Here is a 144179-nt window from a genome sequence, read left to right as displayed (position 1 = left end):
AGATCATTCTGTCATTTTTGAGATTGCATCCAAGTACTGTATTTCAGACTCTTTTGTTGACTGTGATAGCTACTCCATTTCTTCCAAGCAATTCCTGCCCACGATAGTAGATATAACGGTCATCTGAGTTAAATTCACCCATTCCGGTCCAGTTTAGTTCACTGATTCCTAGAATGTCAACGTTCACTCTTGCCATCTCCTGTTTGACCACTTCCAATTTACCTTGATTCATGGAATTTACATTCCAGGTTCCTATGCAATACTGCTCTTTAGAGCATCGGATCTTGCTTCTATCACCAGTCACATCCACAACTGGGTGTTGTTTTTGCTTTGGTTCCATCCCTTCATTCTTTCTGGAGTTATTTCTCCACTGATCTCCAGTAGCATATTGGGCACCCAGGGAGCTCATCTTTCAGTGTCCTATCTTCTTGCCTTTGTATAATTGACCCATAAGCGTGTGTATTAATTTCTAGTCTCTCTATTCTGTTCCGTTGATCTGTTTCTATTTCTCTGCCAGTAGCATGTTGTTTTAATTACTGTAGTTTTGTAATACAGTCTGAAGTGAGAGAGAGAGACCTCTAGTTGTATTCTTTTTTCTCAATATTACTTTGGCAATTCAGGGTCTTTTGTGGTTCCATATAAATTTTAGGATTCTTTGCTCTAGTACTGTGAAAAATATCATGGGGATTTTTGTAGGAATTGCACTGAATCTGTATGTTGCTTTGAGTAGTATGGCCATTTATCAGTACTAATTCTTCCAATTCAAGAGTACGGGATATGTTTCTTTTTTTTTGTATCACCTTCAATTTCCTTCATCAATGTTTTACAAGTTTCAGAGTATGGGCCTTTCATCTTTTTGGTTCATATTCCTAGATATGTTTTTTTTTTTTAATTTTTTAAAACAAAATTTTAAATGGGATTGCTTGCTTTTACTGTCTTTTTCTGATAGTTCATTATTAATGTATAGAAAAACAGCAAGTTTCTGTATGCTAATCTTGTAGTATACAACTTTACTGAATTCATTTATCAGTTCTAATAGTTATTTTTGTGGAAACGGCCTTCTGCGGTATTAATTGAGCATTGTGTAAGATTACATTCCCTTTCCTTTCTTATCATATAAGAATCATAACTTTTCTAATTCTGTTTCTAATCATAACTTAAAAAAAAATTAGTTGTTGCCGTAGAACTCTATGACAATATACATTTCCAGCTAATCCAAATTTACTTTCAAATAGGTAGTGTGAATACTTTATAATGACAAAGCAATTTTATTGCTTCCTTTCATCCCTTATATCATTGCTATAGTCCATTTCATTTACATATATATATAATCACATACATTATTGTATTATTATTTTGAACTAACCACTATCTGTTAGGTCTGTTAAGAATATTACTCTTATTCTTTTATCTATGCTTTTTCTTTCTTTACATATACCTGAATTTCTAACCATGTAATTACCTTCTCTCTATGAACTTCTTTTAACATTTCATGAAAATCAAGTCTACTGGTGACAAATTTTCTAAATTTTTCTTTTTCTGTAAAAGTCTTTATTCCTCCTTAACCTTTTCAAAATAATCTCATAGGGTACTAATGTACTTCGTGGATTTTTCTCTCTTCACTCTATATATTTTACTCTACTCTCTTCCTTGTGTGGTTTCTGAGGAGAAGTCAGATGTGATTTTTATTTTTTCTTATCTATAGGTAGTATTTCACTTTTCTTTTGATTTATTTCAAGGTATTTTCTTTATCTTTAATTTTCTGAAGTTTCAAAATCCTCCTTGGTGTTCTCTGAGTTTCCTGGATTATGGTTAAGTCTGACATTAATTTGGGGGATGTTCTTAGTCATTACAATTTCAAATATTTCTTTCTCTCTTTCTCTTGTTGGTATTCCTATTATGTGTAAGATACACCAATTGTAATTGTCCCACAGTTCTTATATATAACATAGCAAATCTTATATATAAGATAGTAGATCTTATATATGATAGTAAATTTTATGTCTAAGATAGCATATCTTATATACAAGATAGTATATATATATATTTTTTTTCAATTTTGTCCTCTTGTTCTTTCAATTTTAAAGGTTTCTATTGACATATTCTTAGGCTCAGATATTCTTTTCTCAGCTATGTTCAGTCTACTAATAAGCCCATCAAAGACATTCTTTATTTCTATTGCAGTATTTAGCTCTTCTATCTCTTTGCTTACATTATCCATCTGTTCTTACATACTATCTGCTTTATCCATTAAAGCCCTTCACAGATTAACCATAACTGCTTTAAATCCCAAGTCTGATCATTCCAACAGCAGTGCCAAGTCTGGTTCTGATTCTTGTTCTGTCTCGTAAAAATGTGTTTTTTGCATTTGGTTATGCCCTTTATTTTTCTCCTTGATATCTAGACATGATATACCAGATTCAAGAAAGTTATTTAAATAGGATTTTAATAATGTGGTGGTGAGATAAGGGAAGCATTGTATAGTCCTATAATAAGGAGTTAATCTTTTTAGTGAACTGTACCTCTATACTGTGAACTTCACAAGTGGTTATTTTTTTTTTTTTTATTTTTTTGCTCCCTACCCACAGTTAGGTGAGACAGGATGACTAGATGACTAGAGTGGGCTGCAGTTGGGAAATTACCTCCCCCCAGATCAATTAGCTCTGATAAAATCCCTATAGTTTAGATTCTAGTTAAATAATTTCTTCTGAGAGCAGACTTGTTAAGGACCAAGTTCTTCTGTGTACAGTTAGATTTCTATGCCTGTGGTTTCCATATGAGCAAATTTAACCAATATATATTCTCTCTCTATATATATTTTTATATATATTCTGGAATTAAATATATATATTGTATATATAATATAATTTTATATATATACCTATATATATATTTAATTCTAGAAACTACCAAAATGTAAAAATTGAATTTGCTGCTATTTATATAGCACTGTGATGTTTTCGATTTTATAAGTAAACTAGAGATGATTTAAAGTATATGGGAAGAAAGTGAAAGTGAAATCGCTCAGTCATGTCCAACTCTTTGCGACCCCATGGACTGTAGTCTACCAGGCTCCTCTGTCCATAGAGTTTTCCAGGCAAGAATACTGGAGTGGGTTGCCATTTCCTTTCTCCAGTAGATCATCCCAAGCCAGGGATCGAACCCGGGTCTCCCGCATTGCAGGGTAAAGCAGACGCTTTACTCTCAAGCCACCAGAGAAGCCCTAGTATATGGAAGGATGTATGTAAGTTTTATGTAAATACTGCACTATTTATATAAGGAACGTGAGCATACTCACATTATGGGTGCCCAGTCCCCGGTGGATACTGAGGGATGACTGTATTTCAAAATGTTTCCTTTAATGATCCTTAACATTTCATGCAAAGATGGGCTAAATAATGGAGAGAAATGGTAGGGACCTAACAGAAGCAGAAGATATTAAGAAGAGGTGGCAAGAATACACAGAAGAACTGTACAAAAAAGATCTTCATGATCCAGATAATCATGACAGTGTGATCACTCACCTAGAGCCAGACATCCTGGAATGTGAAGTCAGGTGGGCCTTAGGAAGCATCCCCTACGAACACAGCTAGTGGAGGTGATGGAATTCCAGTTGAGCTATTTCAAATCCTGAAAGATAATGCTGTGAAAGTGCTACACTCAATATGCCAGCAAATTTGGAAAGCTTAGCAGTGGCCACAAGACTGGAAAAGGTCAGTTTTTATTTCAATCCCAAAGAAAGGCAATGCCAACGAATGCTCAAACTACCACACAATTGCACTCATCTCACACGCTAGTAAAGTAATGCTCAAAATTCTCTAAGGCAGGCTTCAGCAATACTTGAACTGTGAACTTCCATATGTTCAAGCTGGTTTTAGAAAAGGCAGAGAGACCAGCGATCAAATTGCCAACATCTGATGGATCATCGAAAAAGCAATAGAGTTCGAGAAAAAACATCTGTTTCTGCTTTTTTGACTATGCCAAAGCTTTTGACTCTGTGGGTCACAATAAACTGTGGAAAATTCTGAAAGAGATGGGAATACCAGACCACCTGACCTGCCTCTTGAGAAACCTGTATGTAAGTAAGGAAGCAACAGTTAGAACTGGACAGGGAACAACAGACTGGTTCCAAATAGGAAAAGCAGTACGTCAAGGCTGTATATTGTCACCCTGCTTATTTAACTTATATGCAGAGTACATCATGAGAAACACTGGGCTGGAAGAAGCACAAGATGGAATCAAGGTTGCTGGGGGAAATATCAATAACCTCAGATATGCAGATGACACCACCCTTATGGAAGAAAGTGAAAATAACTAAAGAGCCTCTTAATGAAAGTGAAAGTAGAGAGTGAAAAAGTTGGCTTAAAGCTCTACATTCAGAAAACGAAGATCATGGTATCTGGTCCCATCACTTCATGGCAAATAGATGGGGAAACAGTGGAAACAGTGTCAGACTTTATTTTGGTGGGCTGAAAAATCACAGCAGATAGTGATTGCGGTCGTGAAATTAAAAGACGCTTACTCCTTGGAAGAAAAGTTATGACCAACCTAGATAGCATATTCAAAAGCAGAGACATTACTTTGTCAACAAAGGTCCATCTAGTCAAGGCTATGGTTTTTCCAGTGATCACATATGGATGTGAGAGTTGGACTATAAAGAAAGCTGAGCATCGAAGAATTAATGCTTTTGAACTGCGGTGTTGAAGAAGACTCTTGAGAGTCCCTTGGACTGCAAGGAGATCCAACGAGTCCATCCTAAAGGAGATTAGTCCTGGGTGTTCATTGGAAGGACTGATGTTGAAGCTGAAACTCCAATACTTTGGCCACCTGATGCCAAGAGTTGACTCATTGGAAAAGACTCTGATGCTGGGAAGGATTGGGAGGAGAAGGGGATGGCAGAGGATGAGATGGTTGAATGGCATCACCGACTCAATGCACATGGGTTTGGGTGGACTCTGGGAGTTGGTGATGACAGGGAGGCCTGGTGTGCTGTGGTTCATGGGGTCGCAAAGAGTCAGACATGACTGAGCGACTGAACTGAACTGACCTCCCCTATCAGAATCCCAAGTTTTCTTTATTATTTACTGTGAGAATGTGGTTGAGTCTTTAATTAGAGTTAAAACTCTCAAAAGCATGCTAGTCCCCCAGTGACTGGATCGCTTTAGAATTTTGAACTCAAACTGTCCATGGTGAGCCTCTAGCAATGCCTCAGTTATACTTCAGGTTTCCCTAATCAGGCACTGACTCCTACAGAGTTTTCTCCCAACTCAGGATATTGTGTATTTTGTATACCTCAACCTATGAGAGCAGGGGCTTTATATGCCTTGTTTAATTTCTTATGCCAGCTCCCCAAATAGTGTCTGGCATATAACATGTTCTTATTAAATATCTGCCAAATGAATAAACTTATTAAATCCTAGTACTCTACATCAGATATCCCATCAAAATTTCACCAAATAACCTGTAATTCTGAATTTCAATATATTTTACTTTTTATTTCTCCTTGTTGAATTTTAGGGCTTCCCTGGTGGTTCAGTGGTAAAGAATCTGCCTGCCAAGCAAGCGAGGTGGGTTCGATCTCTGGGTCAGGAAGATCCCCTGGTGAAGGAAATGGCAACCCACTCCAGTACTCTTGCATGGGAAATCCCATGGACAGAGGAGCCTGGCAGGCAACAACTGATGGAGTTGCAGAGAGTCAGACATGACTGAGCAACTAAACAATAAGAATAATTATACATTGAGAGAGAAGGAAAACAACTCGTCATTATTATTTAATTGTGGGAAACCACTAGAATTTACACATACCTTTTTAGTTGGGCTATAAATATGTTTCAATGTCTGTATTACTATTTCTATTTATTAGGGACCATGTAACAAGAACCTCCTCTTAATAACATTAGTAGGTTCAAACTGGCTTCTCATCTCTGGACATAGTTGCAAAGCCAAACCCTCTCTGAAAGTGAAAATTACTCAGTAGTGTCTGACTCTGTGAGCCCATGGACAAGAATACTGGAGTGGGTTTGCCATTCCCTTCCCCAGGGGATCTTCCTGACCCTGGGACTGAATTCAAGTCCCCTGCTTTTCAGGCAGATTCTCTATCCTCTGCGCCATCAGGGAAGCCCAAACCTTCTTTGTGAAGGGTGGATAGAGAATCAAGCAACCTATCTCTACTTTCTCCTCCCATCTCCACAGAACCTAAGGGAACTCTTGATGACACATTCAGGAGTATGTGAAGAAATATATTGCATTACATTAAGACAGAAATACATATTGTTCTAGTTCTCCATGAAGACCCACATGTATGCCACTGTCTCACTGTAATATCTGCCTGTAAGGACTGTTGGAATTGGATATATATTTTGTTTGCCACTTTTATACTACTTAAAGTACTCAGTAATTTAATTCACCCACACACAAGAATTTGTTTCAAAATGCATCCCTACCTCCAAGTAGGCTTTAGTGGTTTAGTTGCTAAAACGTGTTCAACTCTTGCACCCCATGGACTGTAGCCCTCCAGGCTCCTCTGACAATGGGATTATCCAGGAAAGAATACTGAAGTGGGTTGCCATTTCCTTCTCCAGGGCATCTTTCCAATCCAGGAATCGAACCCGAGTCTCCTGCACTGCAGGCAGATTGTTTACCACCTGAGCTACAAGGGAAGTCCTAAAGAGCTTGCAATTTAAAACACTAATCAGAACCAGAAAACTAGGGATAAAATAGAGCTATTAAAATACAAAAAGAGCAGATGTAGGAATTCCCAGTTTTCTAAGATGAAAAGATTACACCACTGTATTTGTGTTCTGAGTCTATTAATGCATTCAGTTTTCTGGCAATGAAGAAAAAAATTTTGTCTTAACTGATGGAACAGATTGGCTTTCAGAGTTTCTTTCTTTTACAAAAGATATTCTACAAAAGCATGTGTTCAGCAGTTCCAATTTTTTTTTTTTCTTTTAGCAGCACAATTTAAGCAGGAAATGAGCACTGCAGTAGATTAAATTATTGGTCTCAAATTTTCACTCCCTCTTATAGACTAATACATCGATACAGTTTCTGTGGCCTCATGGTAGGCACATTATTTTTGCTCTATATCTTCATTCTTTATCTGTTCTGTATACTTGACTTTGGCTGTAGCCTCCTGACGTTCTGTTCAAAGGAATGTTAGGACATGATAGAAAGTGGTTGGAATGCTCTCTTTTGCTTCTGTGACTATCATGAGAACATGACCCATTTAGGACCTAGAGCACCAGCCTGGGTCCAAAGACCAATAAAGCAGAGACCCCCACCAATCTGCAGACCAGCAGTTTGGAGCAAAGCTGATGCAGCCAATTCACAGTGTATATGCACATGATGGTTATGGCAATAGCTAACTACCACACGTTTCTTCCTCAAGGCACAAATGAGATTTATACAAAGGAAACTGAGTACTAAAAATAAATCTGTTTCTACATATTTCAAAACCTCAGGCTACTATCTTTAGATGAGCATAGCAAAGGCAAATATGAAATATCTATGTGACCACTGGCTTTAGGGCTATTGATACTATACAACAATGTTTCCACCATTGAAAATCTTACAAACTGTCAGGGTCAAGTTTGGGTTTAGTTCAAGCTGACTTAAAGAGTAAGGAAGAGATCTGCCCACAACCCCACAAGTTTCCAGGCACAAATGTTTTCTGTATCAGTGGAAAACAAATGGGCCTGGGAGCTGGAAGTGGGGATTATATGGTGCCAGTCTTCTTGGGGTGTAAGAAAAAACTTATTTATGGAGGAGGACCCTGAATTTTCGCTTAACAGATATAAAGTGAGGGTACTACAAGAAGCAAGCATAGCAAGAGTATTTTATATATTGGTCTGATCTGAGCAAAGCCTTAAAGAAGGCAATAGTAAGCAAGCATGAAATAAATTATTTAGAGAAAGAAAATAGCCAATAAGGATTTTTCAGTCCTAAAGGTCAAGGCCTAACGTGACCAAGAGTACCTATTTGATAAGACCCCAAGAGAGGAACGTTGTCTCCTAACATAAAATATCCAAGGGCACTAGGCACAGGACCATGTTTTAAACTGCTGTTCAATAGCTAACTCATGGTCAATTATTTGCAGCCCCGGGGTCTGAAGCACACCAGGCATCGCTGTCCTTCAGTTCAGTTTAGTTCAGTCACTCAGTTGTGTCTGATTCTTTGCGATCCCATGAACTGCAGCATGCCAGGCCTCCCTGTCCATCACCAACTCTCAGAGTTTACTCAAACTCATGTCCACTGAGTCGGTGATGCCATCCAACCATTTCATCCTCTGTCGTCCCCTTCTCCTCCCGCCTTCAATCATTTCCAGCATCATGGTCTTTTCAAATGAGTCAGTTCTTTGCATCAGGTGGCCAAAGTATTGGAGTTTCAGCTTCAATATCATTCAACTTCCAATGAATATTCAGGGTCGATTTCCTTTAGAATTGACTGGTTTGATCTCCTTGCTATCCAAGGGACACAAGTGTTTTCTCTAGCACCACAATTCAAAAACATCAATTCTTTAGCACTCAGCCTTCTTTACGGTCCAACCCTCACATTTGTACATGACTACTGGAAAAAAAACATAGCTTTGACTATACAATCCTTTGTCACCAAAGTAATGTCTCTGCTTTTTAATATGCTGTCTAGGTTGGTCATAGCTTTTCTTCCAAGGAGAAAGCATCTTTTAATTTCATGGCTGCAGTCACTGTTCTCAGTGATTTTAGAAACCAAGAAAATAAAATCTATCACTATTTCCACTTTTTCCCCATCTACTTGCCATGAAGTGATAGGTCTGGATACCCTGATCTTAGTTTTTGGATGTTGAGTTTTAAGCCTGCTTTTTCAACCTCCTATTTCACCTTCATCAAGAGGCTCTTTAGTTCCTCTTCACTTTCTGCCATTAGAGTGGTATCAACTGCATATCTGCAGTTGTTGATATTTCTCCCAGAAATCTTAATTTCAATTTGAGATTTATCCAGCCTAGCATTTTACATGATGTACTCTGCATATGAGTTAAATAAGCAGGGTGACAATATACAGCTTTGACATGCTCCTTTCCCAACTTTGAACCAGTCTGTTTTTCCATGTCCAATTCTAACTGTTGCTTCTTGACCTGCATACCAATTTCTCAGGAGGTAGGTAAGGTAGTCTGGTATTCCCATCACTTTAAGAATTTTCCACAGTTTGCTTTGATCCACACAGTCAAAGGCTTTAGTGTAGTCAATGAAGCAAATGTTTTCTGGAATTCCCTTGCTTTCTCTGTGATCGAGTGGATGTTGGCAATTTGATATCTGGTTCCTCTGCCTTTTCTAAATCCAGCTTGTACATCTAGAAATTCTCAGTTCACATACTACTGAAGCCTAGCTTGAAGGATTTGAGCATTATCTTGCTAGTACATGAAATGAAAGCAATTGTGCAGTAGTTTGAGCATTCTTTGGCATTGCCTTTCTTTGGGATTAGAATGAAAATTGACCTTTTCCAGTCCTGTGGCCACTGCTGAGTTTTCCAAATTTGTTAACATATTGAGTGCATCACTTCAACATCATCATCTTTTTAGATTTTAAATAGCCCTGCTGAAATTCCATCACCTCCACTAGCTTTATTTGTAATGATGCTTCCTAAGACACACTTGTCTTCACACTCCAGGATATCTGTCTCTAGTTGAGTGCCCGCACCATCATGGTTGTATGGGTCATTAAGACGTCTTTTGTATAGTTCTTCTGTGTATTCTTGCCACGTCTTCTTAATCTTGTCTCTTCTGTTAGGTCCTTGCCTTTTCTGTCTTTAATTGTGCCCATCCTTACATGAAATATTCCCTTGTTATCTCCAGTTTTCTTGAAGAGATCCCTCGTCTTTCCTGTTCTATTGTTTCCTCTACTTCTCTTCATTGTTCACTTAAGAAGGCTTTCTCACCTCTTGCTATTCTTTGGAACTCTGCATTTAGATGGATATATCTTTCCTTTTTCCTTTGCCTTTTGCTTCTCCTTTTCTCAGCTATTCGTGAGTCCTTTTCAGACAACCACTTTTCCCTCTTGCATTTCTTTTTCTTGGGATGGTTTTGGCCATCACCTCCTGTACAGTGTTGCAAACCTCTGCCATAGTTCTTTTGGCATTCTGTTACCAGATCTAATCCTTTGAGTCTATTCCTCACCTGTACTATATAATCCTAAGGTCATACCTGAATGGTCTAGTGGCTCTCCCCATTCCTTCAATTTAAGCCTGAATTTTGCAATAAAGAGCTGATGATCTGAGCCACAGTCAGCTCCAGGTCTTATTTTTGCTATCTAGAGCTTCTCCATCTTTGGCTGCAAAGAATATAATCAATCTTATTTTGGTATTGACCATATGGTGATGTCTATGTGTACAGTCATCTGTTTTTCTCACTACAAAAAACACTGTGAACATTATGTTTTCAGGGTTTCTTCACATTGATTCGTATAGGTCTAGTAATTTGGTAGCACTTAGAGTAGTCCATTCAGTATTTTCTTCTTTCTATGTCAAAATATATTAAGATAGTTTCTTAATTATCTTTTTAATTACAGCTAGTGATACAGTAATGCTCCTCATATAATTTCCTAGTGCAGAATTATACATTCAATATAAAACATTTTAGATGAATTTTAAAACATAACACAAAATATAATATTTTACTTTGTTTATGGGTGATTAAATATGTAGTAGAAATAAAGCAATCGATGCACGATACTGGATGCTTGGGACTGGTGCACTGGGACGACCCAGAGGGATGGAACAGGGAGAGAGGAGTGAGGAGGGTTCAGGATGGGGAACACATGTATACCTGTGGCGGATTCATTTTGATATTTGGCAAAACTAATACAATTATGTAAAGTTTAAAAATAAAAAAAAATAAAAAAAAAAAACAATAGACAGGAATGAAGTACAGACAATTTATTATAGTAGTTGTTGCTTCTGGGGAGAGTGAAGGGAAATACAACTGTGCAAAGGAACAAGATAGATTTCAGAAGTATCTGTAGTGGTCTTATCATATTTGATGAAATATATGATGAAATAGGGCTGACTATAAACAATAACTAATTCAGGGTTAATAACTGTATGTGTACTTGTTGCATTATTTTTAAAAGGTTTTTGAGTTTTAAAACTTTCAAAATAGGTTAAAAACAAAAGCATGTATATCTTATGACTTAAATATTCACTTTTGGTGTATAAATGGTATGAAACTCTGGCTCATGTATAGTATAATCTGTACAAAGAATGTCTATCAAGTGTAATGATTATAAAAGGAAAATAATCCATAAATTAATAAATAAACATTAGTATGTGAAATAAATATAAATAATTAAAAAAATTGAATTCATACTCATTGACCAAAATTTGGAAAATTCAGATATCTATGAGGGGAAAAGAATTGTGTGTTTGACTATGTCTCAGGGTCTATGAGTGTCAAAATTCTATTTCCTCTCTGAATTGTATGTGTAGAGGGGATGGGGGTATTTGAACAGTTAAAGTTATAACTGATAAGGATAATATAGCAACTTGGTTTTTTACTAAAAATTTATATTTTATCCCATAATTTTAAAACCTATTTTTAGTTAGCAGGGACTGCTAACCTGTTTCTCAAATCACCTTAATCTCTTTCTCTTTACAATGACTATTTCAAAATTTCTCCTTTCTTTACAAATGTCTCATCTTCCTATATATTTTCTCACCTTCCCATTTTCTGACAATTACCTAACCTCAGACTGGAATCCTTCACTACTTGGGTTCCAAATGCACATGGGTGTTCTTATCATTCTTACCTTTTGTTATGGTGAAGGCACTATTGGTTTGGTGAAGGCATTAAGGTAGTGACCAATGCCCCTCCTGGCTTCAGTAGCACACCCTAGTAGCAATGTTACCCCTTATGCATTTAATCTCACCTTGGTAGTGTATTTCCAATAGTTGTTTAAAATACCTTATGTTTCACATTAAAATAAAAATTAAAAAGACTTATTATAAACTCCCCACCTATTTCACTGCTGTTTTCCCTACTCTCTACACCCTTCTTTGGAAGGAATGGTGCTAAAGCTGAAACTCGAGTACTTCGGCCACCTCATGGGAAGAGTTGACTCATTGAAAAAGACTCTGATGCTGGGAGGGATTGGGGACAGGAGGAGAATTAAACAGTATAAAAATCAGAAAAAGCAAAAAAAAAAAAGTCAGCTAATATTGTCTGTATTGCCATTTTCTCTGAATTATTTATTAAACTGCAATGAACTATTATATACAATAAAAAGGGCCTTTGGTTAGGAGATCTCATTTGATTTTCAGGTTTACAAGTGCTACTTAATTGTGGCCCTTATAGACTACCCTTTAATTCTATTGAGTGTCCAAAATATCTATACATTGAAAAATTAATGTTATAGAAATTGTAAATTAAAAAAAATAGAAAATTTAATTAAAATAGAAATATATTGTTTACCCTGAGGGAAAGGGAACAAGAAAGGTCCTCTTAAAAGCAAGATTTATTTCCAAATCACCCTTACTGATACATTTCATAAAGTACCTTTGGTTTAGCCGTAATTTGTCTCAAATGAGAGTAACTCAATGGGTTTAACCATGACCATGTTTCTTGTTAATTTCAAGCTATAGGTTGGCCTCCTTTTCCTTTGAATCATCCAGCTGTTGCTTTTGTAGAAAGATAAAATCTCTTAATGTGTCATAAGTATATCTTCAATTCAGACAAAAGCCAAAAGTGAAGACATAGCCTTGGCTTTAATGCTGGAGGAAACAATTTATTTGGCGTGCCATTGTTCTTAATAAGTGAATTCTTCCTTTATAGCATTAAAGAAAAAAAAGAAAAGAAAAGATTTGGAAATTATGGCATTAGTCCCATAAGGAGACTCAAAGTTACACATATTGAAAAAGCGAAGTTAACACGGTATCTAAACTATGAGGGAAGCAATTTTGTTATGTTCAATTGCTTTGATGCTGCCAAGGTGACTTACCATTCATTATTAATAATAAAGGTAGTCCTGTCAAATGTATAATGGGACTTCCATAACTCAGATACTTGCATTTATTCTGCTGAAAATGCTATAGCATCTTATCAGTTTAGATCTACTTCTTTAGATATTGTCATCTCATAGATGATAAAAAGCAATAGATACATTTCCAAGAAGGTGATTAATATGTTACATTCATTCAGCATATTGCTCTCAATTATTATTTTTACTATTGTCACAAAATTAATTTTTAAAAGGACAAATGAAGGAATGTTTGTTTTAGTCATATATCTACTGTTCACACATGATTCCTCTAATATTGTTAAAAAAACAAACCAAATAAACTAACAGCAGCAGAGGTGTAATTCAGTGGTCAAGAACATGGACATAGAACCCATTAGCTTAGTTTTAGAGACCACACTAATAGTACAATTTTGGGCAAATAAATCAGTTTCTTCATGGGTAAAATGAGACAGGCCTCATTTCATAGGCTATTCAATATCAGCTTTAAAAATATATGTATAATGTTTGGAATTCTTCCTGGAATACATTTTTGCTCTTAAAAAACTCAGTAGGGAGAAGACACCCAGAGAGCATTCTGCTTGGCAACAGCTGCCAACCACTGGCTATGAATGGCAACAGCAATGAAACTAACACAATGACAAGTGAAAGTTCACAGAATCCACCTGCCAGTATAGGAGACACAGGAGATGTGGGTTCAATCCCTGGCTCAGGAAGATCCCCTGGAGGAGGAAACGGCCACCCACTCCAGTATTCTTGCCTGGAAAATCCCATGGACAGAAGAGTTTGGGGGCACAGTCCATGGGGTCACAAAGAGTTGGACATGACTGATCAACTGAGCAATTCAGCAATTGCTAAGTTGTACAAATATTAATTTATTAATTCATACAAAACATGGCTTCATATTTTCTATTGCTATCCCCATTCTGTCAATGATAAATATAAACTTAGAAAATTCAGATAAATTGACAATTGTCCTATACTAAACTAATGATAAAAATATGACTGATACCCATTTTTAAATGTTCTTACCTACTTTGAATATTTGTAATAAATTCATTCCTAGAAGTCCTGGATACAGCTGATAGTTGATCTTAATTAGATTATCCATTAGTTTTGTTCTTGCATCTGGGATTTTTTGCAAAAGAAGCAAAGAAGGCTAAGGCACTTCTCTTGATATTATGTCTGAAAGGACAAACTTGCCATCCTTCTGGACAACACATACTTGCTCTGTTAACTTAGTAGGAGGTTTCAATTAAAAGTGAAACAGTAAGCAGATGTATCTCTACTTTGAAAACTGATATCACATCATTGATCTTATTATTGTAATGAATATTTTCTAAGCATGTTGCTTGTGTTTTAAACTGTGCTTGGCAGGAATGTAAATTGCAACAATCTGACTCATGAGTCTTATAATTAACCTGCAGTGTGATAAGGCAGTGATAAAACCTGAACACGATGTTATGGATGAGAAGGAAAAAATCTATCAATATAATGATGAGAGGAGAGTGATATCCGAGGCCAATCTTGTTAAAGGGTTTCTTAATAACATAAAGTGAGATAAACAGCAAAGGCCATATGCTCAAATCCATGAGACACTGAAAGAAATATACATAATTTTGCACAGCTAAAGAGTCATTGTCACTGTGATAAATCTGTCTGCCAGTACTGAAGACTCAAGAGACATGGGTTTAATCTCTGGGTCGGGAAGATCCCCTGGAAAAGAAAATGACAGCCTGCTCCAGGGTTCTTTCCTGGGAAATCCCATGGACAGAGGAGCCTGGTGGGCTACATACAGTTCATGGGGTTATAAAAGAGAGGGACATGACTGAGCCACTGAGCACACACGCACAGAAGGACACAAAATGCCTTTGCCATTATGGGGAAGAAAGTAGACAAAGACATACCTATGGAAGAGAGACACTACAGATTTAGGCAAAGAATAAGTGATGCACAGTCATGAGAGCACACGCGATTTTCTTGGTTGATCCCTTTGGTTATGGGAGGTGAATGAAGACTGTGAAGTAGAGAATAAAGTGGTCACGTTGAATTTTAGAAATATAATTCTTGTGCGAGTATTTAATGATAAATATCTGGAGATAGTAAAATGTTCAGAACCTTTTAAATAGCTTTTAAAAATAATGTATTTAAAAGACAGTAAAACATAAGGTGGCCAAAAACTTTGGCTAAAAACAGAAAGTGTCTGCTTATTATTGTGGTTTATCTGTGTGGCCAGTCAGGGCACCTCTGATGTAGAATGTCTTTGGTTAATCATGAACTACAGCAAAGCAGGAGATTTGCCAATTTTGCCTACAGGTATATAGGAACAGATTAATTATGAATTATTTAGAACATATAAACAATATAATGACTAATTATAGAACACCTTCAAGCTTAGAAAGCAAATGTGTACAAATCGATGGAATGTGGTAAAGAATCTGCCTGCCAGTGCAAGAGACATGGGTTCAATCCCTGGATCAGGAAGATCTCCTGGAGAAGGAAATGGAAATCCACTCCAGTATTCTTGCCTGGAGAATTGCATGAACAGGGGAGCCGGGTGGCCTACAGTCAATGGGCTCACCAAGAGTTGACCATGACTTAGCAACTAAAGAGCAGCGGTATGTGTAACATCACATGTGTCCTGTGCTGGTATGAACACTGTAGAGGTTTTCATTCATATACATATCATCATACTTGCAGTGCATATATGTGTATCCACAGAAAATACTGCTTTTTATTCAATAGTATATATTTATGATATTTACATAAATGTAGCTCTGATTTGTTCATTTGATCTTGTGTATACTATTCTCCATTTCATGAGTACATAGAATATATGTTTACCATTCTCCAGTTTTTAGGCATTCACAGTTTACAAGGCTTCATTTTTAAAAATACAGTTATTATGAACAATCATAAGCATGCTAACTGATGCAATGCTCCAGAACGTTTTGCTCTGTATTTTTGTCAGAAGTTGATATAACCACACTTTTAAGTGCTCATCAACATCTCATGTGTAAAATAAAGAGTATGTCTTTTCATTACTGATCTTGGCAAAACTAATACAATTATGTAAAGTTTAAAAATAAAATAAAATTAAAAAAAAAATAGAAGGTATAGAAATCTAAAAAAAAAAAATAAAAAAAAATAAAAAACTTTAATTTTACTCAATTCCCATCAAAATGAATAGCTCGCATTGGAAAGACCATACTCCCTAAAATCTGGTGGAAATTTATCATTTAATTAATGTATCCAGCAAAACACCTTTCATATTCCTTATTTTTTTGTGAAAGGAAAACTCCAGAGGTGGTTGAATGTAGAATTTATCCAGGCTGTTACTGTATAATTCATATAATAAAAATTTGGATTCATCCTTGTTAAGAAAAAGTAATATAGCTCTAGGATTTATTTAATGGGAATGTTTATTTTTCAAATATCCACTTTAAGCCATTAGACAAATGTCAATTTATCCTACTACAAAAAGTGATATATGTTTTTGTAGTGCGCTTCAGATTAATATTTTTTGACAAAAACCTCAATGTTAAACAATATGATTAAACTGTAAATTAGAAAGTGGTGGTGCAAATAACAGCAAATTTCTGTATACAGATCGTGTATCAGCCCTAAATTAGGATCACAATGGTGATCTTAGTTATGTAAGGCACTTATTGTTATATAAGACACTGCTACTTTTGTGAATGCCCTTTGTCCACTCTGTTTTATATTCCCAAGTTCTTTTTTTAATTTTATAAATGATTCAATGACCACTTGAAACATATTGTTCTTCTGTTATCTTAACATCTTGCTACTGACAGAACAGTTAATTTGGGGGTTTAATGTGTATGTGCTGTCTTATTTAGGTAATGTATTATGATGGCTTTAGGATCTGTAACATCCTATGCTTATGCAAAAGATATAAAAATATGCCAGTCAGCTTTGGTTGAAAATTAGCACTCATTCTTTGGGAGGTTTGGGTCTTTGTGTTTTGTTGTTGTTGTTGTTGTTGTTTCCCTAGCAACAAGAGTTGTCTGAGAAATAAGGCACAGAGACAAAGGAAAAAGACTGCACGTAAAAGTCAAATGACTTACCATCTGACTTACCTATGGCAAATAATTAGATATCTCAACCACTATTGCTTTTCAGAAAAGAAGAATGATGCTCACTTTACAAAGTTTTACTATGTCTCTTCAGTGTCTTGTTGATGAGCGTTCTAGTCAGAATATCAATCCAATGCGAACTAATGTTAATAACAAATGACATAAAATAACAAATTTGTAACATGTCACATCATGCCACATAATGCTTTTGAGTGCAAAGTATTTCTCTACAACAGAAATTTATAAGTTACTGTTTATTAAACAGCTTTCTAGATGCCAAGGATCTGGCAATGTTTAATACTTCCATGTCCATACAATTTAGACCAAAATTTATTACATACATTCTGAACAATCTGGACATAAGCTCATGTAATTATGCTGGTTAATTCATATTTTTTTGTTTTACTTGTATTAGATATAAATATTCAGATCAGATAAGATCAGATCAGTCGCTCAGTCGTGTCCCAACTCTTTGCAACCCCATGATCGCAGCATGCCAGGCCTACCTGTCTATCACCAACTCCCGGAATTCACTCAGACTCACGTCCATTGAGTCAGTGATGCCATCCAGCCATCTCATCCTCTGTCATCCCCTTCTCCTCTTGCCCCCAATCCCTCCCAGCATCAGAGTCTTTTTCAATGAGTCAACTCTTCATATGAGGTGGCCAAAGTACTGGAGTTTCAGGTTTAGCATCATTCCTTCCAAAGAAATCCCAGGGCTGATCTCCTTTAGAATGGACTGGTTGGATCTCCCTGCAGTCCAAGGGACTCTCAAGAGTCTTCTCCAACACCACAGTTCAAAAGCATCAATTCTTCAGCCCTGAGCCTTCTTCACAGTCCAACTCTCACATCCATACATGACCACAGGAAAAATCATAGCCTTGACTAGACGGACCTTTGTTGGCAAAGTAATGTCTCTGCTTTTGAATATGCTATCTAGGTTGGTCATAACTTTCCTTCCAAGGAGTAAGCGTCTTTTAATTTTATGGCTGCAGTCACCATCTGCAGTGATTTTGGATCCCAGAAAAATGAAGTCTGACACTGTTTCCACTGTTTCCCCATCTATTTCCCATGAAGTGATGGGACCGGATGCCATGATCTTCGTTTTCTGAATGTTGAGCTTTAAGCCAACTTTTTCACTCTCCATTTATTAAGAGTACTAATTTTATTGGCAATGGTTAATAATAGACAAAAAGCTAAGTATATTTTGATGGTTAACTAAATGAGTTCACAAAGTTTGATTCCAATCCCATCACTTCATGGCAAACAGGAGAAAAAAATGGAATTAGTAACAGATTTTATTTTTCTGTTGGCTTTTCTGATTTTTGTGGCTCCAAAATCACTGTGGGTACTGACTGCAGCCCTGAAATTAAAAGACACTTGCTCCTTGAAAGGAAAACTATGACAAACCTAGGCAATGTATTAAAAAAACAGAGACAGCAGTTTGTCAACAAAGGTCAGTATACTTAAAGCTATGATTTTTCCAATAGTCATGTATGGATGTGAGAACTGGGCCACAAAGACGGCTGAGGACTGAACAACTGATGCTTTTGAATTGTGGTGCTGGAGAAGACTCTTGAGAGTCCCTTAGACTGCAAGGAGATCAAACCAGTCAATCCTAAAGAAAATTAACCCTGAATATTCAGTGGAAGGACTGATGCTGAGGCTGAACTTCTAATACTTTAGCTATTAGAGAACCAACTTGAAGAACCAACTCATTGGAAAAGACCCTTAGGCTGGGAAAGATTTGAAAGTAAAAGGAGAAGAGGACTGTAGAGAATGAGATGGTTAATTAGCATCACAGACTCAATGGACGTGAATTTGAGCAAATTGCAGGAGATAGTGAAGGACAGGACAGCCTGGCATGGTGGAGCCCATAAGGTCACAAAAAGTTGGACACAAGTTAGCGACTGAACAACAACAAACCCTTCCCCCCCCTTTTTTTTGCAAGAGTTTGAAAATAATATATATGTGGTAGAAAAACTGTTTCCTATAGCATAAGCCAAAATGGTCATAATCCAAACAGCTAGGCGTTATCTCAGCCACTGTCAGAATCACATATGAGTATCAACAGCTGATACAAAGCTTAGACTCAACAGCTGAACTGTCTCATTAAAAAAAATGTATTACAGGAGCCAGTTTAAAAAGGAAGTTTCATGTTTAAATCTGGGAAAATTCAAGCATCAAAATAATTAAAGACTATAATGAATCACAAGTCTGTAGAAAAATAATGAAATCATGAGTCTGTACAACTTATAAGGTGAATTAGTAAACAGAAGAGAAGGAAAAGCTCTTACTACAGGAGAATGTTGAGTGCTGCAGTAGATGGCTCATCAGTTTGTATGTTTATCAAATCCACCACTTATATTCCAATTTTTTAATTGAAATGTTATTATCATCATGGTAAATGTTGGATAGCAAAGGAAAATAAAAAATTAGATGCCTAATCTAGGGCAGGGTCCCCCAAACTCTGGACCAAGGGCCAGTATCTCCTGTCAGATCAGTGGCAGCACCAGATTAGAAACAAAATGCACAAATCATTTTGTGCAGATGGTGACTGCAAGCCATGAAATTAAAAGGCACTTGCTCCTTGGAAGAAAATCTATGACTAACCTATACATAACATTAAAAAGGAGAGACATTACTTTACCAACAAAGGTCTGGATGGTGAAGATCCCCTGGAGAAGGAAATGGCAACCCACTCCAGTAGCCTTGGCCTGGAAAATTCCATCAACAGAGGAACCTGGTACCTGACAGTCCATGGGATGGCAAAGAGTTGGACATGACTGAGCAACTTTATTTACTTAGTCAAAGCTATGGCGTTTCCCATAGTCATGTATGGATGTGAGAGTTGGACTATAAAAAAAGCTGAGCACTGAAGAATTGATGCTTTTGAACTGTGGTGTTGAATAAGACTCTTGAAAGTCCCTTGGACTGCAAAGAGATCCAACCAGTCAATCCTAAAGAAGATCAGTCCAGAATATTCTTCGGAAGGACAGATGCTTAAGCTGAAGCTCCACTACTTTGGCCACCTGATACAAAGAACATACTCATTGGAGAAGACCCTGATGCTGGGAGGGATTGAAGGCAGGAGGAGAAGGGAACAACAGAGGATGAGATGGTTGGATGGCATCACCGATGCGATGGACTTGAGTTTGAGTAAGCTGCAGGAATTGGTGATGGACAGGGAAGCCTGGCATGCTTCAGTCCATAGGGTAGCAAGGAGTCGGACATGACTGAGTGACTGAACTGGACTGAACTAAACTGAAAGTGCACAATAAATGTAACAGGTTTGAATCACCCTGAAATAATCCTCTCTCCTGATCTGTGGGAAAAATGTTTTCCATGAAATGGGTCCCCACAGCAAAAAAGGTTAGGGACCACTGATCAAGGGAAATCTTTGGTAAGGAGCAAAATATTTGCATGACTCAAATTCCTTTGAATTTGGTTTTCAGTAGCTTGGTGGGATTTGAGCATAGTTTAGGCAGTATAAAACAGACTCTGTTGAATAAATCTAGGTTGATGAAATCATTTTCATTCACTCATTTAAAAGTATTTATTGAGTACTTAGATGTATCATGAGCTGTTCTAGCCACTGGATACCAAAATTTTGTCTTCTTAACACTCTTTACCAGAGAAGGCAATGGCACCCCACTCCAGTACTCTTGCCTGGAAAATCCCATGGATGGAGGAGGCTGGTAGGCTGCAGTCCATGGGGTCGCTAAGAGTCGGATACGATTGAGTGACTTCACTTTTGCTTTTCACTTTCATGCAGTGGAGAAAGAAATGGCAACCCACTCCAGTGTTCTTGCCTGGAGAATCCCAGGGATGGTGGAGCTTGAAGGGCAGCTGCCTATGGGGTTGCACAGATTCGGACAGGACTGAAGCGACTTAGCAGTAGCAGCAGCAGCAACACTCTTTACTTTGTAGCAAAGTCTTGGCTTATGATCAAAAAGACCTTCTTGTCACCTCTTTCATCAAAAGCTTGAGAACATATTCTCTGAAAGAGGCATTACATTGCTAAGTATGCATTCCATAATTCATTCATTGGAGAGACAAGACATAAACTTAAGACAATGTATTAATATGTGCCAGTAAACTTTAAAGAAAAACAAAACAAAATCTGACAGTGTTTATAAAATAAAGTGATCCTTATTGACTCTAATAGTGCCAACCTTGAAAACTTGCATGAAAACTGAGCATGTGTATGCCTAGATGGAATTTCACTCAAAGCCTCTGCATCAAATCCAGCAATGAACCCTGTGGATGGGTTTGGTTCATAAAATGTGGCCAACTTTGGAAGGCATTCGCAGAGGCTTGAAGCTCTTATTACTGGCCCCATACAACACAATCTACTTTGGAGATGGTAGGAATCATTAGTCATTCTGGTTGAAAGCTAATGTATTGGATTTAGGTGAAAATTACCATAATGCAAAGCTCTAAAACGTAATATTCTTCCAATCAGTCTTTATGTAAATATGAGTGATGCTGATTAAACATTGAGTATAAAATCTGCTACTGCCTGAGTACAAAATTCATAGATAGGTTTTGTGAGACTGTCATCAACCACCTAATATAATTAAGCAATATAAAAAAAGTAAAAGAAGACACATCAAGAAAGTCATAATTACATTTTGCTCTTAATTTCATTAAAGCAGCATATAGTTCCCTGATTTTCCAGGAAGGAAGGGAGTTGAGTTTTCTGCTAAATTTGTGTTCTGCCGATGACCTTTTAGTCTGCATGCTTAGTTTATCATCTCCGTGTTCTCCTCTATTTTTTTTTTCACTAATAATTTACTAGAATTATCTTACAAATTATACATTATAGTGTAATGTCTGGCATTTTTGTAGTTGTATTAGGCTTTAAGGATGTATCACATTTTATGGACTATGTGTAATGAGTAATGAAACATTCTAATACGTTTTGTACATGCAGGTTTAGTAGACTAAATTTCCAAACTCTTTCTAGATAGGACTAATTAATTATTAACATTACCTGTAGCTATATCATAACCCAAATGATGGAATCATATATAGATATGAGTGTGTTTATGTATCTATTTATTTATGTATATACATATACATGTATATATCCATACCATTTTATATAATTTAAACATTTTAAACATTTAAAGTTATTCTGTTATGCATTGTTCTTTCTTTTCTTCCTCTACTTCCTAATGTACTCCAGACCTCTGCCTTACCCCAAAACCAAAGAGAAAATCTTTCCTGTGTTTTACTGAACATTTATTTTTCAATCCAGCATTATGCATAATCACAGAGAAAATGATTCTCCTGTAACAGTATTTTCTGATTCCATATTCATACTCCATAGCAAATCCCATCCTTTTTCAGTTATATCTTCAAATTGAAAAAAATAATAATAAAAAAAAACAATTTAAACAAAAATAAAGCAAAAACACTCTTTTTCGTTCAGTAGAGATTGGATTCCAAATCATAACTTCTGGAATAGAAGGAAGCTCAGTGACAGATTTTGTTGACTATGGCTCTATACATTTGTCATAAAGTAAGATTCCAATGAGTTTTACGTATTTTCACAGAGATGACAAACCTCAATGCCTGAGGATATCAGCCTCATATGTAATGTTCGCAGGATTATTACTTTAAGTTTTAAAGATTTTTAAAAAGACATAGACATGAAGATTAAAGCAAATACATTAGTTTCATTAAAGACTTGATCGAGTGGCACAATAATACTCCTGAAATCCTGCTTTCAATCTGCCCTCACTGTGCCTCCTTATGTATATTCCAGAGGCCTGTATTAAATCCAAAGCTACATACTTCCTTGTTCACGTCCAGCGAGAAAGAATATTTGTCTTCCCTCTGCTTTCAATGATATCTTTTGACTAGATGGTCCAAAGTTGGCTTGTTCTTTGTCTTATCAAAATAATTATTAGAGAATACCCTGGCAGTCCAGTGGTTAGGACTGTATTCTGTGCTTCCAAAGCAGGGGCTGCATGGGCCATCCCTAGTCTAGGAACTAAGATCCCACATGCCATGTGGTGTGGCCAAAGAAAGAAAGAAAGAAAGAAAATCATTAGCTAGTGCAATGGAGTGCACTGATTTATTTTGTCCCAAGTTTCTATATCCCTACAGTAACTGGCATGTAAGCACTTTCTCTGCTAGAGCCACATGAAGCCTGGAATGGAAACTCAAGTTGTTAGGAAAGAGAAGGGGAGCATAAATGCAAAATATTTCTACAGTAGACACTATTTAACAAGACATGTTTATGGCTATGCTCATTTATAGAAACAAAAGCACCTCTTCTTAATTAAAAAAAAAGGCACTCAATTCACAAATTCTTTATGTATCACACAGTGCAATGTAATCCAGGTTACTGGGATAGATAAGACCTCACAGATTTTATAAACATGTCATACTATGAATAAGTGCTGCGATTCATGGGGTCGCAAAGTGTCAGACACGATTGAGTGACTGAACTGAACTGAACTGAATGGAATCATTAATTCAGAGAGAGGAAATTTGTCTAAAGCCAAACATCTAGATGGTGACAGACTAGAACTTATTCATCCCAGATTCATACTCCTTATATTAAGTGTCTCTTGAGAATTATTTGGAAGCAATGAATACAAGACAGAAAATCTCTTCTGCTGCAATTGATGAGAACAAAAACACTTGTATCCTCCCTTTGTCAGTGGGAACTGGAATTTCAGATGTAAATCCTTCACATAATGGTCTTCTAGTTTGGAAATCTGTTGTTGTTTAGTCACTAAGTCGGGTCTGACTCTTTTGATATCGACATGGACTGTATCCCACCAGGCTCCTCCGTCCATAGGATTTTCCAGGCAAGAATTCTGGAGCAGGTTGCCATTTCCTTCTCCAGGAGATCTTCCTGATCCAGGAATCAAACCCACATCTCCTGTGGCTCCTGCATTGGCAGGCAGATTCTTTACCACTGAGTCACTACTATTTCAGTTTGGAAATAGCTCTAAGTATAACTTTCCAAATTAAGAGCATTCACTTAAAATAATGCAACCGTATGTACTTTTTTAAAAGAAATACAAGCAATCATTATGAAAATACACTGCTTTGTACTTAGGAATTAACTTGTGTTAGTAATAGATCCACTATGCAAGCACATAATTCTTTACTTGGGGATTAGCTAGTGTAGGAGGAAAAAGGATTTTTCCATTAAATTGCTTTATTTGTTAACTGAGTATAAGTACATCACTTTGGAAAAGACATGTATTATTTCAAAGCACAAAAGAACAGTTGGTTAATAAATAATTCTCTTGTGCAATGATCTCTAACCTTTCTGGAGTTGCCTAGAGATAATTTATCATAATTTGTTTGATTTTGTGATTTCCTCCAGTCTTTCTCTTGGGTCCAACTGAAATTCTACTTCTCTATGAAGCGTTAGGAAAAAAAAAATTATTTAAACTGACAATTCCCAACTTATCTGTTCTCTCCCAGATCTAAACTTTGCAAAACTTGAACTTATGTACCACACAGCTTGGCATTTAATTGTATTTTGTTGACCTCATGGGACAAAATCTTGCTTCTAAAATACAATCATAAGCTACTCTATTTTCTAGAAACTGAGTATTTCTTTCCAACCTGATAGCTCTTAGATTTTCACAGTATTTAGAACATAATATATAATGAATACATGGTGAATGACTAGTTGAATCCAGAGAAAGAAAAGAGTTTTGGCTTTCTTTTTTTTTTAGCAAAAAAAAGTAGTCATTATTTTATTATATTTATTAAGATTTTTGTGACCTGAGAGAAATAAATAAATCCAGTAAGTGTCACAAAAGTGGATGAGGCTTTCTTAACTAAAAAAAAAGAAAAATAAAAACTTGAAATTGTATTTATGCATACAAATATTTGAAGCTTTTTTCAAAATTGGGCACTACAAGTGTAGAAATGTGCATAAAATATAAATGTAGATTTTAATGAATTATTTAAAACTGAACACTTGAATAAGAGCCTCCCTTGAGTAGAAACAGAATACACTAGCATCCCTTCATATCACAACCCCTCCCCTCTCCCTAATGCCTTTTAAAGCCTACTTCCTATCCTTATTTTTCTCATTATTTTCTCTACATAAATATACATGACTGAACACTACCAGCATGCATGGCTCCCTGCCTCTCTTGCTTCAATCAACCTTATGTTTATAAGATAAAATCACGAGTTGTGTGTAGCTAGAGTTTGTTCGTCTTTGTGGCTGTGTAGAGTACCGACGGAACGAGAATACCATAAGCATGGATTTACCACCATTTGCCTATTCTATAGTCATTAGACATTAGACTGGTTCCAAATTTAGGCTATCATAAACACTTGATGGTCTTCTGTCTCCTGGAGCATGTATACATGCAGTTTTGTAGGTTTCCTACTTAGGACACGTTTTCTCAATGGAGGCATATTTGGGTATTTCAGGTACTATAATTCTTTCCATTTTTTTTTCTTTTTTAAATTTTATTTTCAATTGGAGAATAATTAGTTAATAATATAATGATGCTTTCTACCATACATTAACATGAATCAACCATAGGTATACATATATCCCCTCCCCCTTGACAATAATTTTTTTTTTTTAATGAGCTATTCTGTGAATTATAAAATGTCTGGCCCCTACCCACTGGATCCCAGTGTTATTATCACTACCACCATCACCCCTAGATGTGAACAGCCAAGAATGTCTCCAGGCATTTCCCTGGTGGTCCAGTGGTTAGGAGTCCATGCTTCTACTTCAGGGGGCATGAGTTTGATCCCTGGGCTGGGAAACTTCCCACATGCCATGCAGAGTGGACAATACACAATGCCTCCAGATACTGGCAGATGTCTTGGGGGAGTGGTGAGTGACACCTGCCCCAGGGGAGAAATACTGACCTTAGGAGAATTTCTATAAATAATAGCAAATATACTTTTCTAAGAGAAATTTCCAATTTTTATTTCAACCTGAGATTTCCCATTACTCACCCTTCTCACCGGTGCTTGATGTGTTTGTTTTCTAGGACTGTCATAACAAACCCACAGACTGGGCGACAGAAATTTATTTTCTCAAGTTCTGGGGGCTGAAAGTCTAAGATCAAGGCACTGAAGGGATTGGCTCTCCTGAGACCTCTCTTTCCTTGGCTTTCAGATGCTCACTTTCTCACTGTATTCTCACGTCCTTTTTTCTGTACGTGAGAATCCCTGGTGTCTCTTTCTCTTTCAAGAACACCAGTCTTATTGGATTAGAGCTTCACACTTATGATCCCAAATAATCTTAATTACCTCTTTAAAGGCCCTATCTTCAAATACAGTCACATTGAGGGTCAAGGCTCAAACACAGGAATTTTGAGAAGAGCCACTACTTAGTACATAACACTTTGTATTATCAGTGTTTCAGTCTGCAATTCTGGATATGTGTCTTTTATCCATAGTGAGTCACTCAATTATGCCCACTTCTTTGCACCCCATGGACTGTAGCCCACCACGAAGCTCCTCTATCCATGGAATTCTCCAGGCAAGAATACTGGAGCAGGAAGGCATTCCCTTCTCCAGGGGACCTTCCTAGCCCAGGGATCAGATAGACCCAGGTCTCCTGCATGGCAGACAGATTCTTTACCATCTGAGCCACTGGGGAAGCTCCTTCTATCCCTAGTAATTTTGATTTTTGTTTTCTTAATAATTAAGGAGCTTGACACTTTTTCAAATGCCAATCACTTATGCAAATTCTTAAGTAGGTGACCTTTCTGTTTGAATCTTTTAGTCCATTGGCTTTTTATAATATCTTTTAAATAGTTTTTTATTTACATTTTTTTTCTTATGGATTTGTCAAAGTGCTCTAAACATTCTCTTTGTCAGTTATTGTCATTACAGGCATCTCCTCCCCCTTTGAGGCTTTACTTTTTATTCTCTTAATTGTGTTATTGAAGAAGTAAAATTTTAGTTTAACTGTAGTTACGTTCTTCAGTCTTTTTCATTCTGTCCTTTGATTTGTGTATGTGGCACTTAGTGTGAGGTTAGAGTCAAGTTTTACTTTTTCTTTATGGACATCAATGTGACAGATATTATTTAGTGAAAGATCATTCTAGCATGTTTTTCTGTCATGTCTAACTTCGTCCAACTTTGTCATAAATCAAACTGAAGTAACTAAAATTACTTTGTGTCCTATTTTTAAAAAATATATAAAATTATTAAACCCTGGAATGTGAAAACTCTCTTCAACTTGCTTTGAACAGCATTCAGTACATACTTCTAAGCAGAAGTATTTTCGGCAGCATGATTAGGTGGAAATTTTGATAAATTACAAGAGATTGTCTCTCCTTTTACATGCCTAGTCTCTGAGCTCAGTGTTCTGTTTTATTTCAACAACATTGGAGAGAGGTTAAATTCCTAACAATTGAAAACAGAATGGAAATTTCATTCCCAGAAGTTGGACCAAATTATTATAAGCCAACCTAGATGTCATAAAAGGGCTTATTTGAGGGAGTTCATATCATGTCAGATATTAATAAAGCTATGTTTTTTTTTTAATTTTAAGATTTAATAGCACTGATACTGCGTTTTTTTTGTTTGTTTTTTTTTTTTTTTTGTAACCCTCAAAGTAGCCCAATAAATTAGGTCATTATATTAGACTTGCTATCTGGTAGGAAACTTGTGTGCCCAAAGTTTTTTCAGCTAGTAATGTAAAGTCCAGATTCAACTCTTTTCTGCCTTAATTCAGAGTCTACATTCCTGAACAGTTATTTATAATGTATCCAGATTGATAGGAAAAAAAGAAAAAAAAAATACAAGAGGAAGCCTCATTAAGTATTTTGGAGTATTTGAAGTTTCTTCACTGAAAAATACTGTAATATTCCAATAATTGGAGACCAACTATTAAGAGTTTTAAGGTGCTAGATTTTGTCTCTATCTTAGAAAAAAACAAACTTAATTGAATAACAATTCTGAAAACAAAAACAGCTCCCTTAAGACTAGAGAGTTTTCTGGCACCAGTGGCATTTTAATTTAAAAGGTGGAGGATTAAAAACAAAAAGCTAGAAGAGATTTCGTCATTGAATGGGATGTCTTAGTAGAGGACTTCTAAGTATTCTCTAGATTAAAGGTGTTGCAATTTATATTATTAAATACTATATATATATAATATTTTACTTAGCTTTGTGTGCATGGGATGAAGATTCTGTAAAAGAAAAATATGCATATATCTACCTCCTATTGACTTATGATAAAGAATTCACAAATATAATTGGTAGATAATAGATTTAAACTGAAATATTTAAAAATAGCTACTATACTTGACTTAGATACTTGACAAAGATAGCTTTTAAAATGTATCTCATTATGTGCATGAGACACTTCCCAGGTGGCTCAGTGGTAAGAATCTTCCTGCCAGCCAAGGAATGCAGGAGACACAGTTTCGATCCCTGGGTCCGGAAGATCCCCTGGAGAAAGAAATGGCAACCTACTACAATATTCTTGCCTGGGAAATCCCACGGACAGAGGAGCCTGGTGGGCTACAGTCCATGAGGTCACAAAGAGTGGCACACGATTCAGGGACTGAGCACACATGAGAGATAATGGAGTTTCAGTTCTCCCCTTTGTGCTGTTTACAAAGTGTTATACTGTTTAAAATGTAAACCAAAAACCCATGCCATTAATACCATGCTTATAAAGCTAGAAAGTTTATTTCATTAAGGCATTGATCAACTGGAGATGTTATACAAAATAGAATTATAATTTAAAAAGAGTACAATAACAAAAAAAATTAGGCCCTAATAGTTTTCCTCTAATCACTAAATCCATAAAGATTACAAATTTGACATTAATAAACATTTACACTCTCAAACATTTCTGAAAATTTATAATACTATGTCATATTAAAATAATTATTATCTATACATTTTTCCCATATAGGATAATCCATTAACTGCTGATACTGTACAGAAGGATATTGATAAGATTAGGACAGACTATACTGTTATAACAAACATCTCCTGAAACTAAGAATATTTACTGAGATGTATGACTTACACAATGCCTCCTGTAGATTGGGACTTCTCTATGGGACAGCTCTCTCCTTTTCACAGAACTAGACCATTGATTAAGCTTCCATTATATGAAGACATAATCATAGCAAGTGAAGTGATAGATTCCACCAATTACAATTACATAAATGTGTTGTTGCTGTTCAGTCGCTAAGCCATGTCTGACTCTTTGACATTCCACGAACTGCAGCATGCTAGTCTCCTCTGTCCTTCACCATCTACCAGAGCTTGCTCCAATTCCTGTCCATTGAGTCACTGATGCTATCTACTATCTCATCCTCTGCCATCCCCTTTACATAAATTGTGTAAATAATTCAATAGTGAAGTGAAGTTGTTCAGTCTTGTCCGACTCTTTGTGACTCCATGGACTGTAGCCTACCAGGCTCCTCCATCCATGGAATTTTCCAGGCAAGAGTATTGGAGTGGGTTGCCTTTTCCTTCTCCAGGGGATCTTCCTGACCCAGGGATCAAACCCAGTTCTCCCACATTGCAGGCAGACACTTTACCATCTGAGCCACCAGGGAATAATTTAATAGTTAATGCCAAATCACAATGATAAAAAAGTTTAAAAAGGAAGATTCATCTATTTCACATTAAATTGCTAAAAATATGATCAAAATCAAAGACCTTGATTTCTTTGAATCAGAGAATATAGTTTTCATCTGTATCTTGTGTTGTGATTGAATATGAAAGGAAAACACAAGGATTTTTAAGAATTAAATTCTATGCACTATGGAGAAAATGATCACATGAATAGCCATAAGCATCATGGATGAAATATATTTGTAAATTCTTGGCAGTCATACTGTTTAGGTTTATGGTCATAGAATTGTACTTATCTTAAATAATAATGACATCCATTAAGGTCAAAATTGTTAGACTAAATTGCTTGTTTCATCTGGCAAAGTTCAGTTAAACTGTCATTCAGTATTTTTTTTTTAAATTGTATCACATATTAATATTACTACTTAGGTAATAAAATATAAATAGAATTTAAATACACTTTATTTTTGTTCCATAAGAGACAACTTATTAGATTTAAAGGAGACATAAAAGTGGAATGTGCCACCAGATGAGGTAATAATTTGAAAAATTATTTTGCTAAAGTATCATTTCAGTAAAGTTTAACAGAAAAGATAATCCATAAAATGCCAGTTCACACTCCCATTCTGGAAATCAGACCTGATGTGTTTCAGAATTTAGATTTTTCTGATTAGAGAAAGATGAGGCAGAATTCAACACCCAAACAGTTTGAAATTTCTCCAGCAAATATAATAAAATTCAATATAAATGTCATGCATAAACAATACATTGCCATATCTATGTGGGACAGTTTTTTCAACATGAGTTTTGGTCAGGTCAAATTTGCCAATAAATGAATTAAAAAAAAAACACCTGGATTTTCTGAGTATTTTGGATTTTAGCATGATGGATAAAATTTGTGGATGTGTATTAGTTTGTGATTACTGTCTGTTAAATGCATAGACAATAGCAAATGCATAGCTATTTTTGTTGGTTTCATAGAGAGTAGTGACCAATTCATGTAATTGATCAGCGTGCTGGATTGCCCTTAGTGGCGATCAGCATCACTTTCATCTCCACCTTGTACAGCTCCAGTGTAATAGATTGTTCCAGAGAAGAGTCTGGGACTACATTTCCCGAAACTCCCTTCTTCTGCCTTTGACAAAGAGTCATACAACAGTTAAAAGTTGGAAGAGAAAAATAAGTGTTTCAACTGAGGTTTACTGAGTTGGTGAATTAATGGCAGGAGTAAATTTCTAAGTGGTTTGTTTATGAGAGCCTGAGAATCACACATCCAAGTGCTACATTCCAAAATAGGATAAGGCTCTTCCTAGACTAACACATTCACTTTCAGACATTCCAGAGGACCCAGGGAGTTTCTCTGTGAGCTCTGGAGGGCCCACCCCACCCATCCCTCTGAGGCTGTGGGTGGAGACCCTGGTGATGGTTTCCCTGTAAATCTAGCCGAAATCTTTAAAACCAAAGTGACTTCTGTTTTTCTGAGTGAATCCTAAGTACACTTAATGAATCGAATATACTCAATGAAGGACCAGTTTCAAATAGTTAAGAGGGCTACAATTTGTTGTGTTAATTTTTAAATTTATTTAAAAGCAAATAGAATGTTAATGTAATAATCTCAGATTTTCTATATTTAACTTATCTAACCTATTTAAACAAGGGAATTTTCATTGAGTATTCTTTCATGCCCACAAGGATCTTCACTGTAGACTCATGCCTCCAATTTTTTTTAATAAAATTAATCTGTTGTGGATCAAACAAGAAATTGTTAGAATTATAAAAATGCTGCTCTCTCAAGACATTTATTATTATTATTATTTAGTAAAAAATATCAGGTGGCCAAAGTATCAGAGCTTCAGTTGCAACATCAAAAGTCCTTCCAATGAATATTCAGGGTTGATTTCCTTTAGGACTGACTGGTGTGAGCTCCTTGCAGTCCAAGGGACTCTCAAGAATCTTCTCCAACACCATAATTTGAAAGCATGAATTCTTTGGTGCTCAGGCTTCATCAACCCTATGATGAATCCCAAATCAAAATCTTCAATATAATTTTTAAGTTCTTTAGGGTTAACTTAGACATAAAGAATTTTGCTGAATGATGATTGTATTATATATATGAAGTTGCTAACACAACATTCTTTAGGCTTAACTTAGGCTTCAAAAGGGTGTTGTTGAATTTATGAAAGTGTATTTCTCTATTCCAAAATAAGAGTTTGTAAAATGAAGTGCTAATCAAAGTTAAATGCTTCCAAAGACCTCCATGTGATATTACTGCTAATTTAAGATTTATGCTACTAAATATATGCTGACTAATAAATCCATCCTGGAATGATAACTCTACAGACTATTTGGCATGGGGACAATTATTCACAGCTGCATGCAAGATGCCACTAAATGAAAAGTGGCATAAATACTTATGTTTGGCATACTGTTAACCACTTCCTGTCAAAAAATAAAAATAAAACAAATCTACCAAATCCTCTTTTTTCAATAAGTTTTGAAGAGGGGGAAAGAACTACAGCTGAAGAAAAAAAAATAAAATGGAAAAGATAAGTTCTACAGACATGTTGGAGAGAAATTATTTAACTGGGTATTTACAGGGCTCATGGACACCATCTCTGTCTTTGTTTCATAATATAGACTGGATTCCTACCATAAGAATGCTATCATAACCTGACATCAGAGACTAACAGAGATGGGTGAACAAGTCCACTCTGGATAAATGTCACCTTACTTCACATAAGTGAACTCATTGACTGTTTCATGTAATCTTCAAACCCTGTTGATGAATTAGGCTACATATGTGTGTGTGTGTGTGTGTGTGTGTGTGTATATATAATGCTAATTTTCTAGAGATTATCTTTTATTTTCATTTGTTGCCAGACTTATTTTCTCACATTACTTTTATATTCCTTCACTCTTCTGCAAATTTCACTGTGATCTTTTAGAAAATAGAAAGAGGTTTACACTGAGAAAATGTCTGGGCTGTGTTTTAGGTTTGTTTTATTTTAGGTTAAGAAATAAATTACAAACTGTATTTCAATAACATTTTGGTAGAAATTAAAACCAACTGGCAACTTTTGAAATAAATGCTAAAGAAAAAACTGTGTGCCAAATATTTAGCTGTTAACTTCAAATGATGACCTTATTATAAACACCAAGATGACCTTTGAAACTTAAAGTCTTTTATTTAAACATCTCACAACCTATTGCATGACTATTAACTTTCTCAGACAAATCAGTAGCTTTTTCACCATCATATCATTCTGAAAATTTCAAAAAAATGGTGTAGAATATACCATTGAGAATATACTTAACAATTATCATGATAAATTATATTCTAATTTGCAAGCAGTTGCTTTTTCTTCCAATGAGTTGACCTCTTGTTTGAGGAAAAGGAAAGAAACAAACACACAAAAAAGTATTCTTTTATTTTGGAGTTAAATGGTAGAAAGCAAAATAAGTCCTACTAAAGTGAACCTTTTTTCAAATGCATTGAATTTACAGAACAGGCTAAGGGAGAGTTGGCTGTCAGCAAGCTGTTAGAGTTTATTGAGTGTTGAACTTCACACAATTGTGAAGTTATTGTGTGTTATCTCTTTCCTAAGATGACCTTGATGGAAACTACAACTGGAAAAACTAGAGTAGTTAAATAGAAATAATGCCGTGTCCAAATTAGATTTTATATTTTTATGTGATATTACCAAATGTCAAAACTATTTTAAAAAACAATAAATACATAAGAGTGATTCACTTTTGCCCATAGCAAAATGGTTTTCTTGAATTTTTCAAGAGGGCGGCCTTGTGCAGAAAATATCATTCATGGGGATTTGGCTTAGATGAGCTTATTATGCACTGGAGAACAATAGGAATGGAAAGAGAGGATACTGATAAAAGATTTTATCAAGTGTTTTTGGCTGAAAATCACATTTTTCTCAAGATTTGAGATAATAAATGTTACACATTTTGTGCTGATTGTAGGATGAGAATAATGCATGATTGTAAATCTGTGTCATCACTGAGCATCATGGCTGCTGTGAATTGACCTTTGATGATGACACCTCACTCTCAAGAAAATGTCTGTTCTCTCCGTCCACTCAAATTTGTTGTTATTGTTGTTTAGTTACTAAGTCATATCGGACTCTTTGTGACCCTATAGACTGTAGCCCACCAGGCTCCTCCATCTGTGGGATTTCTCAGGCAAGAACATTGAAGTGGGTTGCCATTTCCTGCCCCTGAGACTCTTTCTAACCCAGGAATTGAACCTACATTTCTTCATTGGCAGGTAGGTCTTTTACCACTGGGAAGCCCAGTCTTTTTTTTTTTTAATCTTTTTATCACTTTGCAAAAGAAACCCTTAGCTCTCTACAAGCACTGGGTTGAAATCCTCCTGTGACACTTTTAAGGGATTTTGTTTTAAAGTTTTGGCAGTGTGGCAGTGTCAGTAGTAAAAACAGAGACAGATGACATTGACCTGTTCTACGTTCATAAACATTAGTGATCTTTCTTTTAAATTTTTACAATAAAGTTGAATAGACAAGATGGTAGCCAATTATTTAAAATTGCTTTTTTTAAAAAATGAATCTTGACTAGCTCTAATGCCAAATAGAATATATTTTGATACCACCATGTGTGATAAAACTGAACTTGATGCCCTTGACCTGCTACTAATGGGTCAGGTACTATTCTTTCCAGGTTTTGTGACATCCCTGGAAGGACCAATATTCAATAAAAGGCAGGTTTGAGTGAAGACTAAATTCATGGAAAAGTCCCCTGGACTTGCTGGATGTTCAGTTCAGTTCAGTTCAGTTCAGTCTCTCAGTCATGTCCCACTCTTTGTTACGCCATGAATCGCAGCACATCAGGCCTCCCTGTCCATTACCAACTTCTGGAGTTCATTCAAACTGACATCTATCAAGTCAGTGATGGCATCCAGCCATCTCATCCTCTGTCGTCCCCTTCTCCTCCTGCCCCCAATCTCTCCCAGCATCAGAGTCTTTTCCAATGAGTCAACTCTTCGCATGAGGTGGCCAAAGTACTGGAGTTTCAGCTTTAGCATCATTCCTTCCAAAGAACACCCAGGGTTGATCTCCTTTAGAATGGACTGGTTGGATCTCCTTGCAGTCCAAGGGACTCTCAAGAGTCTTCTCCAACACCACAATTCAAAAGCATCAATTCTTCGGTGTTCAGCTTTCTTCACAGTCCAAATCTCACATCCATACATGACCACAGTAAAAACCATACCTTGACTAGACGGACCTTTGTTGGCAAAGTAATGTCTCTGCTTTTGAATACGCTATCTAGGTTGGTCATAACTTTCCTCCCAAGGAGTAAGCGTCTTTTAATTTCATGGCTGCAGTCACCATCTTCAGTGATTTTGAAGCCCCAAAAAATAAAGTCTGACACTGTTTCCACTGTTTCCCATCTATTTTCCTTGAAGTGATGGGACCAGATGCCATGATCTTTGTTTTCTGAATGTTGAGCTTTAACCCAACTTTTTCATTCTCCTCTTTCACTTTCATCAAGAGGCTTTTTAGTTCCTCTTCACTTTCTGCCATAAGGGTGGTGTCATCTGCATATCTGAGGTTATTGATATTTCTCCCGGCAATCTTGATTCCAGCTTGTGCTTCTTCCAGCCCAGCATTTCTCATGATGTACTCTGCATATAAGTTAAATAAGCAGGGTGACAATATATAACCTTGACATACTCCTTTTCCTGTTTGGAACCAGTCTGTTGTTCCATGTCCAGTTCTGTTACTTCTTGACCTGCATATAGGTTTCTCAAGAGGCAGGTCAGGTGATCTGGTATGCCCATCTCTTTCAGAATTTTCAAGTTTATTGTGATCCACACAGTCAAAGGCTTTGGCATAGTCAATAAAGCAGAAATAGATGTTTTTCTGGAACTCTTGCTTTTTCAATGATCCAGCAGATGTTGGCTATTTGATCTCTGGTTCTTCTGCCTCTCCTAAAACCAGCTTGAACATCTGGAAGTTCACGGTTCACGTATTGCTGAAGCCTGGCTTGGAGAATTTTGAGCATTACTTTACTAGCATATGAAATGAGTGCAATGTGCAGTAGTTTGAGCATTCTTTGGTATTGCCTTTCTTTGGGATTGGAATGAAAACTGACCTTTTCCAGTCCTGTGGCCACTGCTGTGTTTTCCAAATTTGCTGGCATATTGAGTGCAGCACTTTCACAGCATCATCTTTCAGGATTTGAAATAGCTCAACTGATGTTAAGTTGCCCCATTTCCAGTATATAATCAACTGAAATATCAGGCATAATTCAAACTTTAAAATAATCATAGATGCATATATTTTCTTCTGATAGCCAACCTAGACAACATATTAAAAAGTAGAGACATTACTTTGCCAACAAACATTCCTCTAGTCAAAGCTATGGTTTTTCCAGTAATGTATGGATATAAGAGTTGGACTATAAAGAAAGCTGAGTGCTGAGGAATTGACGCATTTGTACTGTGGTATTGGAGAAGACTCTTGGAAGTCCCTTGCACTGCAAGGAGGTCCAACCAGTCCATCCTAAAGGAGATCAATCCTGAATGTTCATTGGAAGCACTGATGTTGAAGTTGAAACTCCAATATTTTGGCCACCTGATTCGAAGAGCTGACTCATTGGAAAGGACTCTGATGTGGGGAAAAATTGAAGGTGGCAGGAGAAGGGGATGACAGAGGATGAGATGGTTGGATGGCATCACTGACTCAATGGACATGAATCTGGGTAAATGCCGGGAGTTGGTGATGGACAGGGAGGTCTGGCGTGCTGCAGTCCATGGGGTCACAAAGAGTCAGACATGACTGAGTGACTGAACTGAGCTGAACTGGAAGTGAACAATAAATGTAGCAGGCAAATTTGTCCTAGGAGCACAGAATGAAGCAGGGCAAAGGGTAATAGAGTTTTGCCAAAAGAACGCACTGTTCATAACACACTCTTCCAACTATATAAGAAAAGACTCTAACTCTGAGCTTAGGATTAAGAGGTTAAAACCACAGTATCTTATTTAAAGGTCCTTTGAACGTACCTAGCTACATGGGCTTCTATCACTATGTACAATCCCTTGATGGGTAGTTCCTTTTTTCATGTTGATGTATGGCAAAACCAATACAATATTGTAAAGTAATTAACCTCCAAATAAAATTAAAAAAAGAAAATAAAAAGTTAAAATATATATATATATATATATATATATATATATATATATATATACACATATAGTTAAATTACAAGATATTGGCTACCCTCAAAGCAGTATGTTTTTTTTTTTGCAAATATAATGTTTATATTTTATTTTTTAATGATGTACTACTACAGGCTAATTGGCCTGTAGTCCTCTCTTTTGACCATTGCCCTTAGTCCTATCCATCAAGTGTGAATTATGATTTTATCACAGGCAATGGCATTCACATAGCTGATGAACTGATATGCCCCTGTGTATGAAACTGAACTGTGAAACAGATATTGGCAAAAAAAGAAAAGAAAGAAACAAGGATATGAAAAATAAAACGAGGATACATTGGATCATCACATAGCCAAACACAGGCAGGGTAGGAATGCCACTTTTAGGGAATTACGGGAACAAGAATCGGTGCCACTAGAGCTCTGTCTCTGGACTGTGCTTCTCCATGTGGTTGACTGAAGTCCTAGTCTTCTTTGCTTAAATTGTTGTGGATTTTTAACCTATGTGATTAATCTAGAAGTAGGAACTTGCATTCCTCCATTATCACAATTCAGTTTTTAGAAAACATCAAACTGCATTAAAAATGGTTGAAATGAGAAAAAAGGTATTTCTCTCTCTAGTAAAAAGAACAAAAAAATTCAGAAGTTGCTGATATGGGGATGGCATGATCAACTGTCATTCATTAGAACCACAGATGCCTAGCTGAAGAAAGATGCTGGGTCTCCAGCTCTGAACTGTATTTCTGCTAGCAGAATGGAAGTTCCAGAAGTACAACATGCCCCACTTTGATAAAGAATTTCAAGAAACTCCATAGATCATATCAGCCCTTGCAGCAACAAGGGAGCCTGAAAAGTGTCACCTTTTAGGTGGAGAGCAATGTACTGGTTATAAATTTGTGTTCTGTTGCTAAGGAACCAAAAGAGAATAGATGTGAAAGCACTGAGTGGTCTCTGAGCTATGCAAATATGAATGTATGTGTATTTTGATACATTTCTTATTTTTAAAAGTTGTAGTGAAATGTATAATTGACTTTTTCATGGCACTTAACTGAGAAACTTTGAATAAAGGAACTCTAAGAAAGGCTTTTTTGAGAAAGCAAAGCTCTGAGTTCCTTATTAGTTTTGCTTAGTTATAAAACTTAGTCTAGAAAACATTTACATTTTAGTTACTATAAAATTTAAATCTATGTGATTTGTATTTTTTATCATGACTTCAATTTTCTGGATGTTTTCTCAAATGTCCAGTAGATTTTCTATAAAAACTGCATAAATAATTCCAAGGATCATTAATTTGGTAATTTCATATTATTTAAGGTATTAAATTTATTAGAATCTATCTATATAAAACTTTATAGAATCAAGATTGCCGGGAGAAATATCAACAACCTCAGATATGCAGATGACACCACACTTATGGCAGAAAGTGAAGAGGAACTCAAAAGCCTCTTGATGAAAGTGAAAGTGGAGAGTAAAAAAGTTGGCTTAAAGTTCAACATTCACAAAACGAAGATCATGGCATCCGGTCCCATCACTTCATGGGAAATAGATGGGGAAACAGTGAAAACAGTGTCAGACTTTATTTTTCTGGGCTCCAAAATCACTGAAGATGGTGACTGCAGCCATGAAATTAAAAGACGCTTACTCCTTGGAAGAAAAGTTATGACCAACCTAGATAGCATATTCAAAAGCAGAGACATTACTTTGCCAACAAAGGTTCCTCTAGTCAAGGCTATGGTTTTTCCTGTGGTCATGTATGGATGTGAGAGTTGGACTGTGAAGAAGGCTGAGCACCGAAGAATTGATGCTTTTGATCTGTGGTGTTGGAGAAGCCTCTTGAGAGTCCCTTGGACTGCAAGGAGATCCAACCAGTCCATTCTAAAGGAGATCAGCCCTGGGATTTCTTTGGAAGGAATGGTGCTAAAGCTGAAACTCCAGTACTTTGGCCACCTCATGCGAAGAGTTGACTCACTGGAAAAGACTCTGATGCTGGGAGGGATTGGGGGCAGGAGGAGAAGGGGATGACAGAGGATGAGATGGATGGATGGCATCACTGATTCCATGGACGTGAGTCTGAGTGAACTCTGGGAGTTGGTGATAGACAGGGAGGCCTGGCATGCTGTGATTCATGGGGTCGCAAAGAGTCGGACGTGATTGAGCGACTGATCTGATCTGATCTGATATAAAACTTTGCATTTTTATTTAAAGGTGGGACTATATTTGAAATAGGAAGTTTATTTTACTTGCCCACTTTGTAATAATTAATAAACTGACTACAAACTCATTAATCTTTTATGGGTGGCAACTATTATATAGCACTAGAAAATTTTTGCAGAATTAGTTTTATATATGTGTATATATATGGGTTTCCCAGGTGGCACAATGGTAAAGAATATACCTGTCAAATCATAAGATACAAGAGACACAGGTTCCATCCCTGGATCAGAAAGATCTCCTGGAGTAGGAAAGAACAACCAGCTCATATATTCTTGCCTGGAAAATTCCATGGACAGAGAAGCCTGGTGGGCTACCATCCAGGGAGTCACAAAGAGTTGAACACAACTGAGCACATACACATACACACACACCCCACACACAACTGTTCTTATATATGAGTGTGTATACATATATGTATATATGTGTAAACATAATGTACAGATACACATTTTTTCAAGCAAAATAATTTTAGTGTATTAATTTTGAAACACAGAACAGAATCTTCATTTTCTACAAAATTAATTGTTAGTTTGGCAAGACAAAATTTTCGTTGTGCTGTCAAGTATATATGAGATGGTTTAATGGCATCACCAACTTGATGGACATGAGTTTGAGCATTCTTTGGGAGCTGGTGATAGACAGGGAAACCTGGTGTGCTGCAGTCCATGGGGTCACAAAGAGCCGGACACAATTGAGCAGCTGAGCTGAACTGAATATTAAGAATCTTTGACATAAGAAACGGAGAGAGTCTAGGTTGCTGGATTCATCTGTGAACATGTGTTGAATATTATCAGTCAAGTAACACTGACACTTTGCAACTATATTATCAGTCAGGCTAGATTCATGATATTATTCAATACTCATGCTGTTATTCAAAAGCTTATCACAATTTGGTATATAAAATGCCTTTCTGAAATGAAAGTGACCTATAGATGCCATTTTTCTAGAAAAAATATATCTATCCAAAAGAAACAAGATCAATTTGAATTATTCTTAATGAAACAATGATGACCTTTAGAAATTGAACTTTAATTGTAAGCCTTTATAAAATATCAGTTCAGGTTCCATTTCATAATCTTACCAGGCATTGTGTCCACAGAATTAAAATTATTTGCATGTTTTATTGTTGTTGAAGAATAATTGATTCACAAATTATATTAGTGTCATGTGTACAACATAGTGATTGAAAATTTATATAGGTTATAAGGCAATGCCAAAGAATGTTCAAACTATCGCACAATTGCACTCATCTCACATACTAGTAAAGTAATGCTCAAAATTCTCCAAGCCAGGCTTCAGCAATATGTGAACCATGAACTTCCTGATGTTCAAGCTGGTTTTAGAAAAGGCAGAGGAACCAGAGATCAAATTGCCAACATCCACTGGATCATGGAAAAAGCAAGAGAGTTCCAGAAAAACATCTACTTCTGCTTTATTGACTATGCCAAAGCCTTTGACTGTGTGGATCACAATAAACTGTGGAAAATTCTTCAAGAGTTGGGAATACCAGACCACCTGATCTGCCTCTTGAGAAATTTGTATGCAGGTCAGGAAGCAACAGTTAGAACTGGACATGGAACAACAGACTGGCTCCAAATAGGAAAAGGAGTACATCAAGGCTGTGTATTGTCACCCTGATTATTTAACTTATATGCAGTGTACATCATAAGAAATGCTGGGCTGGAAGTGAGTCTGAGTGAACTCCGGGAGTTGGTGATGGACGGGGAGGCCTGACGTGCTGCAATTCATGGGGTCACAAAGAGTCGGACACGACTGAGCGACTGATCTGATCTGATGATACTTCATTTAAACATATTATAAAATATTGGCCATATTCTCTATGTTGTCCAATATGTCCTTGTAGCTTGTTCATTTTATGCAAATTAGTTGGTACCTCATAACCCCCTACCCTCTCTTTCACCTTCCTCCTTATCCCTCCCCACTGGTGACCACTAGTTTGTTTGCAGCAGGATAATTTACAACAGCCAAGACATGGAAGCCCCTTAAGTATCCATCAACAGATGAACAGATAAAGAAGATATTATATATAATATATATATATATATATAGCAAAGCCATAAAAATAATGAAATTCTGACATTTGCAGCCACACAGATGGACCTAGAGGGTATTCTACTTTACTGAAATAGGTCAGATAAAAACATATACTGTATGTTATAATTTAAATCTGGAACTAAAAAAATAAAGCAACCAACTGAATATAAAAAAAAAAATAGAAATACACTGGTCCTCAAGGACTGACCTACCTCTGTTCTGCCACTGTCATAAAAATCGTGCTGCAATGGCCACAGTGCTCCTTTTCAGACAGAGAACTTCCTCTGCCAGGGGTCAGGGCTGTGACCTGATGACAGCTTCAGCCTTCGCCCTCCCTTTGAGAACTGCCCTTGGCTAAAGAGGAAGCCTGGTCCAAGGTTATCCTTTTGCTTCCAGTGGTACCATATTTGCAATGACTGGTTGACGAGGCGATAGAAAGGCCCAAATGTTTGGACCCTTAGTCCCATGTGGGCACAACTCAGATGGACTAGCCAGCTTCAAATTATATCATATGATGTCCTATGATTGCAACTGAGTGTTCTTTATTACATAGGATTTAATTTTCTTGAAATGGCAAACTAAAGCTCATTTAATATAGTAACAACTTGACATTATTTTCTCATAATTATGTAGATGGAACAACAGACTGGTTCCAAATAGGAAAAGGAGTACGTCAAGGCTGTATATTGTCACCCTGCTTATTTAACTTATATGCAGAGTACATAAGAAATGCTGGGCTGGAAGAAACACAAGCTAGACTCAAGATTGCTGGGAGAAATATCAATAACCTCAGATATGCAGATGACACCACCCTTATGGAAGAAAGTGAAAGGGAAGTCAAAAGCCTCCTGATGAAAGTGAAAGAGGAGAGTGAAAAAGTTGGCTTAAAGCTCAACATTCAGAAAACGAAGATCATGGCATCTGGTCCCATCACTTCATGGGAAATAGATGGGGAAACAGTGGAAACAGTGTCAGACTTTATTTTGGGGGGCTCCAAAATCACTGCAGGTGGTGATTGCAGCCATGAAACTAAAAGATGCTTACTCCTTGGAAGGAAAGTTATGACCAACCTAGATAGCATATTCAAAAGCAGAGACATTACTTTGCCAACAAAGGTCTGTCTAGTCAAGGCTATGGTTTTTCCTGTGGTCATGTATGGATGTGAGAGCTGGACTGTGAAGAAAGCTGAGCACAAAAGAATTGATGCTTTTGAAGTGTGGTGTTGGAGAAGACTCTTGAGAGTCCCTTGAACTGCAAGGAGATCCAACCAGTCCATTCTGAAGGAGATCAGCCCTGGGATTTCTTTGGAAGGAATGATGCTAAAGCTGAAACTCCAGTACTTTGGCTACCTCATGCGAAGGGTTGACTCATTGGAAAAGACCCTGATGCTGGGAGGGATTGGGGGTGGGAGGAGAAAGGGATGACAGAGGATGAGATGGTTGGATGGCATCACTGACTCCATGGACATGAGTTGGGGTGAACTCCGGGAGTTGGTGATGGACAGGGAGGCCTGGCGTGCTGCAATTCATGGGGTCGCAGAGTTGGACACGACTGAGTGACTGAACTGAACTGAACTGAATTATATCTATTATTAACTTCATAATATCCAGTCAAATTTGCTTTACCTTGAATACAAAAGCAAAACGTAGATTAAACTATTATTCTTCTTTATTCTAATAAGAAATATCTATCTTCTATCCTCTATGCATTATACAACGTGAAGTTTTCCGAGAAAATGAAAGGTTCGCTTAACATCTGAAAATAAAACAATTAAACTTAGCATATCAACATAAAAAAAGGAAAAAAGCTATTTCCATAAAGGCACAAAATAGTATTTATTAAAAGCCCTCTCTCCCTGCACCAACCGCCCACCCTGACACACACACACAAGCAAACAAAGAAAAGACATTCTCAGTAAATAAAATTAAAAGGGCATTTTACAAAAGTGAAGTTTACCTACAAAAAAAAAAAAAAAATCTACATGTCTACAAAAACTCTATAGCTAAGATTATATTTAACAGGGAAAGGCTGAAAGCTTTCCCCTTAAGCTGGGGACAGGACTAAGGTGTCTATTCTTACTATAGCTACTTCTAAGAGTTCTGCTGCTGCTGCTGTCACTTCAGTCGTATCCAAACATGCAACCCCATAGAGGGCAGCTTACCAAACTCCCCATCCTTGGGCTTCTCCAGGCAAGAACACTGGAGTGGGTTGCATTTCCTTCAATGCATGAAAGTGAAGTCACTCAGTTGTGTCCAACTCTTAGTGACCCCATGGACTGCAGCCTACCAGGCTCCTCCATCCATGGGATTTGCCAGGCAAGAGTACTGGAGTGGGGTGCCATTGCCTTCTCCATCTAGGGGTTCTAGGCATCACAAAAATAGAAATAAAGGGCATCTTGTTTGTAAAAGAAGTAACAGCACATTTCTTAATTGTCTATTTAGAAGATTTCATGAAATCAGTAGAAAAGCAACTAGAACTAATAATAGCTTTTGTATGGATATAAGATCAATATACAAAAACTGATTATATAACTACATATTTCCAATAGACCAGATTAAAAACGTAAATTCAATTTTTAAAATGCCATGTAAAATAGAACCAGATTCCGATACTCTAAGACATGCGAAGAGTTGACTCATTGGAAAAGACTCTGATATGGGAGTATTGAGAGCAGGAGGAAAAGGGGATGACAGAGGATGAGATGGCTGGATGGCATCACTGACTTGATGGACATGAGTTTGAGTGAACTCCAGGAGTTGGTGATGGACAGGGAGGCCTGGCGTGCTGCGATTCATGGGGTCGAAAACAGTCAGACACGACTGAGCAACTGAACTGAACTGAACTGAAGACATTAAGTGGACAATGGCTGTGTTAAGAGCTGTGCGTTGAAAACTACAAACTTTGCTGAGAGAGTTTAAGAAGACATAGTTCAATGGAAGACATTCTGTGTTCTTGGGTCAAAAGAATCAACTTTGCTAAGATGAAAATTCTCAAAGTAATTCATAGATTCCACAAAATTTAAATACAAAATCTCATAGCATTTTGTGCTAAAGATTATGTGCCAAGCTTAGTTGCTCAGTCATGTCCTACTCTCAGCAACCCTATGAACTGTAGCCCGCCAGGCTCCTCTGTCCATGGGATTCTACAGGAAAGAATACCGGAGTGGGTTACCATGCCCTCCTCCAGGGGCTAATGTGATAAACTGTCTTTAAAACCCATAGAAATTCAACGAAGTAAAAGGAAAAGGCAGTTTTTCAGGACTTATACTATCTGAATCCAAGTCTCGTTACAAGTCTACAACATTCAAGAGGGTATGTATTGGTGTTAATTTAGACAGGTCAATAAAATTCAACACAGAAATAAAATCCAGAAAAAGCCCTACACATATCTGGTTAATTGATCAATTAAGCTGGAGCAATTAACTGCTGCTTCTGCTGCTAAGTCACTTCAGTGGTGTCTGACTCTGTGCAACCCCATAGATGGCAGCCCACCAGTCTCCCCCGTCCCTGGGATTCTCCAGGCAAGGATACTGGAATGGCTTGCCATTTCCTTCTGCAATGCATGAAAGTAAAAAGTGAAAGTGAAGTTGCTCAGTCGAGTCCAACTCTTTGCGACCCCATGGACTGTAGCCTACCAGGCTCCTCCATCCATGGGATTTTCCAGACAAGAGTACTGGAGTGGGTTGCCATTGCCTTCTCTGAGCAATTTACTAGCAATATATAAAAAATATAGTCATTAATCCCTGCTTCATACCATTTAAAAATGAATTTAAATGGATCATAGATCTTTACAAAAAGTGTATAATTGTAAAGCTTCTGCAAGAAATAAAGGAAGAAAAATATTTTGATTCTTGAGTTCTTGTGTACCACAGAAACAAAATTCATTAAAAAAAATCATTAATCGAATTGCTTACATTTTAAACCACCCATTCTTTAAAAGGACTTTCCCCATGACTCAGATGGTGAAGAATCTGCCTGCAATACAGGAGACCCAGGTTTGATCTCTGGGTCAGGAAGATCCCCTGGAGAAGGGAATGGCTACCCACTCCAGTATTCTCACCTGGAGAATTCTACAGACAGAGGAACCTGGCAGGGGTCGCAAAGAGTTGGACATGACTGAACAACTAACACTTCACTGTTAACAGAATGACATGACTGTCCTCAAACTTGGAGAAAAAATGTGTAAATGACATATCTGGAAAAGAATATGTGATTCAAAATATATAAAGAAAGTAAAAAAAAAAAAAAAACATAAATGGCAAAAAAAAAATGCTTTTCATTCTATATAGTCTTTTTTTTAAATTTTATTTTATTTTTGAACTTTACAATATTGTATTGGTTTTGCCAAATATCGAAATGAACCGCTTATATATACTTATAGTCTTTTACTTCCTTTTCCTCTCTTTATGGTACATCAGTACCAAATGGTTTTGATTTCATATATCATAAACTCTAGGGAATTTTATCTCAGCTGCACGTAGCATTCTGTTAATAATGCTCATCCACCCCTACACTTCATTTAGCTAATTAACACTTTCTCCTCAAGTGGCAATCCATCTGTCTATGACTCTTTCACCCAGGCTTGTTTTAGATGATTCTCTTCTGTGTTCTAATAGCATTCTCTGCGTATTTCTAGCAAAATTCTTAAAGGCTATGTGCACTTCCTTTACGGCACTTTTGGCTTCTTCAAATAGTGACCCTGAATCCCACAGCCTCTAGCAGAGGGAAAAACGCAAAGGAGGCATCATTTGAATGTTTGTTCAGCTGAACTCAACTCCACTTCCTTCATGAATTGCTCTGTTCCTCGGGAGAATCAATAAAATTCATGTGAGCTGTTTTCAATGTATGTGCATAATTAAATATCCAACTATTATATACATCTCTAGGCTCTTATTTCCACAAAACCCTAAGAATTGGGATTAAAAAAAAAACATAAGATATGTAAAGTAAAATGAGGCGATGTGAAGGAAGTAGAAAAAATGGTGTTTTGATTACATAGGTTAAGCCACACACAAATCAGGAAACATATTTTATTCTCAAATGGACTGATAAAAGAAACAGGCTAGATTTAGTGATCTTTTGGTGATGACATCTATCAAACATTCATGTGCAAAATTTTATTTTACTCATAAATTATGACATTAATTCTCAAGTTAATAAGTAATTATAAGTATTAAAAAGTGATACATTAAAAGCAATATAGCATAAGTAATAGAAATAATACAGTTAATGTTTAATTAAATTATAAATATTTTATAATTTATGGAAAATAATTCAGCCTATATTCATTACTTTTGTTTTGAAATATAAGTCAAGTGATGGAAAGTATAGTGGACTAAAACACCCCTTTAATTAGATATTTTATATTACCTGTACTCATAAAAAATTAGATATTGAATCATAATTCTGGGAAGACATATCTCGGAGCTCCTGTGATCATACCTACATCTTTTCTGTTTCTGATAATGTAACAACAGTACAAGAAGAAAGCGGGTTGCTTAGATCAGATCAGTCACTCATTCGTGTCCGACTCTTTCCGACCCCATGAATCACAGCATGCCAGGCCTCCCTGTCAATCACCAACTCCCAGAGTTCACGCAGAGTCACGTCCATTGAGTCAGTGATGCCATCCAGCCATCTCATCCTCTGTCGTCCCCTTTTCCTCTTGCCCCAATCCCTCCCAGCATCAGAGTCTTTTCCAATAAGTCAACTCTTTGCATGAGGTGGCCAAAGTACTGGAGTTTCAGCTTTAGCATCATTCCTTCCAAAGAAATCCCAGGGCTGATCTCCTTTAGAATGGACTGGGTGGATCTCCTTGCAGTCCAAGGGACTCTCAAGAGTCTTCTCCAACACCACAGTTCAAAAGCATCAATTCTTTGGCGCTCAGCCTTCTTCACAGTCCAACTCTCACATCCATACATGACCACAGGAAAAACCATAGCCTTGACTAGATGGACCTTTGTTGGCAAAGTAATGTCTCTGCTTTTGAATATGCTATCTAGGTTGGTCATAACTTTCCTTCCAAGGAGTAAGCGTCTTTTAATTTCATGGTTGCAGTCACCATCTGCAGTGATTTTGGAGCCCAGAAAAATAAAGTCTGACACTGTTTCCACAGTTTCCCCATCTATTTGCCATGAAGTGATGGGACCAGATGCCATGATCTTCGTTTTCTGAATGTTGAGCTTTAAGCCAACTTTTTCACTCTCCACTTTCACTTTCATCAAGAGGCTTTTGAGTTCCTCTTCACTTTCTGCCATAGGGTGATGTCATCTGCATATCTGAGGTTATTGATATTTCTCCCAGCAATCTTGATTCCAGCCTGTGTTTCTTCCAGCGCAGCATTTCTCATGATGTACTCTGCATATAACTTAAATAAACAGGGGGACAATATACAGCCATGATGAACTCCTTTTCCTATTTGGAACCAGTCTGTTGTTCCATGGCCAGTTCTAACTGTTGCTTCCTGACCTGCATACAAATTTCTCAAGAGGCAGATCAGGTGGTCTGGTATTCCCATCTCTTGAAGAATTTTCCACAGTTTATTGTGATCCACACAGTCAAAGGCTTTGGCATAGTCAATAAAGCAGAAATAGATGTTTTTCTGGAACTCTTGCTTTTTCGATGATCCAGCATATGTTGGCTATTTGATCTCTGGTTCTTCTGCCTTTTCTAAAACCAGCTTGAATATCAGGAAGTTCATGGTTCACATATTGCTGAAGCCTGGGTTGGAGAATTTTGAGCATTATTTTACTAGCGTGTGAGATGAGTGCAATTGTTTGGTAGTTTGATCATGCTTTGGCATTGCCTTTCTTTGGGGTTGGAATGAAAACTGACCTTTTCCAGTCCTGTGGCCACTGCTGAGTTTTCCAAATTTGCTGCATATTGAGTGCAGCACTTTCACAGCATCATCTTTCAGGATTTGGAATAGCTTAACTGGAACTCCATCACCTCCACTAGCTTTGTTCATAGTGATGCTTTCTAAGGCCCACTTGACTTCACATTCCAGGATGTCTGGCTCTAGGTCAGTGATCACACCATCGTGATTATCTGGGTTGTAAAGATCTTTTTTGTACATTTCTTCTGTGTATTCTTGCCATCTCTTCTTAATATCTTCTGCTTCTGTTAAGTCCATACCATTGCTGTCCTTTATTGAGCCCATCTTTGCATGAAATGTTCCTTTGGTATCTCTGATTTTCTTGAAGAAATCTCTAGTCTTTCCCATTCTGTTGTTTTCCTCTATTCTTTGCATTGATCGCTAAAGAAGGCTTTCTTATCTCTTCTTGCTATTCTTTGGAACTCTGCATTCAGATATTTATATCTTTCCTTTTCTCCTTTGCTTTTCACTTCTCTTCTTTTCACAGCTATTTGTAAGGCCTCCCCAGACAGCCATTTTGCTTTTTTGCATTTCTTTTCCATGGGGATGGTCTTGATCCCTGTCTCCTGTACAATGTCATGAAACTCATACCATAGTTCATCAGGCACTCTATCTATCAGATCTAGGCCCTTAAATCTATTTCTCACTTCCACTGTATAATCATAAGGGATTTGATATAGGTCATACCTGAATGGTCTAGTGGTTTTCCCTACTTTCTTCAATTTCAGTCTGAATTTGGCAATAAGAAGTTCATGGTCTGAGCCACAGTCAGATCCTGGTCTTGTTTTTGCTGACTGTATAGAGCTTCTCCATCTTTGGCTGCAAAAATATAATCAATCTGATTTCGGTGTTGACCATCTGGTGATGTTCATATATAGAGTCTTCTCTTGTGTTGTTGGAAGAGGGTGTTTGTTATGACCAGTGCATTTTCTTGGCAAAACTCTATTAGTCTTTGCCCTGCTTCATTCTGTATTCCAAGGCCAAGTTTGCCTGTTCCTCCAGGTGTTTCTTGCCTTCCTATTTTGCATTCCAGTCCCCTATAAAGAAAAGGAAATCTTTTTTTGGGTGTTAGTTCTAAAAGGTCTTGTAGGTCTTCATAGAACCATTCAACTTCAGCTTCTTCAGTGTTACTGGTTGGGGCATAGACTTGGATTAGTCTGATATTGAATGGTTTGCCTTGGAAACGAACAGAGATCATTCTGTCGTTTTTGAGATTGTATCCAAGTACTGCATTTCAGACTCTTTTTTTGACCATGAAGGCTACTCCATTTCTTCTGAGGATTCCTGCCTGCAGTAGTAGATATAATGGTCATCTGAGTTAAATTCACCCATTCCAGTCCATTTCAGTTCGCTGATTCCTAGAATGTCGACATTCACTCTTGCCATCTCTTGTTTGACCACTTCCAATTTGCCTTGATTCATGGACCTGACATTCCAGGTTCCTATGCAATATTGCTCCTTTGAGCATTGGACCTTGTTTCTATCACCAGACACATCCACAGCTGGGTATTCTTTTTGCTTTGGCTCCATCCCTTCATTCTTTCTGGAGTTATTTCTCCACTGATATCCAGTAGCATATTGGGCACCTACTGACCTGGGGAGTTTCTGTTTCAGTACCTATCATTTTGCCTTTTCATACTGTTGGTGGGGTTCTCATGGGAAGAATACTGAAGTGGTTTGCCATTCCCTTCTCCAGTGGACCACATTCTGTCAGATCTCTCCACCATGACCCGTCCATCTTGGGTTGCCCCACGGGTAAGGCTTAGTTTCATTGAGTTAGACAAGGCTGTGGTCCTAGTGTGATTAGATTGACTAATTGGTGACTGCCAAAGTCACATGCTTGTACTTTTTAATACTTTGAATCATGGAAATATGTTTGTGTTATTTGAATTCCCTTGATTTGTACTACTCAACCTCAGTTTCATAAAGTAAAAATAAAATTTAAAAGTCTCTTTAAAGTGTGATTTGACAGAAAAATGGTAAAGGATACCAGTATTCTAGCATTTCTGGGGGCTTCCATTGGAAATGCCTCTCTAGTCCCATGGGGAAATTGCACAAGTTTCAGGAATCAAAAATGTCCTTGAAAGTCTCTTCTGTGTATTATTAACTGGAGTGAAAGTGAAAGTCACTCAGCTGTGTCCAACTCTTTGGGACCCTATGCCTAAGAATATTGGAATGGGTAGCCTATCCCTTCTCCAGCAGATCTTTCTGACCCAGGAATCAAACCGGGGTCTCCTGCATTTCAGGCAGATTCTTAAAAGCACCAATACAAATAATGTACTGTTATGCTGATTTATTTTACAACAATTCCTCTTGGGCAAATGTTCTGAAGTCTTTATCATGTTTTTGTTATTGTGATCTGCTCACCTGCATGTCCTCTGATGGCCAATTTGAGCCACCCTTCTCACATTAAGTCTCCCTGCTCCTACTACACTTCCACTGATGTACAGTTGTAGCTGAATTGCCATCATGATATTGTTGCTGGCTAAAATCTTGGCCTTCTCTGCCCACCAAAGCTGAATGAAGAATATAGAGATGGAGTTTAGAGAAAATAGAAAGGTGAATTTAATTCTTAGCCTGAGGAGAGGGGAACACTGTAGGCACATGCCTCAGGAACTGTGCCCCGCCCCTTTCCATGGGATTTTCCAGGCAAGAGTACTGGAGTGGGTTGCCATGTCCTTCTCCAGGGGCTCTTCCTGACCCAGGGATCGAACATGGGTCTTCAGCATTGTAGGCAGACACTTTACCATCTGAGCCACCAAAACTCCCCATGGGAGTCTCATTCAGTTAAGTTCAGGTGCTCAGTCGTGTCCGACTCTTTGTGACCCCGAGAATTGCAGCACGCCAGGCCTTCCTGTCCAACACCAACTCCTGGAGTCTACTCAAACTCATATCCATTAAGTCGGTGATATCATTCAGCCATCTCAGCCTCTGCTGTCCCCTTCTCCTCCTGCCCCCAATCCCTCCCAGCATCAGAGTCTTTTCCAATGAGTCAACTCTTCACATGAGGTGGCCAAAGTATTGGAGTTTCAGCTTTAGCATCAGTCCTTCCAATGAACAATCAGGACTGATCTCCATTAGAATGGACTGGTTGGATCTCCTTGCCATCCAAGGGACTCTCAAGAGTCTTCTCCAACACCACAGTTCAAAAGCATCAATTCTTCCATGCTCAGCTTTCTTCACAGTCCAACTCTCATATTCATACATGACCACTGGAAAAACTATAGCCTTGACTAGACAGACCTTTGTTGGCAAAGTAATGTCTCTGCTTTTTAATATGCTATCTAGGTTGGTGATAACTTTCCTTCCAAGAAGTAAGCATCTTTTAATTTCATGGCTGCAATCACCATCTGCAGTGATTTTGGAGCCCCCAAAAATAAAGTCCGACATGGTTTCCACTGTTTCCCCATATATTTCCTATGAAGTGATGGGACCATGAAGTGGTCATGTGAAGATGACCATGTGAAGATCACCATCAAGTGAAGATGCCATGATCTTCGTTTTCTGAATGTTGAGCTTTAAGCCAACTTTTTCACTCTCCTCTTTCATTTTAATCAAGAGGCTTTTTAGTTCCTCTTCACTTTCTGCCATAAGGGTGGTGTCATCTGCATATCTGAGGTTATTGAGATTTCTCCCGGCAATCTTGATTCCAGCTTGTGCTTCTTCCAGCCCAGCGTTTCTCATAATGTTCTCTGCATATAAGTCAAATAAGCAGGGTGACAATATACAGTCTTGATGTACACCTTTTCCTATTTGGAACCAGTCTGTTGTTCCATGTCCAGTTCTAACTGTTGCTTCCTGACCTGCATACAAATTTCTCAAGAGGCAGATCTGGTGGTCTGGTATTCCCATCTTTTTCAGAATCTTCCACAGTTTATTGTGATCCACATAGTCAAAGGCTTTGGCATAGTCAAAAAAGCAGAAATAGATGTTTTTCTGGAACTCTTGCTTTTTCGATGACCCAGCAGATTTTGGCATTTTGGTATCTAGTTCCTCTGCCTTTTCTAAAACCAGCTTTAACATCTTGAAGTTCATGGTTAATTTATTGCTGAAGCCTGGCATGGAGAATTTTGAGCATTACTTTACTAGTGTGTGAGATGAGTGCAATTGTGTGATAGTTTGAGCATTCTTTGGCATTGCCTTTGTTAGGGATTGGAATGAAAACTGACCTTTTCCAGTCCTGTGGCCACTGCTGAGTTTTCCAGATTTGCTGGCATATTGAGTGCAGCACAGCATCATCTTTTAGGATTTGAAATAGCTCAAATGGAATTCCATCACTTCCACTAGCTTTGTTCATAGTGATGCTTCCTAAGGCCCATTTGACTTCACATTCCCGAATATCTGTCTCTAGGTGTGTAATCACACCATTGTGGAAACTAGCAGGAAATGGGAGGTGTTACCTACTAATGGAGCACTCTTCATTCCAGAGAAGGTCAGTTTTCCCATCACCACCTGGCACCAGATGATTTCTGGAATAAAGAAATGTGGAGCCTGTAGGACAACCTGATCCTTATTGGCAATCCTGCCCCTTTGAATACAAAAATCCTCACTGCCCCTCAAGGGAGCACACAGTTTTGAGGGTTTTAGCCTACTCTGCCTCCCCAGATTTAATCCAGTGTCTGCTGTATGGAAACTGGTATTTGCTTCAGGATCATAGTTAGAGCTCAAGGCAGATCAGAGTCTCGTTGCTTCCATGTTTGGATTCGCAATATGTATCTTGCTATTCTTGATGAAGTCTCATGTAGATTCTTATCTGATATGAGGAGAAAAATATGTGTCTTGCTTTGTACACTTTTCACTCATATAATATATAGATTTTTAAAGTGATCCCCAAAAGATACATTGCTAAAACTGAGATGCATGTATTTGTGCTCAGCTGTGTCTGATTCTGTGAACCTAAGTACTATAGCCCACCAGCTTCCTCTGCCCATGGGGTTTTCCAGGCAAGAATCCTGGAGTGGGTTGTGATTTCCTTCTCCAAAGTCTTCTCTGACCTGGGATCAAACCTGTATTTCCTTCATCTCCTGCACTGGCATGCAGATTCTTACCACTGGGTCTCCTGGGAAGCCCAAAATTGAGATACCTTCTAAGTAAAAACAACAACAACAACAAAGAAACATGGAATATAGAGCACAAAGATGGATTTACTTGACAATTTCACAGTCTCTGCATATATCATTTGTTTATTTTACAGACTACAATTTTTTTCAAATTTCTTTTTAAATAATTTTTCTACCAAATAGAAGATCAAAAGTAAAATCCTTAATTGCTAGGTAAATATTAAGATTTAAATATGCCTATTTGTTAGCAAGGTCTCTCAAATCAACCCAATTGGCAAACTTCTTTGAAGGAAGTTTGTCTATAACGCAAGTGTCATTTATGCTAGTTCAAGCCAAACTGCTCTTAGGCAAATACACATTAGAATGTATCTATTGAATATTAGAATTTGATAACTGTCTGATAAAACTAAGTATTGATTGAATTTGTTTTCAACTGAGTGGGTCTCATCATTTTATCTTTACATGTTGCATACATGCTAAGTCACTTCAGTCGTGTCTGACTCTTTGCAATCCTATGGACTGTAGCCCACCAAGCTTCTCTGTCCATAGGATACTCTAGCAAGAATACTGGAATGTATTGTCATTTCCTTCTCCAGGGGAACTTCCCTACCCAGGGTTCAAACCTGTGTCTCGTAAGTCTCCGGCATTGCCAAGAAAGTTCCTTTCCACTAGTGCCAACTGGTAAGCCCTAACTTTTCTTTAGTCATAATTAAACTGCTATTAGAATGTACCTATTTGAATGTACCCTGATATCAGGGCTTCCCTGGTGGGTCAGATAGTACAGAGTCTACCTGCAATGAGGGAGACCTAAGTTCAGTCTCTGGGCTGGGAAGATTCCCTGGAGAAGGAAATGACAACCCACTCCAGTACCCTTGCCTGGAAAATCCTGTGGACAGAGGAGCCTTGTAGGCTACAGTCCAAGGGGTCACAAAGAGTCAGCACAACCGAGCAACTTCACTTTCACTAAACTGCTATTCAGTTCAGTTCAGTTCAGTCGCTCAGTCGTGTCCGACTCTTTGCAACCCCATGAATTGCAGCACGCCAGGCCTCCCTGTCCATCACCAACTCCCAGAGTTCACTCAAACTCATGTCCATTGAGTCGGTGATGCCATCTAGCCATCTCATCCTCTGTCGTCTCCTTCTCTTCCTGCCCCCAATTCCTCCCAGCATCAGAATCTTTTCCAATGAGTCAACACTTTGCATGAGGTGGCCAAAGTACTGGAGTTTCAGCTTTAGCATCATTCCTTCCAAAGAACACCCAGGACTGATCTCCTTTAGAATGGACTGGTTGGATCTCCTTGCAGTCCAAGGGACTCTCAAGAGTCTTCTCCAACACCACAGTTCAAAAGCATCAATTCTTTGGTGCTCAACTTTCTTCACAGTCCAAATTTTACATCCATACATGACCACTGTAAAAACCATAGCCTTGACTAGACGGACCTTTGTTGGCAAAGTAATGTCTCTGCTTTTTAATATGCTATCTAAGTTGGTAATAACTTTCCTACCAAGGAGTAAGCATCTTTTAATTTCATGGCTGCAGTCACCATCTGCAGTGATTTTGGAGCCCCAAAAATAAAGTCTGACACTGTTTCCACTGGTTCCCCATCTATTTCCCATGAAGTGATGGGACCAGATGCCATGATCTTAGTTTTCTGAATGTTGAGCTTTAAGCCAACTTTTTCACTCTCCTCTTTCACTTTCATCAAGAGGCTTTTTAGTTTCTCTTCACTTTCTGCCATAAGGGTGGTGTCATCTGCATATCTGAGGTTATTGATATTTTTCCCAGCAATCTTGATTACAGTTATTACTGCATCATAAAACTGTTATTGGTTGGGCTTCCCTGATAGCTCAGTTGGTAAAGAATCCACCTGCCATACAGGAGTCCTGGCTTAATTCCTAGGTGGGGAATATCCAGTGGAGAAGGGATAGGCTACCCATTCCAGTATTCTTGGGCTTCCCTTGTGGCTCAGCTGGTAAAGAATCCACCTGTAACGTGGGAGACCTGGGTTCAATCCCTGGGTTGGGAAGATCCCCTAGAGAAGGCAAAGGCTGCCCACTCCAGTATTCTGGCCTGGAGAATTCCATGCACTGTATAGTCCATGGGGGTCACAATGAGTTGGACAGGACTGAGCAAATTTCACTTTCACTTTCAAGCTGTTATTACCTTAAATTGCATTAAAGTTGAACTGAACAAGGATGAGCTAGACAGAGCCAGCTAGAAATAAGTAAGTGAGTAAAATTACAGTTGCTTTTCCTCTAAAATGAATTACTCTTTTATTTTTTTTAAATAAATAATTTATTTTGCATTATCATTTCCCAAACTGTTCTACTTTATTTAGATGTATTATCTAAGTCTTATAAAATTCCTTAAACTTTATTATTATCATTATTTATTTACATTCAAGCTGGCCAGCAAGTTTATATGTATGCATGAATATTTATATATATATATAGAATTTGGCTGAATAAATATATACCTTACATTATTTTTTAAATTGGTCATAAAATTTTCCCCATTGGTATGGGGAGGGAGGAGGGAGGAGGGTTCAGGATGGGGAACATGTGTATACCTGTGGCGGATTCATGTTGATATATGGCAAAACCAATACAATATTGCAAAGTTAAAAATAATAATAATAATACCAACAATAGCTAATCAATACCAATTTTTGAAATAATGTAAAATATATTTTCATTCAGTGTAGGTGTGTGTGTATGTGTGTGTGTGTGTATATATATATATATATATATATGGCATTCCCTGTTGGCTCAAATGATAAAGAATCTGCCTCTAATACAGGAGACCCAGGTTCAATCCCCCAGTCAAGAAGATCCCCTGGAGAAGGAAGTGAATATATGTGTACATGGTTCATTATTCTAGATGCCCTTGTTTATGGGAGTAATATGATTGTAGATCCTTAAAACAATTTTCAAGGCTTGAGATAGCCCCATCAATAGATAAAAATTGTCTCCACGTTCTGTAGACAAGAACTATGCCTACAGAGTTTACGCATGTGCTATGGTTACATTGTTGTTATTGTTGTTAAGTGCTAAATCTTATCTGACTTTTTGTGACCCCATGAACTGCAACCCACCAAACGTCTCTGTCCATGGGATTTCCCATGCAAGAATACCAGAGTAGGTTGCAATTACTCTTTTAAACTTTAAATAAAAAGCAAAATTTGTTTTCATGATATATCTATTCGAAATACTAGTTTCTGTTCTTTCAAATTCACTTAAGGAAAAAAAAATTAACATAATACTGAAGAAAATTTCCAAGGTTTTATAAAGAGTAATAAATATAATATTTATTAGAGTAAATGTAACTTTATTAGAGTAGCCAAAAACTTTCTTATTATTTAAGATATGCCACCTTAAGCTGCCACCCTTCTTGTTTGAGGTTATCAGTGATTGGCTGAAAGAGTGCTATCCATGGAGAAGAGCGACAGGGAAGGACAGGCAGCCTTAACAGTAGCTGCTTCACTTTATCCTGGTCATTTGGTATTCTAATCTCAAACTCCCTCTAGGAAAACAATAAAAAGGCCAAAATCATCATCATGATTAGTTACAGGTCCATTCCTGTTTCCCACACAAAGTGAATAGCTTACCTTAAATGTGAATCAAATACATCTCTTTTAGATAGGTGTATTTCCTCATTGTTGAGTCATATTCATATTCTTGCCTATGAATTCACCTGAGAATTCAAAGACAGGTTAAAAAGCTTAATTTCCTGGGAAGAAATAAGCAAAATTTAACAAATATTTGAACCAGAAGTAAGTTAGAAATTAATGAGATGTTATATGATGTTAGATTAAGTGCTCTGTAGTAAATACTAGGTTTTCCTTATTGGCAAAAGTTGCAAAGACTCCACCTGCTAATGCAAAAGACTGAGGTGTGATCCCTGGGTCAGGAAGATCCCCTGGAGAAGGAAATGGCAACCCATTCCTGTATTCTCAGCTGGGAAATCCCACTTACAGAGAAGCCTGATGGGCTACAGTCCATGGCATCACAAACTAATCAGACATGACTTAGCAAAGATCTTCATGTAGTCTATCTTTCTAAATAAAAGAAGTTAGAAATTAATATGAATAAATACAATTAACATTGAAATTCATACATCACTTTCATATAAGCTCTTGAAAAATGTACATTTATGACTGATCAATTTATCCTACTGAAGTGGAATATTAACTGCTACATACATTACTACTTTTTGATTCTGTAATCAGTCATTTGCAATGGGCTATTTCAACCAGAGAAATTTGGACCACCCTGGAGGTCAGAGGAAATTGCAGTTGTTTCTGCTTCCCCAGAGCAATTTTAGCAGCTAAGTTGCCACCCAGGGAATCACATTTTTATGTTCCATTAGTGATAAGTGTTATTTCTATACAGCTCATAATCATTTCTCACTCTACTTAGATATGTGCATTTATCTACACTACTCTCTCCCCATACCAATTATTTCCAATAATAAAAACTATGTAGTGCGTCTCAGAAATTCAGAATGGATGAGAAGCTAACAGTGGGCAATGTGAAAGCTGTGAATGCACAGAAATGAACTGTTGTGTAGTTATTGACATATAACTATGGTATAGTTGTATCATCCAGTACCTTTTGTATGGAGAACTTTAGTAGAGAAGACAGTTTCCATTTTCAACACATTTTTGGATCTCATTATTGCCCTGAAAATCAGTTACAAATATAGAATTATCCAAGCTTGTAAATAACAGATTTTTTTTTTTCTTCAAGGGTATCTTAAAATACGGATGCATATGGACAGAATAAGACAAATATTTAACTGGAATTTAACTAAAATTTAAATAGGTGCAATTTTTAAGCCCCTATAGTAGTCCAGGCTTTCTGCAGCAGGAATTATCCTTTTGAGTTTATGCAGTAAGAGAACCTTGCATCTATACAACTGTAATTTGGACTTCCACACCTAAAAATATATGAGGCAACTCAGCTCAATATCCTCCGTATTACACTCAGCATTGTTTTCCTCACATACAGCCTTCTTCTCATAACGCTTAACTTGCTAAATGAAAGGGCTACCATCATCCACTTGCCCAAGGCAAGGGTGTTTTGAGCATCTTTTCTCTCATCTCCATTGTCATTCTCTAATCAATTCCTATTGACTCTACCTTATTAAAAATTCACTGACAATGATCAGAAACTATACTAAATACATGTATTATTCCATTCAATTCTTATAACAATTATATGAGGTAGACATTACTGTTAATTTTGTTTTAGATGGAGAAAATGATATATAAAAAAATCTACCTGCAATGCAAGAGACCCGGGTGCAATCCCTGGGTCAGGAAGATCCCCTGGAAAAGAGAATGGCTACCCACTCCTGTATTCTTACCTGGAGAACTTCATGGACAGAGGAGCCTGGTGGGCTACAGTTCATGGGGTCCACAAACAGTAGAACATGACTGAGCGACCAACACATTCACTTTTCCCATTCAGAAAAGTTAACTACCCCAAAAAAGAAAAGTTAACTCCCAGATCAAATGTCATGTAACTAACAGTGGTGAAGTCTAGATTTCGGCTGAGTCAAACTGACTGGAGATTGCATATACTTTCCTACTAAATATAAAACTTTCAGGATGTGCTGATGAGTTATAAGCAGACAGCTATGGTTCAGAGGGGGTGCAAAGTATCCTTTTAATCTTTGCTTGAACAACTGGACATACTTACTATCTGTGAGGACAGCTGGGAGAGTAAGTACAGGGGCAAGAGATATCAAATGTAAAATTTGACATCTATATTGGAAAATCATATGACATTTGCATATATGAGTCTGATGTTCTTGTAAAGGTTAGGGCAGGAGGTAGATATTTGGCAGCAGAGGACATATATAAATTGTATTTAAAACTATGGACCTGATGAAAACTTTTAGAGCTAATGTAGATGGGAAAAATTTTTTTTTCACTCTTTGTATTTATTCAGTTTCTAAACCAAAACAAGGGCTTCATAATCTTTGTTGAATAATGAATATATAAATAAAATTCCATTATGTTCCAGGTACTATCCCCATGCTGCTGCTGCTAAGTTGCTTCAGTTGTGTCCAACTCTGTGTGACCCCATGAACTGCAACCTACCAGGCTTCTCCATCCATGGGATTCTCCAGGCAAGAACACTGGAGTGGGTTGCCATTTCCTTCTCCAATGCATGAAAGTGGAAAGTGAAAGTGAACTAGTCCCATATTAGGACATTAAAAAAAGAGCCTAAGGACATTATTATAAAATTCAGGAATCAGAATGATATTTGATTTTTGGCAAGTAACTTAATGACCAATATCATGGTTATGGATCAAAAAGATGAACTCAATGGCCTTTCTAACTTTAAAATTTTAGGAAAAGGAGATTAAAAAATATAAACTATCTAAGGTGAAACAATAAAAATACATTTAATAGCAAACCTAGAAGGCATATTAAAAAGCAGAACCATTACTTTGCCAAAAAAGGTCCATTTAGTCAAAGCTATGGTTTTTCCAGTAGTCATTTATGGATGTGAGAGTTGGACTATAAAGCATGGAAATTTACATTACTATGTATAAAATAGATAGCCAATGGGAGTTTGCTGTATGGCTCAGGAAACTCAAATAGGGGCTCTGTATCAACCTAGAAGGGTGGGATGGGGTGGGAGATGGGAGGGAGGTTCAAAAGGAAAGGGATATATGTATACCTATGGCTGATTCATGTTGAGGTTTGACAGAAAACAACAAAATTCTGTAAAGCAATTATCCTTCAATAAAAAATAAAAAGAAAAAAAAAGAAAAAAATAAAGAAAGCTGAGCACCGAAGAAGTGATGCTTTTGAACTGTGGTGTTGGAGAAGACTCTTGAGAGTCCCTTGGACAGCAAGGAGATCAAACCAGTCCATCCTAAAGAAAATCAATCTTGAATATTCATTGGAAGGACTGATGCTAAAGCTGAAACTCCAATACTTTGGTCACCTGATGTGAAGAACTGACTGTTGGAAAAGATCCTGATACTGGCAAGACTGAGGGCAGTAGGAGAAGGGGATGACAGAGGATGAGATGGTTGGATGCCATCACAGACTCAGTGGACATGAATTTGACCAAACTCTGGGAGTTGGTGATGGGCAGGGAAGCCTGGTGTGCTGCGGTCTATGAGGTTACAAAGAGTCAGACATGGCTGAGCAACTGAATTGACTGAATAAATGACACAGTTAAAGGGGGTGAATGTGTCTCAGGTAATATATCAGAGAAGTGATTTTAATTAAAAAAAACCATAACTTTTGGTTTATATAAAAGACAAGGATTTCAGAAGAGTAAAGGGAGTTTGTTGTTGCACTCTCATGACCTCCAGCTTATCAGCCTTATTTCTTGGGATGCATGCCAATAAATAATCTTTTTAATCATTGGAAAGAAACAGTATTATTACAGAGATGTATGTATCCCCCAGTTAAAGTTTTGTGAATTGACAGGCACCACTTTTGCCTCCATGGTTCTTAGATTTATTCTGCAAAACAGTCCTTATGATGATTGGGATCCATCATGGCTAATGACATTGCTATCAATTTCCTTTCTATATTGTTAAGAGAAGAGCAATTTTTCTTGTGTTTACATTTCGAGTAACTTTTGTTGATAAAACCCAGCAATTAGTGAGATGTGATCATTATTTTTATCTGATAGTGAAGAGTATTTGCCCATTCTTAAAATTAGCTCAAGGAGATCCAACCAGTCCATCCTAAAGGAGATCAGTCCTGAGTCACTGGAAGGACTGATGTTGAAGCTGAAACTCCAATACTTTGGCCACCTGATGCAAAGAGCTGACTCATTTGAAAAGACCCTGATGCTGGGAAAGACTGAGGGCAGGAGAAGAAGGGGATGACAGAGGATGAGACAGTTGGATGGCATCACTGACTCAATGGACATGGGTCTGAGTAGACTCCAGGAGTTGGTGATGGACAGGGAAGCCTGGCATGCTGCAGTTCATGGGGTCACAAAGAGTCAGACAAGACTGAGCGACTGAACTGAACTGAACTGAACTGAACATTAGTTTATATATACATTAGCAGAAATACATGGTTATCAAGAGAAGAAATGTTTTCCCACTCCTGCAAATATCTCCCCCAAACTGGAAATTTCTCACAAAGGATTCAGAAGAAAAGGAAAGAATGGAAGTCATAGCTGTTATTTTCCAGCTATGTCTTTTATCTATTCAGAAATTTTTAAAACATCTCATACTCATAGATAGCATAAACATAGATGAGTACTTATTTAGAAACAACAAAGTGTCAATTCAGAAAGTGCTTACCATGTACCACTTCTGAGAAAGGATCTGTGATAGATCTCTATTCCTTTTATTTGGACTCATATTGGACTAATAATGAGTTTAAATGAGGAAAATTGCACTCAGATATAAAATTTGAGTTCAAATTATTCTCTTTTCCAACACAGCTGCCAAATTCACCACAAATCTATAGTGTATTACTTCTAACAAGGCAATTACTTGTTTAATTTTTTCTTTCAGCATCATCAAGTTGTTAAGTGTGTACAATGATATATATATATACTTTTTAATTCTTCTTAGGTGTTATTAGATGATGTGGACCCCAGGGATTTTATTTTAAATTTAGTGCAAGTTGTAAAATAATAAATGGGAGGGGGTGAATAAGCAAAGCTCCAGGATCAGAAATATATTGAAGATTCCCTTCTACTCTCCTTTGAGCTCTCCAATGACTGTGGGAGTCAGTGATTCACATATATAGCTGGATTATATCATTCTTCATTTAATAATCACAGACAACATTCCTCGAATGGGAACTTGCCAAGCTAGGGAGCAATTAAAACAATTATTTTTTTTAAACAGAGTTCAAAAACTCCACAGATTTTGGAAAACTGAATTTCAATTGCTTTAGTGTTTCAAGCTTCTCTTCTTTCAAAACATTCATTTTTCACTTAACAGTAGCAAATGTCATTAATATAATAAAATATTTTTCTGATACAATGTTGTGAGAATGATCTACCAAATAAGAAGATTCATCAGCTTCAATACATATGAAACATCAGATAGCCATACCTCATCTGCTCAGATTTTGGGGGAGTTGTAATACGCAAACAGACGATGTGGAGAAAAAAAAACATACCACACCAAGAAAGACAAAGTCCACTGTAGGATGTACGTTGCTATGAATTAGGTCAAATCTATTTACCTGGTTATATTGATTAAAAGTGCATTTGTTGGTCTAGTTGTTTATGTCATCTGTATATTGTTCTTGATTTAAGCATCAGATCAGATCAGTCGCTCAGTCGTGTCCGACTCTTTGCAACCCCATGATCGCAGCAGGCCAGGCCTCCCTGTCCATCACCAACTTGCAGAATTCACTCAGACTCACGTCCATCGAGTCAGAGATGCCATCCAGCCATCTCATCCTCTGTCATCCCCTTCTCCTCCTGCCCACAATCCCTCCCAGCATCAAAGTCTTTTCCAATGAGTCAACTCTTCGCATGAGGTGGCCAAAGTACTGGAGTTTCAGCTTTAGCATCATTCCTTCCAAAGAAATCCCAGGGCTGATCTCCTTCAGAATGGACTGGTTGGATCTCCTTACAGTCCAGGGGACTCTCAAGAGTCTTCTCCAACACCACAGTTCAAAAGCATCAATTCTTCGGCACTCAGCTTTCTTCACAGTCCAACTCTCACATCCATACATGACCACAGGAAAAACCATAGCCTTGACTAGACGAACCTTTGTTGGCAAAGTAATGTCTCTGCTTTTGAATATGCTATCTAGGTTGATCATAACTTTCCTTCCAAGGAGTAAGTGTCTTTTAATTTCTTGGCTGCAGTCACCATCTGCAGTGATTTTGGAGGCCCCCAAAATAAAGTCTGACACTGTTTCCACTGTTTCCCCATCTATTTGTCATGAAGTGATGGGACCGGATGCCATCTTTGTTTTCTGAATGTTGAGCTTTAAGCCAACTTTTTCACTCTCCACTTTCACTTTCATCAAGAGGCTTTTGAGTTCCTCTTCACTTTCTGCCATAAGGGTGGTGTCATCTGCATATCTGAGGTTACTGATATTTCTTCTGGCAATCTTGATTCCAGCTTGTGTTTCTTCCAGCCCAGCGTTTCTCATGATGTACTCTGCATATAAGTTAAATAAACAGGGTGACAACATAGAGCCATGACGAACTCCTTTTCCTATTTGGAACCAGTCTGTTGTTCCATATCCAGTTCTACCTGTTGCTTCCTGACCAGCATATAGATTTCTCAAAACACAGATCAGGTGGTCTGGTATTCCCATCTCTTTCAGAATTTTCCACAGTTTATTGTGATCCACACAGTCAAAGGCTTTGGCATAGTCAATAAAGCAGAAATAGATGCTTTTCTGGAACTCTCTTGCTTTTTCCATGATCCAGCAGATGTTGGCAATTGGATCTCTGGTTCCTTTTCCTTTTCTAAAACCAGCTTGAACACCAGGAAGTTCATGGTTCACATATTGCTGAAGCCTGGGTTGGAGAATTTTGAGCATTATTTTACTAGCGTGTGAGATGAGTGCAATTGTGTGATAGTTTGAGCATTCTTTGGCATTGCCTTTGTTAGGAATTGGAATGAAAACTGACCTTTTCCAGTCCTGTGGCCACTGCTGAGTTTTCCAAATTTGCTGGCATATTGAGTGCAGCACTTTCACAGCATCATCTTTCAGGATTTGGAATAGCTCAACTGGAATGCCATCACCTCCACTAGCTGTGTTCATAGTGATGCTTTCTAAGGCCCACTTGACTTCTCATCCCAGGATGTCTGGCTCTAGGTCAGTGATCACACCATCGTGATCTTCTGGGTCGTGAAGATCTTTTTTGTACAGTTCTTCTGTGTATTTTTGCCATCTCTTCTTAATATCTTCTGCTTCTGTTAGGTCCATACCATTGCTGTCCTTTATCGAGCCCATCTTTGCATGAAATGTTCCTTTGGTATCTCTGATTTTCTTGAAGAGATCTCTAGTGTTTCCCATTCTGTTGTTTTCCTCTATTTCTTTGCATTGATCGCTGAAGAAGGCTTTCTTATCTCTTCTTGCTATTCTTTGGAACTCTGCATTCAGATGTTTATATCTTTCCTTTTCTCCTTTGCTTTATGCTTCTCTTCTTTTCACAGCTATTTGTAAGGCCTCCCCAGACAGCCATTTTGCTTTTTTGCATTTCTTTTCCATGGGGATGGTCTTGATCCCTGTCTCCTGTACAATGTCACGAACCTCAGTCCATAGTTCATCAGGCACTCTATCTATCAGATCTAGACCCTTAAATCTATTTCTCACTTCCACTGTATAATCATAAGGGTTTTTATTTAGGTCATACCTGAATGGTCTAGTGGTTTTCCCTACTTTCTTCAATTTCAGTCTGAGTTTGGCAATAAGGAGTTCATGGTCTGAGCCACAGTCAGCTCCTGGTCTTGTTTTTGCTGACTGTATAGAGATTCTCCATCTTTGGCTGCAAAGAATATAATCAATCTGATTTCGGTGTTGACCATCTGGTGATGTCCATGTATAGAGTTTTCTTTTGTGTTTTTGGAAGAGGGTGTTTGTTATGACCAGTGCATTTTGTTGGCAAAACTCTATTAGTCTTTGCCCTGCTTCCTTCCATATTCTAAGGCCAAATTTCCCTGTTCCTCCAGGTGTTTCTTGACTTCCTACTTTTGCATTCCAGTCCCCTATAATGAAAAGGGCATCTCTTTTGGGTGTTAGTTCTAAACATAATCATCATTAAATTCTAGTATTAAGCATGATGTTTCATGCAATTCCTTCTAGGTTATGGAAACCATTTTTATTCTCATTATGAGATTTTTATCTTACATATTTATTAAAACTATGCCAAATGTTCTATTTTGAATTTTTTGAGATCCTTATTTTTCTTCTTTTTTCTCATTAAGTAATAAAATTCATGAATTCATTTTTCTAACTTTGAAACAACTTTACATTGTTGGTATAAACCAACTTAGCCATGATATTTTATTTTGCTTATATATTACTGAATTCAATTTCTCTTTATAATCCCTTCTATTAACTTTTTTTTGAGAATATATACACATCTAATTTTGTTGTTCAGTTATGTCATTGTTGTTGTTCAGTCCCTAAGTCCTTTCTTTTTCTTTGCGACCCCATGGACTACAGCACATCAGGCTTCTCTGCCCTCCACTATCTCTCAGAGTTTGCTCAAATTCATATCCATCAAGTCAGTAACGGAATCTAACCATCTCATTCTCTTCTGCCCTCTTCTCTTTACTGTCAGTATTTCTCAGCATCTGTGTCTTTTCTAATAAGACACAGATAATAGGACAGTGGAGAAGGAACTGGCAACCCACTCCAGTATTCTTGCCTGGAAAATCCCATGGACAGACGAGCCTAGCAGGCTACAGTCCATGGGGTCTCAAGAGTTGGACACAACTTGGTGACTAAACCACTAAACCACCACCACCACCTTTGCATCAGGTGACCAAAGTACTGGAGCTTCAGCATCAGTCCTTCCAGTGAGTATTCAGGGTTGACTTCCCTTAAGATTGATTGATTGGTTTGATCTCCATGACTACAGTCTATGGGGTCACAAAGAGTCAGACTCAACTGAGCACCCCACACAGCCCAATAGGATAAGGAATTATCTTATACTAGCCCCTGAAGAATGGATGGTACTGTCTGCCCATTCTGTCAACTGTCAATATCCATCAGTTTTCTTTGAATATTTAGAAGTGATGTTGAGTAAAACAATGCAAATAAGAGCTATGCATTCTTGGATTTCAGTAATTTATTTGATATTACTAAGAATACATATTCATAATACCTTCAGGGCTATGCATTTGGGCATATGTCTGCTGGTAAAATGTACAAATAGAAAGCTTTATATTTACTTTCCGTGGACAGAAACAAGACAAAAATATGAAATTCAACTCTACACAGAAGTGCCGGGGTCCAGCCCCGGCTGATCCAGGGTCTTCGAAGGAGAGACGGCTAGGCGACCTATTCAAATGTTAATTAGAGATAATAAAGAGGAATAGAATGAGGATAGCTCAGTAGGAAAATTCAGTGGAGAAAAGAAGCTGAGTGGCTTGGTTTACGCGGAAAATCAATATAACCCGTGACACCAGGTTAGCTCTGACCACGGAGGCCGCAGGCGCCCTCTCGAATAGCGGAAGGTGCCCCACCTTAGACACCTTCTCGAGTGGGTCTTAGAAGCCCAGGCAAATAAATGGTCGCAGAGGGCATCCACGCTCCAGATGGACACTCAGCTGGAAGTTAAAGGGAAGAATGACATGGGGAGACCAAGCGTTGGTGAGCAAGGCCCATAGCTTTATTTTCAACAGGGGCTTTTATACCCTAAGTTACACATAGAGGACAATAGGGGATGCAAAATCAGCAGTCTTTGATGCTTATCAAAAACCAGGGTTTCTTTCCTGCAGATTTATCGTATACAAATGGTTTAGGTGATTTACATCATCTTCTGGCCAGAGGCCTATTAACATTTTATGACTCTTGACAAGGACTTATCAACAAAGACTTATTTTCTCTAAGAGTAATTATTTTAAGGTTTGGCGCCATCTTCCGAAGATAAGATTACGTTCCTATAGGGTGGATGTGTAATGGGTTTACAAAGGAAAGAATTTACTACCTTAAGGGTCTAAAGTTACTAACACCAGGCCACTACTTATTTTTTCTACATACCAACTATATTAATTAATGCACATTCAAGGATACAATTCAGGGGATGTGAAAACTTGGCAACAAACATTGGCTCATCAATGAAATCTTTTACTAGCTTTATTCTGACAGTTTCTAATTCTCTGAGAGGCTCTAAGCTATTTGAATATCTTAAGCTTCCCGTGCCTCTGGAGGCTGGGAGACTGTAAACAATCGTATGCATAGCTGTAGGTGTCCGGGTAAACTTGTCAGGCGAGTTAGAGAGCCATCTGAGGGGTTTGGATTTAAACACTCCTAATTGCCCAGGAACTTTATTAATTGGAGCTGTAAGTTAACTCTTTGACAGGAGAGTGAGATGGTGGTGGGGGACAGTCCCCAGTAAAGTCAGAGGTGAGAGCACAAAGCAATAAAGTAGGCAGACTCTGGTTTTTGGGGGGTAGATGCTCGAGAATATCCGGGGGCACTCCCGAGGCTCGATCCCGCCTTTGCGTATGCCGAGCCCCCTTCCTCATGACCTTTGTCACGAGTGGAATGTCTCTCGCCGGCTCCCGGCACAGAAGGTCAGTTGTGTGCATCTTATTGTATCATTGGCTTCAAATGGTTGTTTTGAGTTTAAAAAATGTAGATGAAGAAAAAAAGGAAATAAATACCAAGTGTAATACAAGTTATTCAAGAAAGTTATAATACAAGTTATTCATATCTTAAATGGGTCAGAACCCAGAAAACAATGTAGTCTTAAAGTAAGTCAAAGTTTGCTATCATATTTCCTAAATGTTTTTTGATACCAAAAATTTTGAGATTCACTAATGATTTAAGGACAGCTTTGTAGAAGAAAGCAAAAGCAGAACATATTAATAAATAAGCACACTGCTAAAGCACATCTTTGATTTCAAATATTTATGATGATGTTGCATGTTATAATACAGGAAATATACACTTGTCATACAAAAAAATCAGAAATTACTCGTATGCTCAGTCACAAGCATGTAAATAGAAAACACAGAATGCTTAGACATACATTCAGAAAAGACAAAGCATTCCAGTTTAGCGGGAAATTGAATACGTCTAATAAAAAGTCATAAAGATAAAATTCAGGAATCACAGAGTCATGTGACTGAAGAAACAAATAGAGAAAGCAGATGAAAGAATAGAAAAAAATATTCAGGGTTTGTAGAAGAGGAATTTTGTAATCTAGATGCCATGTTCCCAGTTGGTGAGGTAGCCACTAATAAACGCTAGCTGTGTTGCCTTAATAGGGTGCTGACCTATTCAGGGCACCAAACAAGACATGCAAATGAGCCAAAAAGAGTTGTCCTTTCTCCAATTCTCAGGTCACTTCCTGTGATCATTAGTTTTATGTGTCAACTTGAGTGGCCATGGATTGCCCAGGTTAAACATTATTTCTGGGTGTTGAGAGTATTTCTGGATGAAATAAGCATTTGAATTCGTAGACTCAGAGAAGTAGGAACTGCTCATCCCAGTGTGGGTAGGCATCCTTCAACCCATTGATATGAATACCACAATAGACAGAAGAAGGACAACTTTGCCTTTTTTTCTGCCTTACTGGATGAGCTGAGACATCTGATCTTATCTTCTACCTTTGAGCCAGAATTTACACCATCAGCTCCGTTGGTTCACAGACTTTGGACTCAGATTTCCCCAAGTCTCTAGCCTGCAGACAGCAGTTTGTGGGACTTCTTTGCTTCCATAATTATGTGAACAAATTCCTCATAATAAATCTCCTTTTATATTGGTTCTGTTTCTCTCGAGAACCTAATCCAACTTGGAAGGCACATTGAATGCTTTGTTAATGGTTGCTCCCAGGAGACATACTATTTATAGTCATCATCATGGTCCTTGATAGGAATTGGATTGTCAACAGTTTCCTAGAATTTCATGACCATTGGAAAGGTTGGAAATATTTCCATTTTATTGCCCTCCATAACAGAGGTTCTAAATCTGGGTTCTTTGTCCACCAGTACTGTCTAGAGTTTCCAGTGACATAATCTCTCCCATTTTTGACTATTCCTTGATCTCTGAGATATACATATAGAACCAGGCAAATGATTTGGACCATAAAGAAGGCTGAGCACCTAAGAATTGATGCTTTAGAACTGTGGTGCTGGAGAAGAATCTTCAGAGTTCCTCGGACAGCAAGGAGCTCAAACTGGTCAATCATAAAGGAAATCAACCCTGTATATTCATTGGAAGGACTGATGCTGAAGCTGAGGCTCCAATACTTTGGCTACCTGATGGGAAGAGCTGATTCCTAAGAATAGACCCTGATGCTGGGAAAGACCAAAGGAGGGAGGACAAGGGGACAACAGAGGATGAGATGGTTTGGTGGCATCACCGACTCAGTGTACATGAATTTGAGCAAACTCCAGGAGATGGTGATGGACAGGGAAGCCTGGCATGCTGCAGTCCATGGGGTCTCAGAGTTGGACCTGACTTTGCAACTGAGCAACAACAGTCAGGTTATTCAAGATACAAGGATTTCCCCATATCTAAGTTTCTATTTATCTGCACGAATACTCCTAATTTAGCCTTATCTCAGATGACTATTCTTCTGTTGCTGTCATGAATACCCATATTTGTTTAATGTTCTGGATCCTTTGAATATTAGTCATATCTTCCATCAGTCATAAAACCAAAGTTGTGTTCAGCTTGAGAGATTAGTGAGAGCAAGTGATGGGGGTGCTTTCTTTGTTTCTATTTTATGGAACTCATTTTAAATTATAATTCCGGAGAAAATTATTACCAACATGCACATCTGAACTTTCTGAAAAACTGAGGAGGTGATGAGCAAGTCCTCAAAACTGTTATTGACAGCCTCGATGATAGAAAGTACATCTGATAAAGGATTGTGCCATATGATTGATACGTTTACAATGTGGCAGTGTACATAGCCTTGTTCTCTTGTTTCCTGACAGAACATACTGGAAGTATTCAATATGGTGGTATAAAATATAAATGAAGTTATTTATTAGGTACTGTAAGTTACACTTTACCTCAAGTCACTAATATAAATGAAATTTATGCTTTGTAGGCTTTCATATATCAGCAAAGTAAAAATAGCTGGATCATACTTTATCTGTAAATTATGCTAATTTTTTATGAAACCTTAAAATTATCTTGCTCATTGAAAAAATATATTCTAATATATAATTATCTGTATGACATGAAAGAAATGATATAAATGTTAAAATAAATTAATTTAGAAAACATACTACCCAAAGATGTGTATGGTAAAATTAGATTTTGAACTGATCTTTGAAAGTAGTTTTTGTCTCTATCCCACAGCTTTTTAAAAAAATTTTTTTGTGAAAAGTGGAATCCATATAAACAATGCAAATAAGGTTTTTGTCAAGGTCATGGAATAAATTATAGTTTAGAAATGAAACATCAAAATGGATGCATACAATGTTCAATTAAAATCTGTGATACTCATCAAATGACAATTCATCTCAACATATTTATATTCAAATTGAATTGAAACTACTTCCAAATAAGAACTGCCTATTGACTATTGCCGAAGTTTGATGAAAACCAGAACAAAAAATAATTAATAAAATTATACTTGCTGACACTTTTTGTTTTGTTCAGTGGTTGCAGATTCACTTGTACAGAGTTGTAAAATGATATGTTAAACAACTTTAATTTTATAAATATTTGCTATATACCACAATATCAGTTCAGTTCAGTCGCTCAGTCAAGTCCAGCCCTTTGCAACCCCATGGACTGAAGCATGCCAGGCCTCTCTGTCCATTGGCAACTCCCAGAGTTTCTCCAAACTCATGTCGATTGAATCGGTGATGCAATCCAACCATCTCATCCTCTGTTATCTCCTTCTCCTCCTGCCTTCAATATTTCCCAGCAACAAGATCTTTTCTAATGAGTCAGTTCTTTGCATCAGGTGGCTCAAGTATTGGAGTTTCAGCTTCAGAATCAGTCCTTCAAGTGAACACTCAGAACTGACCTCCTTTAGGATGGACTGGTTGGATCTCCTTGCAGTCCAAGGGACTCTCAAGAGTCTTCTTCAACACCACAGTTCAAAAGCATCAATTCTTCAGCACTCAGCTTTCTTTATAGTCCAACTCTCACATCCATACATGACTACTGGAAAAATCATAGCCTTAACTAGACAAACATTTGTTGGCAAAGTAATGTCTCTGCTTCTTAATATGCTGTCTAGGTTGGTCATAACTTTTCTTCCAAGGAGTAAGCGTCTTTTAATTTCATGGCTGCAGTCACCATCTGCAGTGATTTTGGAGGCCAAAAATATAAAGTCTGCCACTGTTTCCTCATCTATTTGCTATGAAGTGATGGGACTGGATGCCATGATCTTAGTTTTATGAATGTTGAGTTTTAAGCCAACTTTTTCACTCTCCATTTTCACTTTCATCAAGAGGCTCTTTTGTTCTTCTTCACTTTCTGCCATAAGGGTGGTGTCATCTGCATATCTGAGGTTACTGATATTTCTCCCAGCAATCTTGATTCCAGCTTGTGCTTCATCCAGCCGAGCATTTCTCATGATGTACTCTGCCTATACATTAAATAAGCAGGGTGACAATATACAGCCTTGACACACTCACTTTCCTATTTGGAACCAGTTGTCTAAAACAATTTATTTCTATTTACAATAGCCAACCTAAGCACAATATATCTGAAATATGTTCCACTGCAAATTTGAGTCAATCAAAGCACAGGAAAAGAAAATTAGAGCTTTAGTGGCATACAGCCATTATGTCTCTAAGTGTAAAATGCTTGTAGTGTGCCAAACACAGTGCTAGATGGCCAAGAGTTGGTGGTGAATGAGACGTAGTTTCTAGTGTTCAATAGTAGTATGTTGTTACAAAAACATCAGCAAATGGAAAAGCCACAGATTGCACTACATGTTAAATTTCATTCAGTAGAGTCAGGCAGTGGAGAATGGATGAATGCAGTAGAGGCTAACCCCATTGAACTCTGTAATTAATTGCAATATAAAGCCAATGAAAGTCATAACTCATTATGTCTCATGTATCATAATATTTTTAGTGCCTTCCAGATAATCTGGCTCATGGTAACTCACAGCTGATACTCATGAACTGAATAAATGAATGAGTGATTTATTTTTCTAGAATGGTAATAAATATCCTTTCTAAGGACATCACTTAAGTATAGACTTGAAGGATGAGGTGGAGTCCCGCTTGAGAAGAAGGAGAAAAATGTTCATAAAAAAGATACAGTAGGTAAAATGGCCAATGGTAGGAAAGACTGCAAATTTGAAAGGCTAGTGTGGCTTGAGTAGGTTTATCAGTGGGGGATATAGCAGAAGTTAAGCTGGAGTGGTTATCAGAGCTTCTTTTATGTATAGTGTTACAGGTCATGGCAAATTTAGGTGTTTGTCAAAGTCATCAAGGGGAATAAATTGCTGTTAAAAAGCTTCTGACAGTTTTTAATTTATGAGATGGTCCCAGTGAATTATGTTGGATTATACAGCTCACAAGGTCACAAAGAGTCAGACACATGGATTATAAAAGAGAGCCCACTGTAGGCCTTAGGCTACTGTCTACTCCATTCCCTGCTATTACCCACATTTACTGAATATCCTATTTGAATAGCACAAGTTTAGGGTGAGTTTGGATAAATAAATATGGTATTATTTATTTTTTCTAAAAAAATTTTTTTTTGAGTTTGAAATAGTAGGTAGTGGGATGCCAGATAGTAAAGATTTCATTGAAAAATATAAAACCTGTTGAGTCTTGATTTCACATAGTGAGAGATTAAATAGCAACATTTGGGATGACAAAGATTCTCTGAGTACAAATTATACATAAGCAGTTTCATGCAGGAAGAGGATAAGGTTTTCGAAAAAGGTGGGATTTTCATTGAATCAGAGACCATGTGAATATATTTCATAATTCAAGATGACAGTCTGTTGGGGAGAAACAACTGTATCCTAGGGGAGTTAAAAAATACCTTTTACTTTTTTATTTATTTTTTGGCAAGCCATATGGCATGTGGTGTCCTTGTTCCCTGGCCAGAAGTGAGTCTTAACCACTGGACACCAGGGAGGTCTTTGCATTTTAAAAGCTGGTAGATGGTTTAGTCTCCAAGTCGTGTCTTACTCTTACAACCCCATGGACTGTAGCCCACCAGGCTTCTCTGATCCCGGGTTTCTCAGGCAAGGATACTGGAGTGTGCTGCCATTTCCTTCTCATTTTAAAAGAGAAAGAATGATCCATTTACACACCGATACAAATGGAGAAGGAAAGGATTAGACAAAAGACAGAAGGGATGAGATCTTTAGGCAGAGCTGCAGAACCATTTTATGGGCATAGCAATCAGACAGAAATTCAAACTGCTGTATAGAGCAGAAATTGCAAATTGGGCCAAATCATGTCTTACTGCATCTATATATCTATATCTATCTATCTATATTTAAGAATTGAGGCCCATAGGGAAATATGGAAAACTGAGCAGTGGCCACAGGACTGGAAATAATCAGTTTTAATTCCAGTCCCAAAGAAATTGAAGGTCATTCAGTCGTGTGTGACTCTTTGTGACCCCACAGACAGAATACTGAAGTGGGTAGACTTTCCCTTCTCCAGGGATTTTCCCAACCCAGATTGAATATAGGTCTCCCACATTGCAGGAGGATTCTTTATCAGCTGAGCTACCAGGGAAGCCCAATCCCAAAGAAGGTCAATGCCAAAGAATATTCAAACTACTGCCCAACTGCACTCATTTCACATTCTAGCAAAGTAATGTTCAAAATTCTCCAAACCAGGTTTCAGCAGTGCATCAACTAAGAACTTCCAGATGTCCAAGCTGGAGTTAGAAAAGGCAGAGGAACCAGAGATCAAATTGTCAATATCAGCTGGATCATGGAAAAAGCAAGAGAATTTTGCAAAAAAAAAAAAAACACACACACAAAAAAAACACACCAAAAAAACTGCTTTTGCTTCACTGACTATGCCAGGGCCTTTGACTGTGCAGATCATAACACACTGTGGAAAATTCTTAAGGAGATGGGAATACCAGAACACTTTATCTGCCTCCTATGAAACCTGTATACAGGTCAAGAAGCAACAGTTAGAAGTGGATATGGAACAATGGACTGGTTCAAAATTGGAAAAGGAGTATGTCAATGTTGTATATTGTCACTCTTCTTAGTTAACTTATATGCAGAGTACATCAGGTGAAATGCTGGGCTGGATGAAGTACAAGCTGGAATCAAGATTGCCAGGAGAAATATCAATAACCTCAGATATGCAGATGACACCACCCTTAATAACAGAAAGTGAAGAGGAAATAAAGAGCCTCTTGATGAAGGGGAAAGAAAAGCTGACTCAAAACTCAGCATTCAGAAAACTAAGATTATGGCATCCGGTCCCATCACTTCATGGCAAATAGATGGGGAGACAATGGAAAGAGTGAGAGACTTTATTTTCTTGGGCTCCAAAATCACTGCAGATGGTGACTGCAGCCATAATATTAAAAGACTCTTGTTCCTTGGAAGAAAAGCTATAACAATCTAGACAGCATATTAAAAAGCAGAAACATTACTTTGCCAACAAAGGCCTGTCTAGTCAAAGCTATGGTTTCTCCAGTAGTCATGTATGGATGTGAGAGTTGGACTATAAAGAGAGCTGAGTGCTGAAGAATTGATGCTTTTGAACTGTGGTGTTGGAGAAGACTCTTGAGAGTCCTTTGGACAGCAAGGAGATCCAACCAGTCAATCCTAAAGGAAATCAATCCTGAATATTCATTGGAAGGACTGATTCTGAAGCTGAAACTCCAATACTTTGATCACCTGATTCAAAGAGCTGACTCATTGGAAAAGACTCTGATGCAGGGAAAGATTGAAGGCAGGAGGAGAAGAGGATGGCAGAGGATGAGATGGCTGGATGGCATCACTGACTTAATGGGACACGAGTTTGAGCAAGCTTGGGGATATGGTGAAGGACAGGGAAGCCTGGTGTGCTGTAGTCCATGGGGTCTCAAAGAGGCGGACATGACTGAGGAACTGACCAACAGCAACAAAGTCTTAAGTTAAAGCTTCCCAGGTGGGGTTAGTGGTAAAGAACCTGTCTGCCAATGCAGGAGACATATGAGACTGGGTTCCATCCTTGGTTGGGAAAGATACCCTGGAGGAGGGTATGGCAACTCACGCCAGTGTTATTGCCTGGAGAATCCCACGGACAGAGGAGTTTGGCAGGATACAGTCCACAGGGTCGCAAAGAGTCAGACACAACTGAAGGGACAGCACACAAGCTTAAGTTAATCATTAGGTTCATCATACTTTATGATATTGTACTATTTCAGTTTTATATATTTAACTGACTTCCTGGCCTTTGCTAACACCTGAGTTTATAAGCCTGGAAGAGGAACTGAAAGGAAAAAAATTGTATGTATTACTCTATGTGAAATCGATGTGCTCAGTTGCTCAGTCCTGCCTGACTCTTTGAGACCCTTTGTACTGTGGTCTGCCAGGCTCCTCCGTCCATGGGATTTCCTGGCAAGAATACTGGAGAGAGTTGCCATTTCCTCCTCCAGGGGATCTTCCTGAAAGCCAGTGGGAATTTGCTTAACTTGTGTCTCTGTGACAACCTAGAGGCTTGAAATGAGGTGGGAGACTAGAGGGAGGTTTAACAGGGAGGGGCATATATATACCTATGGCTGATTCATGCTGATGTATTAGAAAAACCAACACAACATTGATAAGCACTTATCCTCGAATTAAAATTTTTAAAAAGGAGTTTTCAAATGCACTCTATGTAGTACTACACTAAGTAAAAGGCATGGTTCTTAAACATTTATTCTACCCTTAGAAATAATTTACTTCTGAGTTCAGCGAACTCTAACTCAAGGGCCTTTTTGAAACTTTCTTGTGTTTTTTAAAGACAGTTTCATTGAGACACAGCCATGCATATTCAATCGCATATTATCAATGGTTGCTTTCACACTACAAGGGCAAAGATCATATTGTCTGTAAAGCTGAAAATATCTAGTATTTTGTCTTTTCAAAGACAAAGCTTGCCAATCACAGAAATGATATAAACTTATTTAATTATTTATTAATAGTGATACTTTCCTATCAATATACATAATATACAGGGAACTTCCAATGACCTTTGTGCCTGTATAGATAGATCCTTTATGCTCTAATTTGTCCAAAGATTTCCTACATGAATCTAGAGACATAAATGGAACTCATTTGCTGGTTTATCAACAACAGCTCTATTAGTATCATTCTCCAATCCACCTACATGCTGTTTGGTGGAATCTGAAGGATTCACTGGAGAAGGCAATGGCATCCCACTCCAGTACTCCTGCCTGAAAAATCCCATGGACAGAGGAGCCTGGAAAGCTGCAGTCCATGGGGTCGCTGAGGGTCGGACACGACTGAACAACTTCATTTTCACTTTTCACTTTCATGCATTGGAGAAGGAAATGGAAACCCACTCCAGTGTTCTTGCCTGGAGAATCCCAGGGATGGGGGAGCCTGGTGGGCTGCCATCTATGGGGTCACACAGAGTTGGATATGACTGAAGTGACTTAGCGGCGGTAGCGGAAGGGTTCACTACAGAGATGATCAAGCTCTTCACATGTCCTCTTAACACCCCACTTGCACAAAACATAAACACCTGAAGTTCAGTACAAATAAGAATGCTGGGTTTTAAATTATGTTAAAAAATAATAGTGTAAAAAAAAGTATGGCTTGAAAATAAAATAGATTTGAAAAATATAACTATATGCACACCCTGACCTTAATATTTCCTGTAGATACTGGCAAGTAGAAAGAGAGATGAATAAATCATAGCACCATCATTCCAACTTCATTTTTAGTGTCTGTCTGTCTATCCGTTTGGCTTTTTAAAATAAAGTGCAGGCAGATATTTTAAAGCAACCCACAACATGATTAATAAGGGCAGCACAGTAACGAAACATAAAATGGTCCTGTGTCCTTCATCTGTTCTTCTGGTGCAGCGATTAACCTTTGAGTTTATGAGTATTTTTGCACTTCCTTCAGATAAAGTATTTTATGAGTTCTTCCCTCCCAGGCAACTTGGATTAAACTTATCAGGCCCGCGAAGATAGTGACCCATAATGGCTGTTCCCTTTGAAATCTTAATCTTCCCCTTTGCTGCATTATCTGAACATTCCTTGCACAAACCAGATGGAAACATCAAGGCAGAGATAAGACAACTTGTTAAGGTCACATTCTACACCATATACATCATTCATGCTTAATTGATTTGCAGCCCCACCTAAAGACAGATTGCCATACATTATGAAGCCTGAGAATATGAGAAAGATCATTTGTGTTCCCCATTAATTCCCATTTGGAATGGCTCCTGACTTTACAAAACTTTCTGGCAGCACACTCACTGATGACGAATCACTCCTTTTCAGAGTAGAAATAGGGCAGATGTAGAGAGATTTATCTTTCAGTAAATTTCTAATGAAATAACAAAGTATGTTAGACTGACTCCAGTACCATACAACCCTACAAAAATAGCAAGTCAAAAATGCCTGACTTCACCACTAGTCTGAAATTCTGCAGACTATCATCTAAAGGGGCACTTGCTCAGCTAGCACCTTGTCATGGTAAAGGAATTCGGTTGGTTTCTGTGTCCACATTCCGACAGTCTGCATCTTCATGTGTGTCATGAAGGTTTATCATCCTTTCCCCTCTCCAAACCTGGGCTTTCACCAGGACCAGTGCACATCTGATCTGAGGTAACTCAGGACCTCCTTAGCGTTAAATGGACCCTGCCAACTGTCCCTGCTCCTCCTCAACATGGAAAAAGGACACCAATGAGAAAAATAACACTGAGGAAAGAATGCCCATGGACCTCTACTATCATCTGTGCTTTCTAGTGAAACAGTGTTCTAGGAAAAAGAAAAGAAAAAACAGACAGAGAGAAAGAGGCTTACAGTAGTCAGATGGGCTGACTCCTAAGTCAAGTAGAGTAAGACATAAAAAATAGTGTTGCAGAGAATGCTCCATCATCAGAAAAAAAATTGAACAGAGAGGATATCCTGGTAGCACATGTTGTGTCTCCAGGAAGAGCTTCTGTTGAGAAAACAAAACAATACACACACTAAAAATAATTTTTTATAAGCAGTATGTCATAATAAAGGGGATGTGTGAATGAGCTAAGAGATGATTCCAAGCCAGAAATTCAGAAGCTGAATACCTAACAGAGGCCAGCATGAGCAGCACCAAGTACTGGTTTATAAGATGCCAACTTGACCTGTATCCAGAGAGATTGTGAATGACAGTCATTATCATGCTTATATTCACCACACAGAAGCATGCAGTTAATTTTTGTCTGATGATACTTTCTAATAACTCAACCTCTTTGAAAACATCACTTTAAGAAGTTTTATCTATAAGCAAAACAGGTCTCTAACAAAAGGATATACAAATTTAGGGTTTTAATAGAATTTCTAATTAATTGTTGGTCTCTCCTTGGTTAAAAAAAAAATCTAAATTCTTCTATCTAAATCATGAATCACAGAAGGAAAGTATGAAAAAAATTCTGGGGCTAATTTTAAATACTTGGAGAACAGATATATAAACATTTGTCAAAATCGCAGTGTTTGTTTTCCTGAAAAAAAAAAAAAAATCAAGCCAATAGTTCCAAAAAGAAATCTATTGTGCCAAAATCTATTCTGCTAGTACTAACATCACATACACACACCTGTTTCCATGTTGCATTGTTCAGTTGCTCAGTCGTATCCGAATCTTTCTGACTGCATGGACTGTAGCACGCCAGGTTTCTCTGTCCATCACTACCTCCCGGAGTTTGCTCAAACTCATGTCCATTGAGTTGATGATGCCAACCAACCATCTCATCCTCTGTCACCCTCTTCTCCTCCTGCCCTCAGTCTTTCCCAGCATCAGGGTCTTTTCTAATGATTTGGCTCTTCACATCATGCGGCCAAAATATTGAAGCTTCAGTTTCAGCATCAGTCCTTCCAATGAGTATTCAGGGTTGGTTTTCTTTAGGATTGACTGGTTTGATCTTGCTATACAAGGGATTCTCAAAAGTCTTCTCCAGCACTATAGTTCTAAAGAATCAATTCTTTGGTGCTCAGTCTTGTTTATGGTCCAGCTCTCACATCTGTAGATGACTACTGAAAAAAAACAAAGTTTTGACTATATGGACCTTTGTCAGCAAAGAGATGTCTTTGCTTCTTAATACAGTGTAATCTTGGTTTATTAGAGAACCATACTGGTCTGATGGGGAAGTTAAAGGGATAAAGAGGTAGCTCTGGTTTGGAGTTTGACAATCCTACATGGGCAGACAACAAGACTGTGTCTGTGTTGTCTGGGAAACACTCCCCTCTGGGGCTGCTACAACTTCTATCAGCTGAGTCTGGTGGAGAAAAGAATTTTATATGCCCCTGAGAGGGAAAATACTATCAACAGACTTCAGAGTCACCACTACTCTCTGTTTTAGAATCAGTGGGACAATTATTTCTTTGCTTTATCAATGTTCTCACCAATCACCATTAAAAAAAAACAAAAACAAAAAAAAAAAAACCTTGAAAAAAACAGGTCATTCAGATGATGGTGTCAACCATTGGACTTTATAAATCCATCTCTTCCTAACTCTGAAATTTCTTCCTCTGTGCTCTCTGATAGTCATTCTCAGTCATCAGCAAAATCCCTTACAAACAAGAAAATGTATCTGAAAGTTTTTTTTTATCATCTGTTTTTAGTGGAAACTTGATGCTCTGAGTTCATCTTGCCTTGAAGTCCTCTATGTAAAGTTGATTTTTCTTCTTACTCTACCCCCACTACTTCACCTGAAGTAAAAATAGCAACATTTGAAATTCATAGCATCAGGCAACAACATATTCATCTCTGCATATGGAAGTCATTCGCCCATTCCCAGGACACATCTCTTCCTTTGTGAATGTTTTACCTCCAGGATCACTGTCCCTTTTCCTTACACTGTTTCTTCCAGAATTCTTGGTGATTTCAACATCCACATTGATGAAACTTCCAGCAAATTGTGATTGTTGTTCAGTCGCTAAGTTGTGTCTGACTCTGTGACTCCATGGACTTCAGCATGCCAGGCTCCTTGTCCTCCACTATCTCCCACAGTTTGCTCAAATTTCTGCCCTTTGAGTAAGTGATGCTATCTAACCATCCCATGAATTGGCCTCTCAAGTTAGTTATATTCTTGTTTCTCATCCCACCAAAACCACTCAATATCATAATGATACTCTAGTAGAAACTACTCGTAACTTTAGCCCTCCTAAAACTGAATTACAAAATCTCCACTCTGACAAACAATTTCCATCTAGCTAGTTTACTCCGTCTACTTCTTTCTGTCCAATACCCTTTGCAGCGACTGACATATGTAAAATTGCATTTCATTTATTTCCAATATTTCACTCCACTGGTTCCAATCATTATTCTCTCTTGTCTCCTTACTTAGCCTAAATTCAATATTCAACCATATTAAACACTTTTTTTCTGATACCTTGAAATTTCTCTTTGTTCTGCATTTTTACTTTAACAAAACCACAATTCTGATTTTACCTGGTTTTTTTTTTTTTTCTTACATTGTTCCTGTACTGCTGCTGCTTCTGCTGCTAAGTCGCTTTAGCCGTGTCCAACTCTGTGCGACCCCATAGACAGCCTCCTACCAGGCTCCCCCATCCCTGGGATTGTCCAGGCAAGAACACTGGACTGGGTTGCCATTTCCTTCTCCAATGCATGCAAGTGAAAAGTGAAAGTGAAGTCGCTCAGTCGTATCCAACTCTTAGCGACCCCATGGACTGCAGCCCACCAGGCTCCTCCATCCATGGGATTCTCCAGGCAAGAGTCCTGTACTAGTGGCAAGCAATTCAGAGGGATGGAAAACACAACTATGCTGATCTCTATGGCTTTAAATGTATAATCACTCATTGCAGGGTGTCAGATTAATGTCTCTAAATACCATACTTCTCATATCTATTTAATTTCTAAATCATCTAAATGATTATTCCATCTGACTTCAAAACACTTATCTTTCTTTTCAGCTTTTGATCAACTTTCCTCTTCCATTTATGAAAGCATTTCTAGGAAGGAAATCCTTTATATTGCTAGGAAGGAAATGTTCCTCAGTTTACTAAACTTTCACCATTGTATTCCCCAGGGCTCAATCCCTATGCCTCTGTGCTTTTCTACTTTTGGTCTCATCTAACCTTTTTGTTTTAGAGAACATCTATTTGCTGATAACAAATACAGAGCCAAGAACGACCTTGATGCTGGGCAAGATTGAAGGCAGGAGGAGAAGGGGATGACAGAGGACAAGATGGTTGAATGGCATCAATGACTCAATGGACATGAGTTTGAGCAAGCTCCAGGAGTTGTTGATGGACAGGGAGGACTGACGTGCTGCAGCCCATGGGGTTGAAAAGAGTTGGATATTACTGAGCGACTGAACTGAACTGAGCCAAGAACAATTTCCCCTTGAAATACAGACTTTTAAAATCTATCTGCTACTTGATGGCAATCTCCACTTAATTGTCTAATGGTTGCCTTGACTTTCACAAATTCAAAGTTCAAATCTGCTCCTCTCTTCCAAAGCTTTTCTTTCTATGCCTTTTATGTCTCAGTTTGCAGCAGCTCCTTTCTTCTAGTTGCCCAGGATGAAAACTGTGAAGTAATCCCTTCTTCTTTTTCCTTTATATTACACATCCAATCAGTTAGCATATTGAGTTTTTATTCAAAATACACCCAAACTTCTACTACTTTTGCCATCTTCAGATTATTGACCTGTGCCTGTACACCATGATCTTTTGCTCCATCACTTGCTATCACCTCCAAATTGATTTCTGTGTTTCTACCCTTGAGAACCTTTAGTCTAGCCTCAATATTGCATAGTCATAGCAAGAATAGATCAGATCCTATTGCCTCTCTGCTGGATGCTTTCCCATTGTTCTTCATTTCATCCAGAAACAAAGTGAAAGTCCTTACAATGGCACATAAAGCCTTCCAGGGTTTGAACCCAGTCCAGATCTGACTCATATTCACTACAAACTGAATCTTGGTCTCTTGTTTGAACATGCCAGGCATGTTTCAACCTCAAGGTCATTGCACCTGTTCTCTCTGCCCATATCCTAAATATCCACTTCACTCACTTCCTCACCATCTGTAAGTCTACAACAATAATACTTGCTTGTAAAGACTTCCTTTATTTCCTACATAAAACTGGGCCTAGCATAGCCCTTGATTTGTCTCCATAGTAGCTCATATTAATATAAAGTACTATACACTTTATCATTCTTTAAAAGAATTTTAACTGTCTCCAACACAAATGTGAGTTTCATGAGGGAAGGAATTTTAGTCTCTTGCATTTCTTTCCATATCATGCTCCCCATCCACAGTCACACCTAGAATTGTGCCCAGTTCATAGAATATTCTCTATAACTATCATCTGAATGAATGAATAAAAATACTCTTTGTCCTTCATTCAGTCCATGCCAAATTTTGAGGTTTAAGAATAGAAATAAAAGAGACAGAACATTTCAACTTAGAAAAGACTTTGTGAAACGTTCACTACAGAAGATTCAGCAAGTCACAGAATTCAAGTAATAATATATACCACACACATGAAGAGAAAGCCCTTTTCCCCACTTCTCTCCAGACCCCCTCCCCAACCGCCAGTTTATCTGGCAATCCTAAAGACCAGCATTATTTTGAAAATTTCATTTTTAATGATGAATGATTGTAACAAGATTTTCTACTTTATATTAAAGGGCAGACTGTATGACTCTGTGGAAAAGAAAAAAAATTACAAAGAAATAGTGTGTGGATCCTGCAAATGACAAGTTCTATGTTAGCATACACAAAACCAGAATTTTGCAATCTCAGAAACAGCTAATAACTTTCTGAGAGATAGCTGATCTCCAACAATACAGCCTGTGGGGGTTCATTCCAGAGTTTGAGGACAGCAGTAAGTGTTCCCCTATAGACATGTAAAGACAGGGTCGGTGATAATGGTTTTGCACAGTATATTAACTCACTGAAATTTCATTCATCCAGAAGTAAAATTAAAGATCTTAGTTCAGAACACAAGGGACGTTATCACCGAGGGCACTTACAGAAGCTTCTCCCCAGAGGCAGGAATACTGCAGCCAGGCTGACACTGTACTTTCAGGGGTGTCAGTCACATCTAAATCTTGTTGACATGATTTAGTTGGAAGGTTAGCTCATCCTCAACAACACATATTTAGTTCATGATTTAAATAATATAGAATTTTTGAGGAATTTGCTTTAAAATTATAATACATAGCTGCAGGACATTTGCTTTATAGTCTTAAAAATCTGTGACTAGTTTCTTCCTTAACAGAAGTATTAACATACATAGTAAATCATGACTCATGAGGTTACCTCCAGTTATGATAGATGTTTCACTCTTTGAGACAGGCTCTGATCACTTGTGTAGGATTTGTTTTCTCATTGTATTTGTAGGCATCAAAATATTATTATGTATACATAGTTGTTTACATATGAGCCAGAAACGAGAAACAGGGAAGAGAACCACTCCCATTTTTGCATACCAAATACATTGACAAGAGATTTTTTTTGTTGTTGTTTGAAAGTTACAGATAGTTTGAAAAAAATATTTTTTCTTGCCCTTAATGAAAAGGTGTATTGCATATCATTGTAGTATGAGGAAAACATAGTTTGTAGAGGTCTGGTTATGAGTTTTGCTTATTTGAAACACCATCCACATTTAAAAATCTTTCCCAGTGGCACTAGTGCTGAAGAACTTGCCTGCTTGTGCAGGAGGCACGAGACATAGATTCAGTCCCCGGGTCACGAAGATCCCCTGGAGGAGGGCATGGCAACCCACTCCAGTATTCTTGCCTGGAGAATCCCATGGACAGAGGAGCCTGGCGGGCTACAGTCCATGGGGCCACAAAGAGACATGACTGGACTGAGCGATTAACACTTCCACTTCCACATTTAAAATAGGATTGTTACTATTTCAGGTTGTAAATTCCATTTTAATACCAATTTTACAATTTACTTAGGGTTGATTTAAGTGATAATTCTGTGGCAGGGGTAATTTTTGAAAAAATCTAAGGCTGTATTTACTGAATAAACAATTTAAGAACATCAATCCTCTTTTGGAGAAAATATTTTAAAATTCAGGGTTACCTACTTTAGCAAACAAAAAAGACAGCTTTATAACTAAAGTTCTTTTCTTTTTAGAAAGCATGTTTTGTGAGGCAAAATTCCTCATGAGACTGGGGACTCTTTTATTCATCACAGTGCAATCTGGTGACCAAGAGAGGCCTTTAGTAAGAGTTTGCATCCAGGAAGGAAATTGCTATCTCTGTGTCATGCGTCTGAATGGAATGGCACGGTTCACACTATCAGGCTAGGAGAGAGAAGGGTCCAAGTTAACATGTCTATGTCACAAGGGCCACTTGTTCTATTACATCCATCCCTTTCTGAAAATGTGAACCAGATGGTCTCTGACCATGTAAGACCAGGACTCCACATCCAGGAGAAATCTTTCCTTTTGTTTGTGTCTGCAGTTAACACCTGCCTCATTACCTTTAACTCCCCTAACAGCCTTTTGTGTGGCATTCGGGGATAAAAAGCAGAAAAAACTGATTAGGAATTGGGAAGAAGGGAATCTGCCTTTCTGCAGTTTTTCTGACAACTGCAGAGATGAGATGCTCAATCCCACTGAGGAGAGGCCAGGGTAGACCATCTAACGCAAAAGAGAGTTTATTTATTGAGCTCCACCTTTTAGATATAAGCTGTCATTTCTTCATGGCAAGATGTCCTCTCTTCCTTTCCACTTTGCTCAAAGGAGCCGTCAGGTCAGGAAAGGGGAAAAATGAAGCAAATGCTTTTCCCCTTTCAATTTCCCAGCGGGGGAAGCCCTGTTGAAATGCCAGGCATGCCCTGCTGGTTTCTGCATCAACAGATGGCAGATGGCTCCATTCCTTGCGTTTGTTTCCCATTCAGCAAATTGCAGGTCACATCTGGTCCAGCCTCTGCTTGGTCTGAGCAGATGGGAGTTCACATTCTTTATAGGTGGCTGGCTTAAAAAAAAATAAATAAATAAAAGTAAAAAAGGGAGGGCAAGAGGATAGAAATAAACGAAAAAGACAGAGAAACCTTTAAAATGGTGACAAGAAAATCTGAACAGCTGGTGTGATTTCAGTATCAGCAAACCATTTAGCTAGACCCCAGCCAACAATGAATGGAAGAGAATCTCACTTAGAGACAGCCAAGCAGTCCAGAACACTGAAAAGCAAACTTCCAGATGTGGCAGAGGAGATATAAACTCAGTTCAATTTACCCTCCAGAGATGCTGAGCTTTCTTCTACCCTGATGTTTCATGAGTAAGTCTTAGGAAAATAGCTTGTGCTTCAGAGTGTTAAAATACACTTTTATATATTGTTCTAATTGACTCTAGCTCTGGCTGAAATTGACGAGCATTCTGTTGAATGACCATCCAGGCAAAACAGTAGACCATAGAAGTCATGATGTTGCGCTTCAGGGAAATAAGATTGTTCCTGAGCTGAATTTGTGTTGTAAAAAAAAACAGTTCTCAAATTTGGATGTTCATGATAAACAACAGCTGTGGTTATTAGACATGCAGACATCAGAGTTCCAGCCCAGCTATTCTGATTCAGTGGGTTTAAACCAGTGTTTCTAAAACTTGCGTGTGTGCTCAGCATGCTCCTTGTGACCTGATGGATGGTAGCCAGCCAGGCTCCTCTGTCCATGGCATTCTCCAGGCAAGAGTATTGGAGTGGGTTACCATATCCTCTTTCAGGGGATCTTCCTGACCCAGGGATTGAACCCCTGTCTCTTATGTCTCCTGTACTGGCAGGCAGATTCTTTACCACTAGCACCACCTGGGAAGCCCTTTCTAAAACATACTTTGCATAAAAATCACCTTATGTGTTTGTTAAATAGGTTTAATAAACATGGGTTCTGGACCTCAAGTATATCTCCTAAGACTCTGCTTCAGTGGTTCCGGGAAAACAGTAATGTACATTTTTAATAAATATTCCAAAATAGTTTATACCAATGAAAATTTTAAGACCTCTGGTTTAGAAAAAGTCTTTGAGGTCTTGCTATATTAAAAGTCACATGGATCACCTGTGGCGGATTCATTTTGATATTTGGCAAAACTAATACAGTTATGTAAAGTTTAAAAATAAAATTAAATTAAAAAATAAATAAATAAATAAATAAAAATCACATGGATAGTTCAGGCATTCAGAGAAGTTCATCGGTTTCTGACTTACAGGTTAATGTTTGGCAATACAGTTTAGAGTGTATAACATCAACTCTAATATAGGTATTTAATCATCAAAATATCACTTATTAACCCTGGTCATTTTCAGACACCATGAAATTTCCTAAATAAGAAACAAGGGACAGGAGAGTATAATTAGTAAGTAAGTTACCTCTGTGTAACAAAGGATATAAGCATACATATCTGTATTCATATTTGCTTGTACAGTCAGCTGTGCCATAACACTTGTTTTGAAAATGTGAATTTGTTCCAATGTGTTTGACATATTAGAGAGCAACCTGAGCATAACTTGAATTTCACATTTGCTTAGGCATGATTTTGTCTGTAAGAAACACTAGAAAAATGCAGAAAACAGCATTTAGCTTAACTAAGTAGGAATGTACAAGATATGAAGGTACGCGTGCATGCAGGCATAGAAACACAAGCGTGCACACACAGCCCTACAGCAACTACCAGCTACAGGCACACCAGTTCACCTCTTCCATTATGAGCCACACCTATCCACATCTGGCCTTAAAGCTTTCAATCCAGTTTCACTTAATCCACCTCTGCAAAGTCACAACAGCTCACAAGATACAGCCCTTCAGACCCAGCCAAAGACCCTCTGCTCTTTTTAATTCATTTTTTTTATCAGCTTGTTTTTTCTTTCTTTCCATCAATATTTTTTTCTATTTTTGTCTCTCTCTCTTTTTAGTACACAAGGTAGCAGATATGGGAGTCCAGAGGGCAGCCCATAAGGGAACAGGTTTCCTTTCCACCAGGAAGCTAAGGTCAACTTTGAGGTAAAGAGCAACTTATTTAAGTACTTAGGACTTCCTTAGCTATTCAATATGTGTCAAATTGTACTAGCTTCCTGTAAGTTTCCTAAGTTTTTTTTTTTTTTAACATGTTTCTATCAAAGTTTTTGAATGTTGCACTCTAATCTCATATTTAACTTAAGCCCTATGTACTTTATTTATTTATTTATTTATTTATTTTTGAGAGGTAGGGGGGCTTCCCTGGTGGCTCAGATGTTAAAGCATCTGCCTGCAATGTGGGAGACCCAGGTTCGATCCCTGGGTGGTGAAGATACCCTGGAGAAGGAAATGGCAACCCACTCCAGTACTCTTGCCTGGAAAATTCCATGGATGGAATTTTCCATCCAGGAGGAGCCTGGTAGACTACAGTCCATGGAGTCAAAAAAAGTTGGACATGACTGAGCGACTTCACTTCACTTCTTCACTTTTTTTTTTTTTTTTTAGTAAACTTTCATTCCAGAGACAGTTTTAGATTAACAGAAACTATGAAGAATGTGGGGAGAGTTCCCAGATATGTCAAATCCAGTTTCACTTACAATTAACATCTTATGCTAGAATGGGCTTCCCCAGTGGCTCAGAGGTAAAGAATCAACCTGCAGTGCAGGAGTTTCAGGAGATACAGGTTCCATCCCCAGGCTGGGAAGATCCTCTGTAGGAGGGCATGGCAAGCCGCTCCAGTATGCTTGCCTGGAGAATTGTCATGGACAGAGGAACCTGGTGGGCTACAGACCTTAGAGTCACAAAGAGTCAGACACGACTGAAGAGACTTTGAATGCATGTGTGTTAGAATGGTCCATTCGTCATATATATGTGCCAGTGTTAATACATGATCATTAAATAAAGCTCATACTTCATTTTCCTTTCTTTAGTTTTTCCCTAATATCTTTTTTTATTGTTGTTGCCCCAAGATCCGTTCCAGATCACCACATTACATTTAATCTTTATGTCTCCTTAAATTTCTTGGCTTGGACAGTTTCTTAGACTTTCCTAGGGTCTTACAATTTTAACATTTTAGAAGCATTGTTCAGGTGTTTTGCAAAACACCTGTCAACTGAGATATACCTAATGTTCCCCAATGATAAGACTAGGGATGTGTGTTTCTGAGGGAAAACCACAGACGTCCAAAAGGTAAAATGCCTTTCATCATCTTGTGTCAAGGATGTATACTATCAGTGCAGTTTATGACTATATTAACCTAGATCTCCTGGATGAGGTTTGACAGATTTTTCTATCATAAGCCTCTTTTTTATCCCCCTTCTGAGGCTGTGTTTATTGGAAGGATGTTATTATCTATTGTTGTTGTTTAGTCATTAAGTTGTATCCAGCTCTTTTGCGACCAATGGACTGTAGCCTGCCAGGCTCTTCTGTCCATGAGATTTTCCAGGCAAGAAGATTGCAGTGGGTTGCCATTTCCTTCAGGGGATCTTCTGGACCCAGGGACTGAACCCTTGTCTCCTGCGTTGGCAGGCAGATTCTTTACCACTGATTCATCTGGGAAGCCCGTTACTATATGTATCACACATTAAGGAGTTAAACTCTCCTCCTCCTTAAGAGCAAAATATCTACATAATTTATTTGGAATTTTTCTAAACAGGAGGTGTTTTTTTTTTTTTTTCTCTTGTCTTTCATTATGTGTTTATTCAATCACTTGTTTTTTACCATTTTCTGTGTGTTTCTAGCACTTTTTTTTGTTTGTTTATTTTATTTAAATTTATTTATTTTGATTGGAGGCTAATTACTTTACAATATTGTATTGGTTCTGCCACCTATCAACATGAATCTGCCACAGGCGTACACGTGTTCCCCATCCTGAACCCACCCTCCCACCTCCCTCCCCGTACCATCACAATATTTTAAAGTAATTAGCCTCCAATTAAAATAAATTAATTAATTTTTAAAAATAACAACATGAAAAGATGTTATTTTTTAAAATTAATTAATTTATTTTAACTGGAGGCTAATTAAAATATTGTGGTGGTTTTTGCTATACATCGACATGAATCAGCCGCAGGTGTACATGTGACCCCCATCCCTAACCCCGCTCCCACCTCCCTCCCCATCCCATCCCTCTGGGTTGTCCCAGTGCACCGGCTTTGAGTGCCCTGCTTCATGCATCAAACTTGGACTGGTCATCCATTTCACCTACTTTTTTTTACTTTCCAGTATTAGAGACACTCCAGGCTCTTCTTGTATACTTCATTGCTAGTCTTAGAATTAGTCATTTCTCCAAGGAGACCTGGTTCTTTTTATTGGAGAATAGTATTAAAAACTAAGACCCAGGTTCTAGCTGTGCTGTTGCCACAGGGTGTCCTTGTTTGTAGGGTGTCTCAGCTGAGATACCATGAAAACTATCTGTGTCTGCCTACAAACATGCCTAAATGTGAAGCTCTGTGTCGATACAAAGCAAAACGAGAATTGGAACTGATCTTTCGAACTGTAAAGTATTATCACATGGGTCATTTTAGCCTCCTTCCCTTCCTTATCTGTAACTTCCCAGTATATCAGTGAGAAAACTGGTTCCTACCATCTGCCTTTCATTTACTGAATTGTTCGTTTTCAACGTACATGAATGGTAGTATCGTATTTGTTAACCCATACATGGGAAATTATTTTATCAAGTAGAGTACAGTCTTAACGTCTAGTCTCTTTTGTCTCTACTCTTCCAAACTTCACTTATTTCTCAGGTCAGCAACTTCAGTGAAATTATTTTATACATTTGTAACACATTGTATTACATTACATTATACATTGTAATTTTGGGGGCTACTGAGGTGGTGCTAGAGGTAAAGAACATGCCTGCCAATGCAGGAGACATAAGAGATGCAGGTTCAATCCCTGGGTTGGGAAGATCCCCTGGGGAAGGGCCTCTAGTATTCCTATCTCCAGAATCACATGGACAAGGAAGCCTTGCAGGCTACAGTCCACAAGGTTGCAAAGAGCTAGATATAACTGAAGCATCTTAGCATGCACACGTGCAATACGGGTAGGTTGTTTCATCGTATCCTGCCTTTAGTTTTGAACACTGAATCTACTAAATGTTTTCTGTAAATTTATGTGAAGTTCACTCTACCGTGATGTCAGGTTCTATGGATGTTGACAAATGCATACTGTCATATACCTTTAATTACAGTATCACATTTAGTTTTATTGCCATAACAAATCCTGTGTTCACCTATTCAATACTTGTCTGTGGCCCTCAAGCTCCTAGGAACTGCTAGTATTTTTATAGTAGCTATAAGTTTTCCCTTTCCAAAATGTTATATAATTAAAACCATATATTGTATAACATTTCAGATGGACTTCTAACATGAAGCAATACACCATTAAGATGAATCTGTGTTTATGTGGCTTGATAGCTCACATGTTAAAATAACTGATATTATCCACAGGGATATTTCAGATGTTTATCTGTTAATTCTAGGGCACGCTAGTTGCTTCCCTTTTTTTGGCAATTATGAATTAAACTCTATAAACACTCGTTTCTGTGTGTGTGTGTGTGTGTGCACGTGTAGCTGCACTCAGTCACTAAGTCATTTCTGACTCTTTGCGACCCCGTGGACTGTAGCCTGCCAGGTTCCTCTGTCCATGGAATTTTCCAGGCAAGAATACTGGAGCAGGTTCCCATTTCCTTCTTCAGAGGATCTTGACCCAGGGATCAAACTTGCATCTCCTGAGTCTCCTGCATTGGTAGGCGGATTCTTTTACCACTGAGCTACCACATGCAGGAAGATAAATTAGTTTAATAATAAGAGCATAAGTACTGGATCACAAAACAAGACTTTGTAAGAAACTATGACATAATCTTTCAAAGTGAGAGTATAATTCTGAATTTTAAAAAGTAATAGATGAGAGGTTCCAGCTGGTTTTCATCTGTGCCAGGAACTGGTACTCTTAGGGTTTTTGTTGTTGTTGTTGTTGTTGTTTTCCTTTTAGGGGCTTATTTGATGGCTCAGATGGTAAAGAATATGCCTGTGATGTAGGAAACCCGAGTTCAGTCTCTGGGTTTGATCCCTGGGTTGGGAAGATCTCCTGGATCAGGTAATGGCAACCCATTCCAGTATTCTTACCTGGAGAATTCCACGGACAGAGGAGCCTGGCAGGCTACAGTCCACGGGGTTGCAAAGGTTGCACATGACAGGGAGACTAACACTGTCACTTTCACTTTAAATAAATGATACTCATACCTTACTGATTTTTTAATCTGTTATTCCATAATGAAAAGGCATGCTATATCTTACTGATGTTTTAATTTGTTATTCCATAATGAAAAGGCATGTTAAATGTCTTTCCCTATACTTATTTTCCATCTGAATGTTTTCTTAGGTGAAGTGTCTGTTCAGATAATTTGCTCATTCTTAAAATGAGTTATTTTCATGTGATGGCTTTTAGGAGTTATTTGTGTACTTCAGATACTAAAACCTTATCAGATGTTTGCTTTGAAAAATCTTCCCAGTCTATTTTTTTTTTTAATTTTAACAATGTCTTTTACATAGTCAAAAATTTTAGTGTTAATAAAGCCCTAGTCAGTAATATTTATTTCATGGAATGTGATTTTGATATTCTTTCTAAAAACTCATTAAGACCTAGTGTTATTAACATTTTATCTTATTTTATCTGCTAGAAATCTTATAGTTTTTTTCATTTTACATTTAATTTGATGATTAATTTTGAGCATATTTTTGCAAAAGTGAAAGTGCTGTGTCTAGATTCATTCCTTTGCATTCTACATCCAATTGTTCCATCACCATTTGTTGAAAAGAATATCCTTTCCACATTATATTGACTTGATCCTTTATCAAATATCAGTGCCTTCCATTTGTATGGATTTATTTGTAGGCTCTGCATTTTGTTCCACAAATGCATTTATGTGTTCTTTCACCCAAACCACACTGTCTTGAACACTATAGTTTCATAAATTGGGTGATGTCAGTCCAACTCTGTTCTACATTTTCACACTAACGTTTGCTATTCTGATTCTTTGGCTTTTTATATAAACATTATAATCCATTTGCTGATATCCACAAAATAACTAGCTTAGGTTTTGATCAGGATTGAAATGAAACCATGGATCACTTTGGGGAGAGTTAACATCTAAACCACACTGACCTTGAATACAGAATATCTAAGACTACTAAACAGAATATCTAAGACTACTGAAAATACAAAACACAACCTAAGAACACAGAGTATCTTTTTATTTATTGGATAAATTTGATTTCTTTCATCAGAGTTTTATAGTTTTCCACATATAGACCCTGTAAATAATTTGTTAGATTTATACTTAAGCATTTTGCATTTCTGATATTAATGCTGTTCTGTTTTTTCAAGTATTAAATTCTAACTGTTCATTGCTGGCATAAGGGAAGAAAAAACTTTTGTATATTAAATTTATATCCTGATAACTTGATATATTTGCTTATACATTCCAGGAGTTTTTTCTGTTATTTCTTTGAGTCTTTGCATAGACCATCATGCATTCAGGGAACAAAACATGTTTTATTTCTGCCTTACCAATCTGTATACCTTTTCTTTCCTTTTCTATTTTTCTTCATAGTCCTATCAGATTCTTTTCTCATATATTTTGACATTCATATTAGTTGAATAACATTAAAGTAATAATGTCTTCTTCTAGATCAGGCCCAATTACCATTAGGATATGCTTCTATTTTTCCCTAATAACTTTCTTGTTCTAAAATCTGCTTAGTCTGAAATCATTATAGCTGTTCTTATTAAATTTTAATTGGTGTTATCATGATATACTTTTTTCCATTAAAAAAAATTCAGAATCTTTATATTTTAAGTAGTTTCTTATAGACAACAACCTATAGCTATCTTGTTTTAATATTATTCTTGCTTATTAATGAATAATATTATTTTTATAGGCTACTATATTATTTTATGACTGAAAAACTCTGCTTTTGAATTTTTGTATCTAGACAATTCACATTTAAAGTGATTATTTAGAAACTAATATTTATGATGTAAATGTTTTCTGTTTGTTGTATCTGTTTCTCCTCCTCATTTCCTGTGTTCTATGGCTTTAATTGCAAATTTTAAATGAGCCCATGTTATTTCCTCTTGTATCACATCACAGTACTTTTTAAAACAAACAATGCTTTCTATAGAACATGCAGTATACCTTATAAACTAGTCTAGATCCACTTTGAAATAACATTATGCCATATTTACACATAGTACAAGCCCTAGAGTATTCCTAATCCCTTCCTCCTATTATAAGTTGGCTGTGATTCATTTCACTTATCCTTATGCTAAAATTGTAACAAACTTAAGCAGATGGCTCTACTACTAAAGTGTAAGATATTAAAATTTCCTTTCCTTTAATCAATGTTATATATTGATATGTAATATCCTCAGAGCAGCAATGTAAATAGGGCAGCCATCACACACAAAAATAAACTCAAAATGGATTAAAAATCCAAATGTAAGACCAGAACATACCTCAACATAATAAAAGCTATATATGACAAACCCACAGCAAACTTTATCTTCAATGGTGAAAAATTGAAAGCATTGCCCATAAAGTCAGGAAAAAGACAAGGGTGCCCACTTTCACCACTACTATTCAACATAGTTTTGGAAGTTTTGCCACAGCAATCAGAGCAGAAAAAGAAATAAAAGGAATCCAAATTGGAAAAGAAGAAGTAAAATTCTCACTGTTTGCAGATGACATGATCCTCTACATAGAAAATCCTAAAGACTCCACCAGAAAATTACTAGCGCTAATCAAAGAATATAGTAAAGTTGCAGGATATAATATCAACACACAAAAATCCCTTGCATTCCTATACACTAATAATGAGAAAATAGAAAGAGAAATTAAGGAAACAATTCCATTCACCATTGCAAAGAAGATAATAAAATATTTAGGAATATATCTACCCAAAGAAACAAAAGACCTATAAATAGAAAACTATAAAACACTGGTGAAAGAAATTAAAGAGAACACTAATAGATGGAGAAATGTACCATGTTCATGGATCAGAAGAATCAGTATAGTAAAAATGAGTAAAGTACCGAAAGCAATCTATGGATTCAATGCAATCCCTATCAAGCTACCAACAGTATTTTTCAGAGCTAGAACAAATATTTTCACAAATATATGGAAATACAAAAAGCCTCAAATAGCCAAAACAATCTTGAGAAAGAAGAATGGAACTGGAAGAATCAACCTGCCTGACTTCAGGATCTACTATAAAGCCACAGTCATCAAGACAGTATGAGACTGGCACAAAGACAGAAATATAGGTCAATGGAACAAAATAGAAAGCCCAGAGGTAAATCCACACACCTATGGACACCTTATCTTTGACAAAGGAGGCAAGGCTATACAATGGAGAAAAGACAGTCTCTTTAACAAGTGGTGCTGGGAAAACTGGCTAACCACTTGTAAAAGAATGAAACTAGAACACTTTCTAACACCATACACAAAAATAAGCTCAAAATGGATTAAAGATCTAAACATAAGACCAGAAACTATAAAACTCTTAGCGGAGAACATAGGCAAAACACTCTCTGACATAAATCACAGCAGGATCCTCCATGACCCACCTCCCAGAATATTGGAAATAAAAGCAAAAATAAACAAAGGGGATCTAATTAAACTTAAAAGCTTATGCAAAACAAAGGAAACTATAAGCAAGATGAAAAGACAGCCTTCAGAATGGGAGAAAATAATAGCAAATGAAGCAACTGACAAACAACTAATCTCAAAAATATACGAGCAATTCCTACAGCTCAATTCCTGAAAAATAAACAACCCAATCAAAAAATGGGCCAAAGAACTAAACAGACAATTCTCCAAAGAAGACATATAGATGGCTAAAAAACACATGAAAAGATGCTCAACATCACTCATTATCAGAGAAATGCAAACCAAAACCACAATAAGGTACCATTTCACACCAGTCAGAATGACTACTATCCAAAAGTCTACAAGCAATAAATGCTGGAGAGGGTGTGGAGAAAAAGGAACCCTCTTACACTGTTGGTGGGAATGCAAACTAGTACAGCCACTATGGAGAACAGTGTGGAGATTCCTTAAAAAACTGGAAATAGAACTGCCTTATGACCCAGCGATCCCACTGCTGGGCATACACACCGAGGAAACCAGAAGGGAAAGAGACATATGAACCCCAAAGTTCACTGCAGCACTGTTTACAATAGCCAGGACATGGAAGCAACCTAGATGTCCATCAGCAGATGAATGGATAAGAAAGCTGTGGTACATATACACAATGGAGTATTACTCAGCCATTAAAAAGAATACATTTGAATCAGTTCTAATGAGGTGGATGAAACTGGAGCCTATTATACAGAGTGAAGTAAGCCAGAAAGAAAAACACCAATACAGTATACTAACACATAGATATGGAATTTAGAAATATGGTAACAACAACCCTGTACGTGAGACAGCAAAAGAGACACTGATGTATAGAACAGTCTTTTGGACTCTGTGGGAGAAGGCGAGGGTGGAATGATTTGGGACAATGGCATTGAAACATGTATAATATCATATGTGAAATGAATCACCAGTCCAGGTTCAACACATGATACAGGATGCTCGGGACTGGTGCCCTAGGATGACCCAGAGGGATGGCATGGGGAGGGAGGTGGGAGGGGGGTTCAGGATGGGGAACACGTGTGTGTGCACCCATGGCAGATTCATGTTCATGTATGGCAAAACCAATACAATATTGTAAAGTAATTAGCCTCCAATTAAAATTAATAAATTTATATTAAAAATAAATAAATGTAAGACCAGAAATTATAAAACTCAGAGGAAAACATAGGCAGAACACTCTCTGACATAAATCACAGCAAGATCCTTTATGACCCACCTTCCAGAGTAATGGAAATAAAAACAAAAATAAACAAATGGGTCTTAATTAAAATTAAAAGCTTCTACACAACAAAGGAAACTATAAGCAAGGTAAAAAGGCAGCCTTCAGAATGGAAGAAAATAATAGCAAACAAAATAACTGACAAAGAATTAATCTCCCAACTATACAAGCAGCCTATACAGCTCAATACCAGAAAAATAAACAACCCAATCAAAAAATGGGCCAAAGAACTAAACAGACATTTCTCCAAAGAAAGCATACAGATGGCTAACAAAGGCATGCAAAGATGCTCAACATCACTCATTAGCAGAGAAATGCAAATCACAACCACAGTGAGGTACAAACTCATGCCGGTTAGAATGGCTGCTATCAAAAAGTCTACAAACAGTAAAAGCTGGAGAGGGTGCAAAGAAAAGGGAACCCTCTTACACTGTTAGTGAGAATGCAAACTAGTACAGCCACTATGGAGAACAGTGTCGAGATTACTTAAAAAAATGGAAATAGAACTGCCATAAGACTCAGCAATCCCACTGCTGGGCATACACACCAAGAAAACCAGAATTGAAAGAGATACAAGTATCCCAATGTTCATTGCAGAACCGTTTACAATAGCTAAGGCATGGAAGCAACCTAGATGTCCATATGCAGATGAATGGATAAGGAAGTTGTGATACATATACACAATGGAATATTACTCAGCTATTAAAAAGAACACATTTGAATCAGTTCTAATGAGGTGGATGAAACTTGAGCCTATTATACAGGGTGAGTTCAGTTCAGTTCAGTCACTCAGTCATGTCCAACTCTTTGCAACCCCATGGGCTTCAGCATACCAGGCCTCCCTGTCCATCACCAACTCTTGGAGTTTACTCAAATTCATGACCATTGAGTCAATGATGCCATCCAACCATCTCATCCTCTGCCATTCCCTTCTCCTCCCACCTTCAATCTTTCCCAGCATCAGGGTCTTTTCTAGTGAGTCATGTCTTCACATCAGGTGGCCAAAGTATTGGAGTTTCAGCTTCAGCATCAGTCCTTCCAATTAATATTCAGGACGGCTTTTCTTCAGAATGGACTGGTTGGATCTTCTTGCTGTCCAAGGGACTCTCAAGAGTCTTCTCCCAACACCACAGTAGAGTGAAGTAAGCCAGAAAGAGAAACACTAAAACAATATATTAACACATACATATGGAATTTAGAAAGGCAGTAACAACAACCCTATGTGCAAGACAGCAAAAGAGACACAGATGCAAAGAATAGACTTTTAGACTGTGTGGGAGAAGGTGAGGGTGGGACAATATGAGGGAATAGCATTGAAATGTATATATTATCCCATGTAAAATAGATGGCCAGTGCAAATTTAATGCATGAAACAGGGCACTCAAAACTGGTGCTCTGGGACAACCCAGAGGGATGGGGTGGGGAGGGAGGTGGGAGGGGTTTCAGGATGGGGGAACACATGTGCACCTGTGGCTGATTCATGTCCATGTATGGCAAAAACCAGCACAATGTTGTAACTAACCTCCAATTAAAATAAATTAATTAATTAAAAAAAAATAGCCCAGCCAGGCAGGCAATAGATGACAGAAGATAGTGTAAACCAGTAAAGTAGTTTAAAGTAAAGTAACATTAAAATTCTAAAGTAAAGTAACATTCTGCCTCTCAGGTCCTATATATCTTCTGTTAAAAGAAATAGTCTTCAGGTTTATCTTTGGTAAAATGCGACTGATAACAACACTGAATGTTTTTGTAAGAATAAAGCATTCCTACAAAACAGTGCCTGATGGTATGTGCATGAGTGCTAAGTGGCTTCAGTTATGTCTGTATGTTTGTGACCCTGTGGACCATAGCCTGCCAGGCTCCTCTGTCCATGGGATTTTCCAGATAGGACTACTGGAGTGGATTGCAATGACTTTCTCTAGGGGATCTTCCTGACCCAGGGATTGAATCTGGAAAGCCTGATGGCATAGTGCCTGATGGTATAGTGTGGAAAAACAAAAAATGATGATTGTAATTATTTTATTGCAATTTAGCATATCACTGGGGACTTCCCCTTCTACTATCCCTTCCACCAAGATTATGATTGAGGGCTATACTTTCCTTAATTGTTCTTCAACATGCTCAAACTCTTTCTTCTTCCTCACTTTTGCTTCCCCTATTTTCCAAGACTCAACATTCTTCAAAGCATCTAACAGATATTTATATTCTAGATCCCCTGTTTAACCATTTGCTATTTCCATTTTTACCTAAATCTAATATAGAGCACTTAACCATTCCATGATTGGCTTTCTCCTTTGTATAATGGGGGAACTTGTAGAACTTATCTCAGAAAATTTTGTAAGTATGAGATGAAAAGTCCATACATGAGATACACAAAAACAATCACATACATCAGTTGAACATAGTGGAGAACCAAGAAATAAACCCACATGTAAATGATCAGTTAACCTACAAAAAGGCAATAATATGAAGGGGGAAAAAAAAAGACAGCCTATTCAGTAAATGGTACTAGAAAAACTGGACAGTTACATGCAAAAGAATAAAAATGTACTATTTTTTTCACATCATATTAAAATAAACTAAAAATCAATTAAAATCTTGACTATACAACCTGAAACAATATAAGTCTTAGAAGAAAACATTTTCAGCAATATATTTTTGGTTCTGACTACTTAGTCAAGGGCAACAAAATTTAAAAAGTAAATAAAATGGACTTCATCAAATTAAAAACACTTGGCACAGTGAAGGAAACGATCAATTAAATAAAAAGACAAACGACTGAATGGGAGAAGGTATTTGCAAATGATATTTCTCAGAAAAGGTTAATATAAAAATATATAATGAGCACACATACCTCAATATCAAGAAAGCATTACTGATTTACAAATGTGCAGATAACATAAATAGATTTTTTTTTCAAGGAATACATACATATTGCCAAGAGGTGCATGAAAAGATGCTAAACATCACTAATCATCAGGGAAATATAAATTAAAACCACAATAAAATATCACCTCACACCTGTCAGAATGGCTATTATCAACATGATGAAATAACAAATGTTGGGGAGGATGTAAAGAAAAGAAAACCCTCATGAACTTTAGATGGGAATGAAAATTGGGGCAGCCACTAGGGAAAATAGTGAGGATGTTCCTCAAAAAAAATGCAAATAGAACTACCATAAGATTCAGGAAATCTATTTTGGGTATTTATGGGAAGAAAACAAAAACACTAATTTTAAAAGATGTATGCAATCTCAGTAGTCATGTACGGATGCCACAACTGGACCATAAAGAAGGCTGAGTGTGAAAGAATTGATGTTTTTGAACTGTGGTGTTGGAGAAGACTTGAGAATCCCTTGGACAGCAAGGAGATCCAACCAGTCCATCTTGAGGAAATCAACTCTGAATATTCATTGGAAGGACTGATGCTGAAGCTGAAGCTCAATACTTTGACCACCTGATGTGAAGAGCTGACTCACTGGAAAAGATCCTCATGCTGGGAAAGATTGAGGGCAGGAGAAGAAGGGGGCAATAGAGGATGAGATGGTTGTTTGACATCCTCGACTCAATGGACATGAGTTTGACTAAACTCAGAAAGATAGTTAAGGACAGGAAAGACTTGCATGCTGTAGTCCATGGGGTCCCAAAGAGTTGGACAGGGCTGAGCAAGTGAACAATAGCAACAATGCAAGCCCATGTTTCTAGAAGTGTTATTACAAGTACCCAGTGTGAAGGCAATCTGATTGTGTCCATCAGAAGATGAATGGATTAAAAAAAAATATGACATACATATATACCACAAAACAAAACAAGTCACATGGACTTGCCCTAACATGAAATCTGCACAGACTAGAATTGAGCTTGGACTAGATATAAGTGGAGCACTAATACCATCTAATTTGAAAAGCCCCTGATGCTGGGAAAGATTGAAGGTGGGAGGAAAAGGGGATGGTAGAGGATGAGATGGTTGGATGGCATCACCAACTCAATGGACATGAGTTTGAGTAAACTCCAGGAGTTGGTGATGGACAGGGAGGCATGGTGTGCTGCAGTCCATGGGGTCGCAAAGAGCTGGACATGACTGAGAGACTGAATTGAATTGAATAGCATCTAATACAGTCTTTATGCTATGTGTGAATGTCCACGCTATTTGTTCAAACCATAATATCCTGTTATATTTTTTAATTACTAAATATTGGAAGGACTACTGCTGAAGCTGAAACTCCAATACTTTGGCCGCTTCATGCGAAGAGTTGACTCATTGGAAAAGACCCTGATGCTGGGAGGGATTGGGGGCAGGAAGAGAAGGGGATGACAGGGGATGAGATGGCTGGATGGCATCACTGACTCGATGGACATGAGTTTGGGTAAACTCCAGGAGTTGGTGATGGACAGGGAGGCCTGGTGTACTGCAATTCATGGGGTCCCAAAGAGTTGGACACTACTGAGTGAGTGAACTGAACTGAACTGAAATATTAACTTATGATTCATAACTCATCTCAAGAGATACCTCCTCTAGAAGCCTTGATGATATAATTTCCGAAGCAGCTGTCCTATGCTTCATGATAACATGTAAGGTGGGCATCATAACATCCTGCGCTTTCTTCAAAGAAAAAGTGAAAGTGAAAGCTGCTCAGTCATGTCCAACTCTTTGGGACCTCATAAACTATAGCCCGCTAGGCTTCTCTGTTTATGGAATTCTCCAAGCAAGAATACTGGAGTGGGTTGTCACTTCCTTCTCCAGGGAATCTTCCTGAACCAGGGATCAAACCCAGGTCTCCTGCTTTGCAGGCAGATTCTTTACCATCTGAGCCACACAGTGCTTTCTTCTATAAGACCATTTAAATGATCATGTTTTAATGATCAATTAACTTTCCTCCTGCTGAACTTGACTTTAAACTCCTTAAAAGCAGAGATGTGTTGTTGTACATGGAGTTTTGTATGGTATTTGACAAACAGTTTCTCAACAAGTATTAGTTAAGTATTTATTTATAACTACCAAATCTTTAAAAATCTTTCAGCACAATCAGGGGTGATAAAAATGACATTCACTGAATTCTTATTAGAAATACACATCTGAGGTCAGGATATTTACCTGTGTTCACAAGTGAACACATTTGCACTGAAATAAAGTGCTATTCTCTTTTGTGATCATTTTTAGCAATCATACAATAACTCTTTTAATAGGAAAAAATGGTAACTTTCTCAGCAATATAGCAGGGACTTTTTTTTTCTCCTACATCATTCTCTATGTTATTCTCTATTCCAAGAGTATACTCCCCTTTGTGTCACTGTATTCTATATTATGCCATTAATATTGCCTGCAAGGAATGAGATTAGCTCATGCTAAGTAATTTAAAGTTATTCAAGCAGGCTTCTTTGTTATGCACAGAAGTGAAAAGCAGCAGGGAAGTCCAACCCAGCCATCATAGATTCTATTCTGAGTATAGGAGCTACTAACATTCCATCAATGCAAATAATGTATCAAGAGATACAATTGCTGGAACCCTGTCATTTACTACTTTCCCACATATATGACTATAAAATAACATAGCACAGTCTTTCATAAGAAGGGAAAAGGAAGATGTAGGTACAGATGATACACAGGCCTTGCTTGTTCAACAATAAATGGGTTCAGAGAATCACCAAACCACCATAGGGAGTGGAAACAATATAGATGATAGATAGATATTAATTTAGAGTGTTGAAATTCTGTATTATCACTGCTGTTTTCATTAATTGTACTAACACTAAAATAACTTTTGTATAGCCCTCTAGGGGCTTTTAAGTATATTTCAAATTTATAGAAAGAACAATCTCAGTAACTGTAACCATCAACAGATACCTTAATTGGCTTTATTTTCATGGTTTCTTTTAAGTACACAATCAGAATTTTCTCTCCTTGGGAGGAATCATGGGAATATAATTTTTAACGGGTTGAAAATGCTTGATGAGAAATGGACTTGGATATTTTCTTTTTGGGGTTTTATTTTATCCATAATCAAGATTATTCATCCCCAATAATGCTTTCCCCTGTATATAAGAATATCTAACAAAGCTTATTTTACATCTATTCACGGATATTAGTTGTTAAATACGTTGTGGCAAAGTCTTTTAAAATTAGTGAATAAATGAAGTAGAACATTAATTACATATGCATTTGATACATTCTGTTTCAAAATTGGAAAAGAGATTTTTCTGTACATTTTTAGCTCCCATTTCTGAGATCTTAAACACAGAATTCTAAAATTAACTATGAATTCTACTGCAATTCATGTGTTACACAGCAAACATATGTTAAATTCTGTCCAATAGTTTTTGCTCAGTAGGCAATTAGTTGATTTACTTATAAAGATCAATTTTCTAATATATAAAAATGCTTTATGTAAATTAATTCAAGTTTGGGTACTTTTCATATGAAAATGGCTACCAAAATTTTTTCCAGCTTTGTGTTTTCATCAGTTCAGTTCAGTTGCTCTGTCCTGTCCGACTCTTTGTGACCCCATGAATCGCAGTACACCAGGCCTCCCTGTCCATCACCATCTCCCAGAGTCCACTCAAACTCATGTCCATCGAGCCAGAGATGCCATCCAGCCATCTCATCCTCTGTCGTCCCCTTCTCCTCCTGCCCCCAATCTCTCCCAGCATCAGAGTCTTTTCCAATGAGCTAACTCTTCACGTGAGGTGGCCAAAGTACAGGAGTTTCAGCTTCAGCATCATTCCTTCCAAAGAAAACCCAGGGATGATCTCCTTTAGAATGGACTCGTTGGATCTCCTTGCAGTCCAAGGGACTCTCAAGACACCACAGTTCAAAAGCATCAATTCTTTGGTGCTCAGCTTTCTTCACAGTCCAACACATCCATACATGACCACAGGAAAAACCATAGCCTTGACTAGACGAACCTTTGTTGGCAAAGTAATGTCTCTGCTTTTGAATATGCTATCTAGGTTGGTCATAACTTTTCTTCCAAAGAGTAAGCATCTTTTAGTTTCATGGCTGCAATCACCATCTACAGTGATTTTGGAGCCCCCCCAAATAAAGTCTGACACTGTTTCCCCATCCATTTCCCATGAAATGATGGGACCAGATGCCATGATCTTTGTTTTCTGAATGTTGAACTTTAAGCCAACTTTTTCACTCTCCACTTTCACTTTCATCAAGAGGCTTTTGAGTTCCTCTTCACTTTCTGCCCTAAGGGTGGTGTCATCTGCATATCTGAGGTTATTGATGTTTCTCCTGGCAATCTTGATTCCAGCTTGTGCTTCTTCCAGCCCAGCGTTTCTCATGATGTACCTTGTCTTTAGTCAGACTTTGGAAACTTTCTGTGTCAGTTGAACCACGGTTGCCTATATTTATTTTGATCACCAGAATATGGCAAAAGTGATGAAGTGTATGTTCTAGAGACTAGCTCTTAAGATATCTGATAGGTTCCCTTTAGTTCTGTGGAACCCAAACTATTCTGTGAGGAAGTTTGTCTAGTTCTCTAAAGGAAGAAAAGAAAAGACATATGTGGCCTTGCCTCAGCCAATTTTCTTGCTTGGTTGCTAAGTCCTGTCTAATTATTTTTGTGACCCCATGGACTTCAGTCCACCTGACTCTTCTGTCCATAGGATTTCCCAGGCAAGAATACTAGAGTTGGTTGCCATTTTATTCTCCAGGGTATATTCCCCACCAGGGATTGAACTCTCATCTCCTGCTTGGCAGGAAAATTCTTTACCACTAAGCCCCCAGGGAAGACGTCAGTCAGCATCAATGCCAGGCATGTAAATAAGGCTGTCCTGAGATTGTCAGGATCAAGTGCTCCCATTTGCAACTTCACAAGTGGCTAAAAGAGAGACCAGCAAAATAACTGACCCAGCTGAGACTGTCTGTCCCTGGCCTCATGAAAAATCATACATTGGTTTTACTTTAAGTTACTTTGGACTTACCTGGTAGCTCAGACTGTAAAGCATCTGCCTATAATGCGGGAGACCTGGGTTCAATCCCTGGGTCTGAAAGATCCCCTGGAGAAGGGATCTTTCAACCCACTCCAGTATTCTTGCCTGGAAAATCCCATGGACAGAGGAACCTGGTAGGCTACAGCCCATAGGGTCACATAGCGTCGGACACGACTTCACTTTCTTTCTTTTCTTAAGTCACTTTACTTTGTGATAACTTGTTGGCTAATATGCTATCAGGATTGTAAGCTATTGCCATTTTAAAAGACATCTCTCCACTGCTAAAATCATTCCTGATGAATCCTGAGTAAAACCATGAAGTTTCCCCTTTATGCCTTGGTAGCCACATGCTGCTTCCAGGCTTTCACCATGAAAACGTCATGCGATGCCTTCTTCTTCCAGAGTATCTCAGAGTGCTCCCTGGACCAAATGTGTCAGATTTATCTGGGGTGATTGTGAAATTTAAAATCTCAAACCATTCCCTTGACCTGCTAAATCCAAATGACAGGAAAGAATCTGGGAAAGTGTATTTAAAACCAACACAGTTGTTTGCCATCTTTTTCTTTTCAGTGAATTATTGGCAATAACTACCGTCTGATCCATGCATTTTATCAAAGCTAATTTGCCCATCACAGTCAAGCTAAGATGTTACTAAAGGACGAATGTTTAATTTGAACAGCTTCCAAAATGCTATTCACCTTTGAATGTTACCCTACAGTGACTTGCCCTTGTAATCCTGGATTTACATACTCTGGGTGAGAAAGCTTTGAGGTTAGGTGCTGATTTTAGGTTTCTCTTCTAATTTTGTAATATAGTATGCAAATCACTCCTAGAGAACCTACTTACCAGATCAGTGAGGAAGGAGGTTTCCACCAAGGATTCTTAACTTCAGGAAGACAGTAATTTGTTTTAGAGATAAATTCTCCTGATGTGTAATGCTGCACTCAGTGTACTCTGAAATATGACATGTTGTAGATCCACCCCTTCTGTGGACCAGTGCCTGTTGCAGAAACAAGGATGCAGCTGGCTTGATTAAGCTGACAGCACCAAGATATGTGAGAATTTATGATGTGATGATTTTTATATATATTTCATCAGCCAAATATGAAGATAAATTGTATTGAACTAGCAGCTTTCCAGCTGAAGAGTTTAAATTGTTAGTGTGAAACCGCAACTTAATAATGCCAGGATAAGAACCAGGTTTTATTATTGGTGATAGAGTTTGGGTGGATAAATTCTAACCAATTCATTTAAACTTTCCAACTTTATCTTATGCATGAGATAGAACGAAATGGAAAAAAATAGAGCAATAGGGGAATGTGAAAATAAAAGAAATTTTTAAAAATTCAAAGCATTACAAAGGTTAGCTTCTCTAGGATAAAACATATTTCTGCATTTTAAATTCAACCATGGAGTTTGAGAAGAAATTTATATCATTTGGTCCTACCCTAAACTTACAGAAGGGAGAAGATCAATTGAAAAAACTGATTTGCTTTCTGACTTTGTCAGTACTTTTCTATGGAATCCCAGGCATATTATGCATCTCTCTGGATTACAGTTTCCTTTTATTTAAATTTAGCTCAGTAAATAAGACTTTGCACCCCCATGGACTGTAGCCCTCTGGGCTCCTCTGGCCCATAGAAATCTCCAGGCAAGGATCCTGAAGTGGGTTGCCATTCCTTTCTCCAGGGGATTTTCTTGACCCAGGGATCAAACCCAGATTTCCTACATTGCAGGCAGATTTTTTACTCTCTGAGAGACTAGGGAAACCTGAAAAAATGAGGAGAAAGCCCTTGATTTTGGAGAATTTTCTTGATAATCCATACAGATTTAGTGTACATAAACAAATTATTTTAAAAATAGGTTCTATACTTAATATTTAAGATAGAAAAAGCCAGCTCCATAAATTATGAATTTTATTGAGAATTTTTAATTTACCAATCACTGTGCTAAGCTGAGATACATTTTCTATTTTTAACATTCACTGCGACAATAAGTTGTAGTATAATCTGCCCACAGTTTCACAATTGGTAAAGTTGTAGCTTGGATACCCCAAAGATTGTGATTGTGAAGTTGTGGTCTTAAAGCTGTTGCCATTATAAATAACTTACCACCTTACTGTGTATATAGTGAGTGCTTGTGTCAGAATAATGAGGCTGTCTTTTAATTCTCTAGCAAATACTTGATGGAATAGATTCCAAATCACAATTTTTTTTCCTTCTCTGCTACCTGTCCTTATTAAAGGTTAGTGTCTGTCAAGCATGTCCTGAAAAAGGAAGTGATGAAGGTTGATTAATTCTACCAAATACGTGTACATTCTATAAAATCTCTAAAATTAAAATAGTATAGAACTATACTATTCTATACTACTATGTCCGTAGGAATAGACAGACCAATTATATGGAATAAAAAATTCAGAAAGAGATCCAAGAATATTTGAAAATTTTATGTAAGATTGGCATTTCAAATACTGCAAAAATAGATTATCATTTCAATAAATAGCATTGGAACAGCTATATAGTCATTTGGGCAAACAAAAAAGTTGGATCCATAATGCACACTATGCAACACAGTAACCCCCAACAACTTCAGTGATATAAATATAAAATCATACAAGCAGGGGAAGTAACCATGAGAAAAAGGTGTTACCTGGGATTGGAGTCAGCTTTCTAACTTTGTCTGAAAAAAACAGAGGAAGTAAAAGATAATTGGTTCCATTAAAGCAAAACAAACAGGAAAAAAAGGAAAAAAAGTTTTGCATGATAGGAACACTAGAGTCAAAATCAAAAGACCGTAAGCTGGAAGAAACATATCTGTTGCCTTTTATTTTTATCTTAAAAAAGAAACTAATAGACCCAAGAATAAAAATACTAAAACTCACTTAGCAATAATTTTACAAAATAATACACAGATTTCAAAAATTAAAAAATGTTTAAAGACTTAAGAGCATCTGAGAAGATGTTCAGATCCAAATTAAATTTTTCCAGAGATGAGACTGTTTATATTTCTGATTGGCAAGATCCAAAATTTGTCAACACACACTCTTCAGCAAGATGATAAAAAATCTGACATCTTCAAAACTGCTCATGAGAATGCAAAATGAAGAATATATTATGGAAATTATCTGGAAGTATTTAATAAACATCCATAACCTTTCATATTTTATCTAAGAATTTTATTTGTAAAAGTCAAAAAAAGGAAAAACAATTGAAATAAAGTTTACATATTAAAAAAAATTCATGACCATATTATGCCAAGAGAAAATGTATACACAAATTTATTTGTAAAAGAAAATATTAAAAACAGCACAAGCATCCTCTCAAAAGAGGCTAATTGAGCATACTCCAGCATATTCACACAATTATATACTTAAAAAATCATTTATTCAAAAAAATTGAGGAGGGTTTATAATTATCTTAAGATTTGTGCTTAAGAATTTTTTTCTCTCACTTGCCAATACAATTTATTTTTGAATTTTTATACAAGAAAAAAAGAAATAGACCTTACAATTCTACAGACATATACCTCCCTACCTCCTTTTTATTTCTGGATGTATTTTCTTTGCATTTAACAACATCCAGAAGGAAAAAATGAGTGAAATGACAGAAATAGCTACTCTTTATATATTTATGGGTGATGTGAAAAAAACCAATACATATAATAAATCTTAAAAGAAAATAAGATTAAAATGTCAATAGCTATGACATATACATGTAAAAAAAATGTAAGCAAATTTGCTAAATTGTGATTTGGTGGCTTTTCCTATTAACTGAATCAGCTCCACCAAGGTTCAGAAATTTAGAATAGTTCCAAAAACTCTTCACTATCTCTGTCAAGGCTTGTTTTATTTTGCATTTGTGTAAATAAGTATGAGATTAGAGATACCATAATTATTTAGTTTATGTTGCAAATATAATTGAAATAAAGCCAAAAATAGTGTTACATTGCAGATATTTTAAAAGTATTTAGGAGAAGAAATAAAAGTCAGTTCCAGTTAATAAAGAGTATTTTTTGTTTGTTTTAGCAGTCACAGAAAGAGGTTAAAATCTAGATTGAATGAAATATAGACTGATATCAATAAAATTGGTGTTCAGTTCAGTCGCTCAGTTATGTCTGACTCTTTGTGACCCCATAAATTGCAGCACGCCAGGCCTCCATGTCCATCACCAATTCCCGGAGTTCACTCAGACTCATGTCCATCGAGTCAGTGATGCCATCCAGCCATCTCATCCTCTATCGTCCCCTTCTCCTCCTGCCCCCAATCCCTCCCAGCATCAGAGCCTTTTCCAATGAGTCAACTCTTCGCATGAGGTGGCCAAAGTACTGGCGTTTCAGCTTCAGCATCATTCCTTCCAAAGAATACCAGGGCTGATCTCCTTCAGAATGGACTGGTTGGACCTCCTTGCAATCCAAGGAACTCTCAAGAGTCTTCTCCAACACCACAATTCAAAAGCATCAATTCTTCGGTGCTCAGCCTTCTTCACAGTCCAACTCTCACATCCATACATGACCACTGGAAAAACCATTATGAAAAAACATAAATGGGTGTTATAAACTCCAAAATCCATTCCTCAATAAAAGAAACTAAAATGTTGGCAAAACCATCAGAATCAACTTGTTGTAACTCTATCAAAAGTAACTTGGAAAGTAGTTTATAAAAATTACTGAAGAGCAGTAAAAACACAGCTTTTAATTTGCCCTTCTCCCATTTCCCACTCCCAACCTCAGTGGTAGACTCAAAAATAACAGCTCTCTGTAACAGTAGCAGTACAAAACAAATTCCTAGAAGTACACACTCAACCGACACTGAGTCAAAGAGAAATAGAAAATTAGAGTAAATCTATAACAAGTAAAAGGATTGAATCAGTTAAAACAAACAAACAAGCTTCCAACAACAGAACACAAGACCAAGAAGACTTCACCATTGATTTCTGCCAAGTGTTATAATGAAAAGTTAATGCCACTCTTTCACAAACTTCAAAAGAATAGAAGAGGTAAGCATATTTGCTAAAACAATCTATGAGGCCAGCATTGCCCTTATAGACAAGACAGACAAAGACATCACAAGAACAGAAAACTACAGGCCAATTATCTTATTTCTTATATAAACATTAATCCCTTGACAGATCCCAGCAAACCTAATCCAGAAACATATTAAAATTATTACACACCATGACCAAGTGGGATTTATCCCAGAATTTTGAAGGTGGTTCAATACAGAAAAAACTGGTCAGTGTCCATACCATAGCAATAGCTTAAAAAAAAAAAAAGTAATTTCTATAGATGCAGAAAAAGACCTTCATAAAATCTCACATGTTTTCATGATAAATAAACTAAAAAAAAATAAGAAGAGGAAACCAGAATTGAAAGAGACACGTGTACCCCAATGTTCATCGCAGCACTGTTTACAATAGCCAGGATATGGAAGCAACCGAGATGTCCATCAGCAGAGGAATGGATAAGAAAGCTGTGGTACATATACACAATGGAGTATTACTCAGCCATTAAAAATAGTATATTTGAATCAGTTCTAATGAGGCGGATGAAACTGGGGCCTATTATACAGAGTGAAGTAAGCTAGAAAGAAAAACACCAATACAGTATACTAATGCATATATATGGAATTTATAAAGATGGTAACAATAATCCTGTATACGAGACAGCAAAAGAGACACTGATGTATAGAACAGTCTTTTGGACTCTGTGGGAGAGGGAGAGGGTGGGATGATTTGGGAGAATGGCATTGAAATATGTATAATATCATATATGAAACAAGTCGCCAGACCAGGTTTGATGCACGATACTAGATGCTTGGGACTGGTGCACTGGGACGACCCAGAGGGATGGTATGGGGAGGGAGGTGGGAGGAGGGTTCAGGATGGGGAACACATGTATACCTGTGGCAGATTCATTTTGATATATGGCAAAACCAATACAATATTTTAAAGTTAAATTAAATAAAATTAAAAAAATAAATAAAAATATATAATAAAAAATAAGAATAGAAGGAAATGTTCTCACTCTGATAAAAGGCAAATATGAAAATTCCACACAAGTACTATTATACTTAAAAATTAAAGACTCAAACTTGTCCCTTGAGGTCAGCTCTAGTCACTTCCATTTAACATAATAATAAATGCTCCAGCTGTAGATATGAAGATGATACCATTCTAATGGCAGTAAGAGAAGAGGACCTAAAGAGATTCTTGATGAAGGTGAAACAGGAGGGTGAAAAAAATGGCTAAAATGCAACATTCAAAAAAGTTAAGATCATGACATCCAGTCCGATCACGGAAGTAGTGACAGGTTTTATTTTCTTGAGCTCCAAAGTCACTGCAGATGCTGAGTGCAGCCATGAAATTAAAAGATACATGTTCCTTAGAAGGAAAACTATGACAAACCTATACAGCATAGCAAAACCAGAGATATCAGTCAGTCAGTTCAGTAGCTCAGTTGTGTCCAACTCTTTGAGACCCCATGGACTGCAGCACTCCAGGCTTCCCTGTCCATCACCAACTCCTGGAGCTTACTCAAACTCATGTTCATAGAGTCGGAGATGCCATCCAACCATCTCATCCTCTGTTGTTCCTTTCTCCTCCTGCCTTCAATCTTTCCCAGTATCAGGGTCTTTTCAAATGAGTCAGTTCTTCATATCAGGTGGCCAAAGTATCAGAGTTTCAGCTCCAGCATCAGCCCTTCCAATGAATATTCAGGACTGATTTCCTTTAGAATGGACTGGTTGGATCTCCTTGCAGTCCAAGGGACTCTCAAGAGTCTTCTCCAACACCAGACTTCAAAATCATCAATTCTTGGGCATTCAGCTTTCCTTATGGCTCAACTCTCACATTCATAGATGACTACTGGAAAAACCATAGCTTTGACTAGATGAACCTTTATCAACAAAGATGGACCTTTGTTGGGAGAGGGACCGCTTTGCTGAAAAAATTCCATACAGTCAAAGCTATGTTTTTTCCAGCAGTCATGTACAGATGTGAGTGTTGGGCCATAAAGGATGAGCACCAAAGAATTGATGCTTTTGAACTGTGGTGCTGAAGAAGACTCTTGAGAGTCCCTTGGACTGCAAGGAGATCGAACCAGTCAATCTTCAAGGAAATCAACCCTGAGTATTCTTTGGAAGGACTGATACTGAAGCTGAAGCTCTGATACTTTGTCCATCTGATGCCAAAAGCTGCTCACTGGAAAAGACCCCTGATGCTGGGAAAGACTGAAGGCAGGAGAAAAGGGTGGTAGAGGAAGTGATGGTTAGATAGCATCAGTGACTCTATGGATATGAATTTGAGCACTCTCTGGGAGATAGTGGCAGACAGGGAAGCCTGTCATATTGCATTCCATGGGGTTGCAAAGAGTCAGGCGTGACTTGGTGACTGAACAACAACAACAACAAAGCTAGCCAGAACAAGTAAGCTGGAAAAATGGAGATTGGAAAGGAAGAACTGAACCTAGTCTAATTGCAAATAACATGAATGTATATGGTGAAGGACAGGAAAGCCTGGCATGCTGCAATTCATGGGGTCACAGATTTGGGCACGACTGAGTGACTGAACAAAAAAATGAACTTATATATGGAAAAGTCTAATAAAGTCATACTTTAAAAAATCTGTAAGAGATAATCAGCAAAGTCAATCAGCTGATCAGCAAAATAATAATCAGCAAGATAATCAACAAAATCAAATCAGCAAGATCAATATACAAAACAGTTGTTTCTATGCTTCAGAAATGAGTAACTCAAAAATGAAATTAAGAATACAACTCCATGCTTGGGGCTGGTGCACTGGGATGACCCAGAGGGATGGAATGGGGAGGGAGGAGGGAGGAGGGTTCAGGATGGGGAACACATGTATACCTGTGGCGGATTCATTTTGGTATTTGGCAAAACTAATACAGTTATGTAAAGTTTAAAAATAAAATAAAATTTAAAAAAAAGAATACAACTCCATTTACAATAGCATATAAAAGAATTATCTAGTAATCACATTTTAAGAGAAGAAAAAAGATAAAATGTTTAAATAAAGTATTTTATTCTACACAAATGTTCAAAATAGTACCATCTTAACAGATCAATGTAAAATTGTTAATGAGAAATTTTGCATTCATTTTTCATAATACCTTCAAAATATGATGTGTATTTTACACTTGAAGCATATCTCAGTTTGTATGAATCATATGCTAGTTGCTCAATAGCCTCTTGTGACTAGTGGCAATGTATCAAACAGTGTGGACGTAGATGTTTCGGGAGGATTTCTCAACCTTAGCACTACTGATATTGGTGGATAGATAATTCGTTTTTCTTGGGGAGCTATCCTGTGCATTGTAAGATGTTCGTAGCATCTGTGGCTTCTACTCACTAGATTCCATCACCCTCACAACCCAGGTGTGACAAACAATATGTATATACACAGACATTGCCAACTGTGTCCTGAGGAGCAGAATTATTGCCAGGCAAGAATCACTACTCTAGGGGAAGAGCTGTTCTTTCTTCTGAGACTGCTGGCCATAGGAATGAAATAAGCCTAGAGTCCCTGGGGCTATCAAGTGGACACCGAGTATGAAGCCAATAGAGCAGTGGCCAAGACACAAAAATGGGAAGATAGACATCTTGGTGACATTTTTTTTAGTCACTTGATCAAGACTCACCTGAATGCTATTATATTATCTCTGGATCTTTCTGTGAAATAAACACATTTCTTTCCTTGACCTAAACCGCTTTGAATGGCTTTCCTTTAATTGACAGCTGAAATAATCTTAAGCAATTTGTCATTACAACCTAAATACATAAATGCTCCCTTTCATATGATATTTTTGATAGCTTTCAATTTCCTTCCAAGAGTTACTATCTACAGGATGAACATTATTTTGCATGCTTTATGATTCAGGTAAAAGTATGCAACTATAAACTTGGGTTCTTTGCTGAGGTATTTGCATTACCTAGGTCCATTGTTAACAAAATATATTCACCAAAACTCTGTGATAAGAGAGACTGTTTGTATAACCTTAATTGACTATTGTTTTATTTATTCCCATACCTTCAAAAGATGAAAATTATGCATCCAGTGTGGCAGTTCCCACTGGGAATACAATTGTAGTATTTCTTACATGATCCAAATCACTTTTATCTGAGTTGTACTCAACAATTATGTTACCCTTGGGTGGTTCTAAAAAGTGGGGATGTAAACTGAATAAAGCTTTAATCATGGAGTAAGCATGTGTCACCTTCACGGTGTGTGGTGTTCTAAGAAAGATACTGGATTTTTCTTTCAAGGGTTTGCTTGATTACTATTAAAGATTGAACACACTTCTTTGAAATAGATGTAGGTAAAATAATAATTATTTTAAAAGTAAAGATGGATAAAAGTGTGACTTAAAAGAGAAAATTCTATCTTCATTATGTCACTTCTTAACTCAATTTCAGGTATTTTAACTCAATCACATGATTTTTTCCTCCACATAAACTCTGCAGTACTTTCACATATACTTATGCTTCTCAACATGTAATATATGCAACTATTTTTCAAAAATCACATTAGAAAAGTTAGTAGAGAGCATTTTCAGTAAGATATAATGGGTCATCTTTTCCTTCTTAAACTTAATGTATCTACACACAGTGAAAGATTTTACTCTCTTGGGCTCCAAAATCACTGCAGATGGTGACTGCAGGCATGGAATTAAAAGACACTTACTCCTTGGAAGGAAAGTTATGCCCAACCTAGACAGCATATTAAAAAGCAGAGATGTTACTTTGCTGACAAATGCCCATATAGTAAATACTACGGTTTTTCCAGTAGTCAAATATGGATGTGAGAGTTGGACTATAAAAAAAGCTGAGCACCGAAGAATTGATGCTTTTAAATTGTGGTATTGGAGAAGACTCTTGAGAGTCCCTTGGACTGCAAGGAGGTCTAACCAGTCCATTGTAAAGGAGATCAGTCCTGGGTGTTCATTGGAGGGACTGATGTTGAAGCTGAACCTGCAGTACTTTGGCCACCTCATGCGAAGAGCTGACTCATTAGAAAAGACACTGACACTGGGAAAGATTGAAGGCAGGAGGAGAAGGGGATGACAGAGGGTGAGATGCTTGGATGGCATCACCAACGCGATGGACATGAGTTTGAACAAGCTCCAAGAGATGGGAACGGCCACCCACTCCAGTATTCTGGCCTGGAGAATCCCATGGACAGAGGAGCTTAGCAGGCTTATAATCAGATTTAGAATTCTAGAGGGTTTTATCTTTTAAGAATATGGTATATTTAAATTATCTTAATCTTATGCCTTCTAAGAATATGTATGTATGTATGTATGTATGAATGTATCTCTCTACTTACTTATCTCAATCTATCTATATCTTTATCAGGGTGCCATTGATCTAATATTTTGCAAAGTTTACATGATTCCCCATATGACTGCTCATAGCAGAGCTTACATTGTGATGAAATTGTTAACAAACATGCTAGGTTTCTCCTATGAAATATCTGTATCCAATAAAAGTAATTTGGAAGAATAAAGAAGCTTAAAGATTTTCAAAGAGCAAGAGCTGGAAAAAATGTAATTCCAGTGAGGACACCTTGTTATTTTTTTAAAAGTGACATTTTAAATCCAGCTTTCCATTCTGTTCTCTCCTTCTCACTATGTGTGTGTGTGTGTGTGTGTGTGTGAGTATTTGAGCCTAGAAAAATAAAAAAAGAACATGACAGAAACGTCCCAAGTAATGGACTTTCAGGGAAACAACTGTAGAATGGTAAACAGCTGTGTCAGAGTTGGAGATTTAGCTCCTTGTTTAGAACACAACTTTCTAAAAGGAAGCTACTAGATACGCTTCTATTTCCAAAAGGAGGGGGATCCTTGACACCTCAAACACAGTTCATTGCTGCTGTTACCTGGAGAATTTAGAATGCATTTTGAGATTCTCTGAGAAGAGGGAAAAATAACAACAAATAACCAAAAACGCTTGACTTTGTCTCATTCATAACAATCTCACTCAGACAGTCAAAACTGCTAAATTAAATTTAATGGGTGTTAAAAACAAAAAACAGAGCATGTCTTTAATTACCAAAATTACAGCCATAGATATAGTGCCTCATATTAAGTGTGTACATGAGTTGGATGAAAGAGAGAATTATATAATTGAAGACATAATTTATTCAAATAATTTAAATGGTTTAAAAAAATAAAGTAGAAAAATCTCCTGTTCTTATTCTTAGTGGATGCATATGTGTTGATGGTGTTGCACCCTTATGTAAATTGCTGAGAGGAAGAAGAAAGAGGTACAGGAATGGGTGTGGCAGTATAACCTGACTACCTGCTTTTTGTTTCACCAACTTTCTTAAACAATAAAACTTTTTTATGTGAAATATTCTCACTGGTTATAAACTGGAATCATTAAGAAAGATCACATATAAAGCACCAAAAAAGGACCTGAAAATTCTGATTGTCAAACTTTTCCATTTCCATTCAGGCATGCTATAGTGATACAAGCTATAAACAGGGTTTCCCTGGTGGCTCAGTGGTAAAGAATCTGCCTGCCATGCAAGAGAGGCGGGTTTAATCCCTGGGTCTGGAAGATCCCTTGGGGAAAGAAATAGCATCTTATTCCAGCATTCTTGCCTGGGCAATCCTGTGGACAGAGGAGCCTTGCAGGCTACAATCCATGGGGTCACAAAGAGTTGGACATGACTTAGCAACTGAGATTGCACACAAGCCACCATACTGAAAAGACTAATAATCTGACTCAAGTTATAGATTGGAAGAGGTTCTAGAAGACAATGATTCCAAAAAATAAGGTTCCAAAAGAAATTACCTCTTTGGGCTGATTTCAAGCAAAATTTAATTTGACCAGGAAGTTATTAATTCTAATAAAACACATGAAAGTCTGATTTGTCCTGATTGAAAATCGTATTGCTAACTAAGAGATATTTCTGAGCAGAGTATTATTTGTTCTTAGCTGTTTTGAACCTAAGTATTTAAAAGCAATGCTTCCCTATGGGGGGAAAAAAAGGGAAAAAAGAGTATCTTATTACCCAGCTCAAGCCAATTTTCTTGTATGGTTTTCTCTATGTTTATTGTAATGAATATTTATTTCATAATACTGTTCAAATTCTATGTAGAGGAAAACTAATCATTTCTAAATTCAGTCTCTCTTAACTGATTCCTAAGAGACTAGAGAGAGCTAGGGCAGAAAAGGAAGGATGACTCAGTGCATGAAATGTTTTCCCTTGAAAGGCAAAAGACCCATTTTTGCTGTTCCTAGAAAAGTAAATTTTAAATATTTTTGCTTACAAAAGCATAAGATTTTTACCTTTTTATAAATAAGCTTTATGAATTAATTCATCTTTTTTTTTATTCTGGGATCATTTTATTGAATCTTTGAATTTAAGGTTCAAGGAGTGATGAGTTTCAAATGGAGAGCATATTTCAAATATTATGTATTAAAAAAATAAGCTCGTGGAACATTTTTTGAATAAATGCGAAATGTTTCAGCATTGATCCAGCTTTGTATTTCATAAAAATACAAACTTATGTCACCTTCAGGTTTTCATACGTGTTACTAGTTGAGGAAACAAAATGATTTTGAGACACGTAAAATTATATCTATGATATGTCAGCCATCATATTCACAATATAGAAAATCAAATTTGCCAATTCATTAAATTGTGATTCAGATTAGTGACTTTTACATGCATTCAATGGTTTAAGGCAAAAATGTTATGATTTAAAATAATAAATGTAAATTGGCCTCCCAATAATTCTAGGATCTTAATACATTGAGCTTATTGTGTATATATATAGTTTTTAATTTTTGGCATCAATGCTTTTAACAGGTTGGACTGATTGGCATTACATCCATTGAACATTTGATTGCCAGTTTTCTTTTTCAGTGAAGAACAAATGAGATGCTTATTAAGGTCAGTAAGTTATGGTTATTAGATCTCAGAGCATACCATCCATCAGATGAGACAGTTATATAAATGGATAATTACAGGAGATAGTGATATGTGCTAGATAAAGTGTACACACACAAAAGCTTTGCAACCACAAATAAGATAGGGAATGAAAAGTATGTAGCTCACTGCAAGCCATGCTAAGGAGGCAATACTTGAAATAGGCTTGGAAGAAACGATGCTTATCTAACGCAGTTCTTTCTCTTACCCTACTCCTTCCAGCCCACAGCCTATGTTTTAGTTGCTTCCCTAAATGTGGTTTCTCAGATCTTCCAGAATTAACATAGATCATACTTGATACTTTTACAGCACATCTGCATGTATGACGGTATATTTGAGTCATAATGTCAATCTGCCTCATCACACCGATCTTCTTGATGACCAGAGGAAAACTATTTTATATAGCAGCAACATACAAAAAAATGCCTGTGCTGACATTAAAAAGAATAAGTGAATAAATTAATATAATATTATGGGAAAACTAGGAGAAAGGTCTTTCCTGAAAGCTGAAATAACATCTACAAAATGTGATGAAGAACATAGCAAGAATTATTTTGTGACACTAGAACTTAGTATGGTTGGAAGTGCCTTACCTTCTTCTACTTTATTTTCCAAAACATCAACTTTAGATAGTTTATGTAATTTATATAGTTATTGCATTAATTTTCTCACCCAATTAAAACACAAGATCATCATAGTAAGCATCTAGTTCTCTTTTGATTTTGATGTCCCACCAGAACCAAGAAAAAATCCAAGGGCAATTTCAATTGGACAATATTAGAACTGAAATTCAAACTCAGGTCTCAGCTATTCATAAAGTAACTTTTTGAAACCAACACTCAAAAATAGACATAATAACTAATGATACTCTTCATAATTTATTTCAACTAAACAATTGCATATTGATAGTTTACTATCTTCAAAATGAATTCTAATAATAAAATGTGCAAAAATGAACAAAGTAGAATCTATTATCTTGAGTTAATCATGTTCTACTGTGTAATTCAGATAATTACAGATCTAGTTATAGGCAGAAGAGATATTAATTATGATCAAGATAAGAAAGCATTCTATGAAAGAACAGAAATCAATCCTATTTGGGATGATTTTTAAAAGGTTATTAGCTGAGATTTTACTTGAGCTAAAACTTTGAAAATATGCCTTTGTTTTAAAATAAGTTGATAAAAAATAAATCCATGCTCTCTAAGGCTAACACCAAAATAATTTATACAAGATAAGAGAAGTTGTAGATACATTTTCTGCTTATATGTTTATCATCTGAGGTTCATCATTCAGTTATTTATTACCTGACAACACTTATTCTTGTCTCAGGGATGAAAAATAAGAAGTACCCAATAGAAAGACAAATCATGAGAAACGGAATCTTGTCTAAACTTTTTAACTTCCCATGCCTGGGTGAATTTTCTCCTTGCAGTGAAAGTTTCTATAGCATTTATTTTATTGTTCTTTAAAGAAATATGATAGTTTCTTTACAAAGTGTAAAATTTAAAAAAAAGAAACATGGCATAGACCTTTCAGCCTGAAGAAATCAGACACAAAAACACAACCCCACAAAGAAAATACTGGCAAATGGAGGATGATTCCAAAGTTACCATGTGGGATAGCTGGGATATTGTGTAATGGGAAAATGGGAAAAGTAGATAAAGGAGTGGATTTCTAGTGACACTGATATGTTGGATTTGATTAAACAAGCAACGGGGAGTTAGGAATATGTGCCAATTTCCAGTGTAACAGTTGAATTGGAGAGATCAGAAAATAAACACGTAGATCCTCTGGATAATATTTCAGCAAGAAGCTATTGCCCCAGCTAGGGCAAGAGAAGCCAAGTAATGCGTGTGAGAGTTCTGTGTGGTTTCTATAAAACTTCAAACAGGAACACCAAGGAACAGACAGCAGTGTGTGGCTTGTCTTCTTCTGTGTTGTGCCCAGCGAACTCCAGACAGACAACATGAATGGATAAAAGGTGTTAGGGCTGAAAGCGATCATAAAATTATCTCAGAAGTTTTATAATAATGAGATGAAGCTCAGAAGGTCCTTTTGAAATAGTTGAATCCCAATATAAATTGGCCAAGCAAAATCACAGACATTGTGAACTTGATAAAGAATTTTCTTTCTAAAAATCCCCCTCCCAAAGATTTTCAGTTAAGAATAGCAAAACTAACTTGAAAAAAAAAAAAGAAGCAATCATAGCTTAAAACCCCGAATATGTAAATCCTCTCTCTATATGAATGAAAATCTTAGTAATGTAATAGTAAAAAATACAGTGATGGACTCCAATGAGATGACTTATCAGATCCATATATATATCACAAATGTTTGCTTGATATTTAACTTTGTTTACTTTTTAACATGCAAACCTTTCATGGATAATTAATTATTGTTCTGTCTTTTGTAAAATTTTATGTACACTGAGCCATCTATATTTCTACTTTTGCTTTCATAAATAAAAAAGCAGTCATCAGCTTGAGGTGAAAATACTGATAATTATTCACAGATTTTTTTCTAGTTGTATTATTTTAGATCTATGTATTTACCCTTTTTAATTAAGTGACAACTATTTTCAGATATGTTGCAAGATAAGAATCCAGCACTGTATTTCAAAACGGTTAGCTTTAACCTCAACATCATTTATCCAATGTTCTATATCTCCCTCATTGAATTCAGATGCATTTTTATTATGTAATGGCTAATTGCAAAAACACTACCAAATATTGTTATTCATTGAAATTAAAAAGACCATTCAAATGAATATATTGAGCATATAGGTAAGACCTTACAAGAAAAGAATGTGAAAGATTATCAGTCTCTGAAAAATATTCAACTTTTTTAGGCTAATGTAGTCTATTTACTCTCAGAATGTGTTTATAGCCACTGAAATGCTTTTGATCTTTGTGCCCTTTTTTTAGGGGAAGGGGTGATTGCTTTTAATTGGAGAAAGAAAGGGTCATTTGTCTTGGAAAGAAAAAGACAATAAGTAGACAAACTGAGGAAGACAGAATTTAAGGGATGCTATCTCATTTTCGGATCCTAGACAATTTTTTGTTCTGCTTTGGATATAAGAGAAAAGATTCCAAAGAGACAGAACTATTCATGATGGACTTTGAAGACTATTGACATAGCAAATCAACTTTGAGTGCAGCTGATAGACTGGGATGAGAAACTGCTCTGACTGTCTTAGGAATCTAGCAGCCTCCAGAGGTTTGGGAGATTTAGGCAAAGTCAAAGATCACCCTCAGTAGACACTGCATTTCTTACTTTGCCCAGCGGAAGCCCGTATTTTGTATTAAGTGCCTTAGGAGGGGGCATTCCTAGTGGCTCAATGGTAGAGAATCTCCTGCCAATGCAGGAGACACAGGAGACATGGGTTCAATATCTGGGTTGGGAGATCCCCTGAAGGAAGAAATGGCAACCCATTCCAGTATTTGGATTGTCCATGATGGACAGATGGGCTACAGTCCATAGGATCATAAAGAGTCTGACAGGACTGAGCCACTGAGCATGCATGCCTTAGTAGGATTAGGAATAAGAAAGGGAGAATAAAATGTTACTTAGTAGGCACATCTGAGGCCAACCTTTGAGAATTTGAGCAAATAAATGGACACTCAGACCTTCTCTCTTAGCATATTGGCTTGTGGGGGTGGGAATCACCACAATTTTGCCTGTAATGTCAAATGCTATTCTATTTTGTAGAAACAGAATAGATATCAAGGATAAATTTGAAATCAAAGAAATCCCAAGGAAATTATATGATCATAATGGCTAATATGATTTGAACTTTCATTTTGCTGCTGCTGCTGCTAAGTCGCTTCAGTCGTGTCTGACTCTGTGCGACCCCATAGACGACAGCCCAGCGGTCTCCCACCAGACGACAGCCTGGTAGGCTGCCATCTCAGGGGTCACACAGAGTCGGACACGACTGAAGCGACTTAGCAGCAGCAGCATGCACTGTGACTATAATTCATTCTCCTCATGTCCTTATATGGAAATGACTGTCTTAAAATACGTGACGACAGTAGGTTTGTAGGTTTGTGTCAGACAAATGCCAACCAGTTATACCTTAAATATCTACAGTAGCATTAACATTTAGAAATTTTAAGAACATAATTAGGATCACATGAAGCAGTAAATAGGCTAGCTGAATTCACCAAACGGTAGAGCTGTCTAGGTTGGTGATACTCACTGTAATCTGATCTGAAAATTAAGTAATTAGATGGCTTATTCTCAAGTATGTGGGTCTCTACATTAACTTTTAGAATTTAAGAACATGCTATGCTATGCTAAGTCACTTCAGTCGTGTCCAACTCTGTGGGACCCCATAGACGGCACCCCACCAGGCTCCCCCGTCCCTGGGATTCTCCAGGCAAGAACACTGGAGTGGGTTGCCATTTCCTTCTCCAATGCATGAAAGTGAAAAGTGAAAGTGAAGTCGCTCACTCGTGTCCGACTCTTAGCGACCCCATGGATTGCAACCTAACAGGCTCCTCTGTCCATGGGATTTTCCAAGCAAGAGTACTGGAGTGGGGTGCCATTGCCTTGTTAAGAACATAGTAACTATATAAAAAAGCTTAACCTGATATATTTATATTAAAAATCTCTTTAAAAGGGATAGTTTTATGAAAAACTGAAAGTTTCTAATAAAGTGAAAACTTCTCTTAGGTTGGAGCAATCCCACTCCTAGATATCTACCTTAGATAAATAAATACTTATGTTCACATTAATTCCATACATAGATACTTGGAATGGCTTTATTTATAATCGTCCCAAACTGAAAACCATTCAGTATATTTCAGCAGGTGAAGGAATAAACATATTGACTTCATCCATACAATGGAATATTAACAATTAAAAGGAAAGAACAATTGATAAACACAACAAGGGTTGACTCTCAAAGCATTATGCTAAGAAAGTAAGCTGGTTTCAAAAAATTAAATGTTGTACTGTATGAGCTCTTCTATATGACTTTCTAAAAAGCAGAACTATGGGCCAGGAGAAGAATTTGGTGGTTTATGGAAGTAAAGACTGGAGGGAATGTGTGACTAAAAGGGCAACACAAGATAATTTTGGAGGATGTGATAATGGAAATCTGTGTCCTAATTGTCTGTACATAATTCTACACATGTGTTAAAATTCATGGAAGTGTAGATCACAAAAGAGTCCATTTTATTTTGAATTAACTTTAAATAAGCTGTGTCTTTTAAAAACTTAAAACATTTTACTAATACGATATGCCCCAAACATAAATATTTATATATAAATGAACAAATTTTAAATCAGGAAAATTTAGAATTCAATGAAGAAATATTTGAGAAAAACAAATACTTCATTACTTTACTAGAGAAAGGAAATATTTTCATCTGAGATAAATTGAAGACAAGTAATTACTTCATAAGAAAATCTAGTCTATAAATTTAATGTAATAGCTTCATAACTGTAATTTCAAATATGTTGTGGGAAAGTGAAAGTGTTAGTCACTCAGTAATGTCCAGCTCTTTGTGACCCCATGTGCTATAGCCCATCAGACTCCTCTGTCCATGGAATTCTCTAGGCAAGAATACTGGAGTGAATTGCCATTCCCTTCTGCAAGGGATCTTCCCAATAAAGGAATGGAATCTGGGTCTCGTGCATTGCAGGCAGATTCTTTACCATCTGAGCCACCATAGTCTATTAGAATTTTCATTTGAAACTTTATTGTTTTTATACAGCATTACATGCCTCCAACAATTTATTTTACTATATTTATAAATGTACTTTTATCAATTCTTAAGTAGGTATAAATATTTTAAGTAGATTGAATGATTTAAAATATAATGACATAAATTTAACTTAGAATAGTCTGCCTTTATTTATGTGTATTAATGATGCCAGGCCTTATTCAAAGGCCATTTACAATATTTTTCAAATTTCTTAGCCTTGTAAATACAATGACAACAGCCATGAATTGAATATAAAAGCTTAAGGAGGATCTAGGCAATTAGAAAATGTGTTTGCTATTTCTAATACCAAAATAACACCTAAATGACCTTTCCCTAACAAAAATTTCCTGGAGGAGGAAATAGCAACCCACTCCAGTATTCCTGTCTGGAAAATCCCATGAACAGGGGAGCCTGGTGAATGACAGTCCACGGGGTCGCACAGAGCTGGACACGACTGAGCACACACAGGGCACTAACAAAAATCTACTCTCAAGAACATCAAAGACCTGACACACACAGGTGCTATTATTATTCCCATTTTACAAATGAGGAAAAAGTCATAGACAGACTAATTTACATGTCTCATGCCAAACAGAAATACCATCCAATACTCCTGGAAGTAAAGAAAGAAGAGCCTTTCAATGGTTCTGCTATTGAAATTATGAAACCCTGGAGGGCAATATAGCAACATAAATTTAAAAACATATGTCATTTTATCTGATAATTCCCTCACTGGCCATTGTTGTTGTTTAATCGCTAACTCACATCCAACACTGTTTGCAACCCCATGGAATACAGCCAGCCAGTCTCTTCTGCCCATGGGATTTTTCCAGGCAAGAATATTGGAGTAGCCTGCCATTTCCCACTCCAGGGGATCTCCCTGACCCAGGGATCGAACCCACATCTCCTGCAAGTCTCCTGCAATGCAGGCATATTCTTTAATGCTGAGCCGCCTGGGAAACCTTCTTGGAAAGATACCATAATCCAAATCAGATTTTTGAAGATTGCTACCTTTCCTCAAAAGGGCTGGAGACACCCTTGTTCCTCTCTTTGCTATTTTCTTTCAGTCAGCTCAATTTTTCAACAGGGTCATGTCCAATGTACCAGAATAATCTTCTCCTGAAAATAGCATTTCCCTAGCAGTGGTTAATCCATAAAAGGCTCAAAATTAAAGGAAATCTTTAGACTTCAAGTAACATGAAGCAGGGATTTGGAATAGTGTGTCAATCTTTTGTTTTGCTTTTGATATTTAGATCCCTTCTTGATCCCACTTAGACCTGTGCTAGACCTCCAGGTATGCGAGATGCACTTTGTTTTGACATCACAGTTCAAGAGCAGAGTGTAGAATGCCAACAAGCACTTTGAGCTCCAAAGAACATCATTAAGCTATAACTGGTAAGCCAGAGGCAGCTCAGAGAATAAGCAATAGGACAGAACACTCAACCTAATAAATAAAATAAAAATAATGTCATCTGATTTATCCTTTCTTTTTTATTTGTCCTCTTTTTTTTTTATATAATAGTGGACAGCTAATAACAGGAAGCACAGAGTTATTGATGTTTTTGCAGAGGTGGCTGATTAAGATAATAACCCAAGGCAAGCAGAACAGATTAAATATTTGTCACAGGAAACTGGATTAAAAGATCACAGACCCTGAAACAGGGTTATTTCCAGTTTGGTTACAGCACAGTAGAATACACTATGACTCATCATCTATAGCACACTGCTCATGAAACTGTTTCCTCTACTGCTGGTACAGCAATGTGTGGTGGTCTATGGAGTCTGTGGTCCACCCTCCTGCATCCAGCCAAGCAGGCCCTGAATCCACCCTGCAGCTCCAGGAAGTGAAGCCATTTATCTGGGCAGTAGCACAACAGGAACTCAATGGGAAGAGAATCCAATTGCCAGTAGTGATTGCTTCATAACTGCTGCTGCTGCTGCTCGCTTCAGTTGTGTCCGACTCTGTGTGACCCCAGAGACGGCAGCCCACCAGGCTCCCCCATCCCTGGGATTCTCCAGGCAAGAACACTGGAGTGGGTTGCCATTTCCTTCTCCAATGCATGAAAGTGAAAAGTGAAAGTGAAGTCGCTCAGTTGTGTCTGACTTTTCACGACCCCATGGACTGCAGCCTACCAGGCTCCTCCACCCATGGGATTTTCCAGGCGAGAGTGCTGGAGTGGGGTGCCATTGCTTGCTTCACAACTAGCCAGCCCCTGTTTGCAAGGAGCTGAGAAAAGATTGGCACTCAGGATGGAATTAAGACTGATACTGAAACGCTGTGTCATAGAAGAATCTACTGAATAGCTCTCGGTCCAGTGTTTTGAAAGTTACATTAGAACAAGGGCTTTCACCATTAAAAAATATAAATAAAGAAAAAATATTCTAATCTAGTTCCACCTTCCATCTTAAATATTGGAGAGTGTCATGGTGGATTTCGCTACTATTTTTTTTTTTTTTTTCCTAACCTGAAATTTTCTTCTGAACAAGTTGTGTGTGAGTGTGTGTGTGCGTGTGTGTGTGAGAGAGTTTGGGTTGTATCTGTTGTACCGTTGTTTCTTTATGTTTTATGGTTCATGTTTGTCACTTGTGAAATCCGTTTAATGGTTTAAGTAGAGTGTAAAGTCCTTTCCAGCTCATTAATATTATCAATTTTACCAATTCCTTGGTTAAAGACACATAATGGGTTAGATTAGCTAAAGTTTGTCAGAGAAAATGATTTCTTATTTGATTTTCATATGCAATATAAAAGAATTTCCATCCTTTTAAAGTTAAAAATAATTTATACATGAAAGTCAATTTTTTTTTCCTGACAAGCTAGGGAAATATATGAAAGTTTCTTTAATAAAAATGTTTACAAGAGATTTTTGTCAATAATAGAATACTGTCGAGTCCTGCAATTTGTTCCTGCTCATAGTTCTTTAAACAATCAGCAATTTGCTGTTATTAACAGTGACTGCTCCATTTTGCCCAATTCTAACAACTGATGAATGTTAACTATCCTCTTTTACAAACTCTATAACCTGATTGGTGAAAAAAATTTTTTTTAATTCATTTGATTAGTACTGAGCTTAATTTGAATACTTACAGATTTTTTCCCTAATTTCTGTTCATCTCTCTTATCATTCTGGTATTCACATATTATTTATTTATGAGTTTATGTATTAGAATATCACTCTGTTATAATCATTTATATTTATCCAGATTTTTAAAACAACTTTAATGAAGTATGATTTACATGCAAAAAGCTGCACATAGGTAACATGTGCAACTTGTTGAATTTAGAGAAAACCATCACCATAGTCTATGCCATAAACATATCCATAACTTTCAAAAATTTCATATAATCTTCTTTATGTTTACTGTTGTTTTTGTTATAAAACAACATAAGATTTACTCTTACAAACTTTCAAGTATACAAAGCAGTACTGTAAAATATAGACACTGCTATACAATAGATCTCTAAAACTTATTCATCTTATATAACCCAAGTATTATTCTTTGACTAACACCATCCCCATAAATCCCCTTCAGTTCAGTTCAGTCGCTCAGTCATGTCTGATTCTTTGCGACCCCATGAATTGCAGCACGCCAGGCCTTCCTGTCCATCACCAACTCCCGGAGTTTTTTTATTGTGATTTTGCATTCTTTTATTGATGTTTGTTTTAAATTTAGTCATATATACTGTTGGAAAAGGTTTAATTTCAATCAACTTCTCTACTTCATAGAAGCTTATAATTACACTTTAAATATTGTAGCTGTAGAAGATATATTATTAGTTCATTCTTTCATTAAATAAATATGAATATATATATATATATATTTATTCCCAGAAATACAGATATCTACATAGAGAGAAAGAGAGGTTAGATATAGATTATACCTACAGTGTGCAAGCACTGTTAGGAAATTTCAGATAAAAATTTCTTCTTGGTATACCACAGCTTATCTTCACAGGGCAGGTCAAAACTTATTTCTAGGTAAATAGTAATTTATCTGCAAACACTTTCCCTGTCAACCAAGTCTGAAGATGTAAAAGGGGTTTTCTAATATTCACACAAAAAGCTGAGCAGACAAATGTACTATCTTTTAATAAATGAGATTCCCTTTGCATGTGACTAAAGTTTTTGTTACAAATATAAAAAGCTATATATTTTGCATCTGTTTATGGGTCATTGAGTTGAATAGAAGTGAATGTAAAATATCATGTATGAAATGAATTGCCAGTCCAGGTTCGATGCACGATACTGGATGCTTGGGGCTGGTGCACTGGGACGACCCAGAGGGATGGAATGGGGAGGGAGGAGGGAAGAGGGTTCAGGATGGGGAACACATGTATACCTGTGGCGGATTCATTTTGATATTTGGCAAATCTAATACAGTTATGTAAAGTTTAAAAATAAAATAAAATTAAAAAAAAAAAAGAAGTGAAGTTTCAATCAGATTGAAGAGAAACGTGCTCTAATAGCTCACATTGCTTAGATTAAGACATATTTCGTCAGAGTGATCTGAGTAGAGCATCAATAAATGGAGAACTTGTGGCAGATTATGCATAGCACTACAGTGTAATTCTTTGTCCACACTGACTTACAATTATTTAAGAGTCTATTTACAGAATACTAATAAATAAGCTTCTAGTTACCCCATGTAGTGCATTTCCTAACTTTATTTCTTAGTTTACAAGGTGTCAACTTGAAATTGGTGGGTTTTTTCCTTCAAATATTTGAGTAAAGTAGAAAATCATGTCCAGGTTGATGTTTGGAAACCAAACAAGATGACACTTCAATCAGAAAATTTGGATATATTTGCACAGTCTTTGTAACTTTACTTATTTGGGAAATGGAAGATCAAGTGTTAAAATAAAGTGCTTCCATGGGTGTGTGCTTTGTTTTGTTTTGTTTTTTGATTCATGAAAGGATAATTATATTACAGCGACTAAATATTTAATTACTGTTCCACATATTTGGGCCACGGATTTGATAAGACATAAAAATATATTAAAATATATTAACATGAAAGTATCTGATAAGTAAAGGGTAGTTGCTCAAACTTTGTAAAATCTAGAAAGTCTGCAAGATTTAGGTTTGAACTAAATGATGTGAAATCATATTCTTGCTTCTATTGTTTGGACTCACGCTATTAATTTTGTTTGGAAAGTCCTAACATGATTGGGCACAGATTTTTTTTTTCTTTTTTTTCAAATTTGTATTGAAGACCATTTCTCAGAATTGATCTCTCTTTTTGTACACTTGTCTCATATACTCACTTCAGTTTAATGCACATGATGATTGTCGATGCATATGTCTTCTCCCATACATTTGTATATTCCCCATAAAAATGAGTTATTCTTTCCAGCTACCCAGAATCAAATATGCTGCTGTGTGAAGAGCATACATTGAATCTTTGTTGAAACTTCCTGAATTTTTTCTTCATTGAAATAAATGTCTAGATCACGTCACCAATTAATACTTATTAAACACAGTGAATGTTATTAAAACATTTAAGCAGAGAGAAACAGTGTGTATTCCTGCCACCAGTTTAATCCTGTCACTTCATAAATTTTTCATGAAATTTCCATAATCCTAGTGGGGGCAATAATTTAGCAAACATAAGTGACAATAAACACTATACATCTTCTCTGTTTGTTGCTGTTGTTTACTTGCTAAGTCATGTCTACTCTTTAGTGACCCCATGGACTGTAGCCCACCAGGCTCCTCTGCCCATGGGATTTCCCAGGCAAGAATACTGGAAGTGGATTGCCACTTCTTTCTCCAGGGGATCTTTTCAACACAGGAACTGAACCTGTGTCTCATGCTCGGCATGTGGATTCTTTGCCATCTGAGCCACCTGGGAAGTCCTATATACTTTGTTAACAAGGTTTTATTCTCATAATTCTATAGTTCTTTACTATCTGACCCTTGACATCAATAGATGAGACAAAGATTCCCAAGAATGAAAGTTAATTTTGCTAAAATTCAAGCTGTTAGCAAATGGTTAGAATTGTACTAGTTACTGTTTCAGTTTGAATTATGATTTACCTGCAAAGCTATTTAGGGTTTTATGAACTTTGAGTAATATGGAGAAGGGATACACTTGATAGAAATGTCGCCAACCTCCTTAACCTTATTAATTAAGGTAATGCTGTATTGAAAATAATCACAGAGAAAGTGTTACAGGAAATAATCAGGACAGAAATTGGGCATATATTTTTATGACCTATATTGTTTAAAATGCTGTCCATTCATTTATTTATTTATGAATTTATCCATAAGACATTTATTAAATATCTGTAATTTGGAAGCCATTATGCATTGTGACTAAATACAATTTTCTGTTCTACATCAAAATATTGAAATATAGGAGCTTTATTTATTTAATTGGTTTATATGGATTTATTAAATATGTTCATTGTTGTTTGTTCAAAATAAATGTAGTTGTATTTAAAAAAGAAAAAAATGAAATACTAGAAATGAGAATGATCTCAAAAATTTACATAATCAAAAAAATTTGAGACACATTTTTATAAAGTATATTTATTTTACTTATATGCTTTGTTAGTCCCTTAGGAAGTATGTATTTAGCACCTATCATAATGCAAAGAGCCGACTCATTAGAAAAGACCTTGATGCTGGGAAAGATGAATGCAGGAGGAGAAGGGTACAACAGAGGACAAGATGGTTGGATGGCATCACCAACTCATTAACATGAGTTTGAGCAAGCTCCAGGAGATGATGAAGGACAGGGAAGCCTAGTGTGCTGAAGTCCATGGGGTTGCAAAGAGTTGGACACGACTGAGTGACTGAACAACAACAATAATGTCAAAAGTGCATTATAAACTGGGGTTACAATGGTGAGCAAAACAAATACAGTCTGATTTCATGGAAAATTCAGACTACTGGAGGATTCCATAATGATTATATTTTAAGGGGAATACATAATTGATTACATAATATTTTAAGTTTTACTTAAGTATAGAGAGCTATAGAAATATATGATACAACAGCAGAATTTAATGACTAATTGTATGTGGGAGAAAAAGGTAAAGGATTAAACCTTGGTTCTAGGCTGCATACACTGTTAAAGACATTCACAGATACAGGGATCTTAGATCATTGATTTCACATTTTCATAGGGTATCATTCACAGGTTTGCAATGAAAATCATCAACTTCGGTTTTGGACATAAACTTGATATGCATTTGAAAGCTGTACATTTGATAAGGAGACAATTGTATATATGTGTTGTAAACTTCAATGAAGAAATAATCATGTAACTGATGGGCCACAGAGAATAAATGAAACCGTAAGATTATAGAAAAAAGATACAGAGTGAGAAAAAAATAGCACCTCAGATACTGAAATGTTTTAATTTCTAATAGTGGTCCTGAGCAAAGAATACAGACTAAAAATATCCAGATAAATAGAATGAAAATCAAGACAGTACACTGTTAGCTTGATGATGATAATTATCTCACAATATATTAAAGCATCACATTGTACACATTAAATATGAACCTTTTTTTGTCAGTGATACCTCAATAAATTTATTCTTAATTAATCTTAGTTAGATACAATTTCTTTGCTAATATCAAGTTTTCACTGTGATAAATATAAGATACTGTACTGCTACTTAATAAATTAGATTTGTGTACCAAATTGCCTTTTTCTGGCCTTCACTCAGATGAACTATATTTCACAATTCTGGTGTTCAAATCAAACTCTTGATATTAAACATAACCTTCACATAACCATTCTTTCTATGTCTCCTCCTTTTTTTTTTTTTTTTTGAGTGCAAATATATTTATTTGGAAAGTCATCCAGAAAATACTGTGAGGGAGAGAAAATCTGAGCCAGAAACAGGAGAAAAACCAATAACCTAGAGGTACATGAATGAACAGGTTCCCACTAAAATCCACAATCTATGTATTAATTGCTCAAGATAAAGATGAGAATACGTTGTTAGCAAGGAGACATTTGTGTCCTATATTACATATATATATATATATATAATTTTTTTTTTTTACTATTTCACAAATGCTCCAATAACATTATTTTTGAAAATTAACAATTCTTTTCCCCTGAAATGTTTTGATCAAAGTTGACCAAGCTGCTCCTATTCTGGAATTTTAAACAAAATCTAACTAAATCATAAAGTTCTCTGGATGGGGTTAGGCTGTTTTCTGAATACACACGACTCTTCTGCTCTGCCTGTAAAGAGCTCTCAGCCTTGCATTTTGCTGACTTTTCCTTCGGGCTGGCCCTTGATCACTCTTAAGGATCTCCAGCTGTATCACTTCCCTGTCTGCTTTAACCCCAGTTGGCCTGGCCTCACAGGCCAGACTCTGAAAAGTCTGGGGGACAAATGAAGCCAATTTGACCAGCACCTCCTTAATGTAGTCCCTGATAATAGGTGGTAATAGACATTTAATCATTTATTTTGTTCCTCTATATGTGCTATGAAAATTAATAACCTGTAGTTTTTTGCTTTCATTTTTGTTTAGTCAGGAATAAAAGATAACAATGTGGTATGTTTGTCAGTCTGGTTGCTACTATATCACTATTCCTAACCTCTCTTACCCACTTCGTTATTTTAAATATGTTTATAAACCTGCCAGCATAGCATCGCGGCTGTGGCTGAAAGGTTGTGAAAATCTGTTCAGAATTGGCCACAGATGTGTGAAGGCCTCAAAACCCATGTGTACCTCCTCTATAACCTATTTCTAAAACTGACCCTTTCTAGGAGATACCTATTCATGAAAATCACAGACTGTATTATTAGTAGGCCATATTAATTTATTTAAGTTAATATTAAGAAAGTATCAAAAATCAAGTGATAGGCCTGAAGATTGGCAAAGGGTGAACTTGCAGTATTCAGCTCTTAGCCTTTATCAGAAAGGAATCAGGACCCTCTGTCCTATAGGCAGATATTAACAGATACAAACTTCGCTGAAGGCTGGGAGGTTATATGCAGTCCGGGGACTACTGATAAATAAGCAGCCCAAACTTGCAAAGACACCCCTTGAATGTTATACATCCTAGCTTGCCGAGGTCCAGCCCCGGCTGATCCAGGGAGTTTGAAGAGGAGACAGCTTCGGCGATCAGGATACAATAGAGCTTTAATTAAATATTAATTAGAGATATAAAGAGTAATAGAATGAGGATAGCTCAGCAGGAAAATTCAGTGGAGAAAAGAGGCTGAATAACTTGGTTTATGTGGAAAGCTAATAAAATTCCAAGGCAAGGAATTTACGTCACCTACGTAGGCCGCAGGCGTCCTCCCGTTCTCCCAAAGGAGAGGAGACACTAAGGCCTCCCAGGTCAGATGTTAGAAGCCCAGGCATAATTTGTAGGCTTGACGAGCCTCCATGTTCCAGATGGGGGTTCAGCCAGAAGGTGAGAGAAAGAACGACATGGGGAGACCAGTCTTTCGAGGAACTGATCACATTTTTTATTTTTCCAGGGTCTGTTTTTTTTTTTTTTAATTTTATTTTATTTTTAAACTTTACAAAATTGTATTAGTTATGCCAAATATCATAATGAGTCTGCCACAGGTATACATGTGTTCCCCATCCTGAACTCTCCTCCCTCCTCCCTCCCCATACCATCCCTCTGGGTCGTCCCAGTGCTCTAGCCCCAAGCATCCAGTATCGTGCATGGAACCTGGACTGGCAACTCATTTCATACATGATATTTTACATGTTTCAAAACACTGAGATGTTATACAAAATTCACGTAGGGTAAGCAGTCCTGACTTTTATCAAAGTCAGGTGCTTCATACAGATGTATAGAGAGGTCTTAGGGGTGTCACATCATCTTCTGGCCAGGGGGCCTGCTGACAATTTATGACCCTCTCCTTGTGACAGTGGTCAGTCAACCAGAATACTTATTTCTCCAGGGGTGATTATTCTTAAAACAGACGCCACCTTCTGAAGGTACCAGATAAAGTTACATTCCTATAGGGTGAGGGTATAGTGGGTTTTAGGAAAGAATTTGCTTAGCCTAAGGTCTAACGTGATTAATATCAAAGGTTAATACTTATTTCTTCTATATATTCATTAATGTGTATAAGGGCAGGGGATGTGGAGACTTAGCAGTAAACATTGGCTCAAAAAATGAAAAACCCTTCACCAATACAATTTCTGATCAGCCCACTATACTTATACTAATAGTTTTCTAACTTCTCTAAAGAACCTGTTTTTAGAAAGTTTAAAGCATCTCATGCCTCTCACGGTTGGGAGGCTGTGAGCAATCACATGTGGCCGGACAAGGCTGTCAGGCAGGCTAGAGAACCTTCGGAGGAGTTTGTAGGTTGAAACACTCCTATCACCCCCAGGAATTATTATTAACTGGAGCTCTAAGTTAACTCCTTCTCCGAAAGAGGTGGTGGGGGACAGCCCCCTGTAAAGTCAGAGGTGTAGGTGAGAGCACAAAGTAGTAAAGTAGACAGGCTCTGGTTTTGGAGGTATATGCTCGAGAATTTCCAGGGGGACTCCTGAGGCTCGATCCCGCCTTTGCGTATGTCGAGCCTCCTTCCTCATGACCTTTGCCACGGGTGGAGGTCCCCACGCCGGGTCCCGGCACTAGCTAATGTCAATCAACTGCCCAACTTTGCTCAAATTATCAGTTTATACCTGCATTGACACAGTCTCACACAGTGTTCGTTCTCATTAGAAATTGTCATTATTGTTGAGTTTCAATTTTTTTTCTCTTTAAACAGGAATTGTAAAAAGGAAAGAGATCTAGTTGGTCACTTTCTCATCTCAGGAGACAGTTCAGATTTGCCAACAGCTTCACGGGTACCATGATCATCACCCAAAAATCAGTCTTCATGATTAGCCTTAGCCACAATATTAGAACATGATGATGGAGAAAAGAGAAATCATGGACTTGAAAAGAAATGTTTTAAAGTATCATCCATTAATTTTCCTAAGAAATTCTGTCAGCATGCATAATGGTAATATAATAAGCAAAACTTTATCTTAAAAAATGTAACTGACACATACATTTTATTTTTTTCTTGATAACCAAGGACAGATAATTTGCAAAGTTGAAGATATGTATATGTTTGTTAAATTCAACTTTCATTTACATGTATGCTTTTATTCGACATGTAGCTATACCTGTTGTGTGTATGTGTATGGACTGCTTGCATCTCTGTTATTGTATTATTATTATACTGGTTAAGACTGAGTTCCAAAGTGTTACCTGTTCATATTCACTTTGAAACTATTTTTTAGAGATAATCATCCTTTGAACAATGTTTCCAGCTAGATACACTTATTTATAATGCTATGTGAATTTAGTTTTGGTCCTTTGAGTTATATGAAAAAAATGTAATTATTAAATACTGTTATTTGAATTAATCATCTCACTGCCTTTTCTATAGAAACCAGCTTTTATTGCATGTACTTATGTACCAGATATGATTCTGCACTTTGATACTTATGCCACAAAACTCCTCTGAAGATTGAACTGAAGTCACCAGGAATAGAATTCAGCTTAAAGTTTCCACATAGCTGGCTGGCAGAAAATTTACTTATAACCTTATACTCATGATATCATAGTTGGATTCTCAATGAAAGATTTTCCTGTGAACACTGATTTCTATGACTGAGGAAAAAGGGTGTCTTTTTTGTTTCTCTGTGTGTGTGTGTGCGTGTGTGTGTGTGTGAAGTTAATAGTATGAATTGTTTTATTTCTAGCCCCTGAGATTTTCTATTTACACCTACTTAAATCAATAGTACTGCTTTGCATAGTACTACTATGTAAAGCATTTTAAGCCAAATTCAGACTTAAATTGAAGAAAGTCGGGAAAACTTGTAGACCATTCAGGTATGACCTAACTCAAATCCCTTACAACTATACAGTGGAAGTGACAAATAGATTCAAGAGATTAGATCTGATAGGAAACCTGAAGAACTAACGATGAAGGTTAATGCCATTGTACAGGAAGCAACGATCAAGACCATCCCAAGGAAATATCAAGGGAATATTTCAGGCAAAGATGGGCACAATAAAGGACAGAAATTGTATGGACCTAACAGAAGCAGAAGATATTAAGAAGAGGTGGCAAGAATACACAGACAACTGTACAAAAAAGATATTCATGACCCAGATAACCATGATGGTGTGATCACTCATCTAGAGATAGACATCCTGGTATGCGAAGTCAAATGGGTCTTAGGACATCACTACAAACAAAGCTAGGGGAAGTGATGGAATTCCAGTTGAGGTATTTCAAATCCTGAAAGATGATTCTGGGAAAGTGCTGCACTCAATATACCAGCAAATTTGGAAAACTCAGAAGTGCAAACAGGACTGGAAGAGGTTAGTCTTTGTTCCAATCCCAAAGAAAGGCAATGATAAAGAATCCTCAGACTACCACAGAATTGAACTAATTTCACATGCTAGCAAAGTAATGCTCAGAATTCTACAATCCAGGCTTCAACAGTACATGAACAGTGAACTACCAGATATTCAACATGGATTTTAAAAATGCAGAGGAATCAGAAATCAAATTGATAACATCAGTTGGATTATCAAAAAATCAAGAGAGTTCCAGAAAAAACATCTACTTCTGCTTTATGACTATGCTAAAGTTTTGACTGTGTGGATCACAACGAACTGTGGAAAAATCTTCAAAAGATGGGAATACCAGACTGCCTGACCTGCCTCCTGAGGAATCTGTATGTAGGTCAAGAAGCAACAGTTAGAACTGGACATGGAACAACAGGCTGGTTCCAAATTGGGAAAGCAGTATGTCAAGCCTGTATATTGTGAACCTGCTTCTTTAATTTACATGAGGAGTACATCATGAGAAATGCTGGGTTGGATGAAGCACAAGCTGGAATCAAGAATGCTGGGAGAAATATCAATAACCTTAGATAGGCAGATGACACCACCATGATGGCAGAACTCAAAGAAGAACTAAAGAGGCTCTCAATGAAAGTGAAATAGGGGAGTAAAATAGTTGGCTTAAAACTCGACATTCAGAAAACTAAGATCATGGCATCTGGTCCCATCACTTCATGGCATATAGATAAGGAAACTGTGGAAACAGTGGCAGGCTTTACTTTGGGGGGCTCCAAAATCACTGCAGATGGTGACTCAGTTCAGTTCAGTCACTCAGTCATGTCTGACTCTTTGTGGCCCCATGAATTGCAGCATGCCAGGCCTCCCTGTCCATCACCAACTCCCAGAGTTTACACAAACTCATGTTTATCGAATTGGTGATGCCATCCAGCCATCTCATCCTCTGTTGTCACCTTCTCCTTCTGAACCCAATCCCTCCCAGCATCAGGGTCTTTTCCAATGAGTCAACTCTTCGCATGAGGTGGCCAAAGTATTGGAGTTTCAGCTTTAGTATCAGTCCTCCCAATGAACACCCAGAACTGATCTCCTTTAGAATGGACTGGTTGGATCTCTTTGCAGTCCAAAGGACTCTCAAGAGTTTTCTCCAACACCACAGTTCAAAAGCATCAATTCTTCCGTGCTCAGCTTTCGTCACAGTCCAACTCTCACATCCATACATGACCACTGTAGAAACCATAGCTTTGACTAGACGGACCTTTGTTGGCAAAGTAATGTCTCTGCTTTTCAATATGCTATCTAGGTTGGTCATAACTTTCCTTCCAAGGAGTAAGCATCTTTTAATTTCATGGCTGTAATCACGATCTGCAGTGATTCTGGAGGCCCCAAAACTAAAGTCTGACACTGTTTCCACTGTTTCCCCATATATTTCCCACAAAGTGATGGGAACAGATGTCATGATCTTAGTTTTCTGAATGTTGAGCTTTAAGCCAACGTTTCCACTCTTCTCTTTCACTTTCATCAAGAGGCTTTTTAGGTCCTCTTCACTTTCTGCTATAAGGGTGGTGTCATCTGCATATCTGAGGTTATTGATATTTCTCCTGGCAATCTTGATTCCAACTTGTGGTTCCTCCAGCTCAGCGTTTCTCATGATATACTCTGCATATAAGTTAAATAAGCGGGGTGACAATATACAGCCTTGACATACTCCTTTTCCTATTTGGAACCAGTCTGTTGTTCCATGTCCAGTTCTAACTGTTGCTTCCTGACCTGCATATAGGCTTCTCAAGAGGCAGGTCAGGTGATCTGGTATTCCCATTTCTTTCAGAATTTTCCACAGTTTATTGTGATCCACACAGTCAAAGGCTTTGGCATAGTCAATAAAGCAGAAATAGATGTTTTTCTGGAACTCTCTTGTTTTTTCCATGATTCAGCGGATGTTGGCAATTTGATCTCTGGATCCTCTGCCTTTTCTAAAACCAGTTTGAACATCTGGAAGTTCACCAGGTGGTCATCACCTAAATCAGATTGATTATATTCTTTGCAGCAAAAGATGGAGAAGCTCTATACAGTCAGCAAAAACAAGACCGGGAGCTGACTGTGGCTCAGATCAGTTCAGTTCAGTCGCTCAGTTGTGTCCGACTCTTTGCAACCCCATGAATTGCAGCACGCCAGGCCTCCCTGTCCATCACCAACTCCCGGAGTTCACTCAGACTCACGTCCATCGAGTCAGTGATGCTATCCAGCCATCTCATCCTCTGTCGTCCCCTTTTTCTCCTGCCCCCAATCCCTCCCAGCATCAGAGTATTCTCCAATGAGTCAACTCTTCGCATGAGGTAACCAAAGTACTGAAGTTTCAGCTTTAGCATCATTCCTTCCAAAGAAACCCAGGGCTGATCTTCTTCAGAATGGACTGGTTGGATCTCCTTGCAGTCCAAAGGACTTTCAAGAGTCTTCTCCAACACCACAGTTCAAAAGCATCATGAATGCCTTATTGCCAAATTCAGACTTAAATTGAAGAAAGTAAGGAAAACCACTGGACCATTCAGGTATGATCTAAATCAAATCCCTTATGATTATATAGTGGAAGTGAGAAATAGATTTAAGGGACTAGATCTGATAGACAGAGTGCCTGATGAACTATGGACAGCCTGATGAACTATTTGACATTGTACAGGAGACAGGGATCAAGACCATCCCCATGGAAAACAAATACCAAAAAGCAAAATGGCTGTCTTAGGAGGCCTTACAAATAGCTGTGAAAAGAAGGAAAGTGAAATTTGAATTCAGAGTTCCAAAAAATAGCAAGGAGAGATAAGAAAGACTTCCTCAGCAATCAATGCAAAGAAATAGAGGAAAACAGTAGAATGGGAAAGACTAGAGATCTCTTCAAGAAAATTAGAGATACCAAGGGAACACTTCATGCAAAGATGGGCTTGTTGAAGGACAGAAATGGCACGGACCTAACAGAAGCAGAAGATATTCAGAAGAGGTGGCAAGAATACACAGAAGAACTGTACAAAAAGATCTTCACAACCCAGATAATCACGATGGTGTGATCACTCACCTAGAGCCAGATATCCTGGAATGTGAAGTCAAGTGGGCCTTAGAAAGCATCATTATAAATAAAGCTAGTGGAGGTGATAGAATTCCAGTTGAGCTATTTCAAATCCTGAAAGATGATGCTGTGTAAGTACTGCACTCAATATGCCAGCAAATTTGGAAAACTCAGCAGTGGCCACAGGACTGGAAAAGGTCAGTTTTCATTCCCATCCCAAGGAAAGGCAATGCCAAAGAATGCTCAGACTACCACACAGTTGCACTCATCTCACACGCTAGTAAAGTAATGGTCAAAATTCTCCAAGCCAGGCTTCAGCAATACGTGAAACATGAACTTCCAGACGGTGACTGCAACTATCTAATTAAAAGATGCTTACTCTTTGGAAGAAGCTATGACCAACCTAGACAGCATGTTAAAAAGCAGAGATGTTACTTTGCCAACAAAGTTCGGTCTAGTCAATGGTATGGTTTCTCCAGCAGTCATGTGAGAGTTGGGCTGTAAAGAAAGCTGAGTGCCAAAGAACTGATGCTTTTGAACTATGGTGTTGGAGAAGACTCTTGAGAGTCCCTTGGACTGCAAGGAGATCCAACCAGTCAACCCTAAACAGAATCAGTCCTGAATATTCATTGGAAGGACTGACCCTGAAGCTGAAACTCAAATACTTTGGCCACCTGATGCCATTTGAAAAAAACTAACTCATTTGAAAAGACCCTGATGCTGGGAAGATTTAAGGCAGGAGGAAAAGGGGATGACAGATGATGAGATGGTTGGATGGCATCACCGACTGAATCTACTTGAGTTTGAGTAAACTCTGGGAGTTGGTGATGGACAGGGAGGCCTGGCACGCTGCAGTCCATGTGGTCTCAGAGTCAGACACGACTGAGCAACTGAACTGACTGAGCTAACTATGTAAAGCATTTTAAGTCTCTGAATTGCAAAGGACTATTGTAAATGAAAGAGTTATTTGGTTCAAATCAAACCCTTGATATCTAAACATAACCTTCATGTAAATTTCCTTTCTATATCTCCCTTTTTTAGGTTCATCTTTAAATCCTGCCTCAAAACATTCTGGATTTTTCTATTACTGCATTTTTGACTATGCCCGTCATAAACTGGGACTTCACTGGTGGCTCAATGCTAAAGAATCTGCCTGCTAATGCAGGAGATGCTGGTTCAATCTCTGGGTCAGGAAGATCCCATGAAGAAGGAAATGGCAGTCCACTCCAGGATTCTTGCCTGCGAAATCCCACGGACAGAGAAGCCTTGCAGGCTCCAGTCCAAGAGGTCACAAAAGAGACACCCATGACTTGGTGATTAGATAACAGCAGGAACAATCATAAACTAAGCCATTGCTCCTTGCCTGGGCAACTACAACAACTGCTCATTTGATCTTCCATGGAATAACCCTTGTCACAAACATTCAACGCCCACACTACTTTTGTAACAATCTACTGCATACCTAGCTTCTAGAAAGCTTTCCTTTTATTGGGCCAAATCATATTTCCCAGCCTACCAAGTTATAGCATCTTGTATGACTTTCTATCACAATTAAAATAAAATCTAAATGCAAACTCCAGACTTTCATGTCACTTCATTATTTTAAAATGCCCTCTAACTCAACAGATGTCCTCAGTTTGTTGAAAATGCCAGACTCTTCATTGCCTGAAATGTTCTCCTTGCTGTTATTAGTAGGTTTTCCTTTCTTTTACAGGTCTTAAAGTTACCTTGCCTAATCTCCCACTAAAATGGAGCCTGTTTTGGTTCTTAATATAAAGTGATGATTGACTCCATTGTATCATGATTTCTAATTATCTTTTTTCTTTATTTAGTTTGTTGTTCTATTTTTTTTTTAAGACTTGAAGATAGTTTCATATGGTTTTTATTTTATTTTATTTTTAAAATTTACAAAATTGTATTAGTTTTGCTGAATATCAAAATGAATCTGCCACAGGTATATTTTTTTATCAGACGTGCCTCAAAGCTTTAAGCTACATGAACAAGGGATGAGGTCTCTTTTATTGTCTCTCATCTTTTGTATTTAGCTAAATGCCTATACATTGTATAGGCTCAATAAATACTAGTTAAAAGGCTAAATGACAGTTTCTCCCTACACCTCAGCTTATTAATCTTTTTAAAATAAAGGCAAAGAGCTAGATAATCCATATTGTTCTTTTTCACATCAGTGAAAGTAATGTAGTATACTTGAGTAAAATAACTTGATGTTTAATTATTTTACCCATATTAACTGTTGAGACCATCCTATTTGAATCATATTTAATTAATATATTTGTTGGGTTAGTGGGGTGGGTTAGGGTAAATGTTCATTCCAGTCCAAATCAATTACTATATTGCTTTTATGAAAAGGAGAAACAGTTCAAGGAATGCTGTGTGCCACCATTTTTCATTTCACAGTCTTTACTCTGACAGTTTTGAAACTAAAGTGCTGATACACTACTTCCAGTTCACTCAAAAGCAGGAAACCACAAAAATATTGCAGGATGAGGGTACACTATTTTATCAGGTACTGGTTTACTCTTGCTGACTCTAAAGTTTAGATGTTTCAGATTGGAAGTAATATGTGATTTTATCCATGTAACCTACAACTGAAGTATAAACTTAAGTAGCTGGATCCTGAAGAAATGTAACCAATTTAAAATATCAAATAGATAATTTTTGGTGAATCAGGTCATGCACTCTAAATTTCTCCTCTCGGAGTAAGGCACTCCATGCCCTAGGTTGCCAGATGTATTAATATTAGTTCTCATAACTCAGGTCTAAGTTCTTCTCCAGGAATTCCTCCATGTTCTCCCTGAAAGATATCCCTTCACCCAATATTACTCATTTCCCAGAGTAGATCCACATTCAATCACCGGTAAATGTACATGATAGGGTCTGGTACTCAAGGAAGAACTAAAGGAGAAATTAGAATATCTGAAAATCTTGGATTGGTTCTCTGCTGACATCCAGCTTAGTATGTGATATTTGGAAACGTTTTAGATAATATAACTGGTCTTTATTGTAATTGGTCTGGTGGGGTGGGATGGGGAGGGAGGTGGAAGGGAGGTTCAAGACAGAGGGGACATATATATACCTATGACTGATTCATGTTGTTGAATGGGAGAAGCCATCACAATATTGTAAAGTAATTTTTTTCTAATTTAAAATAAAATAAAATTTAAGAAACAATACACAAAGAAAATTTCCCCCAAGCCGGGTATGCCAAAATACAGAATAATGGAAAACAGAACTACCTAACCTAAACAAAACATTGGGGCTGATACTACTCTTAGTATTAACATTACTGCTATTTTTACATATTCAGGCTGGAAGATTCTATTTTCCTACAATATTAAACTTACAGCCAAGTGCCTATTTGAAGAAAAAGATTATGTGATCCATATACATAAGCTTGCAAACTTGCCTTCAGGTTTCTAGAGCTGGAAATTTAAATGTCTTCTAATTTTTGTATATGATTATATATATTTTTTTTTAATTTTATTTTATTTTTAAACTTTACATAATTGTATTAGTTTTGATTGACATGTCTCTCAAATCATGAACTATATCCCATAGACTTGTATGCAACAATACATTAACAAAGAGATTGCCTTGACCTTCATTTATTCACAGTAGGCATCTTTGAAAGCCTGTGCTACAAGAAAGGTTTCTGGTTACCTTTTAATTTTCCTGTGGATTTGAATGAGGACTGCTGCTGATGCCAAGTGCACAGGGTGATTTTGCACATTTCAAGAGCAGGCAGACGGTAGCAGCAGATGGGACATATTTATAATCCCGAACATCCCCATTGAGCAGCCATTTAAACATCTGGATTTGAGAAAGGGTCACCACTGCTGGAATGAGTTCAAATGTGATAGAACCTGTTTCATATACCCCATCATGTACATAATGATGGTTAGCAATTCTCAAAAGCATCAGGCTTCTCCTGCCTTCATTCTGATTTTTATTTTTTTCCTGAAGCAAGGAATCCTCACTGAGCTGAAAAAAAAAAAAAAAAAAAAAAAACAGGATTATGTAGTTAGTACATCCATACAAGCAATGCACAACCTTCTATACACTTAGTATATGCCAGACATTGTGATATATTTCACTTAATCCACTAAAAAATCCTTGAGGTAAACCCTATCGTTACCCTATTCCCTAAATTCTTCAGAGTAAAAAGACATATGAAAAGAAATCCAATAACCTTGCAATAAGGTGAATTCAAGTTTCTTTGGCCTTTGCTCCTCCTCCCCTGGGATACTGTAATAAATTTTCAAATTATTTAATCAGTGTTACACCTGGATTTCCCTGGTGGCTCAGACTGTAAAGCTTCGGCCTACAATGATGTGGAAAGTGAAGAAAGTGAAAGTGGAAAGTGAAAAAGTTGGCTTAAAGCTCAACATTCAGAAAACGAGGATCATGGCATCCGGTCCCATCACTTCATGGGAAATAGATGGGGAAACAGTGAAAACAGTGTCAGACTTTATTTTTCTGGGCTCCAAAATCACTGCAGATAGTGACTGCAGCCATGAAATTAAAAGACGCTTACTCCTTGGAAGGAAAATTATGACCAACCTAGATTGCATATTCAAAAGCAGAGACATTACTTTGCCAACAAAGGTCCGTCTTGTCAAGGCTATGGTTTTTCCTGTTGTTATGTATGGATGTGAGAGTTGGACTGTAAAGAAGGCTGAGCACCAAAGAATTGATGCTTTTAAACTGTGGTGTTGGAGAAGACTCTTGAAAGTCCCTTGGACTGCAAGGAGATCCAACCGGTCCATTCTGAAGGAGATCAGCCCTGGGATTTCTTTGGAAGGAATGATGCTAAAGCTGAAACTCTAGTACTTTGGCCACCTCATGTGAAGAGTTGACTCATTGGAAAAAACTCTAATGCTGGGAGGGATTGGGGGCAGGAGGAGATGGGGATGACAGAGGATGAGATGGCTGAATGGCATCACTGATTCGATGGATGTGAGTCTCAGTGAACTCCGGGAGTTGGTGTTGGACAGGGAGGCCTGGTGTGCTGTGATTCATGGGGTCGCAAAGAGTCGGACATGACTGATCTGATATATATATATATATATATATATATATATATATATATATATGAATAGATGTGTGTTGATTTAGGGTTCAATTCAGTTCATTCTCTAAGTCATGTCTGACTTTTTGCAACCATATGGACTGCCACATACAGGCTTCCCTGTCCATCACCAACTCCTGGAACTTGCTCAGACCCATGTCCGTCGAGTTGGTGATGCCATCCAATCATCTCATGTTCTGTCATCCCCTTCTCCTACAGTCAATATTTCCCAGCAACAGAGTCTTTCCCAATGAGTCAGTTCTTCGCATCAGATGGCCAGAGTATTGGAGTTTCAGGTTCAGCATTAGTCCTTCCAATGAATATTCCTTTCAAAGGACTGATTTCCTTTAGGATTAACTGGTTTGATCTCCTTGCTGTCCAAGGGACTCTCAAGAGTCTTCTCCAATACCTCACAGTTCAAAGGAATCAATTCTTTGGCAATCAGCTTTCTTTATGGTCCAACTCTCACATTCATACATGACTATGGAAAAACCATAGCTTTGTCTAGACAGATGTTTACTGGCAAAGTAATGTCTCAGCTTTTTAATATGCTGTTTAAGTTTGTCATAACTTTTCTTCCAAGGAGCAAGCATCTTTTAATTTCATGGCTATAGTCACCATCTGCAGTGATTTTGGAGCCCAAGAAAGTAAAGTCTGTCACTGTTTCCATTGTTTCCCATCTATTTGCCATGAAGTGGTGGGACCAGATGCCATGATATTAGTTTTTTAGTGTTGAGTTTTAAGTCAGCGTTTTCACTCCCCTCTTTCACTTTCATCAAGACTCTCTTTAGTTCCTCTTCACTTTCTGCCATAATGGTTGTGTCATCTGCATATCTGAGGTTATTGATTTAGGGTTGAAGTGAATTGAAAATCTCTCAGTCGTGTCCAACTTTTTGCAACCCCATGAACTATATGCAGTCCATGCACTTCTCCAGGCCAGAATACTGGAGGAGGTAGCCATTCCCTTCTCCAGGGGATCTTCCCAACCCAGGAATGAAACCCAGGTCTCCCGCATTGCAGGCAGATTCTTTGCCAGGTGAACCACAAGCGAAGCCCAATTTAAGGATAGGATTACTATATCAGAGGAGTGAGGGACATAAATCTATTGATATATTAATGCGTTTATAACTAAAACTAGTTTGCAAAGCTATTTACTTAATCAAATATCACTGCTTAAGCTGGAAACTGGGTGGGTTTCTTGAAATGATGGCTAAGCCGTAAGAGGACAGAACCATCCCCTACAGACATCACTTCCCTGAGTGCTCTTCCCTGGGATTACCTCCTTCTCATCTGGTGGCTGTGAGCTTAGGGCTTCCATCTCTTACCCTCTTTTGCTTGGATTGGCTACTTCTCATAGGACAGTGCTTTGTTGACTTGTGTAGCAGGAACTCAGCACAGTGCAGAGTATGAACACAATATTGCCAGCAGTTGAATTAGCCACCTCTTCCCATACAAGAAAGCTTTTTTCTTTCTATAATA

The sequence above is a fragment of the Bubalus kerabau genome, chromosome 10 (assembly GCF_029407905.1).
Source record: "Bubalus kerabau isolate K-KA32 ecotype Philippines breed swamp buffalo chromosome 10, PCC_UOA_SB_1v2, whole genome shotgun sequence".
NCBI classification, from domain to species: domain Eukaryota; kingdom Metazoa; phylum Chordata; class Mammalia; order Artiodactyla; family Bovidae; genus Bubalus; species Bubalus kerabau.
Note: the sequence above shows the minus strand (reverse complement) of the source record.